General features: G+C 33.2%; 3 protein-coding genes and 1 pseudogene across 11 annotated transcripts; 2 read left to right on the forward strand and 2 right to left on the reverse strand.

Moving 5' to 3' along the window:
• The first annotated feature begins 14373 nt into the window (after positions 1-14373).
• LOC100243510 (beta-galactosidase 17-like) lies at positions 14374-15841 on the forward strand (annotated as a pseudogene).
• A 33012-nt stretch (positions 15842-48853) lies between these two features.
• Positions 48854-53944, forward strand: LOC100265832 (probable sarcosine oxidase). The gene is made up of 2 exons (XM_010650542.3): positions 48854-49130; positions 52453-53944. The coding sequence occupies exon 2, from the start codon at positions 52472-52474 to the stop codon at positions 53702-53704; it is 1233 nt and encodes a 410-aa protein (XP_010648844.1). The 5' UTR covers positions 48854-49130; positions 52453-52471; the 3' UTR covers positions 53705-53944.
• A 687-nt stretch (positions 53945-54631) lies between these two features.
• On the reverse strand, positions 54632-75925 carry LOC100260617 (trans-Golgi network-localized SYP41-interacting protein 1). Of its 9 annotated transcripts, none has more exons than XM_010650547.3 (10): positions 75636-75925; positions 75040-75176; positions 73735-74397; positions 67616-73582; positions 65254-66139; positions 64461-65146; positions 61316-61457; positions 61125-61206; positions 60915-61032; positions 54632-55012 (listed from the first exon to the last, which is right to left on the reverse strand). In XM_010650547.3, exons 2-9 carry the CDS (start codon positions 75088-75090, stop codon positions 60930-60932), a joined length of 8580 nt encoding a protein of 2859 aa, XP_010648849.1. In that variant the 5' UTR covers positions 75091-75176; positions 75636-75925; the 3' UTR covers positions 54632-55012; positions 60915-60929. The 9 variants fall into 9 exon arrangements, with proteins under 9 accessions (XP_010648849.1, XP_010648845.1, XP_010648850.1 ...); XM_010650543.3 differs by having other exon boundaries at positions 67616-73593; positions 73731-74397; XM_010650548.3 differs by having other exon boundaries at positions 73744-74397; positions 75636-75895.
• A 9244-nt stretch (positions 75926-85169) lies between these two features.
• Positions 85170-86550, reverse strand: LOC104879070 (vegetative cell wall protein gp1). The gene is made up of 2 exons (XM_010650552.3): positions 86438-86550; positions 85170-86270 (listed from the first exon to the last, which is right to left on the reverse strand). Exons 1-2 carry the CDS (start codon positions 86544-86546, stop codon positions 85504-85506), a joined length of 876 nt encoding a protein of 291 aa, XP_010648854.3. The 5' UTR covers positions 86547-86550; the 3' UTR covers positions 85170-85503.
• Positions 86551-109461: the final 22911 nt, after the last annotated feature.

Genomic DNA, 109461 nt, shown 5'->3' on the forward strand with positions numbered 1-109461 from the left:
TAGCTGATCCACATTGGTCGGGTCTGAGAACTGATTTTCACATAGATACATCAATCATGTTGTCCTCTCTAGGGTCAACTCTCTAATGACATGTGGTGTACTCCAGGTAAGTCTCTAGGGTCTCTTGGAATAGATGAATCTCCATGACCATAACTGGGCTAACATCATTCTCAAACATATCATCAACATAAGTGGGATGCCCCAACATAAATAAACTAAATCTCTTCTGAACTCTCAACGATGAAGATCTTAAGCATATGAAGAGAGTGAACTATCTCTGGATAATCTATGCTAACTATCCAAATATCCAATACATCCATCTCATGCTCATCATGAAGAAAACCCATGTCAATCAAATCTTCCATCTTAGAGAAAAACTAACATCCTTTATAAGAACTCTCATATGATAAACCTTGACTCATAATCCACTAAACTCATCATATGTACGATGTCACTCTCAACAATGTCACTAGCTAACTAGGTGGTGGGGTGGGAGGCAGTGAATCACATGACATCTCATCATGAACTAGATGTTATCTATCTCACTGTCCATCAATCCTTTGGCTCAAACCTGATACTGCCTCCTGAATAAAGTCATGGTAATTGTAAGTTGATCAATTGTGTCATGCTAAGGATCCATACTTGACTACTTTGAAACCCTAATCAATCTATCTCCAACTCTAATCTAAGAAGTCGAATCCAAACCAAAACAAATAACACTCCTATAAGGTACAAAGGCACGGAAAGAGAAATAACATGAAGGAAGCTCAGAAGAGGTGGAAACGCACTAATCATAATGCAGAAAGGTGGCTCAATTGAAACTCAAACATGTACCAATCTTTGAGCACACCAAAAGGAGACTATGAAGAGGATAATTGAACCCAATTGTGACCAAACAGCTCTGAAAGTCCACAGATGCACCCATGTGTAGGAATGAAATCTTAATTGGGTCTAGGCTAACCTACAAGGTTGAGGTGGCTCTATAAGATAAAATGGGTGGATTAAAGGATTCCTAGCAGAAACTCAAGGTATAATCTAAAGTGTGCGGCGAAGGATATGGGTGCATTTGAAAAACCTAAGATCTAAAGTGAGATAGTAAACAGAGACAAACAATCATGCAATCATGCAATCATACAATCATGTAGGAGCAAGGCTTGTCATGCAACAAACAATTATACCAAGCAGATAGGTATCATACAAACAAAGTCCTATCTAACATAAGTGAGAGTGAATCATGCTGAAGTGAGCAAGCAATCAAGTGATCAAGCAAGATAAACAAGTATAAAGACATGTTAAGATAGCAAACCAATCAAGCAAGAAAACTAAATCACATTGCCTAAAAACATGAGGTACCCTATAATCAACCAATTAAACGCCACATTTTCCTCAACTAGTGTTCAAGCTTGATCCTCAAAATGCCCAGTGGAGTCGCCATTTTGTGGACCCGCATTTGTCACGTGCGTCCCCACTCAATGGGCGAGACTCATTTTTATATGGTGAAAAATTTGATTCTAAAAAGTTGCAATCACACGATGGACATGGCATATAGGCATAGCCGACATCTAAAAAAAATGAGAGATTCATTAAGGCTCACCATCACACAACCATAGAAGGGGGCCACAAGAGATTCCAGACATCAATACGGTTGCAGACATTAAAGGAAAATGGACTCTCCTTGGAGGAGGTTTTCAAGGGGGACTTTGGAGGGACACGCATGGAGAATCGAGGGGAGAGAGAAAGAACAGGAGAAAGTGGGAACAGAGTAGGAAACAGAACACAGAGAGAGAGAGAGGTCTAAAAGAAGAAGAGGGAAGTAGAGGAGGAGCTCATTGGTCCTGGGATTCTTGAGAGGATATTCATCAGCCTGCGTCTTCATAAGATAAGTTCTTCATTTTAAAAATCCATGTTCCTTTCTATTTTTATTCCATTTGCAATTATTGATATTCATTTGAATGATTGGAGTGGCCATCAAAGGCCACATGTTACTCTTGATTTTGGGTGCTTCATGGATTTCTTTATAGTTTTGAATTCGCCGTTTCTCTGTTGGTGTTTAAAAGCAGATTTAACATTTTTGTGATTTTCGTTCTTTTTATTTTATTTTATTTTATTTTGTTATTTTTTTATTTACCCACTTTTAAACCCACTGATTAAGACATGAAGTGTGGTTGTTGATGGATCACCTTGCCATCTTCTTTTGTGCTTTGTTTTTGCTATTTTCCCATACTTTTGGTGTCTTTCTTGCAAGGCTTCTATTTCAAGCAAGAGAGGATGTCCATTAAATTTCCTGCCTTGAATGCCATTAAAGGTGCCATGAAGATCCTTGCTAGAATTCACCATTTGAAAAATGTAGAAGAGAATCTTCCTAGTATCGCAACATATATTTTATACATGGAGGAAAGTTTGTCTGGTCTAGTAGTTGGACCATTTTTTAGTGCAACTTGTAGAAAACAATGTTGCAGACGAGTAGAACAAGCTTCAACCTACAATGTGATAAAGGCCTTCTTGCTTGAACTTGAGGAAAACATCTGCATTATTATTCTTTCTAGGGATTGGGTTAAGCTGGTGAATAATTGGTTGGTTGAAGCTTCTGTGACCTAAAGTGCTACATCTCCTATTGTGTCAACTTAGAAACGTGGGCCTGGGAGACGTAGTAAGAGACTGTCTGGTGTATCTGAAGTTGTAGATGATAGTTACCTCGACAAAGATTTCAGATGGTGGCGATGAGGGAAACTATCAAAGCATATATTCTAAAGAGGGATTTTGCCATGCTCGGTAGTTAACAAAATGGCTCATCAAGGTGGTTCTAGAAAGATCCCTGGTATTTGGTATGCTGAAGTTTATGAGATTCCTAAAAGAAGAAGACAAGTCATTTGGAGAGTTGTTGTTAAAATGAGTAAGAATGCGTCACAGCTTGCTCTTCAGGCCAGATACCTTGACCATCATATAAGATGGGGTGATCTTGTTCGTCTTGAGCAGAACATCCATGATGTTAAAGATCCAGAAACAGAAGCTTCTGCTTTTAGAAACACATTCATATGTGATAAGAAAATTGTTGAAAACAAGATCAGATATGGGGTTGCCTTTGGGAATCAAAAGCATCTTCCCTTCCGTGTCATGAAGAATATAATAGAATTTAAGGAAATCCAAGATGAAAATGACAAGTACTGGTTTTATGAAATGCATATTCCTTTGTATTTTATTAAAGGGTATGAAGAAAGTGTACAGACGTTTTTGCCATAAGATAAGCAGCCCTTAAATGTTCTATCCAAGTTACAAAGATAGCAGCTAAAAGCTTCGCATAGGGATATATTTTCCTATCTTATGCATAAGAGTGATAACTTGGACAAGTGCTCATGTGCCTCATGTCAACTGGACATTTTGCTTGGGAGTGCTGTCAAATGTGGTGCATGCCAAGGTTATTGTCATGAGGAATGTACCATAAGTTCAACAATCCAATCGACTGAAGAAGTTGAGTTCTTGATCACTTGTAAGCAATGTTACTGAGAAAATAAAGGCTATACTTAAATGAGAAAAACACCCAAGAGAGGGGTGAATTGAGTTTTTCAAAATCTTTTTCAACACAACAAATTCAAGCACAATAGAAGCAAAAATAAAGAGGTAGAGTTTAGAGAAAGCAAACTCAAATTTTATAGTGGTTCGACACTTCCTTACCTACGTCCACTCTCCTCAATCTCCTAATTGAGTGAGGGTTCCACTAAATTGAAACTTCAACCAAGCTTCCAATCTCCTTTACACTTGGATTTAGGTTCCAATGGGCTCTTACACAATATCTTCAAGATTCAACTCACTTGAAGGCTTTCACGCTCACTTTTTACAAAAATGAATCCCTCAACCTAGCTCAATGATAGCTTAAATACAAATCAAAGCTAGGATGAAACACAAAGATGCACTAAATGATATGCAAGTGTATATTTAATGCACCAAGGAAGAAATGAGAGCTTTTAAGCCAAGAACAAGTGGGTAGACAATTGAATGCAAGTGTTCTCTATGTCATAAATGAAGTGGAGCTCTCAATTTATAGGTTTCTAACCTCGGGAGCCAAGAAAAACAAAAAGCAGCCTCAACCGGTCAAGCTGGGGGTTGACCGGTTCACTAGCTGTTGGAACATTTAATGCTTTGGCAGGTTACTGTTGCCTCGACCAGACCTCGACTGGAGGTCGATCGGGAAGGAGGATACCTCTACTGAGAAGGAAGAGTTATTGGAAGAGAGAGAGTGTTTTTAACACTCCTCGACTGGACCTCGATTGGACAAGGGCAATCGGTCGACTGGTTCCCTGGCCGGTTGAGCCAATTGGCCAGTGTCTCGACCGGTTCAGCCTTTTAGCCTTGAAAACCTATCTTTTTCAACTATTTTCTTTTCTAACACTCAGGCAAGGTCTTTAGGTAAATTAATATGTCAATTTTGAAAATTTTGCCTAAGGTACATTGATAAAACTCGGGTTTTAATGAAATTATAACTTTAAAGAATAAACCGAGTTTTCCAAAGATGCATGAAAAGATATGTAAAACCTAAGTGCATCCATGCATTCATCTTACATTTGTTTCATATGATTAAAAGTCTTCCAAATGTCTCGATCTTGTATCCATTTGGTCCTTTGATGAATTTCCAAATTTATACCTAAGATTCTTTACAATTCAAACCAATTAGTCACTTAACCATGGTTTGTTATCATCAAAACCTGATTAGGAGAACCCTTGGGCTAACAATCTCCCCATTTTTTATGATAACAAACCTTGGTTATCTAGGAGAAAAAAAAAAATCTCCCCCTCAAACCAATCATGGATCAATCAATCAAAATTTATGATGTTAAAACAAAGATAATCAAGACATGCGAATATTCAATAGGAAACAAAGATAAGTCATGAAACATATAACATATCATATATAAGTAAAGTCACATGTACACAAAACATAAACATATAAGTCAATCCAAACAAATGATATGACAATGATATGCAGGTGAGTCTTCTAGATATAAGCCAATCCTAAATATCTCTCCCCCTTTTGGCAACATAAAAAAGAAATGAAGGGGGTCTCTATGAAATTAAGGCTAAGGAGGTGGAGGTGGAAACACGGAGCGTAGGTAAGCCATCATCTCCTCACGCCGACTCTCAATGCGCTCAATACTATGCTGGAGATGCTCAAACATAGCCTATTATTGATCCATGTGATCCTCCATATGCTCAAATCTATACTACAGATACTCAAACTGAGATGTGAAACCAGTCTGATACTAATCCATGTGATCCTCCATAGAGTAGAATCGAGTATCACTGACTACTGCAAACTCCTCCATGCAAGTGTCGAGAGAGCTAATCTGAGTAGACAGATCCATCCAAGGCGCATGATCAAGAGCGTGAGGTGCCTAATGAGGTGATGTCTCTATGTGAGGAGGCTAAGTAAAAGATGGCTGAGAAGATGGTCCCACTGTGTAAGCCGACTTAGACATCATCGACTCAGGGAATATGGCCTCAAAGTGAACACTCTCAGACTAGAGTGGAGGAATGTCAAGCTCGGGCTCTCTATGTTGAAAGCCTCTCTGAGGGTCTACTCCACCCTCCATCTCTCATATCTCAGCTTCCTCATCTACTCTAGGATGCACCTGTTCCTGTCCCCGGGACTGTGCTAGTGGTCTCTTTACTCTCCTAATCCAAGAACCATCGAGGGCCTTCTCAAATTTCATCCGCCCCAAAGACTACTCATCATATGTATCATAAGTGCTAGGAGCCTCAAAATCTGTTTTTCTGCTTAAATTGATCCCGACATCCTTGAACACTCTAGTGAGAAAACGGTCGTAAGAGAGTACACGGGTCATGCTCTCGTAGCATGAGATCATGTGCATCATCATCAAATACCCCACGTGAATCCATCTCCTCATCAGAATGAAGTCCACAATGAATGCTTCAAGGTATGAGACCTCATATCGGTGTCTGCCTCGTGGCAATAGGATGGAGCAGATCATGTGATGTACTACTCTACTGCTCACGATCAAGCTATGGGTCGATGGTTTACCTATCCCCTAGGCATTCGCAATACCACACATCCTCTAAATGGTATCTCTAAGCTCAAAACCCAGCACAATGGGCCAAACCTTGGACTCATACACCTCCTGAGTCCAATTGGAGCAATATCTAAAATACAGCAAATGCTCTCTAGGTCCAGCTGAATCTCAACACCTCTAACGGTGGAAATAATCGGGCCACCAAGTCCATATGTAGCCCTCGAATAGAACGCACGCACCAGAGTTGAGAAAATCGACTCCGAAATCGTCATTACTGGTAGCCAACCCATCCGACTGAAGATGCCCTCAAACCTGAAAATGTTGCAGTTGGGAGAAATTAATACTTCTCCCTGGAACTACTTTCCTCTGAGCGAACTTCTGCTTGTACCTTTGATAATCCTCCACGATGCTGAAGAGAGTCGTGTCAAACCTCGCCTTTCGGCGAGTCTCCGTCTGAGAAGGTTGAGACAGCTCAGATGGGCGCTTGCCCTATACCCTAGAGACAACAGTCTCTCTCCTAGGAGCCATTAGAAAAGCAAAAATGAAGAAGACGAGGCTAGTAGAGAGAAAAGCACACACACCCGAAACCCTAGGTGCACGAGAAAGGTGTTGAAGCTGGATGTGAATCGCGAACAGAGGAAAAGTTGTCCCAAATCCAAAACCCTAGCCTCTAAAAATCAATCTAAAACCCTCAATCTACTGCAGTCCCTAAAAATCACTCATTGGTAGCTAAATCGACACAACTCTTGAAGAACCAAAGGAAACAGTTGAGAAAATGAAGTGCGGGAGGGTATTTAAATCGACAGCCCCGACGAACCGGTAGACTGGTCCTAATCCGGTTGACATCTTGGTCAACGGTCAACACGGTCAACTTTTCAAATTTTGTGCATTTTCTCATCTCGTGATCCTCTTCCTGCCATTTTCAGTTGAAATCCCCAATTTTTTATGCCCAATGCCAAGGGAATTTTTTTTTGTCAAAATTTTGACTATTTATCTAAGTATATGTCTATATGATGCATATGACATGAAATTCATGCAATCAGAAGGTATATTCATCAAGAATTCATTAAGAAATCATTAGATCATAAAGAAATCACCCCTAGTTGTCTTCTAATATCAACAAATTGTTCTTCACTTAGAGGTTTTGTAAAAATGTCGACAAATTAAGCTTTTGTGCTTACAAATTCAAGTATAATGTCACTCTTTTGTGCATGGTCTCTAAGAAAATGATGTTAATCTCTATATGCTTAGTCTTAGAATGTTGCACGAGATTTTTTGAAATATTTATGGCACTAGTGTTATCACATTTAATAGGAACATGCTCAAAAGATAAATCAAAATCACTAAGTGTTTGTTTCATCCAAAGAATTTGTGCATAACATAAATTGACTGCTATGTATTCAGCTTTCACAGTTGACAAGGCTATCAAATTTTGCTTCTTACTATGCCATGAAACAAGTGAGTGTCCTAGGAAATGAAAAGTGTCATTAGTGTTTTTTCTTTCAACCCTACAACCGGAAAAATCGGCATCCGAGAATCCAATTAATTCAAAGTTATTACTCTTAGGATACCATAAGCCTATGTCCATTGTCCCTTTCAAATATCTAAGAATTCGTTTTACAGTACTTAGGTGAGATTCTTTAGGACAATATTGAAATCTAGCACACAAATCATACACTATACATAATGTCGGGTCTACTAGCGGTCAAATATAGCAAAGAACCTATCATGCCTCTATACATAGTTGAGTCAATGGATTTACCTTTCTCATCCTTATCAACCTTGATAGATGAGCTCATTAGAGTCTTCATTGTTTTGGCTTCTTCCATGTTGAACTTTTTGAGAAAATCTCTTATATATTTTGCTTGATTGATGAAGGTTCCTTTTTTTAGTTGCTTGATTTGAAGTCCAAGGAAGAAGTCGAGTTCTCCCATCATGCTTATTTCAAACTCACTATGCATGCACTTAGAAAATTCTTCACAAAGAGAGACATTAGTAGCTCTAAAAATAATATCATCAACATATATTTGAACTAAGAGCATATCCTTTTCTTTGGTCTTTATGAAAAGAGTTGTGTCAATTTTTCTCATTTTAAAACATTTTTTCAAAATAAATTTACTCAATCTTTCATACCATGCTCTAGGTGCTTGTTTCAAACCATAAAGTGCCTTTTTAAGTTTAAAAACATGGTTAGGAAAGTTAAAACTTTGAAAACCGGGTGGTTGTTCAACATATACTTCATTTATAAAGTCATTTAAAAAATCACTTTTTACATTCATTTGATATAAAACAAAGTCTTTAAAACATGGAAGGCAAGTAGCATCCTAATGGCTTCCAACCTAGCTACGAGGGCAAAGGTTTCTTCATAATCTATCATTTCTTCTTGATTAAAACCTTGGGCTACCAATCTTGCTTTATTTCTAACAATTATGACATTTTCATCCATTTTATTTCTAAAGACCCATCTAGTTCCAATAACACTATGATTTGAAGGTCTTGGTACTAATTCCCATACTTCACTTTTTTCAAATTGATTTAACTCTTCTTGCATGTCAATCATCTAATTTTCATCAACTAAAACATCATTGATATTTTTAGGCTCAATTTGAGAGATAAAAGCAAGATTATTGCAAATATTTCTAAGGAATGATCTAGTTCTTACCCTACTAGATGGATTACCTATAACTTGATCTTGTGGGTGGTTGATGATAAACTTCCAAACTTTAGGAAGGTCTTGGCTTGATTCACCTTGCTCTTATTGAGAAGGGGGTAGTGCCAATGGTGATTCTTCTTTCTTGGGATCCTCTTAAATTTCTTCTTGATGTCTTCTATCTTCAATTTGCAATTTTCCCATGGAGGTCTCAAACCCTAAATCATCATCAAAACTCTCTCTTTTTTGGAGAGAATTGTTAGATTCATAAAAAATAACATAGATGGACTCCTCTACAACCATGATTCTTTTGTTAAAAACTCTAAAAGCTTTACTTAAAGTTGGGTAACCAAGTAAAATTCCAACATCCGATTTTGCATCAAATTTTTCAAGATTGTCTTTGGTGTTTAATATAAAACATTTGCATCCAAAGACTTTAAAATAGCTAATGTTGGGTTTCTCGTTTTTCCAAAGCTCATAGGGAGTTTTCTTAAGAATGGACCTCAATAATATTCTATTTAAAACATAACAAAAAGTGTTAACTGCTTCAGCCCAAAAATATTTTGGTAAATTATTTTCATTTAGCATGGTTCTTGCCATTTCTTGAAGAGTTCTATTTTTCCTTTCAACTACCCCATTTTGTTGAGGAGTTCTAGGAGCCGAAAAATTGTGGTTAATACTATACTCATTGCAACATTCTTCAAAATCAATATTTTCAAATTCTTTCCTATGATCACTTCTTATACAAGTGATTGTAAAACCCTTTTCATTTTGAATCTTATTGCAAAACTCTGAAAACTCATAAAAAGCTTCATTCTTTTGACTTAAAAACAAGACCCATGTATATCTAGAGAAGTCATCCACAATAACATAAACATAATACTTTCCCCCAAGACTTGGTATCCTAGAGGGATCGAATAAATCCATATGCAACAACTCAAGTGGCCTAGATGTGGAAATGAAGTTTTTGTTTCTGAAAGAGTTTTTGATTTGCTTTCCCACTTGACAAGTTTCACAAACTGTCTTTTTGAAAATTAATTTTGGGAAGGCCTCTAACAAGTTCATCTTTCTTGAGTTGGGAAATGAGGTCCATGTTAGCATGTCCTAACCTCCCATGCCACAACCAACTTTGATTATGCATGCTTGCAAATCATCTATCATGGCCATTATATTTTGAAATATTTATAGCATAAACAGTATCACATCTATGGCCCATGAAAATAGTTTTCTCATTTTGAATATCCTTGATAATGCAATAAGATGCTTCAAAAATCACTTTAAAACCTTTGTCACAAAGTTGACTAATGCTTAAAAGGTTATGTTTTAAACCATCCACTAATAAAAACTTTCAATAAGAGAGGATGTGCCATTACCGATGTTGCCTTGACCAATGATTTTTCCTTTTACATTGTCTCCAAAGGTAACATATCCTCAATTTCTCTTTATAAGGAAAGCAAACTTGGATTCATCTCCGGTCATGTGTCTTGAGCATCCACTATCCAAAAACCACTTATCTTTCTTTGAACCCTACAAAATATAACTTAAGTTGATTTAGGTACCTATATCTTTTTAGGTCCTTGAGAATTAGTGACCTTTGGTTTTTCAATCCAAACCTTTTTGGTTTTTGCATTTGAATTCTTTTGAGAACCATTTCTTAAAGAACATGTACTACTAATGTGTCATCTTCCACAAAAGTTGCAAGTAGTGGAAGGACTTGCACTTGTGGATTCTTTTACAAAATAATTTTTAAAATACTTTTGATTTTTTGAAGATTTGAATTCTAGCCATTGTTTGTCAAAAACACATTTTTGGCTAGCTAGAGTCATTTCAAAAGATTTTTGTCCACAAGAAAATATTGAGAAAGAGGAGGTCAACCATCCAGTTTTCTTTCTCAAAATCTCATTTTCTTTTTCAAGATGAGTTTTAGAAATTTCAACAATTGAAAATTTTTCTTTTACTTCTTCAAGTTCTTGAATTTTCTTTTTAAGAGAATTATTTTTCAAACTAAGTTTTTCAAAATCCTCATACAATTCCTCAAAAACAACATGCATATCTTCATTACTAAAGTTAGAGTTTACCTCATCAAGTTCATCCATTGCCATGAAGCACATATTTGCCACTTCTTTCTCATTTTCTTCTTCAAAGGATTCTTCACTTTCACTCCAAGTGGCCATCATTGCTTTCTTCATTCTTCTCTTGGCTTCACTTTTGTAGAGAGGATAATCATATTTAATGTGTCTCGGTTTCTTACATTTGAAATACACCAAATCTCTTTTCTCTTCCCATTTCTCTTTGTCACCATGAGATGAAGGTTCCTTTTTAGAAAGGTCTCTTCTAAAGGTAAACCTTTTTCCTCTAAACCTTTCACCCCTCATGCATTTATTGAGCTTTCTTGTGATGAAAGCTAAATCATCATCTTCTTCAACATCTTCTTCTTCCTTAGTTGTAGCTTTGAGAGCTATGCTTTTCTTCTTTTTGTCTTCACCTTCTTATAGCTTCTTTGCCAAATTGATCTCATATGTCATTAATGACCCTATGATCTCCTCCATAGGTAGCTTGGTCAAGTCTTTTGCTTCTTGAATTGCCGTGACCTTTGTATGCCATTTTGATGAGAGTGACCTCAATATCTTCATCACTTTTTCGTATTCCTTGTAGATCTTTCCTAAAGCTTCAAGACCATTAACAATGTCGGTGAACCTAGTGATCATCTCAACAATAGTCTCATTTTCTTTCATCGAAAACAATTCATAGCTATGAACAAGTAAATTTATTTTTGACTCTTTTACTTGATTTGTTCCTTTATGAGTTATTTCAAGCAATCTCCAAATTTATGTAGCCAATTTGCATTGACATATTCTATTATATTCATTTCTATCCATAGCACATTGCAAAGTAAAAACGGTCTTAGCATTTAATTGAAAATTTGTTCTATCAAGCTCATTCCATTCTTGCTTGAGTTTTGGAACCAAGACTGCATCAACTAGTTTTGTAGGAAAAGTTGGGTCATCTTCAATGACGTCCCATACGTCTAAATCGGTTGATTTTAAATACCAAGTCATTCTAGTTTTCCAATAGGGATAGTCGGTTCCCGTAAAAAATGGAGCTCTATGTTTTGTAAAATTTTCAGTTTGAGACGAGCTTGATGAAATAGTCATTTCCTCTTAGACGATTAAGTCTTAAACAAGAGGTCTTGCTCTGATACCAATTGAGAAAATAAAGGCTATACTTAAATGAGAAAAACACCTAAGAGGGGGGTGAATTGGGTTTTTCAAAATCTTTTTCAACACAACAAATTCAAGCACAATAGAAGCAAAAATAAAGAGGTAGAGTTTAGAGAAAGCAAACTCAGATTTTATAGTGGTTCGACACTTCCTTGCCTACGTCCACTCTCCTCAATCTTCTAACCGAGTGAGGGTTCCACTAACTTGAAGCTTCAACCAAGTTTCCAATCTCCTTTACACTTAGATTCCTGCTCCAATGGGCTCTTACACAATATCTTCAAGATTCAACTCACTTGAAGGCTTTAACACTCACTTTTTATAAGAATCAATCCGTCAACCTAGCTCAATAATAGCTCAAATACAAATCAAAGCTAGGATGAAACACAAAGGTGCACTAAAGGATATGCAAATGTAGATTTAATGCACCAAGAAAGAAATGAGAGCTTTTAAGGCAAGAACAAGTGGGTCGACAATTGAATGCAAGTGTTCTCTATGTCATAAATGAAGTAGAGCTCTCAATTTATAGGTTTCTAACCTTAGGAGCTAAGAAAAACAAAAAGCAGCCTTAACCGGTCGAGTTGGGGGTTGACCGGTTCACTAGTCCTTGCAGCATTTAATGTTTTGATAGGTTACCGTTGCCTCGACTAGAGGTCGACCGGGAAAGAGGATACCTCGAATAGGAAGGAAAAGCAACTAGAAGAGAGAGTGTGTGTTTTTAACACTCCTCAATCGGTCCTCAACCAGACAAAGGCATCCGGTCGACCGATTTCCTGGTTGGTTGAGCCAGTTGGCCAGTGCCTTGACCGGTTCATCATTTTGGCACCGAAAACCTATCTTTTTCAACTTTTTTCTTTTCTAACACTCAGGCAAGGTCTTTAGGTAAATTAATATGTCAATTTTGAAATGTTTTGCTTAAGGTACATTTAATAAAACTCAAGTTTTAATGAAATTATAACTTTAAAGAATAAACCAAGTTTTTCAAATATGCATGAAAAGATATGTAAAACCTAAGTCCACCCATGCATTCATCTTACATTTTTTTCCTATGATTAAAAATCTTCCAAATGTCTCGATCTTGTATCCATTTAGTCCTTTGATGAATTTCCAAATTTATACCTGGGATTCTTTACAATTCAAACCAATTAGTCACTTAACCATGATTTTTTATCATCAAAACTTGATTAGAAGAACCCTTGGGCTAATAGTTACCATGCTAAAACTCCCACTCAAAATGAAAATAGTAATGACTCTCCCACTAGTCCCTTGCCCTTGCTGGGGAAAGAATATCAGAATCCAGCAACAGCTCCAAAAGGTTTAAGGCAAAAAAATTATAGTCAACCATTAGCATATGTTAGAGCTCTAGAGAATTGTTCCAATATGCAACAAACCATTGCGGGTTCTAGTTTGGTAACAAAAATCCGACACAAGCCATGTTCCTGGGGTCTCATATGGAAGAAGAAAATGTTGAAGATTCTGAGATTGATTTTAGGCTCAAAAACATTCTTTTAAGAGGCAACCCAAATACAGACTGGTCAAGACATGTTTGTCATCTGTGCCATCAGCCATATAATTCAGATCTGATGTATATTTGCTGCGAGACTTGCAAAAATTGGTACCATGCTGAAGTTGTTGAACTTGAGGAGTCAAAAATCTTAGAAGTAGTGAGATTCAAATGTTGCAAAAGCCGGAGGATAAGATCACCTGTGTGTCCTTATATGGATCAGGAATTAAAAAAAGTAGAGTTCAAAAAGCCTCGTTTCAGGACCTCAAAGTCAGGAAATCCTGGAATGGACTCTATTTCTGGACCCATTTTTGAACATCTGAAAGAGTGGGAACCCAATACTCCAATGTCACAAACTGAAGAGGAAATTGTTGTTGAAGATGATGAACCTCTTCTTCTTTTTTTCTCGTTCAAAAGTGGAGCAAATCACAGAGCATGATATAGAAGTGGATTTTGAGCAGAAAGCTGCTGGGCCAGGGCCATAGAAACTGCCAGTCAAAAGACATATGAAGTGTGAAAATGAAGTAGATGGTCTTTTCGGGAATGATCAATGTCAGATAGAATCAAACCATCATTTGAATACTGCAGAGCTAGCATCATCTCCTCATCTAGAATGGGATGCTTTCATTGATGGCCTTGAAGATGAGATGATATTTGACTATGAAAATATGGAGTTTGAACCCTAGACTTACTTTTCTTTTACCGAGTTGCTGGCTTCTGATGATGGTGGCCAGTTGGATGGAATTGATGCATCGAACTGGGAAAATTTGTCATCACAGGATAAAGTTCCTGAACAGTGTAGAATGGGTACTTCTTGTAATCAGCAACAACCTACAAATTTTGAAGAGCCAACAGTTAATATTATGCAATGCTGCATGTGTTAAAAAACAGAGCATGCCTCTAGTCTTTCTTGCCAGATCTGTGGCTTATGGATACATAGTCATTGTTCACCTTGGGTTGAGGAGTCATCTTGGGAGGATGGCTGGAGGTGCGGCAACTGCCGAGAATGGTGGTAGCCAATCTCACCTGTCAGGTTTTGGGTGGTGGTTAGCTATTCAATTTCAAGTGAGTTTCATTGCAGTGAAGTTTGTGAACCAAATCACAGTTGACAGGTTGGATAATGAAAACAAAATTTTTTTTTTTTTTTGAGAGGAAAGACCATGATGGGCAAGTTCATTCATCATCTCTATTTGTTGTAAGGCATGATGATGGACCCTTGGTGAAGTTGTTTCTTCAAATTCACACCGACTCCCTCACTGGTATAAGTCCTGTGTTGATTAAGATAAGACAGCTGCTGCTCTTGACAAAATTTTGTCTCTGAAGGGTTCCGCTATGCTTTATATGGCACATGGTGGGACAAACTTTGGATTTTACAATGGTGCCAATATTGGTGCAGATGAGTCTGACTACAAGCCAAACCTTACTTCCTATGATTATGATGCACCAATTAGAGAATCTGGTGATGTGGACATTGCGAAGTTCAAAGCATTGCGAGGGCTTGCGAATCGACACAGTGCAACATCTTTTCGTTCAGTTCCTTCCAACACTAAAAAGAGAGGATATGGACCTATCCAGTTACAGAAAAACTGGATCTTTGTTTGATTTAATTGATAAAATAGATCCTATTGGTGTGGTTGAATATGAAAATCCAACTTCAATGGAGTCTGTGGGACAGATGTTTGGATTTTTATTATATACATCAGGATATGCAGAAAAAGACCAAGGCAGCAATTTGTTCATACCAAATGTGCATGACAGAGCTCAGGTTTTTATTTCATGCCCTTTTGAAGATAATAGTGGAAGACCAACATATGTAGGTACAATTGAAAGATGGTCAAATCAGAACTTAAGCCTTCCTGATACTAAATGTGCTTCCAAAATCAACTTATTTGTTTTAGTTGAAAACATGGGACGTGTAAATTATGGGTCACACTTGTTTAACCAGAAGGGTATTTTGTCTCTTGTTTATCTGGATGGAAATGTTCTGAAGAGTTGGAAGATTGTTGCAATTTTTTTCCAAAACCTGAATGAGGTGTTAGATATCAAGCCCATCAAGGAGATTGCACATTCCAGAATCAATAAAACATCGGCCCTTATGAATATAAAAAAAATTCTAAGGAGGTTTCCATAGAATTAGCACTCTATGCTGGCCGCTTTGTAGTTGATGAAACAAAAGACATTCATATCATTCAGTGGATGGGATAAAGGGATCGCATTTGTCAATGAATTCAACATAGGAAGATTTTGGCCGTCAACTGGACCACAATGCAACCTCTGTGTCCCTACTCCAGTGCTTAGACATGGGGAAAATAATCTGGTCATCTTTGAATTAGAATCACCAACCTCTGAGCTTGTGGTTCACTCAGTTGATCATCCAGACTTCACATGTCGTTCAAGTAGTTTTAGCTTGCTTTCAAAACAAGCGGCCAGGTCTGGAAAAAGATAGTTCCAACTTGAATCCCCAAGGCCAAAACACAGAAAACACACGACAACCCATAGTACAACAATCGAGAATCGAATCGATACATTGATATTGGATCTTATGTAGTCTCCCACATGCATAGGAAATCTAGTACGATAAGCAATATGTTTGAAAGGCATCAGGATCTTCACCCCATTCTGTAATTGATGCATGTATGGGCAGCAGGCTTGAGATCATTACTGGTCTTTATTCGAAAATATGCTAGTTAGGCGACAGCTCTGGAAGGAACAGAATTCCTATAAGCTTCAGAAAATGAGAAACTGATTCTCATGATGATAAAACAACAAAAAATGAGTTTGATATGAAACTTACAATGGATATGAGAGCATAGAAGCTGGGATGCAGAAATCCAAAGAGGAGTTATGAGAAAGTGGATGAATTAGTTACAGTCTTGAGGACCAAAACTGGAGAGTGAGTAATAGCACAGTGAACGTGGGCTCTAAAACTAATATGGCCAGTTCCTTTCCAGACTACCAACGATCTGCAGAGGTCTCCACACGAATCTGTTTCAGCAATGCAGTCTCAAGTGCACCTCCAGACCTCACTCACATAGTTGCCACCTTGGTGCACACCATCCTCCTTTCATTACTTATTTTCTTGTGAACTTGCACATTTTTAATCTGGACTTCAAAATCTTTTCCATTAAATAACTCTAGTTTTCTTTAAAATCCCATCCTTAGGAGTTCATAGACATTAAAATCCATATTTCAACAAATCTTTTGCTGCCACCTTCCTTCGGGCATGCATTTTCACTATTTTCTTTGATTTTCAACTAATTTTCATGATTCTTGATTTTCTTAACAAGCATGAATAAACCTTTATGATTCCAAAAATAATGGGACTCATAGTATTAATTCATGCAAAAGTAAATAGGGCCTTGGTGGGGACCCAACATCCTTGATATTTTCTTCACTATTGTTTGTTCGATATTTGATTGATTATGCTTCCTCTTTGTGGAACATGTGATTATTTTGAATCTATTATTGGTCTAACCTTGTTTCTCATAGAGGCGTATTAGCTTACTATCCAGGTACGCTTCTTCTTACCTACTTTCGAGAATTTTATGGACACGTATGCTATTGATGATATCCATACTTGATGTGATCCTTAGGTGCTTAGATGTATGCTTGATTTGCTTGGATAAAACACATGTTGTGTGCTATATTTCTATACTAACTTTGATGTTTTATGATAGCACTTGAGAAGCAGTTCAGGTACACACTTTGACTCTTTTTTTTTTTATCATGATTTGATTTTCTGGCTTGGCATGATAATTCTGAAATCACCTTAATCTATCTAGGTATCTTCAATCAATTAATCAATTGCCATATTTCCCTTGACTTAGTCAGTAGAGACCTTTTTAGGGCTTAGAGGGGTGCTACCTCTTAGAGGTACCTTCCCAATAGGTAACTTGATTCTTGGACCAAGACTCGGGTTTTTCAAGACTTGCTTTTCCAAAACTATGGAGTCACTTCTTTAGGGTTTTCTTTCTTGTTTTATTTTCCCTTTTAAAATAAAATAAAATAAGTTACGACTCCAACTTTTCTAAAACTAATTTTTCACCATATAAAAATGAGTCTCGCCCATTGAATGGGGACGCACGTGAAAAATGTGAGTCCACACCCTTATTAGTTGTAATTAATATTTATTATTATTATTATTATTAACTAATATTTATTTTCATTAATCCTAAGCAATAATTTTTTTTATTAAACGTCCATACTTAAAGTATCATAATATATAAGATAACTTTAAAATATTTGTTATAAAAAATGAGTTGTTGTTAAATATACTCTCATTTAATGTGGATAAAAAAAAATTGGGATTAAGAATAAATTAACTATTTTAACTTAATATATAAGTCATTTTTAACTTTTAATTTTGATATTAAGTTATTTGATTAAAAATACTTAATCTACTTAATAACTTAATAAAGTTATTAAGTTGATTTACCAAATATCCTCTAAGTTATTAAATTAAAACTTATTACTTATTTTTTATTTTAGGCATTAAGGTTATTTAGTAAAATTAACTTAAAGTTTATTCTAAATCATCAAATTAATATATTTACTCTCATTAGTTATAATTACTATTTATCATCATTAATTTAACTAATACTTATTTTCATTAATCTTAATAGTAAGTTTGTTTATTAATTATTCATGCTTAAAGCATTGTAAATACGTAAAATAACCTTAATATATTTACTATAAAAAATGAGTCATGGATGCGGAGTCATGGTTGTTAAATATATTTTCATTAGATGTGAGCAAATAAAATAAAAAATATTTGAGATTAAAAATTATTTAACTACTTTAACTTAATACTTAAATTTATTTTTAACTTTAAGTTATGATATTAAGTTATTTTACTAAGTATATTTAATCTACTTAATAACTTAAATTAAATTATTAAGTCATTTTAAGTCATTAAATTGATTTACCAAACACCCTCTTAATTTACTTTTTTTTTTTTATATAATGGAAAGCATGCATGCATTTTCTTTATAGAACCAAATATATATAATCACTTATATGTTTTTTTGAAATTTGTTTTAGTTTTCGCCCGTTGAATTGTTTGATATTTTATTAGTCCTACACTAAAAGAGAACGTAACATAATCATGAAACTTTTATTGAAATATTTAAAATATGAAGGAAAAGAAAGGAAAAAAAAAAGGTTAAAAAAAAAAGTCATAAGTATTAAGACTAATGGTTTTGTAAAGTTGAATTTATTTAAAAAAAAAAAAAAAAGCTTATAAAAATAATCAAAGAATAAAACACAATTTTTAAACACACTTATTCTTATTTTAAAATATAATTATAATACTAAAGGAAAACATAGGGTGAAATGATAAAAGAATTTTGTGGCGAACGTTTGGAGAAAAATACATTTATAAAAAATTTAATTTAATTTTTAAAATTTTTACATAAATAATCAAAGAAAAAATTTAGGAAGAATTATGTTTTGAGGTTAATGGGCCTCATAATTGGCCCAAGGTCCTCATATCCCTTATATTTGATCCCAAAACCTAATGATAGAGTTAAAATTGAGTTAAAGGATATTATCTTTCAAAATTTCCTAAAATGGCTTTGGTTGTCAAAAAGAAAAAACCAACATGTGGACTCGTGTTTTTCACGTGCGTTCCACTCGACGGCGTGACTTGTGTTTTTTTTTTTTTTGGTGAAAAATTGATTTTTAGAAAAAGACTTGAAGTCGCCACTTATTTTAATTTTTTTTAAAAAAAGGGAAAACAAAATAAGAAAGAAAACCCTATGTGACTCCTTATTTGGAAAAGATATGTTTGTAAAAATAGAATCTAGATCTAGGGGTTAGGTTACTTATTAGGAAGGTACGGTGGTGAGCCGTAGAACTCCTCTAAGCTCGTATACACACAACTTCTACTAAACGAATTAAGGGAATTGTGACAATTAATTAATTAATTATGGATATCAAGAAAAATAATCAATGTATAAGTCATGATGAAAATCAATATAAACAAAAATAATGATGAAATCTAATTAGAAAAATACACAAAATAAATGAAAGAGGATTATACAAATTGATTTATTGAATTGATTAAAAAAAATATAGTTTTTTCAAGAAATTTCAAAGGAGTTTATTAAAAACAATTTCAAATTAATGATTTCAATGATTTGATTCAATTTCACTTGTGTCTAATTTTCAAGAAAGTTATTTACACTTATTGTATCAAAATAATTTATTAAAAAAATTAAATTTGGGCATAAAAATTATTTTTACTTGCTTTACTAGAAAATAATGAATTTTTACAATTTTACTTACAAAAGTATTTCAATTTGTTTTCATTTAAGAAAAGTGACTTATACAAATAATTAAAATAAATAAATAACTTTATTTGCAAAAGAATTTTTAATTAAAAAAGAAAAAATCTAAATCCTCTATTTCTAAAAATGACTTTTAATCCAATTTTAATTAAGGAAAAAAAATTAATATAAAAAAAACATTTTTTTGGACAATTTTATTAAAAAAAAATTAATTTTTGGGACAATTTTATTTACAAAACAATTTTTGGACATTTTTTATAAAATAAAGAAATTTTTTGACAGTTATTATTAAAAAAAATTTTACAAATTCTATTAAAAACAATTTTTTTTGGATTTTTATCAAAGCATTTTTATGAATTTTATTAATAAAAAATCTTTCTTTTACTAAGAAGAATATTTTAAAATAATTATTTTATTAAAACATATTTACTGAATTATTCCTTTTATTTAAACAAAATTTCTTATTTTTTCAATGTTCAATTTTGTACATAACAAGTAACTATACATAAACAAATATTTACAGAAACTTATAGAAATAAAAATCAAATATATACCCAAACAAGCTTACAACAAATTCAATACTCCATTTACAGTTTTTCGAGTCTCACTTTCTTCCATGAAATTTCATACTCCACGTGTCATAAATTCGTACTCAGTCAACAAAATTACAGAATAGGTCCATGCAAAAACAAAAATAATCCAAATGTAAATATATAGAAATATATAAAATTCACAATAGATATTCAAGCCCAAATTCAAATTTCAAATTAGTCCAACAAATTTCGTCAATCAAGATGGTCCCAAATTAGCAAATATAACCCAACAAAAATATCTCACATGGCATAGGTCCTAATCCAAAAATTCCAAATTAATAGTCAAAATACAAGCTCAATTAATCAAACTCAAAACATGATAAATTAAAATAAATTCCATTAAGCCTAAACTTAATATCTCATAATTCAAGTCTAATTTAATATAAAAACCTAAATCCACAACCAAAATAAAGCTCGATTTATGTTAACCCACATCCAAACTATACCACAATATTACATCATGTCAAATTTATCAATTATAAATCCATCCAACAAATTTCGTTAGCAACAAATGAACCCAAATTTAATATTAATTCACCAAAGTTTAAAATATGACAAATCAAAATAAATTCCATTAGGCCTAAATTTAATATTTCATACTTCAAGCCTAATTTAATACACAAACATAAATCCACAATTAAAACCAAACCAAAATTAATATGTAGAGCCCACATGTAATAAAAAAAACCAATAAATTTAATTAAGCACAACTAGATATCCAATATGCATACCTAAATCTCAAAGCCCAAACATAAGACCTACAAACAAACACACAAGCCCGATTTTAACAACAATCACTATTAAAATCAAAGAGAAAAAAAAACTTAAACAATTTCAAATTTTGGAAGGATGAAAAAGTAGCAGTGAAGATGGTTGGGAATGGAAAATGGAAAATGAGAATAAAATGGAAGAAAAAATAAAATAAAATAAAATGAATGAGATGAGAAAGTGGGAGAAAGTTGAGGAAATGGAAGAATGAGGGAGTCACTGATAGGCAATGGCTCGCCAACAGCGACTGGTGGTGGTCTCGCTGGCGGTGATGAAGGGTTGAGTTTTTGAAAATAATACTAATAATAAAGAAAAGGAAAAAAAATTGAGAATGAGATGAAGAAGATGGGATAAGAGAATGAAAAAAAAAAAGGTCGTTCGGGTGGAAATGTGTGAGATGGTGGTTGTGTTGCTACAAGTGAAAGAGTGGTGGTAGGAAGAAGAATAGAAAAAATCCAAAAGGAAGAAAAGACTAGAGAGAAGAGTGGAAGAAGTGTGGTCGTGTGGCCGTGTTTGGGAAGGGTTGCAGGAAGAAGAAAAAAAAAATTGGAAGAGAAAATGAGGGTCGGCTAGTGTCTTTGCCAATGGGTGGATGAAAAAAATGGAAGAAAAAAAAGAAGGAAGAATGGCGAAAATTTTCGGCCATGCGTGGGTGTTGGGTTGTGTGTAGAGTGGTCCACCAAGAAAATGAAGAAAAAAGAGAGTAATAATAAGGGAAAAGGAATGGGTCGGTTGGTGTGTGGGTGTTTTGGCGAAGAGAAAAAATAAATAAATAAATAAATAAAAGATGGGGAAATGGGGAATCAACTACCTTAGGAATAGGGGGATAAGTGAAAAATAATAATAATAATAATAAAATAAAAAATGGAAGAGATAGGAGTATGGCCATAAGAATGGGGGGCGTGGAAGAAGAGAGAGAGAGTGGGTATGATTGGGGAATGTAGGAAGAGATGGGAAAGAGGAAAGAGAAAAGAAAGAAAAAAAGAAAAGGAAGAAAAGAAAAAGAAAATATAAAAATAAAAATAAAATAAAACAATATGCAAAATAATAAAAACTAAGAATTAAATGGTAAGTGGGTAAAAAATATCACATGTAATTGGGATTTAAAATTTAAGGATAAAATTGAACTCAAAATCAATATAAAAATAAAATTGTGACAAATTTTAGGGTCTACACAATCGAATTTCATACTTCTCCTTCATTCTCTCTTCATTCACCTCACCTTTCTCTCACATATTAATTGGTGGGATCATGTAGATTGATTCCTAATTAGGGAGGTGACACAATTTCCACTTATTTTTCCCCAAAAAATCATGTCCAACAAATTGAATATTTGAAATCAATTGTTAAAAATGATTATTGTTAAATGTACTTTTTAAGTGAAAATTTTTTAAACACCTCATAATTTTTTTTTTCATACTTGCAAAATATATAATTAATATCTTTTAAACACCCTAGAAAATATTTTTTTTTCCTACTTACAAAATCATATACATGTTGTACATTATTTCTCATATATACTAAGCAATTTTTAAACATCTCATAAAATATTATTATTCTTTTTTTTTTGTTATCTAACTTACAAATTATATATATATATATATATATATATATATATATATATATATATATATAAGCTATTTTTTTATATAAATATCTTTAAGGTGATAGACAATTATTTGAATATTTTTTCTATTTTATGGACATCACATAGACATTGTCTTAATCGATTATTTTGTAACATGACCATTTTTTAATTAATGGTGATAATTAATTTTTGATTGAATAATGTATTATAATTTAATAATTTAAAAATATTAAAATACTCTTCTAAATCTAAAATGAGCGAGTGAGTTTTTAAAAATTAGTTGAATTCCTTAAAAGAAAGTAGTCTTGTACACCCTTGTACAGTTAGTACATTTACCTTGTACACTTAGTGTAAATACATTGTATACCTGCACAAATTACATAGACCTAAAATACAACGTGTGCATATGGGTAGATTAACCATATTTCCATTGTCATATATGAGGGAAAAAGGGAAAAATTGAACTCAATTTATGTTCCCATTTATTATTAATTGGGGTAGGTAATCAAATAAACATGTACGAGGTCAAAAAAATGTATGAGATAAGTGTGTCATCAAGCAATATGTCTATAGAATGTCCCTTATCCTTGGCAAAGGGAAATGAGCAAGTGAGTATTTAAAAACCAGTTGAATTCCTTCAAGGAAGGTAGCCTTGTACACCCTTGTATAGTCGGTACATTTATCTTATACAGTTAGTATAAATACCTTATACACCTGCACAAATTCCATAGACCTAGAATGCATTGTGTGCATATGAGTAAGTTAACCATATTTCTATTGTCTCAAGGAAAATGGGAAAAATCGAATTCAATTTATGTTCCTATTCATCATTAGTGGAGTAGGTTATCGAATAAATATGTATAATGTCATGCATAGGATGATTCTGTCATCAAGCAATGTCATCAAGAAATTTTGATATTTATCATTGATATTACGATATTATATATTATTTATTTTTTATCAATAATATTTCATATTTAAATTAGAAAGTAATTTATTTTAATAGATCAAAATATGCACAATTAATCTATTACTTAGTTAAATATGAATATATTAGAAATTTTTATTACATAAAAAAAGAACTAACAGAGAAAATAAAATTAAAAAGGGTAATAAATCTATTTATATAGATATATATATATAATTTAGTTATTTAATTATTTTTCATGGAAAAGATAATAACATAAAAAAACACATAATTGGTCAATTCCTTTATTTAATTGTGAGAATATTATATTTTTAATTTTATTATTAAAATAACTAATGGAAAAAATTAAAAAATAATAATTAATAAATGAAATTGAATTCTTTTTATTATTTTCACATAAAAAAAAAGTAGTAAACAGGGTCCTTCAATTTTCATTTTTAAAAATAGTTTTCATTTTTTAATTAAACATATTTTCAAAAAGAGACAATTTATACATATAAAAGAAAAGAAAATAGTCAATATATTTATTTTAAATAGTGTTTTAATTATCAAATTACTTACTTTTAGTAAAAGATAGTTTTTATTCATTTAAATTAATATATTTTTAAAAAAGTATTTTTCAAAATATTTTTTGAATTATTAATGTTATTTTTTGTTTATAATTTAAAAATAGAAAATAATGTTGATTTTCAATTATTTATAAAAGAATTTTAAAAACAATGATAAATCCAAAAACGGTTAAATAAGGGAGAGTAATGGAATAAAGACAAAAATGATATGTCTCACAAACACCACATGAGTTGGAACAATTTATCATGTGATAAGTCAAAAAGGTATTTTTGTCTATTACTATTTTATATCATTGCCATCAATTATAGGTAATAGAAGGACTGCCAATTATCAAGACCAATTAGTCTAAAAACAGATTTCTCCCAAAAATTTATATAATTCTTTTTTTTTTTCATTCCTTATATTCTATCATTTCTAAGTTTTTTTTTCCTTGAAAATTAACTTAGGAGGAAATGCTATATAAAAAAAATTATATCGTAGTGAAAGTTTGGAAGAAATACATTCATCTAAAATTTAATTTAATTTTTTAAAAATTTTCATAAATAATCAAAGAAAAAATTTATAACTCTGCCTGCTTTAATTATTTTTTTCTTTCCATATATTCTATCATTTCTAGTTTTTTTCCTTGAAAATTAACATAGGAGGAAATGCTATAAAAGAATTTCATGGTGAAAGTTTGGGGAAAATACATTTATAAAAAATTTAATTTAATTTTTAAAATTTTTCCATAAATAATTAAAAAAAATGACTCTACTTTTTTTTTTCTTTATATTATGTCATTTCTATGTTTTTTTTCATCAAATTTTCAAGGATATCTTATACAAATGTAGCTCAATGATTCAATACTCAATTCTACATATTTCTTGACACCAATTGCTTATATTGGAGTTAAAAAGAAAACAATGAACTATTGCTTACTCAAATGTTTAAGTTGAAAGGAGTCACGCTTTCCATTTGCATTGAAAAGACATGACTATGTTTCCCCCTTTGTTATGTTGTCCTCATGTCTCTCACTTAGTAATTCTAGTTTTTTGATAATGTTAGCTTTTACATATGACAGTCAAATCTATTTTTCATGTTAGACCAAGGTCATCAAGCTTGATTATCATTTTGTTCTTGAAAATGTTGCTCTTAACCATCTTGTCATAAGATCTACTTTTTTTTTGCATTAACTAATAGATATTTTTACCTAGGCCTTGTCATACAATGCTTTCCATGAAATCCGCTCCAATTAGGGGCTTGTGGTAATCATCATCATCCAATATTAGCAATATCTCAATTTGATATAAAAGTTATGAAATAGTAGTACTGATACAATATCAATGGTATCTCAAATTTGTGTTTTTATTTTTTTTCCATTAAAACAAAAAATTTAGTTCTTAAAACTCTTTAACTTTCATCAAAAGGGGACATAACATATAATTGAAGAAAACTATTAGCTTAATTGTTTTCTTCATCATCATTACGAAAGATTAGGTTTGCTCCTTTTGACAATGTGCAAGTTGGTAAAGATATCCCAAGTCCTAAGATCATGAAATTTGAGCTTTTATGATATCTTTAGGTAACATAAGCAAAGCGACATTCACTAATTGTTTGAATATTGAAAATTTCAATAAAAAGTGCAAGAGAAAGAATTGATGGGAAAAATTAAAGCCAAAATGCAATAAAAGATGATAGAAAAAAATATATTTAAATTTAATATTTTTTTGCATTATTTTTCAAATTTGTTTCTCTTTTTTCTTTTCTATAAATTAAAGATTTTTTTAAAAAAAGAAATTAAATAATTTTTATTGCATTTACAGTTTCTCTTTGTTTTTACTAAGGATGATGATACCAACAGCCCCTAAGCCTAACTTCGAAAGTAGAGTGCATTGTTTGCTAGCTAGCATGTATCAATTAAATTAACATATATTATAAAATAACCTTATAATTGCCCTCCATTAACTCATTTCTTACAAACCAAAAATATTAAAATATGTTTTACTATGGGGAAAAAAAATTATTGTAAGATGTCATTTTATGAAGGTTGAAAAAAAAATAAAAACAAAACAAAACATTCTTTCATGTTGCAATAGCACCATTTTTTTTTTCTTTTATCCTTTTTGGAGAACCAAAGAAATACCAAACAACATCATTTTGCACAACAAACAATTCTTCTTTACATTACCCCAATTTGTGAAATTGGATTCCTAATTGTGGAAATTGCAACACTTGATATTCAAATATGTAGTATATAGTTTAAGCACTGCTATTATTGTACAAAAAGTCTCACATCTAACCCATCCTATATTAAACTTGAGAGTTATTGATGCATTATAGTTAAATGAAAAATAATGATTTATTGTTTTTTCTTTAGTACTCCATGTGTTGATTTATGTTTACATTAGCCACTAAAATGCTTTATAAGGAATGAGCCCCTAATAGCAAGTCATGATATAACAAAGTTAGACTTGACCTTCCATTTTCTTTCTTTTGTATGCATTGATATTTATTTAAGCATTCAAACTCATATCACTTGCATTGCACATGACTTCGATGCATTAGGAGTTATACAAAAGATACGAGTCATAGGTTTCCTTAAATAGATAAGTAGTTCAAAGTCGGTTCATAGATTTGGACAATTTAGTAGAGACCATAATGTGCTACCTCCTAATCGGAGGAATAACTTATCTTGGCCATTAGGATGGGGTTTTCATGGTTAGTGCACTAACATGTATGGTTACACATTGGATAAGACCTATAGTAAATCATAATGTAAAGCTATCAGGTTGTCATGATTCACCAAGCTACTAAATTGCATGGACTCTCAACCTTGAGAGGATATTAAGCTTATGTTGAAATCAATATAAGGTTTTGACCTATGAGTGAACACTAATATAGTCATATATTCCCTTCAGATAGAGTCACTATAGATGGAAGTTGGTGACAAAAATATTCTCAATAGAGGCATCATGATATCTCATGAGATTAAGACAACATATCCCTTTAGGTGATCCAAAGGACATGTAATTGTGAAATTTGTGGTTATAGTAATTCCTTAAGTATAATTGGACATTTGTTCTTTATTAGCCAAATTATGCTAGTGGATCACATAATAAGAGGATATATAATTCAAGGATTGGAGAGAATCTTGATGGGCTGATAGCACTACCCTATTATATTACAAACATCAATTCATAGAAATTTGCATGCAATGAATAGTAAGTCACAAACTCAAACTTTAGCTCGTTGTAATTTCACAAGATAATATAGTATAGTTAACTCTCTTTAGTGGAGTATTGAGTCAACTTTATAATTGGATTCTAAAGGAGTCAATATCTTCCTATAAGTCTCAATGGTCCCCACTTGAGCTTCTAGTTCATGGTGACATGTTTTGAGGGTATTTTGGACATGTAAGTCATAAGCGTGCATAAGGGCGTTTTGGTATAAACATAAAGTTGTACTAAATCTCTTATAAATAGCCTTTATGGATTGAACTAATTAATTGGAGACCATTAGAACTAATTAATTAATTAGGATCCAAGTGAGTTGGATTAGGTGAGCTAAGCTTGTTTTAGACTAAAGTCACTTAAGCCCATGGGGACTCTAATATAAACCGCCTTAAGAGTTAGAGCTTCAATTCTTCCTACTCTATTTTGTGAAATTCCAAAGAAATGACCCTAGCTACCCTTCTAGGAGAAAGAAAAACTCACCATTCTTTTGAGTTAGGTTCTATGGGGAGAGAGATTAGGTGAAAATTTGTTAGGTAGACAAGTTTTACCATGAGAACTACGGTTTTTGACATCTTTATTGGATGAAATTCAATTTGGGAACATCCAGGTCGCAAATATGCGTTCTAACCTCTAGATTTAGTATTTTATGGTTTTCATAATCATAGGTTTTTGCTACGTTAGATCTAGAGAAACCTAAGATAGATGTAACATTTAGTGTTAATAAGGGTTGGAAGATTACATTGAAAAATGAGCAATCATTATTAATATTTATTCCTTTAAGATGCCTTAAGAGATATGTGATAAGGATTTGAAATAAAGAGAGTGATGAATGAAAGAACAAGATTACATGCTAAATGTGTAATGGACGATTATCCATGGAGGATTCATGTATCCCCCAACTATAAATAAACTTAAAACCCTTGTCTCATAACATTCTTATGTGAAGATTGTGGGGAATAAAAATGTCACCTCTATATGGGTAATTAAGAAATTAAATAGGAGGCTTCTAGCAAATTTGAAGATGAAATTACATGGGACGAGGGAAGAAATTAAGGAAAAAATTTGTATTGAACCAAGAAAAATATAGCTCTATAAGGCTGGAAGCTATGCTACAAATAAAAATAAAGGAAACCATGAAGTGTCATACAATAAACTCTTGACATATGTTAAGATTGTGAGAAAGTATTAATCTTAAAGTTTACTTAAGATTAGGGTTAATAGGATATCTCTTCAGGTTGACTCTATATATAAAAGGATATTTATATCAATTGAAGCTATAAAATCAATATTTATTTATGGGTGCAAGTCATTCATTAGGTTGGATAGGTGTCATTTCAAAGGTGGACAAGGTTGCACACTATCTCAACAATCACTTCTCACTTTTTCATGCATTACTTTTGTGTGGAACTTCATTAGTTGGGGTCTTGTTGTTGTTCTTATTATTGTTGTTCTTGTTGTTGTCGTTTTATTATTATTATTATTATTATTATTATTATTATTATTATTATAGAAGTTAAGAATTGGAAATTAAAGAAAATTTAAAATTTAAAATTTGAGAATTAAAAATTAAAAATTAAAAATTAAAAATTAAAGACTAAAAATTAAGATTTAGAATCATAAATTAAAATTAGAATGAATATCAAAACTAAACTTGAAACGAAAACCAAAACAAGAGAATGTATGTATTCATGTGTCACATTTATTTTTATGGTAAAGTAATGGAAATGAAAATCAAAATTAAGATGAAATTAAGAAAAAATAGTAGCTAGCTAAAAGATTGAATGAGAACAACCTCAATGCAAGGTCAAAATGAATATTAGAGAATACATGGTAGTGTACCCATGTCTAACTAACTAGAATAAAATTAAGGGTTTACAAAGACTTATGATTAAATATTTAGTAGAGGATTATTTACAGGGATTTATGCTTCCTCCAATTGCAAATGGAGTCATTTTCATGATTAAGACCCTTGTTAATGAGCATACTTATGTTAAAACTAGGAGAAATAAAAATGTCACCTTTACATAGATGGTTGAAAAATTAACTAGAAGGCTTCTAAGCATATTTAGAGATGAAATTAAATAAGATGAAGCAAAAACTTAGGGAAAAGTTGGATATTGAACCTAATGGTTCAAGGGTCTAACAAAAAGCAAATTCGACCTAACCCAAAACAAACAAATAAGAACTAAGACAAATAAAAAAGGGTACTTATTGAATTGATTAGCTACGATGTGATAGTGCATTGTCCTTAAAGTAGATCTGCCTTCTTTAGGGTTTCAACCTCAATGCATTAGGGAGCTAGCATTCTATCTCTAGGATTCAATAACCTAGAAACCTTGCCTTAAGTGCACAACTTTGACAAGGAGAGTACAACTTCAAATTCTTTGAATATAATTCCTTTGATTAAGGAAAAAATGAGCGGGTTGTAGAATGATTGGGAAGTTGCAATTGGCTTACAACATTGCCTCATATATAGTATGGCAGGATGTAACAAAGGCCTTTCACACAACAAGATTAGTTGTGAGTGAAACACTGGATATTAGCAAGGAGTGTAATGTAGCATGTTGTATAGTAGTAGGCCTAAAGTGCAATGGGCACTAGTGGGTGCAACCTTAGGATAATGGTAGGAGTAGTGTGGGCACTATAACAATGGATGCAACGGTGCAAGAGAGTAGGATATCAAAAGGGTAGCAAAAGATTGATATCAGGAGAGAAAAAGAGAAGTAGTAGCAATGGATTGACCTCGGGTATGGTAGTATGTTGATTAATTTAAAGGAAAACCCTCTAATGTCATGGGTTAAAAGGAAGTAAAAGGAAACAGAAAGTATATTTACAACTTTATGCATAAGAAACTAAGGAGAGGCAAGGCTTTTATAGGAAGAGTCCTAATGGGACTCTTTTATGAAAGTTGAATCTTCACAATAAAAAAAATTAATTCAATAATTAACATGTTCACAAGACACGTTCTCCTTACCCTTTTAATAAGAACACATTCTCATGAACTAGTCCTGGACTCCAATGAATGGAAGACCCAATCAAGAAGAAGAGATAAAAAATAAATAAAATTAATTTTATTTGGATTTGCAAAAGGTGGTTACACTCGCATGTGTATGCAATAGAGGGAAAAGAGGGTGGGAAAAAGGAAAATGGGGTGTCCCCTATGCAAGATGAGTGTGAAGACACAACGTACATTAAGGGTTTCTAGCCCAAGCCACCCAAATTCTCACTAGAATTCCCTTGAGGCCCCTAGGCGCATGAGACTCCCACTTACCTCTACACAAGCCTCTTGAGGCTAAGGAAGTAGGATTCAATATATACCCATATAAAGAGCTTCTCCTTTTCAAATGTGAGATTGGAAAAACAAACTCTAACATTTTAAAACACACACACACACACACACACACTATATATATATATATATATATATATAGTGTGTGTGTGTGTGTGTGTGTGTGTTTTAAAATGTTAGAGTTTGTTTTTCCAATCTCACATTTGAAAAGGAGAAGCTCTTTATATGGGTATATATTGAATCCTACTTCCTTACTAGTCCTGGACTCCAATGAATGGAAGACCCAATCAAGAAGAAGAGATAAAAAATAAATAAAATTAATTTTATTTGGATTTGCAAAAGGTGGTTACACTCGCATGTGTATGCAATAGAGGGAAAAGAGGGTGGGAAAAAGGAAAATGGGGTGTCCCCTATGCAAGATGAGTGTGAAGACACAACGTACATTAAGGGTTTCTAGCCCAAGCCACCCAAATTCTCACTAGAATTCCCTTGAGGCCCCTAGGCGCATGAGACTCCCACTTAGGATTCAATATATACCCATATAAAGAGCTTCTCCTTTTCAAATGTGAGATTGGAAAAACAAACTCTAACATTTTAAAACACACACACACACACACACACACTATATATATATATATATATATATATATATATATATATAGTGTGTGTGTGTGTGTGTGTCTCCTTTTCAAATGTGAGATTGGAAAAACAAACTCTAACATTTTAAAACACACACACACACACACACACACTATATATATATATATATATATATATATACCCTTCCTACAATCCCCCACGGAGTGTATGAGTCAAAAATGAAATGATTTGAGGAAAAAATAGAATCTAATCCACTAGTATTGGTGCCCATAGGTTATATATCAATCTTAGTATAAATAAATATTAAGTCACAAAAACACAATGAAAATAAATTTCTATTAATGCTTCTTTATGTACTTCAAAGAACTTATTATCCACATTGGTTTTTCAACTACGCGTGATACATAGCAGGTTAGTGCAAATAGGTCATGTGTCTTACTTGGATATTCATAAGTGTTAGGATTGAGACCCTAAAAGCAAGACATGATGTAACAAAGTTAGACTTAACTATTCCCTTGTTATCTCTTTGGTGTATTGACATTGATTTAAGCATTCAACTCATGTCTCTTACATTGTACATGACTTAGGTACATTAGGAGTTGCATAGAAGATACAAGTCATTAGATTCCTATAAGAGAGATGACTTGTCTTGGCCGTCAGGATGGGTTTCTCATGGTGAGTGCACTAATGTATGTTATGCATACAAGATAGGACCTACCGTGAATCATGATGCAAGGCTATCAATTTTCATGATTCACCAAGCTACTAGGCTACATGGATTCTCAACCTTGAGAGGATATTGAGTTTGTGCCAAAATCATCAAGAGGCTTTAACCTATAGGTAAGACCCTAAAATGGTCATATATCCCTATGGATTGAGTCGTTGTTGATGAAGGCTAGTGGCAATAAGGATTCTAAATAGATGCACTATGATATCTCATAGGATTAAGACAATTGTCCCATTTGGTGATCCAAAGGACATGTAATAATAAAATATGTGGTCATAGTAACTCGTTTAGTGGAGTTTGACATATGCTCCTTAGAAGTAGAAAATTTCAATTGGTCACATAATAAGTAAGATATATAACTCAAGGATTGGAGAGGTAATCTTGATAGGTAAAACACTACCTCATTCGATTACGAACACCAGTTCATAGGGAGTCTGCATACAATGGATAGTAGGTCACGAACTCAAGCACTTGTTGTATCGTTGTAATATACATAGGTGATCAATTGATTTTTTCGTCGTTTATCGCATCAAAACATAATTTATAACCTAATTCATTATTTTAGAGCAGCTTGTACCCAATCAAAAATGGTTTTAGTGTAAACTACCATAGTATAGTGGGTTTTAGGTGTCGCCCATTAGGATGGATTATTATTGGCAATTAAGGCTTGAATGGGGAAACAGAAATGGTTGTGATAAAGTGAAATTGATTTGATAATTCATGGTGAAAAATCAAAATAACAATGGTTTCTAATTGATAAAAATAATGAAATGTAAAATATGAGAAAATTAATAGGAAAAGAGATTCTCAGTTAGGATTTTCTAGAAAACAATTTCCATGGTGAATAGATGTTGAAATTTATTTTTCATCAAGTTAGATTGAAAATGTAAATTCTCATCTAAACCGATTTTAGATTTAACTTTAGGTCTAGATCTAATTTTTCTTCAAATTAGGTTATTTAATCCAAGAGATCAATTTAAACTATATATTCAATTCATCTTAAATCATCTTCCAATGATTCATACAATACAACTATTCAATCTCATTAAATCTAACTTTAAGAATTTAATGAATCTACATAGTTTGTAATATAATAGTCATTCAAGATAATTTGAAAAGAAAAATCCTCAAAATTCAAGTAATCAATCTATTGGATAAAATTATATTTTCAATTCAAGCTCATTTCATCTAATTCACCATAGATCTTGCCTCTAGATCCTCATTCCTCTGAGAAAAATGAGATTTAGCCACTCATGCTTAAAGATTTGGTCTCACAATGCATGTTTGGCTAGCGAGAAATGGGGGGGAAATGGAGGAAAATAAAAAACTCTATTAAGAGAGAGAATATAGAAAATTCTACAATCAAAAGTGTCTAATTTTAATGAGAAATTCAAGTTTCTATTTATAGGCCAAGGTCAAGTGCACACTTGGCATCATCTAAAAGGTTTTTCGGAAGCTTTTCCATTCAATAATATGGAGTTTAACAGCAAACTGATCATGTTACACGAGCTCGGCAATTTCACATAGTCATGTGAAATCGGTGGAGTAACAGCACAAGCAACAACTTTCTAGACCATTTCACACGATTGTGCAAAATTATTGCATGTTTATGCAAAATTAGCTTACAAATTCTCCTTAGCCTACGACAAAAATCCCTCTTTTGGTCCATTTCAGACAATCATGCAAAAAATTTGCATGATCATGCGAAATTGCATCATATGGTTTTTAAACTCCTCTTTGGTACTTCATTTTTTTTTTTTTTTTACTCCACCTTAACTACCTCCAATTGACTCCAAATCCTGATCCAATTACATTGTTTCTTCCTCAAAAGATTATTTGTCCTCTTCAATTTCATTTCTTTCTTTTGTCTCTCAATGCATCAATATCGTCTTGAAATAGTTCCAAAACCTCACAAAAATCCAATGTTTTCAAAACTAGACCAATCATTTAACCGAAAAAATCACATGTTCAAAGTTCATTAGTCGGACCGGCAGTCGAACCGATGACATCATTAATATATAACTTGAATAATATTATTAAAAATAAAAATATTTATAAGAAATTATATATATATATATATATATATATATATATATATATATAATAATTTTTTTAATAATATTTAAATTTTATATTTCATATATCAAATATAAAAATAATAAAGATAAAATATAAATGAATTTTTATTTTTAGAGAGCCCAAATTTATGCCCATTTATACCTATTTTTAAAGAACCTATCTAGACCCTTTATTTTGAACCTATCTGGACCCTTCATTTTCAATTCATCTTTACCGTTCATTCAAAAACAAACCCTAAAACTCATCTTTTCCACCACAACCGTACCTCCCCATATTTTCCCATATCTCTTTTTTTCTGATTTTCTTCTTCTTCTTCTCCTCAAAACCCATCTCTTCCCACCACAGTCGTACCTCCCCATTTTCTCTCTTTTTTTTTCTTCTCATCTCTTTCTTCTTCTTCTTCTTCTCTTCTCCCGTTTTTTTTTTTCTTTCTTTCCATCTTTCTCTCATTGTGCTCATGTCTTCCGTCACCACCAACCACCTCGTTTCCAATAGTAGCTCCTATGATGATCGGTTGCCAGCCAACAACCATCCTATTCCCACTATCCTACTATCTCCCTCTCATGGAAAAACAGGAAAAAAATGTAATGAACTGTTCGATTCACTACAAACTGACCCATTCACTCGGTTTACCATTCCAACCATCAATTCTGACTGTTCAAGGCCGGTTTAGTAAGTCGTCGGCTTAAAAGGGTGGACAGGACCAGAAAGATCACCAACCGACGATCGAATCGGTCAAGTCAATAGATCTAGTCTGATTTTTAAAACATTGCAAAAATCATTAGTATCTCTTGTAAGGGCAACAATGTATTAATTGGGCATGTTAGGCATAATTACTACCCAAAATGTATGGAATTCATAAGAATTGTTATTTAAAATGTGCTATTTTTTAGTAGTAATCAATAAGATATTACAGTGTAGTTGACTCTTTGTAGTAGGATGTTGAGCCAATTTTAGAATTTGATTCTAAGTGAACTAGTACTCCTATGGGTCCTAATGGTCCTTACTCTTAACTCATATTCCTTGATGACACAATTTAAGGGTTGGATGGGTTATTAATTCACTTTTGTGCATAAAGGTGTTTTGGTAATTACACAAGGTTGCACAAGGATAAGTGAGTGGCATGTCTAGACTGGGCTAATTGATTAATTAGAGTCTCATATGATTAATTAATCAATTAGCAACCTTTTTGGTTTAGATTAAGTGACTCAAGCCCATAGTGGGCTTAAGTCACTTAAGCTTAATAAGAAGCCTCTAAATACCCCTTTAGGGGTTAGGGTTTCTAAGTCTTATCATTCTTCCATTCAGTTTAGAGAGAGAATCCTAACCTCCACCCTTGAGATTTCCACTATCTCAGTACCTAGACACAAGGAATCGGACGGAAAACTATGGAGTTTACGAAATCCATTACGACTTTTGAGTTTTCTACATCAATTGGAATTGATCCAGGAACATCTAGATCAAAGGTATGTGGCTTTATTCTCTAGATCTATGTTTTTTATGGTATCCATATTGTTTTTTAATACCTATTTAGCCATTGTGATAGATTTAGAGAGCTTATGATAGATTTGCATGTACCATACACGATCTAGGGCATGGGAACAAAGTAATCCAGGATTTCCAATAATAAGAGCCCTAGAGAATCTGCCTAAGTTCTCATAGAAAGCAACCCCAATTCTATTCTCATATAGGTGAATCTATTAAGATTTTTCTATAACTAAACACATGATCTATAAGGAATATGGCATTCATTAAGAGTAAATACTCAACCTCAATCAATGTAGAATACACTCCATCTACACCATAAAGATGGACACTTAATAAGCATAGTTGATAAATCACCTCATAATTAGCAAGTGATTTGTTATTACCCATATGAACCTACTCCATGGGATCTCTATTCTAGTAGGTTGGGTTACCATCACTCTTGACTTCTATAATAGGCATAAGCTCCATCCCTTTTAATTTTTCTTCTATTAATTTCCTATTTAAGAAGATATTTATATCATTAGAAGTTATATAATCAAGATTATCTAATGGGTGCAGGTCATTCATTGAATTTGATAGTTGTCATCTTAAAGATGGACAAGGATGCATACTTGCTCAACAATTACTTCTTGTTTCTTCATGCATTACCTTAAAATCAATCTTAATGGAAATTCATCAAATGTCCCATGGACATTCATTACTATTCCATTAGGTGTAGAGGAAATTTGGTCATTAAGGATGTAGCCACCACATAAAGAGATAAGCCATAGTGAACCACCATGGCATAGAGGAAACAAAAAGAGTAGACTTACCTAATAGAAGAGGACTAGTGATATTACAAAAAATAAACACCCTCGAAATGTATGTTATTCAAAACACATCCAACTATAATCAAACACCTAAAACACGTTTATCGAAGAAAAAAAACCTATTATAAAACCAAAGTTTGGTTAATCTCAGTTTTGATGATAACAAAACAAGGTTTGGAACTAATGATTATATTCCAAGTGTGATTAGGCAAGAAGATTTCCAAAGTGGCAATCACAAAGACAAAATCAAGCCAAAGAGAAATCAATAAGAAGAAGAAGACCTCAAAGAGAAGTGTTTTTCAAGACCTAAGCTTTATAGGATCTCTTTGTAAAATTGTTGGTGCACTAAGTCTTTCATGCATTACATTAGTAATTTATGCACTAAAATCATCCAAAAGTAATTTTGTTTTAAATCATTTAAAATTGGATGATTTCATATTTTCAACTAAAATTTTCTGTCAAATGTTTTTCAAACTTGTTTAAAAGGTTTTAAGCTGAAAAAAGATGGTTGTTGAACCAAAAGCGGCTTAACTGATTGAACCAGATGAAGAATTGGTCAACCAGTTTAGCTCAACCAGTCAAGGGGTGCAAAAACCTTTTCTCTCTTCCCAAATGGTTGTTCAATCAGTCAAGGTTGAACCTCAATCGGTCGAGGTTGAGCCTCCACCGGTCGAGGTTAAGCCTCAACCCGTTGAGGTTGAGCCTCAACCCGTCGAGGTTGAGCCTCAACCCATCGAGGTTCGGTGAAGGGGTAGTCAAGGTCCAACGATCACTTATCAAGCATTAAATGTTAACGACTAGTCAACCAATCGACCCCCAGCTCAACCTGTCAAACCCCTAACGACTAGTTTGGTCATTTTTCTCTATAAAAAAGCTTCAATGTTCATTGTTTCAAGAGTTTAACCTTCCTAAACCTTTCTTGAATATATTTGAGCCTTGGGAGAGTGTTTTTTAGTGCACCATTATTCTAAAACTTATATATCATTAGTGCACTATCCTAGTTTTTCTTATATCATTTAAGCCTAAAGTTTTGTACTAGGATTTTGTGAAATTATTTGTATATCTTTGAGATGAAAAATCTAAGTGTGAGGTATCACTTAGGGATTTTCATGTGTGGGGTATCTCTTGAGAATTGAAAAGGGTGCTTGGAGCCAAAAGTCTAAGAAAGTGGATTGGAACCATCATTCAATTGTATTGTTTGAAGGTTTGGTTTGGAAGCCTTAAATTAGTGAAACCTCAAGCTTGGGATTAAAGTTAGAGGATAGTGGACATAGGTTAGATTCCGTTGAACCACTATAAAAACCATGTGTTTGCATTCTCTATTCCATATTCTTTTACTTTACATGCAATTGTCTTTCTATTGTTTTATTATATATTTGCATATAATTTAAATTTGCAAAAAGAGACAATCACTTTATTTACCCCTCCTATAGGGTGATTACCTTAGGTTGGATTAACCCAATTTTTTTATCACCTATGATTAAGGTCATCTACAAGAGATAACCTTCAATCAACACACCTTTAATCAACACCAGCCTGCTTTCCTACCTATCATTAAAAGTAAATCTGCAACCACTTTTTTGGCATCTTGTGGTCAAGGTTAGCAATGGTTGTGGATGGTTGGCAGGATACTAAAAAAAAATAGTCAACCATATGGAACAAAAAGGAAAGAAACCCAAAAGCTTCATGTAAGAGGAGCATGTAAGTAGTTTCTCTCCAACCAAAGATAGGATGGCTCCCCTTGGGAAAATTCTCTCAAAAACATAGAAACCCATTTTTATATCAAGAAACCACCTTTGAATCTAAAAATGCTAGAAACAAAATTTTCAATTATTTATGAAGATTTTTTAGCATCTTCATTTGGTTCCATCCAACCATGAAAAATCAAGGTGTTTACAAAGGCTGAGAGCCATAAGTGGAATTATCATTTTCAAATTAATCAAACTGAAGATCTCAGAGCCATAAGGTCTATATAGTCTTTGAATCACTCACCCCTTAACCGCAATAGTTGTTATAAACACAACAACAACCTCAGCTAGACCACTCATCTATGCCTACCTTCAAGGAGACCAACATGATAAATTTGCATGAAGCTTCCCTTATGGTTGTGTGCGTAACTCATGATTTGGCAGCATGGTAAGGTTTTCGATAAGTTTGTGTTCATTTCTCCACCTGTATGCAACATCACCTTTTTCAACTTCTTTACACTTGTGAACTTCTATCAGTTGCTTTGCTATAAGGCTCTCCAATGAGTAGTATCTGAGCCTAAGGTACAAAAAAATGAGACAATTTTTATCTTAGGTAGTAAGAACTACCTCATTCTTAAGGACCAACAAAGCAACCAGACTTGTACTTACCAACCAACACACCCATCCTTACAATTGATAGTTGAATCTCTATCAAATCGACTACTTAAGGCATACTAGATCTTGTTCAGCTTGCTCGAGAGTTTACCTAACCTCCTGTTTACTTAGCATATGTTAGAAGTGCTTAACTCTTCCTTTTGGGCAAAACTTGTTTGTGGCTTTATGCTCGGTCAAAGGCACTTATATAAAATTAAAAGACTATGAAAGTTGTCAACAACATATGATGGGTTCGTACGTCAAGACACCTTAAGTGTTTGAAAATCAGGTACACCTTAAAAAGTCATCCAGTTTACCCAACCTTGATGAAAAGTCATCAGAAAGCACAAGAATGATCTTGATATTAACTCATATACGCATCAGCTAAACATATAAAAATCTTGTCACCCAAGCAAGTGATCAATTGAGGTTTAGGTGAGTCTACCTTAACACACATATTTTATGATTTTTAACTCATTTAATTAATGTTGAAAAAAAAAACGATGAAAAACCGATGTCTTACAAGTTAGAAAAACCTTTCAACTAGAGACCTAAGACCAAGTTAGTTTCAAAATTGGGGCTTTTATTGATAGCCTAGCTAAAAATAAGTGATCAAGGTGAATAGCCATGAAAAATTGAAATGCATCTTTATTAGATACCTTGAAACCCTATCCTAAAAGCTCACATCTTGCATTAGTCCTCCTAATTCAAGACATCCTTTGTTGAATCGCCCCCTATGATCATACATGAAAGTTATCTTGGCGCAAAACTGACCCCTCATTCTTCCAAAGATGGATCACATCTGTGTCAAGCCGACCTCCACACTTCTGAGTATAGGTCACACCTACACACATTTAGTCAAGATTTGCTTCTAGATATAGGTCAACTTAACACCAAACCAACTTCTATTTATGAGCATGGATTACCCTTACAACAAAACTCTTAACTAAAAGGTCCTTAGATGTGTTATCTACTAGACAAGTTGATCGAAGTGGTTCGTTCTAATTATTCCATTATGTAGAGAGCTCAGCTTGGATCTTTTACATTCTCTACTCTAAAAACATCATTAATTCCACTGGTTGCATGCAAAATAAACAATTGAACCTGCATATTGACTTATGATGTACTATGTCAAAAGAGGCAAGATAGGCTATATAACAAGTCCACCTCATGGAAAGATCATTCAAACATTATATTGAGGTTCTTATAGGTACTAAAATAAGTATTTAAAATGACCTCATAAGAGGCATGTTGGCAATCCCAATCTAATGGCAGCAAAACACCTAAACCTTATAATCAAGCTTACTTGAAAAAGTATTATGCTAATACTATTATACTCTAAGCTTCCTATTTTGAGTGTTACTTATCAATTTACTCTGAAAACTAAAATCCTAGTCATAAAATCTCCAGTGGAGGTCTTGAATGGATCCCATTCTTAAGCTCCAACATCCAAAAAAATATGAGTTTTAGGACCTTGCCTGGTCCACTTTCAGAGAATTGTGATTTGTCTTATGAGCCAAGACATACTGATTTGTTCCCAATTGGTGTCTCAGCTGATTCATGTCCTCTCAACGGTCCCTGTTAGTGGTGTCATTTGATACATGTCCAGCTGGTGTCCCTTAATTGTGGTCCTCAGGGAGTAATCAACAAAATTTATAACCTATTACACCATGTACTAGGATAGCCTTAGCTAGCATAGCATAATGGCTCTAGGGTCGTTCACTGGGATGAGATTCACTCCACAATTGATATTAATTCAAAGATGAATTGGTGTCTTTTCATTTCAAAGTTAGCTCTAAAATAAAACATAAAGATGTTTGAAAAGGTTGGTTTTTAAGTGAAACCAAAAATAAAGTAATGGAAATTACTTACTAAGAAAAGTGTTTATTGGAGTTTAGATCACGAGGTTCAGGTTCCTCATACAAAAAGGAGAGTTCCGGTCACTTGTTTCTTTTCCTCGCATTAGAGAATTAACATATAGTTAATTCTCTAACTGGTGTGGTACAGATGCTTCCCATTAATGGGTTCAAACACTAAATTCCTCTCACTGATGCATCTTGCAATGGCTTGTGCCTCTCACCTAGCATTTGCCATTCAAGGTGATCTTTAACCTTGGATTACCCGTCAAAAGCTCGCAAGAGATAACTAATGGATGTCTCCTTAGAGTCCAAAAGCTTACCAAGTGTTGGCTATTCTAGAAAATCCTACCTTCAAACCACCTCCCAAAGGCTCGCAAGAGATAAACTAGTGCATCTCAATGGACGGAGATCACTTGCCTTACCAAGTGTTGGCCCAGGTGATTTAAAGGCGTTTTAAGTTAACTAAAAAGATAAAAACCATTAACGGGTCACACTTTCTCTTCATTAAAAACTAAAACAACAAAACTTCCAATTTATGCATGAGGAAACTTACTCGGCTTTCTTCACTCCAAGAGACGAGAGCCTAGCCTCTCATCCTCCGAGGAAAAATCCTTAGAGTTTGATTGGCTAGAAAGAAAAAGTAAATAATATACAATACAATCAAAACGAGAAGGTAAGGTAGAGCAAAGGCTCTGTATTTTACTTCCTTGCAAAACTGTACAAAGGATGCGTCTGAGAACAAGCTCCCGACACTCTTTTTTAAAGAAAATTACAAACTATATATAAGAGGTTATTCACCCTTTTTTCTTGCTTAAAGACTAAGGAATCTTATGATAGGTGGGTTACAAGGAGAGTTTGGGGATTTAGACATCAAATATCTAAAGCAAAATATCTCAAAATGTCGGTCGCACATATCGGGAAGCTTTAGGAGAACACCGCGGCACTGTGCAAAATGGCTGCGAAACTCTCTGGGTAAGCACTATCAGAGGATCCGGATATGTCTGACCGGGGAAGTTGAAACGCCCTCCTTTCCCATCCGGCGTCAGGCGCCGGATATAAAATATCCGGAGAAGGTGGAACGTCGACCGGACAGAATTCCGAATGTGAGATATCCGGAGAAGGTGGAACGTCGCAAGGGGGACCGTCTGCATGTGCATGGTGTAGGGACCCCTCCCCCTGATGACACGGAGCACACATCGCTATCCAGAGCAACTCCATCCGGATTCCCCAAGAGGACACGTGGCGCGTTCCCCTATCCGGACTCCCTCAGGGAGAAGCACACGGCACTCGCGATCATCACACCCCGGACGATAGCATATCCTATCCGGATATGTTGTCCGGATCATTGACTAAAGTGCACAAGCCTTGCTACGTCATTCCGACAGCCTGCCACAGCCCACGTTCCGCCGCCCTCCGATGGTGTGTCCGAACGCCTTGTCCTGACATCTTTTGCAGGGAAGACTGAACCAAAACTCAATCTAGGTTGAAAGTGTGCGTCCACTTAGCAGCTACGTGGATCACTGGGACGCAAGGCATCAACACAAGAGAGAGAGAGCCACGTGGCATTTTTTAGGGAAGATTTCATACTCCTTGCATTCCAGATTTGCTTATGGCAAAGGACTTCAAAGCTTCGGTTCTTCATGTTTCTGAGCTTTCCATTGCTTTGCCATGGATTCCAAAGAACTCTCCTCAATCTCGGATTGCTTTGGTGATCAAAAAACTATCAAAACACCAAAACTTAACACAATTTGATTAGAATTGATTGCAAGGGTCCTTAACATGCCAATTGAGTTAAAAGGTAATAACTACTACTCAAAAGTGTTTAAAAGAGTTAATTATAAGCTATAAAATAACACTTTGTGAGTAGTAATCACATACTAAGTCCAGTCAAAAAGACAAATCACCTAGGGAAAAAAGTCTCACTCATAGTTCGACCTCTTCTCTTAGCCAAGGAAGAGGGTTAAAAGCCTACAACAATGAGACATAAAAGCCTTCAATGATGTAACATAAAAGCCAAGAATAATGCAACATAAAAGCCTACAATAATGCAACAGTGCAACATAAAAGCATATAATAATGCAACATGAAAGCTTGCAGCAATACAATAACCTGCAATCACCTTTCCAACCTCATTAAACATGCATAATTACCATATCAGATCTTGATAAAGCGAAAAAGCAAATTCAAATTTCAAAGTGTTGTCCAAATCGAGGTTGCATTAACCTAACACAAGCAAAATTCTATCACAATGGGCTAAAAACAAAGTAGACACCACCATCATCATAAAGACTTTCATAAAGAAGTCATTGCAAGTGAGAACAACTTGTGTTCTTTATCCTCATCACTAGATGGCTCGACCTTGTTTATATCAAAACAAGTCACACCAATAGATGAGGAAAGAAAATATGCATCACCATCTAATTCACTTAATTTCCAACATGAGCAACTTCCAAAGCACTTCAGTCCCGGTATCTACCTTGACCTAACATGGTAAGCTAACCATTGGCAATCCCCAAAAATAACAAATAAGAAAAAAAAAACAATCAAATTTGATCAACAAGCATCACATCTTTGGTTAGCTTGCAGGTATCTTGTAATCCTCTAAAAGTTCAATTTCATCACATACAAAATCTCAAAAAAGTTGCATTATCATCAGTTAAGCCCTTGACAGCTACGTCATACAAGCAATTTCAACCACAAAATTCAAAACCACCTCAGCACCAACTTAAAATTTTTTGGCATTTCCATCATGACAACACTAAGCACCTAAGTAAAGCATAATACAACCAAGTACAAATTAAGAAGCTAAGCAAGGCCAACAAACAAAGCAACTCTAGAGATTAGATCTAGGTAAGCCATCATCCTTAACTCGTATTAAATCCATCATGAACTATTTAATAAAATTCATGGCATGACAACAAGAACCAAACTCAAGGCAAAGGCCTCCATGCTTACTCAATCAAGTTAAAACAAACCTCTTACTCCAATGTAACTCTTAAACTAGACTCAAACAAGCTCAACATCTCTAACAACTTACTTGACCATAGATAATTCATAAAAAAACGAACAAACTTAACCTTTGAAGCCCACCCCTTTAAAATAAAGATGAGTAACATAATAAGCAATTGCTCGAATAACCATCATTTCTTGACACTATTTTCCTAAGAAATAGCCTCCACTCTTCAAAGTCCTTCATTTTAGAAGAACTGGAAGTTGGGGACACTAATATGCAAAAAATAAACACTCTCGAAACATATGCTATTTAAAATACATCTAACTATAATCAAGTACCTAAAACACATTTACCAAAAAAACACCTACGATTAAAGTCCTCTATAAATAGGGTTTAAAAAATTGATCGAATCGTATCTGCCTCGACTTCGGCCGCAATGAGTCCAATACCAGATACAAATTTATACCCAGACTTAGCCTTAAATCGGTTGGACTCAGATGACTTGGTTGATATTCCGAATTAACTCAGCTAACTCAATTAAATAAATAAATAAATAATCAAACAAGATATTCCCTCTCATTTTCCATCATAACAAAAATCGAAGATTTTAAGAGAAATCAAATATTCCTCTGCAAAAGAAAACACCCATGAATCTGTGATTCACGAACCCAATCTTTAAACCACAACATCAAACGAGAAGAAAAAAAAAGTTTGAAACAAACCCATGACCCTTTCAAAAGCCTTTAAAAAGAGAAAAATCAACAAAGGATAAGACACAGTTGAAGATTTACTTACTTAACCCTAAATCTACCATTACCGAAGTGTAGATCTTTGGTGCGTCGTCGATACCGCAATGATGACTGGACGCCGACAAAGCAACCCACCTCCCTCCGATTGTGGTTATGTAGTGTCATGACTGTTACAAACGTGTGACTATGTGTGGTAGTGTGGGTGTGTTTCTGCAGTAGGGTTCAAAAAATCGACTGAGTCCGGTACGACTCGTCGAGTCGTATCCACCTTGACGCCAGTCACGACAAGTTTGATACCAGATATAGATTTATACCCAGACTCGGCCTTGAATTGATTGGACTCGGATGACTTGGCTGATATTCCGAGTTAACTCGGCCGACTCAGTTGAAAAAAAACAAACAAACCCTCAATCAAGAGATTCCCTCTTCTTTCCGATCACAACAAAAATCAAAGACTTTTATAGAAATTAGAGATTCTTTTGCAAAATAAAACACCCATGAATTTGTGATTCATGAACCCAATCTTTGAACCACAACATCAAACAAGAAAAAAAAAAACAAGTTTGAAACAAACTAATGACCCTTTCAAAAGCCTTTAAAAATAGAAAAATCAACAAATAATGAGACACAGTTGAAGATTTACTTACTTGATCCTAAATCTACCATTGTCGAAGTGTAGATCTTTGATGCATCATCAGTACCACAACGATGACTTGACGCCAACAAGGCAACCTTCCTCCCTCCGATTATGGTTGTGTAGTGTCATAACTACTACAAACATGTGACGGTGTGTGACAATGTGGGTGTGTTGGGGAAAGTCCAACAGTCTGTAGTGGGGTTCAAAAAATCGATCGAGTCCGGTATGACTCGATCGAGTGGTATCCGACTCGATGCCAACTACAACAAGTCTGATACCAAGTACTGATTTATACCCATACTTGAAATTGAATCTGTTGGACTCAGATGACTCAACTAATATTCTGAGTTAACTCGGTTGGCTCAATTAAATAAATAAATAAATAATAATAATAAAATAAAAAACCTCAATCAAGAGATTCCCTCTCTTTTCCCATCACAACAAAAATCAAAGATTTCTAGAGAAATCATAGATTCCTCTACAAAAGAAAACACCTGTGAATCTGTGATTCACGAACCCAATCTTTCAACCACAACATCAAACGAAAAGAAGAAAAAAAAAACAAGTTTGAAACAAACCTGTGACCTTTTCAAAAGCCTTTAAAAAGAAAAAAAAAATCAACAAATGATGAGACATGGTTGAAGATTTCGTTACTTGACCTTAAATCTACCATTGCCAGAATGTAGATCTTTGGTGTGTTGTCAGTGCCGCAATGGTGACTGGACGCTAGCAAAGCAACCCTCTTCCCTCCAATTGTGGTTGTGTGGTGTCATGACTGCTACAAACGTGTGACTATGTGTGGCAGTGTGGGTGTGTTGGGGAAGGTCCGACAGTCTGCAAAATGTGGTGTGTTGGGTCCATGGGAAAGACAAGCCAGCAAAAAGGAAATTGAAGATATATTATTAAAGGTAAAATTTGATTTACCTTATTTAAATGTATTTAAATAGGTATATTTACATATATTTAAATTAGTAAAATTGGAGAGTATGATGGACGATTAAATTGGGGAAGGAAATTGAAGATAAATTGGTTAAGTTAAAATTTGATTTACCTTAATTTTATTTATTATTTACATGTATTTAAATTGATATAATTACTTATATTTAAATTAGTAAAATTGGGGAGTATGGTGGATAGTTAAATTAGGGAAAGAAATTGAAGTTAAATTGGTAAAGTTTGAATTTGGTTTACTTGAATTTGATTTATTTATTTACATGTATTTAAATTGGTAAAATTGGGGAGTACGGTGAACAATTAAATTAGAAAGTAATGTTTATATGTAATGTTCTTAAATTGTGGAATTGGAAGGTAATATTTATATGAAATTGGGGTATTGATAATGATAATATTAAATATATTTATATGTAATCTTTTTATATTATGTTGAGATTATATTTTTAATTTATTAAATTATGTCATTTTTTATTTTATAATATTAAATTGATTTACATATATTTAAATTGGTAAAATTAGAAAATTCATGTATGCAATGTAAAGTAATGTTTAGACGTAATGTTATGAAATTGGAGAATTCATAATGATAATATTATGATGATATTAAATATATTTATATGTAATGTTTTTATTTTATATAGAGATTATATTTTTAATTTATTAAATTATGTAATTTTTTTATCTTATAATATTAAATTGGTTCACTAAATTATTGTTGTATGGTATAGAAATTATATTTTTTTAATATAAAATACATTTATATGGTATAGATATTGTATTTTTTATTTATGCTTTTATTTTATTTAAAACAATTTTTTTTTCAAATAATCATAACTATAAAAGTAATGATTTAATAATACGGATTGAAGGGTATGCATTTACATGGTATAGAGAAATTACATTTATATTTGAATCAATTTTACTTTATTATATCATGTAGATTTTTTATTTTATAACATTCTACAATTAAATTATAATAAGAAATCAATAATTATCAAAACAAACTTTTTTTAAAAGAATTTTGTTTTATAAAAATATTCATTTATTTAACTATTATTTATTTTAATTAAAAAACATATAAATAAGTGGAAAATAAAATATGGTGAACTTAGGTGAGATTGTGTTTATTGCTTTTTTAGTATAATTTATTTTTATATGGTAACAATATGAAACATATAAGTAAGTGGAAAACTGAATATTATAATTCTTACATAAATGTGTTTAAATATATTTAATTTGAAAAGTAAGTTGTTTTCCTTTTATACATGGTTAGGTTAAATTTTCAAAATGACTTCAAAACATGATATTGATTGGGAGCATGTAGAACTTGTTGGTGGTAGTAGTAGAACCACGAAGTGTAAATATTGTGGGAAAGTTATACATGGCGGTATAACAAGATTAAAGCAACACATCGCACATATATTAGAACAAGTGGAAGGATATCCACATGTACCAGTAGAAGTGTCACATAGTGTTAGACAACATATGTTTGATACTTCAAAAGAAAAAGCACAATTAAAGAAAAAAAAAACACAACTTTTGAGTTCCTTAAATAAAGAAAATTTCTATGAAATTGATGAAGGTGATTCTGATGATGAAATTGAGGAAGTTGCTATGGTTGATTTTGAAATAAGACAATTGAAACAAGCAATGAAAGAAAGTCATCAAATTTTTGAAGAAGATAGACAAAAGCATCAAAATGGTGCTAGTTCCTCACAACCTGTTAATGCTAGGATTAAGCGTAGACCGACACGTAGCTTCAATGTAAGAGAAGGAGCTAGCATACCTCCAAAAAGAATCGATCTCTACATGTTCCCATCAAAACATAAATCAATATAAAGTTTTTTTTCTATTGAAGGCGTGAAGAAAGTGGGTAAAGCTATTTTTAAATTCATCTCTTTAATGCAGTTAACAGTGAGCCTTACTATCAATCAATGATTGATACCATAGTAGAAGTAGACCCAAGCATCAAGGGTCTCACGGGATACCAAATTGGAAATACATATTTAGAAGAGAAGGTGCAAGAGCGTGAGGTATATATAACAACACTGAAGGCTAAATGACCTATATATGGGTGCACAATCATGTGTGATGGTTGGAGTTCTAGGACTAGAAAGTCTATCATCAATTTCATGATTTATTGTGATAGAAGTATGATATACCATTCTTCATTTGACAATACCAAGCCGATACACCGAGACTAATACACCTCGGGACCCTCTAATTCAATGACCAATACGACTTTGAACCATATCTATAAAAGATAACCTTCAATCAGCACTAGGTTGCTTTCCTACCTACCATTAAAATCAAATCTGTAACCACTTTTTTGGTAGCTTGCGACCAAGGTCAGCAATGGCTGCAGAAGATTGGTTGGATACTTAAAAAGACAATCAACCATATGGAACAAAAAGGAAAGAAACCCTTCGGAAGTTTCATGTAGAAGGAGCATATAAGTAGCTCCTCCCCAATTAAAGAGAGGATGGCTCCCCCTTGGGAAAACTCTCTCAAAAGCCTAGAAACTCATTTCTGTAGCAAGAAACCTCCTTTGAATTCAGAAATGGTAAAACCAAAATTTTCAATTATTTATGAAGATATTTTAGTATCTTCATCTAGAGAGTAACAAAGGAAATGCCCCAACCAAAACTGGTAGCAACCATGAAGCTCCACCAATAATTTTTTCTTTTATATATTTATATATATATATATATATATATGTACACGTATTTGGCATTTATATTGGAGATCCCTTTCTTGTAGACCAACTTATAGATAGGATATTTCTCCACCCACAACGTCATGTCATCACCTATGCTATTCAAAACTGTTATTAAAAGGTGTTCAAAAAGGAATTTGACTTTTTCTCATCCGGTAGAGAGGTTCACTGGTCATTTACGATGATAGAAAAAAAATCTTGTATTTAAAAATTGTTCCAATCTAATTTGCAACTATCATGAAGACGTCAATGAAAGGGAGGGAGACCCAAATGCTATCACCTTACAGCTACCCAAATATATAACTGAAACAGACCTGAGGAATCAAGAGAACCATGGCAAGAGGGATGGTGCAGTCCACCTGTGAGGTGCGGATGAGTGAAGGACAATTGTTACACATGCAATAACAAATCAAAAACCCACATCAGCTCTGGAGGAAAAACCAAGGTTTAATTCTTTTCTTTCTGCACCAGATCCTGAGAGAAACAAGTAAGGAGTGATTGATCGTTGATGGGTCTGCCCTGGATTTGCTACTGATTAATTGGGTGCTTTGCTCTGGAGTCTGCCTCACTCATTCACCCCTAGTCAGGTAACTCTTCATCATCTTCACTCTTGTATTTACTCCTTTTTGCTAGCAAAAATAATCACCAAAAATATAAAAATTAACCCAAATAGATCATAATTCTTGTGGAAATTTTTAGGAAACTAGTTTTTTTTTTTTCCTTTTTCAATCCTTCAAATCAAATCAAGCCCTTAATTTTTCTCTTCTTTTTTTCTTTTTCCCATATTTTAATTTAATCCTAATGTTTTAAAAAATAATATTAATCTTAGACTATGCTCAAATATTAAATTACTCATTTTGTTGTATGAATTTTGCACCCTTTTTTAAATAATAAAAAAAGTATAACAATCAATACCTATTAAAAATCAGTATCAAATGTTATATATATATATATATATATATATATATATATATTGATCGTATTGTATATACATTGATTCTATTTATTTATATTTTATTTTTATAAACTCGTGATCTATATTTTAAGGGGAAACAAATATCCCAAGAATCCCACCATTTTCCAAAAATTTAAAGATGAATTGAGACCTTGAAAAGAGTGATCTTTGCGATTTTGTTTTGCCTTTTTATTTTTTAAGACTATTTATGGAAAATGCAAGAGATGGATCTGTGATGGGGTCCCCTTAGCATGTGATGGCTCATCTTTTTGTACTGGAGGATGAGTCATGTGTTTGTGCGCTTGTGGTCTGTCACCGTCACCCCAGGGGAATCTTCGCTTCTGGATGCGCCCAAAATTATACCACTTGCGCAGAACTTGGTCCACAAATCACAAGAAGCAAAATTCCACCTCGTCCCAACATTTGCTTTAAGCTACAGCGGTTCACATGGGGCATGCTCCTCCATAAATCTGTCCTCTGTCAATTGTGATATCTTACCTAAAGAGATAAGAAAATTATTTATTATTTAGATATAAATTTTAAAAATTAATATTATTTTTTTATATAATAAAAATATACTTTTTAAAAAAATCACATATCAAATTATTATTCTAAAATCACTAAGTGATTTTTTATCCTTTAAAAAATATTTTTCAAAAATTTCTCACATATATAATTTTTATAAGATAATACAATAAGGTTATTGATTTATCCATAAATGAATAATTTATTACTATATCGATAAATAAATATTTATTAATTTATAAAAAATATTATGTTTCTACTATATAATATTTTTTTATGTACGATTTACAATTTTAAAAACTATAAATGTGATAAAAAGTTAATACATAAGAGAGTCTAAAAGTTAAAATATAATTCCCCATTGCAAAAGATAAAAACACTCCTAAAAAGAATATATATGGTGTCAAAATTTAATATCCAAAAAATAAAAAGGTTTCAAATATGTGATAATTCCGAAAATGAATGAATTCATAAACTCAATATTTTTTATTTATTTCATCAATTATTAATTTATTTTTTGTAGACCCTTAAAAATTTTAAAAATATTATTATTTATGCATTTAATAATATTATTAATTTAGTACATTGACTCAAGTTAAAACTAGAAAATTTTATTATTTTAGTAAGGTTATTAATTCATCAAAAATTCATTTATCAACATTTTACTATATTTTTAAACATGAAAATGTACTTATGATAACATTTTTTTAATATTTTCATGTGTTTTTAATAAATAATTTTCCAAAATTATTTATTTTTCTTTATATAAGAATATTCAAGTAAAATAATGAAACATTATTCTCAAGACATAAAATCCAATCCAACATACCATGTGAAAGTATAATTCTCCCAAGTTTTTTAATAATGTGTCTTTTATCTTGTCACCACCTTTGGCATTAAAGTAATGGTGCGTGTTTAAATATTAGGCCTTAGTTTAAGACGAAATAATTTTGTTGTATAAGGCTACATATAATATTAAAAAGTAGTGATTTTGTTTCACAAGCCCAATTGATAATATTACAAAATTAAAATAGGCGTGCTAACCCTATGAAATTAGTGGAACTACTAAGGAAGAAAAGACTTAAAATATTATAGTTATATTAAGGGTAGTCATCATGTGATTTAGATTCGTGTTTATAATCGATTCAAAAATAGAGTGAAATTTGATTTAAATTCGTTTGTAATCAAGTCAAGAACAAAGTAAAATTGATTGGTCTTTTTATAATTTAAATTGATTTTAAGTTAAATTATATTTAAATTGTTGAGTTAAAATTTATTACTTAATTTTTATTTTAATTATTAAGATTATTTAATAAAATTAATTTAAAATTTATTATAAATCTTCAAATTAATATATTTATTCTCATAAATTATAATTAGGGTAAAAAAATGTCTAATAACAATGGAGATCGTGCAATGGTAAAAGAAATTGTAAAGATAAGTAAAACAAATAAAAATAAGAAAATAAAATTAAGATATGGATTTAAGAATAAATTAATTGGTTTTATTTATTATTTAAAATTATTTTTTATATTAAGTTTTACCGTTAAGTTATTTTATCAAACATACTTAGTTTACTTAATAACTTAAATTAAATTATTAAATTATTTAATAACTTAAATTAAGTTATTAAATTACTTAATAACTTAAGTTATGAAACACCCACTAAATCCCAATATAAAAACATGTCAATAAAAGTTAACTCAGTAAACATTAATCACAATCATGATTTGATTCCCCACTACATCAATAAGAAATGCTTAAAAATTCAGAAAAGTATATGATTTCAGAAAAAGCAAAATCAACATCCTCACATGTCACCCATGGGATACTTATGTAGGAGAGAGAGAGAGAGAGAGAGAGAGAGAGAGAGAGAGAGTAGGCTCATCTCATAAAGTTGAATGAGCACGGAATCTTAAAGAAAATGACAAGATATCGGCATATGACCATTAGTGTAGTGAAGGCTATTCTTCACAAACTTTGCTTCTAATTCTTTTCATTTTCTTGAACTTTGATTAAATCGGAGTCACGCTGACCAAGTTGGACACGTTTCTTATCAGATTAGCATTAGTCCTGCTCCGCGACTAACATATTTCCTAACTCTTATTACATTTTTTTTATATAATTAAAAATACTATATTGATATAATCAAATTAAATTTAGTGATAATAAATTTAATTGAATATATTAATTGATATTAATTAACTTTTTCTATTTACGTAAAAAACAAGTATCATCTAGTTAAGCATTTTGTATGCTACCCAAACCATAAAAAAGGAAAAATTACCACTTTGTTGGAATGGCAGCCGTGAAATTCCTAGTCTAGAGTTGGGCAATTTCTTTAGATTCTCACATAAAAGGCCGCTCAATCTCAGATCCAATCCAGCCGAAAAGTAATCATAATTAAGCATTTTGTATGCGTTTGGCAGGCGAGAAAGAGAAAGAAAGATGGAATATTCAGGGCAAAAGTTTGATGTAATTGTGATTGGAGGTGGCGTCATGGGCAGCTCCACCGCCTACCATGTTGCCAAGAGGGGGTACACCACGCTCTTGCTCGAGCAATTCGACTTCTTGCACCACAGGGGATCCTCACACGGCGAGTCCCGAACCATACGCGCAACCTACCCTGAAAACTACTACTTTGGCATGGTCGTGGAGGCTGCAAAACTATGGGAGCAAGTTCAGTCTGAAGTTGGCTATAAGGTCTATTACAAAACCCCACAATTTGACATGGGGCCATCAGATGACAAGAGTCTACGTTGTGTCATTGCCAACTGTGAATCCTATTCCATGCCTTGTCGAGTTCTTGACCCCGCCCAAGTCTCCGACCACTTCTCAGGGAAGATGGCTATCCCGGAGAATTGGATTGGGGTGTTGACTGAGCTAGGTGGTGTGATTAAGCCTACCAAAGCTGTGTCCATGTTCCAAACACTGGCTCTCCAGAATGGTGCTGTTCTTATGGACAACATGGAAGTGAAAGATATAAAAAAGGATGATGGTGGAGGCATTGTGGTACATACTAGCAATGGGGCTAAGTTTTGTGGGAACAAATGTGTTGTAACTGTTGGGGCTTGGATGAAGAAGCTAGTTAAGACCGTTAGTGGGCCGTTGCTGCCCGTACAGCCCATAGAAACCACCGTTTGTTATTGGAAAATCAAAGATGGGCACCATGGAGAGTTCACGATTGAGAGTGGGTTTCCAACGTTTGCAAGTTACGGGGAGCCTTATATCTATGGCACGCCATCTTTGGAGTTCCCGGGGTTGATAAAGGTCGCAGTGCACGGAGGGCATTCGTGTGATCCAGACAAGAGGACATGGGGTCCTCCGGCCTCGTTGGAATCGTTGAAGCAATGGATTGAAGGGAGATTCTCGGGGTTGATCGAGTGTACGGGGCCAGTAGCGATACAATCATGTATGTATTCGATGACCCCGGATGAGGACTTCGTCATCGATTTCTTGGGTGGGGAGTTGGGGAAGGATGTAGCAGTTGCAGGAGGGTTTTCGGGGCATGGATTCAAGATGGCGCCGCTGGTGGGGAGGACACTGGCAGAGATGGTGCTTGACGGGGAGGCAAAGGGTGTGGAGCTAAAGCACTTCAGGCTGGCAAGGTTTGAAGGGAACCCTAAAGGGAATGTTAAAGAGTTCGAAGATCAAGTTAGCCATTGTAAGCATAGGGAGTGATTTGCTTATTCTGTGTCCATTTTCCATCTTTTTTCTTTTGATTATGTCACAAGTCACAACTAGTGTTAGTCATTCAGATACGTCTCTCTCTCTATCTATCTGGCATTCCATCGAATACCTACTGTGGATCGCATTTGCTTTGCATGGAGGGGGTGGTGCCAAGTGCCAACTCAAAAGGTTGGAAATCACATGGTAGCAGCTTTTTTACAAGGTTGTCAGGATGCGTAGTGATTGTCTGTCTGTCTTGTCTGTCTGGTTGGAATCCAAGAATCAAATCAGGATCAAGTTTGTACGAAAGAAAAAATTCTTAGCATGTTAAAAATGTCCAAATCAAAAATATCTGCAGGAGGGGCTATAAGCGGGAAATTTTGGGATGGTTCAGATAAGAAATAAAACGCATAATTTCATCTTAATGATGAAGGAAGAAAATTCATTAAGCAAATCAGTAATTAATTTTTAGGAAATGTTAAAATATTTTTTTTTAATCTTTAAAAAATAAAAGCATTTTATTCATTAAAAATACCCAATGCCCAATATATACCATTATCATTTTGAAAGTAAAGCCATTTATGTACCAAATAATCTTCCACAGAGAGATATCAAAATGAATGAAATAGGAGGAAAGGTAGAAACGTCACTTTGTATTCCACATAACCAAAAATATCAAAATCACAAAGGCAGTGACACCATTCCTGGAGTTTATCTTTGCACTTGGCTTCATCTTTATTTAAAATGAAGTATAAAAAGAATCCCAACTCAACTCCATTCCCAGCAATTGCGAAAGAAAAATAAATATCCCATGTGCCTCCTCTCATAATTCTGACATCACCTTATCAAACATGAGGGCAAAATCTTCCTTTCCACATCACCCATGTGATCATACATCCATTTGAAAGTGAACCTGCAAATATGAAGGCTGCATAAAGCTACAAAAAGGTACTGCATTGCTATTAGTGTGTATTAAGGGGAAAAAGAACATCCTTTTAGACTATAGGGAAGCCTTTAACAACAAGAGGAGTGACTTACAACCTCTGGTTTAGTTCCAATTAACAAATGCACTTAATCTATGTCCTCTATAATGGTAACAAGCCTTTTTTTCTTATTACTGTATGCAACCAAGCAATCTGAGATTCATGGAGATAAAAATGGGAAATCACAGTAGCCTGGTTGAGCAAAATAATAAATCAATCTGGAATATCTAGAACAAATGACATCAATGGTTACAGGGGATGAGCTTGATGCCCCAATGCGGGGGCAAAATCATAGTTGCAATCAGAGGCCCATCTTGCTTTCAAACCCGATGATAACCTGCAATCAGGAAAACCATGACTTGCATATGTAAGAGTGGCTCAGCACACCAGTCTGTGCAGAAGAAATGCTATGTCTTCTGGGTTTTTTTTTTTTTTAAATGTTCTTTTAATTAAAAAAAATTAATAGGGTAACCATGTCTAATGAAAGAAATTGCAGTCTCAACCAAAACATGACTATCCATGAAACCACTCTAGTATGCAGCATTTCAAGGGAATTAACTTAATCCTTCTCTTGTTCTTGAGATTTCTGTTAGAAATTTCGTTGGCATCCAAAACAATAGTGCTGACATGGTTTAATGACAATAGTTTGGATAATCCTAAGAATGCTCACCAGTCAGAAGATCATTGGATTAGTTGGAGTTATTCTTCAGTACTGAAGATCAACTCAAGAAAGGAAGAAAAGGAAAATTTACTAGTCATAATTGGCAAGTAGTTGGTTATTTAAGTCTCCGTTAGGATTTGGGAAGTTTCTTTTATTGAAAATTTCTCCTAAAAAAATTTCTATATTTATAAACTTTCTATTATCTAAAAATTCTTATTTGAAAACACTATAATCTAGAAAGCCTTTATATTAAAAATTCTTATTACAAGAAGTTTCTATAAACTTTTAAGTTGTCATGTATGTTTTAATTTCTTTATTTGAAAGAATTAACAATTATAGGAAAAAATTAACAGTTCTAATAAGCTATCAGATAGACTAGGTTTCTTTTTCTATAGTTTATAAAGGTTATGTTTGGTTCCCGAAAAATTTGAGGAAAAATGCAAGGAAAAGAAAATAAAGAGGAAAAGTAAAAGGAAAAAAAGAAGTGAAGGAAAATAAAAAATGGATTTAAAATCAATAAATTATTTTTATATGCTACTTCAATCTCATTTTAATTATTGTTCTTCTTCCATGTAAAAATTAAATAATTTAAAAATATATACACTTTTAAGTAATTTCAATTATATTTTATTTCTTTCATATATTTCATGATGAAACCAAACATGATAAAATCATTTTCCTTAGCATTTATTTTTCTTTTCTTAGAGCTTTCCGGGAACCAAACACGGCCTAAGTTTCTGAGGTTTTCCAAAGCCTATAAACAAGGCTACTTGATGTAACCAAGGATAAGTGATTGAATGATACCAATTTTTTATGCATATCTTGTAATTATAGATGGTGAAACTCCATTGTTTTTCTTCTAGGTGAAACTCCAAAAAATCCTTAGTGAAATTCCAAGGATTCATTTTATCATTTTATCCTCTACCCTTCCTCTATCTTCTGTTTTTTACCCTTCACTACTTCGACCTCCAATTACAATTTCTCTCCTTAAATCCTAAACTAGTGAAGTCCTAGCCCACCTATTTGATTATATAGACAACTAGCCTAGAGATGTCCTACATCAGTTTTAGTACCAGATCATAAGTTCTTGGCTTGAAGGAGCATCCAATAAAGGAGTGGAGCAATTCACCCAAGCATGGGTTCCAAAAATACTTCCACTAATCAAAATCCTATTTTAATGTGTTTGGATGAATTTTTTTGCAGACAACAATCACAACAAGAGTCAGCAGAAATTGAATAACAAGCCTGATGAGTGCGTAAAACTATGGGAAAGGAGGCAAGAAAAACAATCCATTAGAGATAAAAGTGTGAGCCATCAATGTGAAAAATCAATTCACATGAGGAACAGAGCAATTTTCTCACAGGGAGTCAGGCAAAGAGCACAAGGGGAGGAATCCATTAAGGCATGGATATAAAGAGATTCAAAAGCTTCAAGCACTAATCCATGACTACAGGACATGGAAATACACCTTGAAGTTTCTGAAATCTTTTGGAAATCGAGTCCAAAATTGGCTTGTAGGTCCATGGAAGATTTGTTAGAGTGGCATGATAGGCCCGAAAATGGGAAAGTCTGTTTTGTGAATGCAAAATTAAAAGGAGCAGCACACTTATGGTGGCATAAAATCAAGGATTAGCTTTGAAGAACTGGCCAACAGCTTATCGACACATGGAATGAGATGAAATTGAGGATGAAAGCATATATTCTCCTAACCAATTATGAAAAATTCTTGCACCCTAGCATGTTTTCTCCAAAAATATAAGGCACTAATAGAGATGTCAATTGTCAAGAGTGGTCAAATTCACATGAGCTTTGGAGAAGAAAAGGTTGATACATCATCATTGTGTTTCAAGTGTGGCAGCATGCTTATTATGCTGTATTGTGTTCAAGCAAAGGTCTAGACTTTTGGAATGAACAACCCAGCAACCTTGGAGACAAAAAACCATGAATACTCTCGTTGAGAAGCAATTCAACTTGAGACTAAGGAGGAAGAGATTATCTATGATGCATTGATAATGGAAAAGTTAGTTGAATCTGCCCCAAAACATTGCCTAGAGATGTAACAGCTGATGATTGAAGTTAGTAATGTAATTTCTTATAAACTACCAAATGCACTGTTATCAACTCACACTTCAACTGGATCAGGAAATATTGCAATAATGCTAAAGGGTTGGATGGTGAATTTGACGATTGTCTTGGGACCACAAGTAGCATGTTTGCAATAGAGGATGCAGGATGAACACCTGGCGTGACTGAGGTTTGTGGAGCTTTCAAAGTAGCTAAGTAATGGTTCAAGCCTTACAAGAGAATGCTAGAAATTCTATTGAAAATAAAGAACTAAAGGGACCGATTTTAGAGCACTCCAATGCCTTAGCAGGTGTTAATGGACATATTCTTACAGAAGATAATTTACTTGATGAGGTTGAAATCTTGTCAGGGCATCTATTCTGATTCTTGGGAAGTTTAAAGAGTCCTTAAAGCTTCCAAAAGATCTTTTAACTATATCATGTGTAAGCATCTGAAATATTTTAGTCTTATGAATAATAGTAAAAAGTTGGCATATTTCATTCTGGTGGCAACCAAGAGCAACAATGAGATGGTCCAAAGGAAAGGAAAGGAAGATGTACTTACAGTTCACATACCAACTCCTAGTGATGGGGATTGGATACCAAAAAGTAATGTCTGTTAGAACATGATATTCAATGTGGGTCTAAATCCCAACAACTTAAACTTTTCAGAAAGTTGGTAACTCAACATAGCATCAGAACGCTGGTTAACCAGAAGTCTCAAGTTAAAGTTCTCCCCCATCTGTTTATTTGTCTAATATCACACCAAAAAAATGTGATTTTCCTGTAGCTAATGTTGTTTGTGCCTCCCACAAAGGGTATAGGGTGCACCACACAGAAGAGAGCATGATATACACATTATGAGTCCAAATCCTGACAGCTAATGTTGTATGTGCTTCCCATGGTAGGAATAGGGCAGATATGAGGGGGGTGTTAGAGCCTGATATACATTATGGATTCAAATGTTGACAGCATAAACCTAAAGGATAGCTGGCATCGATTCATTGATTGATCAGACAGTTATTATACTTGAGAATCCCAAAGCAAATTATAAGGAGGGTGGAAAACAGATGACTATAAAGAGGGTGGAAAATAAATTCAATCTAGATTGCGTACTATATAAGAAAATGTGAAAGTGGATTTGGATGAGGCGACCAAAAAAGCCAAGATGGAAGGCATTGCCAAGGATTTCAATGGACCATAGAAAATCACTAAAGCTAAGGTAAAGTTTCTTAGGGGGATAGATGGAGTTGAGTCCTCCAACATCTACCCCAAAAAGGAAGAAAAGTAACATTTTGCTAATTTAAATTCTTTGGAGTCACAATTAGCGAATAGTTGGTTCTTTGAGTCTCATTTACAATTTGCAATGTTTTTTTTTTGAAAATTTATCCTTAAAAATAAAATTCTACATTTTAAAAATTTCTATTTTCAGTCTCTATTTCTAAAAAAATTTATTTGAACCCCTTTTACAATCTAGAATGCTTTTTTATTAAAAAAAACTGAGTTTCTATAAATTTTTAAGCTCCTAATTCTATAGAAAAAGTTCTATTTTTTTGTTTAGTTCCCATATCTAGAATATTCAATAGCTTTAGGAAAAATGTAGGAGTTCTAAAACATAGGTTTCTCTTTCTATAGTTTATTTAGTCTTTAAGGTTTTCCAAAGCCTATAAATAAGGTTACATGATGTTTTGAATGACAAATAATACCAATTTTATGCATATCTAGCAATTTCCAATGGTAAGACACTATCATTTTTCTTCTTGGTGACTCCTAGAAAACCTTACTGCAATTCAAAGATTCTATTTCTCTTCTTTCGTATCCTTTATCATCTATTTTCTATTTTATTTTCCCCCATTGCCACAACCTTTAATCATAGTTCCACCCCTTAAATCCTAAACTATTCAAGTCTTACCCCACCTATTTGATGGTAGACAACCTCCCTAGGGCTGTCCACCATCAAGTTCCATGATTGTAGATTAAGCAGCTCTAATGCTGCAAGGCTCGGTAATGTAGAGGAAAAGATGGTTCGGTTAGGACAGCAGCAAAAAAACCTGCAGGGGCTGCTTCATTGGTGGTGGCCACATTTACTACTAGATGGGCTTAGCATGGGATGTTAAATGGTATTACAAAGCTAGGGACAGGGACTGAAAATTATCATTGATGCTTTCAAAGAGCACACTGGTGGCTTTTTTTATTAGATAGATAATAGATCAGTATGATTAAAAAGAAGGGAAACATCTCATGTAAACACAATATACAGAAGTGCACTTAAAATTCTTACAACAGTGTTCTTCTAACCAATTGCTACGCTGTCTACAAAGTCCAAAAAGGGCAACAAATGAAAGCCCATACACCTACTTGACCACCAAAATAGTCTCGAGGACCACATCTTCCAATTTCATGCAAGACCCTTTCAATCCTTAAAATCTTCTCCTATTGTGCTCTCCTAATATAACCCAAAAGATACACAATGAAACCACAGCGTCCAAACAATCTTTGCTTGGTTCCAACAAAAGAATTGTGCCAGCTAAAGGAGGTCATTTATAACCAAGTGAGGAAACACCCAATCCACACCAAAGAGAGAAGCCCATAGCCATAGGCCAATGGTCCATTTGCAATGAATAAGGTTGTGGGCTACAAATTCTAAATCATTATTACAGAAGCAACATCTAAGGTCAACTTTTTTCCCAAGCAGCATCCCACACACACACACACACACACACACAAAAGGACTCAGTGACCAAGTTCCAAACTCTCTTCATGAGTTGGTCTATGGTCAAAATTGTTTCCCAAGAAGCTTCACGCATGTGCAGACACACACAAAGACTTGGGGCAGACTCTAGGATACCAAATCAGTTTAGCAAGAAACATGGCAGAATTGCCATCAAAGACTAGATGAGTAGTATGATCTAGTAGAAAAAGATCCCTTTCTGTCCATCCTCCAAATCGCTCAATACTAAGAAAAAAACTTAGGAGTTGCAACAAGGAATACACAAACACACACAGGTGTTCCCATAAGAATATTCAATTTGGTATGCATTATTTGGAAAATTACGGAGAGTTTAAAATACTAGATATGTTCATAGTTTTTTTAAAAGACTAATAAATTTTCTGTAGCTAGAGTGGGACATTTTTTATAAGATAATGTCATTTGACATGGCATTTTTCTAAGGATATTGCAAATACTATCAGGAATGGTAGAAATGTAGCACTTTTGAGATGTCATTATCATTCTTCCTAAAAACTAATGAAAACATCCAGAAAAAATAAGACAAAAATGCAAGGCCCTAAATTATTTGCTTTTGGAGATTGAATCTTTCCATACTACATTATTTTATTTCTAAACTATATTATTATTTCTTTCTAGACTATATTACTATTATTTTTGTTTCTCGACTATATTATTATTTCTTTCTAGAGTGGATTACTATTATTATTAATCACAAGTCAAGATAGCTATAGAGTATTCATTGGGCAAAAAGCAAATGCATAGAATAAAGAGAAGATCACTAACCAGTTTGGTGGCTACTCAAACTACAAATGTTGCAAGAAGTGCATGCATTACAGCCCAATAGATTATGATACCAAGCCGTAAAGCAGGTTGACGCATTAATGCCCGATCACAAGAAACCCTGGCACATTTCATAAACAATATTATCTCAACCCCATTACAAAATTGGATAATTCTCATAAACAAAATAAGCAAAGAAAGAATGGTGCCTACCACAGGCCATCAATCATGTCGGTAACAGGTCTTGTAAATCTTGGGACTATTCTCGATGTGGTGAGTGACTTGAAACCATGAACTAAGGTAAAGGAAGAAAGAACAAAATGAAGGGAAAATTTAGATACATTTTTTTTGAAGCATTATCTCACAATAAGATTGAAAATGAACAAAAAAGCAACCTAGCTTACCTTTATCATCATCTTCATCTTCTAACCTATTACTACTGCCAGGATCCATATCTATAGCAATAGCTACTTGATCATTATTGCCTTTGCGTAAACTGCGGACTTGAGGTGTAATGGATGACCCAGGTGCTGCCCATTTGCTTATCTGCATCAGATAATTGTTAATTAGTTGCTAATAGAATGACCAGTGTAGACAAAAAATTATGCATATTATATCAGAAAAAAGCAGTACAGAGACACAGTCTGTGTGCACATAACAATGCATACCCTAGCCATTTTGACACATACCAGCATGTACCATCATGTATAGCATGATACTGACAGGCCATAGGTACATTAGGATTAATGTCTAAAATAAACAACATCCTCCAGATCATCAGGCTTCCAAAGTTTTGATCAGAATTTATCAGCAAGTTTAGGAATGATACACACTCATACACAATCTGAATCTAAACCAAAAGTCTAGACGCTATCATTTTATTTTCAAATTGAATATCTAAGTTTCAAACCATAAAGAGAACTAACTTTATATTTCTCATCAAAACAACTTTATATTTCTCAGCAAGTTTAGGAATGATACATACTCGTACACAATCTGAATCTAAACCAAAAGTCTAGAAGTTGTCCTTTCATTTTCAAATTGAATATCTAAGTTTCAAACCATCAAAAGAAGTAACTTTATATTTTTCATCAAAACAACAAACTTTCCATTTTTCTATTGGGTTTACCCATGGCCACAAGGTAAAAGAGTAAGAAGGAAAGGGAAATAACCTTCTCTAATTAAAAAGAATCCTACTGTTCCTTTTTAATCCATTTGCATGCTCCATAAAAGAGCAAATGACACAAAATATCATATGCAATAAATATGAAAAGTTAAGCTCTAATTTTGTTAGTAATAAAATGCATATTAATCCAAACATCATTCACTAAAAAAGTTTAGCTTTATTTACTAGGTTAAACATCATCTATGGCAGTAATCCAATTTTTCTCCACTCATTTATTCGTTTTTTTCTACAATGAAGAGTTTCTTTTAGGTAAGACAGTTAAATAATATGATAGACAAATAAAATTATTATTTATAAAGATATAACCTAGGATGTAATAGAGTTCTACTATGATGTTACATACATGGACAAAAAACCATTTATTTTTCCATTTTTTGGTTGGGGGATAGAAGTTGAATTCCTATGATTAACTTTAAAAAATAAAAACATAAATTAAGCATAGTGAAACAATAAAACAATTCAAATATAAAAATCAAGATATGATCTGATTTCCAGTATAGTGCTCCACATTAGGTACTCTAGTGTAAAATTTTACAGCTTATCTTACATATATATATGTTAGTTCCGTTCCAAGTTTTCATGCTTGTATTTGCTTGTGTATAAATATTAAAGGCACGATGCACATTCATGCTAACAAATTGTTGTGTATCACTCAACTGTTGTAATTTCAACTTTCATAATTTTATATATCATGCTTCACCATAATTTTGCCAAAAAAAATGTTCCATTTCACATTTGAAAATGTTTCTTTTCAGTATTTGCATATGCATTCACACATATCAACATACAACCATAAACATTATGATTACTATCATTTCTCTTCTTTCCTTTCTCTTTAGCTTCACCACCTTTGCATTGAAAGTCTTAAAGTCTAGGTTCCATGTATCTCAAGGAAGAGTGTTACAACTTGATTGGTTAGTGGTGTGTAAGCCCAATGGGTTGGTCTAACTAGAGAGTTTGCTTGTTTTTTCTTTGTATTTTCTTATATTTGATTCCTTATAGTTTTGTTTTTCTTTGGTGGGAGGATTCCTCATCCTTCTCTTGTACTTCCTTTTTATCAATATATTCCTTTGTCGTTTCCTATCAAAAAAAAAAAAATGTATCTCAAGGAAGAGTAACAGCAGCCAAGACAACTAAGAGAAGAAGACAAAACTCATTAGAATAGCTATAATGGTGAAAAAAAAGCCTCGAAAAAGAATTGAGACTTGAAGGGCAATTACAATCTTAGTAACATTTGGAAAATATCTAAAATAAAAACAACCTCACACAACATATTTAACCACTAATTTTAGCACTGGGAAAAAACAGCTGCTAGGGAAGTTAGAGGAGACCTCCTATTGTCAGTCAGCCGAGCCAGTTAGGTAATCAAGGAGTTATCAGAGCAGCTTCTTCCAAGACTCTCGTTAACAGTCGTTTGACGGCAATGCTATGAATGACCTTTGGCCTATACACTATTTCCTTGGTGTCTCGATCAAACGTACCAAGAATGCTTGGTTTTTGAATCAGTCTAAGTATGCCACTGAGCTTTTACAAGGAAGCAATCTTTCTAAGCCATGTTATTTAAGAATTCTCCAAATCAGGGTGGATGGAATGACTATTGAAGTTAAAATCCTAGCCCTTCTTTAAGGCCTCAAAGAAGTCCATTCCTCAGCATCTCAGGACATGATAGTGGAAGAGGATTCGAGAGTAATCAGCTTCTGGGTTCTACAGGGAATAATATGCCTACTAGGTATAACCATTTGATGAAGAGTATTTTCTACCTATGTCAACTTGATAAAGTATTTCTTCTAGTATGCCCATTTGATGAAGAGTATTTTCCACCTTTTTCAACTCACTGAAGTATTTCTTTTATGAAGACCTAGATTGAGCAACCAGAAGGCAAATACTTTGGCAAATAGAGGGGCTAGATCGGCAAATTCTTTGGCAACAAGGGGAGCTAGATCCCTTGTCCTTTTTTGTGGGGGATTCTATTTGTAAAGATCCTTGAGAGAGGATGCATTTAGCATAAGGATGGAGCTTTGTGTTTGTTTTTTTCTTCATTTTCATTTTACTGAAAGTTCTGTCCTTTTTGTCTATTGTTAATAATAACACACTTCCCTACTGAAAAAGATGAGGTGGAACTATACTAATTAAAACACTTAGCATCAACAAATACTCAACAGACATACAAAGAGCAGATCTATGATGGCAAGAAGCAGACAGAAAGGCATTTTTCTGTTCATATCAAATTTCAATTCCAACATATATGATTGCATGTGCATGAGTAGATACCCTGGTGTCTAATTTTCACTCACTAGAAACCATTATTTCAATATAAGAGCTATAATTCAGTGTCAAAGCAATAAAAATATCACAGGACTTACCACTGGTTTAACTTCGACAATTTCAGAGCTCATACTAGTTGTCTGTCCAGAATCCCCCACATCTTGAAGCAAAGTCAATTGAGATTCCTTCTCACGTAAAGAATTTTCAAGAGTTTCTCCTTTCCGTAATAACTCTTCTACTTTACTCCTTTCTGCTTGCAACAATGCATCCTTGCTTTGAGCCACTGCCCGTAGATCCTCCAATTCAGATACAATAGATGCAATTTGCCTCTTCAGTATCTCTTTGTATTCATGAACACCAATACTCTTCTTATCATCATGAAGCACATCATGTAATTGGGCCGGGGAAATAAGTGGGTCCAAGCATGTCAACAACTCATTAATCTCCTCTGAATTTCTCTTGCTGTTCATCTGTGATGAAACAAGAACATCATTTGTGCATCTAGTGACCTCCTGCCTTAAGAAAGAGATCTCTACATCCCGATCCTGCAATTGTGACTGAAGCTTTTCAACCTCAGCAAGGAGGCTTCCAGACAGATGGTGAAGCTCATCAAACTTGCTCACAGTGACAGAAAGCTTTTTCAAAGCCTTTCCACGAGAAGCTTCAAGGTTCTGTAAATCTATATTCTTTTGTTGCACTTCTTTTCCCAATTCCTCAATCTTGTTTGTCAAGTCTTCCATCTGGGCCTCCTCCTCATCAAGCGCTTGCATCAGGGCTTCGATTTCTGTGATGATAAAGATTTAAATTTAGTGCACATACATATTATTTATCCAGATCAATTTTAGATTGTAGCAATTACACAGGAACAGATTCAAACTTGACAAAACTGACCTTGCTCTTTTGCGGCTACCACATCAGCCAGTGATTTGACCTTCTCCTGTAACTCTTTTGAGGCAGCTTCCCCATCTTGAAGATCTTTTATTCTCTGCTCCAGTGCATTCCTTTCTTTCTCCATCACTTCCACCTGCTTCTCCAAATCATGTACCTGAGTATTTGCAGATTGAAGATCTGTTGAGTAGCCCAGTGCAGTAGCTTCAGCTTGCCTAATTTGACTTACAAGCTCCATACAGATCCTCTCTTTTTGGATGTCCTTCTCCTGTAGCTCTGTCTGCAAGTCTGCTATTCTAGCTTTCATGTCCTTTTGGCTATCATCTAGAATCTCGGTTTGCATACTGGCAAAATCATTCACTGCTAATAATAATCTCTCTGCCACAGTTTTAATACCTTCCTCAGAGGAGAAAAGGGCGTTCCCACCAAAAGAATTTCCTTCATCACTAGACAAGTTAATACCCAGATCCCGAGCAACTACACCATTTCCACCCAGTTGGGCCTTCCTATTTTCAATTGCCATAATTGAAGCAGTACATGATTCAAAAAGCAAGCCCTGGTTTCTCCTCATGGCAACAAGTTCCATATCTTTTTCTTTTTCCATTGACTCTAAACGTGAAAGTTCTCTCTTCATGAATTCAAATGACTCCCTTTGTGAATTCATATCTCCATGAATAACACCCATTAGTGCAGATAGACTTTGAGCTGCTTCATGTAATGAAATTGAATGTCTGTGTAATTTTTCTCTAAGGGAACCAATTTCTTTTGAACATTCTTGCACCTGCTGCCCAATAAAGCTACAACTTTCAACTATAAAATGTTCATCAAAATGATCTTTTACCTCAGAGTCTGAGAACCAATCTGCAGCCTGGAAGTTCTGGACCGGAAACTGAGATTAGAAGAACTAAAATAATAAGTAATACATGGATTTCTATATGAAGTGTTACTAAGTTATAAAAAAAAAAAAAAAAAAAAAAAGGCACACCCTAAGAGAAAATAATAAACGCCCACAGTGTCACACACCAACTGTCATTTTGTACTAGTAGAAATTATAAACTCAAGGCAACACAGAACTTATTTTTGATGAATTGCAAATAGAAGCCAGATTTCCTTTCAAACAAATACACAACTACAATTTTAAAGTATGGATTACAGTTTAGCCCTTCAAGATGTCTTGCACAAGCAATCAAATATTGAATCATTGAAATTATTTTCTTTTCCTCAGTTTTCTCATGAACTAAAACTGTTAGCTTTTCTAGTTTCTTTTTTTTTTTTTTTTTTTTTTTTGATAGATATTTAGCTTTTCTAGTTTCTTCCGAGTGTACTGCAATCATTTGGTGCAAAAAAAAATTGAGTCTTTTCAAAAATCCCAAGTTATAACTCTATACAGCTAGATGTTATGGTGGGTTGCAGGGTGTAGCCAAGTGACTTTAGCTGTGTGAAAATAAATAGATTTTTCCAATACTTCATAAAGAGATTCGCTCTTAATGAAATCACATACTGTCTTTGCATGGTTATCTCATTCTATTAGATACTACAACTTTATATTTGAGCTTGCCTGTTTATCCACCTTTCCTTTGTCAACTCCTGACAAAAGGTAGAGAAGATAACTACTACATCACTTCCATTTCATTTCACTTTTACTTGGATGCATGTAACATGGGACTAGAATACAAGAATGGTAGTGGAAGAAACAATTCTTTTTCTCATATGAAATGGAAAAAATTAATAATGATTTAGTTCCACGAGAATGAAATTTTCCCAACTTTCAATGATGGCATGTCCAAATTTTCTTAACTGCACATTTTCTCAAGGAATTCTAGTTTGGACAGACTCCAAACTAAATTAATTTGGAGTGCAACCACACAAATAAGTGGTTCTGTTTTATACTATACCACATTCTAAGTCCAATCCAAATTCTGTTGTTATTTCTTTAGCTATTTTTTAAAATAATTCCAACCCAAAGATTGCCATCCATGAAAGCTTCCAAAAGTCCTTGGGGTTGTCAACTGGTAGTCATACTTATGTGCATATGCAAGTGTGTGCTTCATAAATATATCTGACTTTACACAAGATGGGAAATTATAAGCTAAAAGGACTGTAAGAGTCAACTAAACCACCACCTTTGACGGCTAGGAAAATAGAAATATATTATAAAGTTGCATGCTAGCAAACTGTTGGGGCCACAGTGGAAAAATGCTTCAATGTGTTTCATGAAGAACCCAGATATGTTTAGACATGAAAGAAAACAAGTTAAAAATAAATAAAGGGGAGAGTGCAGGAGAAAGAGAGCAACCCATGAGAGTACAATTAATAATAACAGTAGCAACAACAACAAGGATGATAATGACAATGATAATAATACCTTATTTTCTGAACTTTTTGAAATAATGCCTCCAGGTGAACTGATGAGAGGCACACCAACCACATCAGTAGCATCTCTTGGTTTCAGACATGATTCCATGCCAGCTTTCAGACTGTGAAAATATTCCAAGTTCTTGGAGAAAACATCAGCTATTAAAATGTCAATATCAAAGAAGCTCTCTCTGAGATGCTCTACATCAGATTTTAACACCATGAATGCAGAAAATTGGTTCTTTCTTTCCTCAGAGTGAACAGTGGTTAGTTTTTTGAGACTTGAAAGTGCTTCAAGTTTGGAAGCTTCTGCTTCATCCCTTTCCTTGGAGAGTTTAGAAAGTTCACTGCAAGTTTTAGCTAGCTCATCTTGGAGTGCGTCATTTCTTTCTTGAACTTCATTCAGTTCTGCAAGGAGCAGTTCCGCTGCTCTTTTAGATTTCTTAGACTCATGTTCTGAAGAAGCAACAGCTGCATGTAAATCATGACATAGTTTCCCAATTCGCCCCAACTTGTCAACAGGATCATTAACACTAAATTCGACACCCACATTAATGTCACCTAAAGTGTTCAAAATTACACTCAAAGTATGTCCTTTCTCCTGCAAATAGCCCTCAGCTTCTGTCAAATGATTTCTCAATAACAAAATCTCAGATTCTAGGGCTTCTACCCTTTCTGGGTAGGTGGATAAGTACTTGATCTTCTGTTCATACTCTGCAAGAGCATTATCGCGAAGTTCAATTTCAGATTTCAAGTGTTCCACCTTGGTATTCATCTCTTCAACAGCTTGTTTCAAACTATCCCGATGTTGCACTAAGGACTTCCCTTTTCTAACTGCAACATTTAACTTCTCTCTCAAAGAAGCTGACTTCTGCTCCTCCTGATCAAGTAGAACTTGCGTCTCCTCCCTTTTCTGATCCAATGCTTCAACTTCACACAGCAAAGATTGCATCTTCTCCATATACCTATCTCTCTCCGACTTCGCTTCAGTCAGATCACCCAAAGCCTCCTCCAGTTCTTTCTTCAGAACCACCACATCTAGATCCTTGGTATCTGGTGCATCTATGACTCTTGGTTCATCACTAGATGTATCAGCATTTTCGGTATGGCATTCATCAATCCCATCCCTAAGCACAGTTTTCCCCAAGGAAAGTCTAGTGTGATTCTCTATAAGCTTCCTTAGCAATTCTTCCAAGCACTCAATACCACTGCCACCAGAACCCAATTCTTTTGAACCAGGGTCCTGCAAGACATTACTAACTAAATCTTGCAATCTTCTTATATCATCTTCGATCCTGCGAATGTGCTCCTCATTTCCAAGCTTCTCAACTAATTTCTCCTGCAGATCAGTTGCTTCATTCTGCAGCTTATCATTCTCAAGTTTAAATTTGACTGCATTCTCTGAAACTTTTTCATGCTCACAGGTCAGAGTCTCCAACCTATCAAAAAGATTCTCTTTCTCATGGATGGCCGCTTGGAGAGCTGCTTCAAGCTCAGATTTCCTTCTCTGCAACGCTGCCAGATCAGACGTTAGCGATCCACAATAGGTTTCGAGGTTGTCAATCTTCTGCTGGAGAGAATCCCTATCATGATGAGCCTCTGAAAGTGCACTTCCCAACCATTCAATCCTATCTTCTGGCTCCATGGACCGCAACAGTGAAGGAATACTGATCTTGTCCAAAACCTCTTCCCATCTCTGTATTATGTTGTTCCTTTCCATTAAGGATTGTTCCAGCATTTCGTTTTGTTCAGCCAAACCATAAAATTTACCTTGAAGCTCCTCATATTTTCTTTTCAAATCATCACTTGGATTTGAGCTTGCCTGCACATCATCTTTCCAGGCATCCATAACCACAAAACCAGCATCAGAGTATGACCCTCCCACTGAACTTTTCTGATCCCAATCAGTCATAGGCAAAGAGTTCCCAGTAACTGACCTTGCTAACCAATCAATCTTTTCAATTATATCTCTGGAATGAAAATGCTCTGGCAACTCTAGGTCTTCCAAGATCTCTTCTATTCTCTGAAGTACAGAATCTTTCAGAAGGAATGACTCTCTCAATGCAGTTGCTGAGTTGCGAATATATGAAAGCTCAGATTCCAGGGCTTCCACACGCTCACCTGCCTCTGAATAAGTCTTCAGTTTCATTTCAACCTCATGTAGTCTGGCATCTTTAGACTGTAACTCCTGTGAGCATCTCTCTAATTCATTGGACATCTCTGCAAGGGACTGCTTGAGAGTCTCTCGCTGCACAATCAGACCTTTACCTTTGGCAACAGCAATACTGAGCTTCTCTCTAACAGAAGATACCCGCTGCTCAGACTGCTCAAGTTCAGTTACCTTCTCCTGCAATTCAGAACGAGCAGCAACAAGTGCCTCCTCTGCCTTTCTCAAGCTTTCCTTGAGAACAAGGATTTCATTTTTCTGCTGAAGATTCAATAAATTTAACTCATTTACATTACCCTGCAAGTCACTCACTTCAATCACCTTGGATCCAAACTCTTCTCGAGAAAAGCTCACCTGCTCATCAGCCTCCTTGCATTTCTGAACAATAATAGGGACCAAAATCTCCAGACGTGAAACAGGTGGTATATCTGAGCCAATTTCCATGTCTTCCAGCTTGACAACACCCTCAATATTTTCAACCAACTTAAGAATGGCATTCAAATCACCTCCTTTTTTGTTCAGTTCCTCTATTTCTTTCATTCTGCTCATCAACTCCGAACTGAGTCTGTTGCTTACTGACTCAAGCTGCGATCTCTCAACCAAAAGAATGCTTAGCTGTTCTATGAGGGTCTCGTAGCTACTGGGATTGATGGGATCAAGTAGTTTTTTATATTGTACGTTGATTTCACTTTCTTCCACATATCCATGTGAATCATTTACAAGTTTCCTAAGGTCATCATAAATCTTATGCAATGTATCAATAGCCACTTCATTCTTCCCATGCAATTCATTGAACTTCTCATTCACTTCCTTGTATGAACTACAGATTGCTTCATGGTCTGCAAGAGTAGCTTCAAGTTTCTCCTGCAGATCCTCAATCACTTTGGTAGCAGCATTAATGGAACTAGCAACAATATCACAAATACCAAAGCCATCATGAGGGCCAGATGAGATGGCAGAGGTGAAGAATCTCCCAGCAGTTGCATCAAGCTTCCCAACTTCCTCAACAATCTGAGCAATGGTAGAATTCCATTCTTGCCTGAGCATCAATTCATTCTCAGTCACTTCTTTCTGCAGATTTTCTACTTGATTATACATCGTGGAAGCCATCTCATCTGAACTCTGCTGTATATCATACAACTGACCCTCCAATTCATTGATTCTTGATTGATATTCAGTCAGCTTTTTACCAAGCTCAGTGTTCTCAGTTTTAAGGCTGATGTCTTGTTGCTTCAAGGCTTCATACAGAACCTCAAGCTCACTCTTCCTGGCTTCAACATCACATCCATGTTGCTTCATAGCTTCACAGAGAACCTCGAGCTCAATGTTCATTGCTTCCAAACTGTTACTATGTTCCTTCAATGCTTCATATTGAATGTTCAGCTCCTTGCATGTGTCATTAGCAATTTTTTTACCATCTCGCTCACTCTTGAAGAGTTCGCAAGCATTCTCAACATCCAGGCTCAACTCCTTAAGCACTGCCTTCAGAATTCCTCCTTGTTCTTTTGCAAATATATACGAATCTGCAGGTGATTGATCTTCAGTTGAATGTATTTCTTCTACCTCATCGTCATCAAGATGACCTTTTGACTCAAAGGCCTGAATCAATTTTGACACCCCAGAAGCAGCAAATTTTGCACCTGAACTACTCAAGGATACTGAGTGAGAGTGCATCTCTTCAACAGCCCCTTCAAGTTCCCGGATTATTCTCTCCACCTCCTGCAAGTGTCTCTTCAAGACCATGAACCCAAAGGAATCGTCATAGACATCACATTTATGCTGCTGAAGCTCTGGCAATTCCCCAAGGTCACCAAATAAGGGTCTCTCCAACAGAGAGAAAACTTCATGATCTTGCTTGCCAGGAATTTGGCGAGAACCTGCAGCATCAGATGCATGCTGACGGGCCCTGATTGGTATACCAGAATTTTCACACTGATACCCAGCATCCGCAGCTAGAGAAGTTAGTTGGACTTGACTGTGATCAATCTCGCTTATCTTAGCTTTATGTATATCCAGATTGTTGTTGAGAAAGCTATTTTCCTCAGTGAGTTGTTCAAGGCGCATGGTTGCTTCTTTTAGGTCAAGCTCAAGCTGCATGCATGTGCCATGTTCAGTAGATAATTGCTCCTGATGAACAAGAAGCTCAGCTGAAAGTCTCTCATTCTCATGGGCTAAAGACACCTGGTCCTCCTCAAGCTTCTTTCTCTCCTCCATTACCAGTGCATGACTTGTATTCAAGTTGGCATTTTCAGCTTGTAAAGCTGCAATTAGAGAGTTGCAGTCAGCCAATTCTGCTGAGAGTTTCTCATTCTCATGGACAGAAAACTCCTTTTGCTCCTCAAGCTTCATCCTCTCCTCTCTGGCTAATGATAAACTTCCATCTAAATCAGTAATTTCCACCTGTAGTGCTGCAACGAAAGCTTTACTCTCGCCTAACTCTGCCAGAAGTTTCTCATTTTCATGGACAAAATACTCCCTTTCCTCCTCAAGCTTCTTGCTTTGCTCTGCTGCAGAAGCAAGACTCCTTTCTAAGTCCGCCTTTTCCACCTGAATATTTGCCAATAAACCATTGCAGCTAGCCAGGTCAGTATACAATTTCTCATTCTCATAGAGAAAAAACTCCTTTTCCTCCTCAATTTTCTTCCTGCCCTCCATCACTGAAGCCAGATTCCCATTTAAGGTTTTATTTTCCACCTCCAGAGCAGCAACCAGATCCTTGGAATCAGCTAACTCCATTGTCAGGCTTGACAACTCCATCTGAGACCTTTCCAGCTTAATCTGCAACTCATCAAATCGAGAATAGAATTCCTTAATCTCTCTTGTTGTAGTATTTAATTGGTTTTGGAGCTCTTCCTTATCACGCAAAATGACCTGAAGTTCAGAGCTACGCTGTTCAAGCTCTGTGGAAATACTTTTATTCCTCTCTCGAACTTCACTAAGTGAAGCATTGAGCATGGATATTTCATTAACTAACTGATAATTACGTTGACAGAAGTCCATTTGCATCTCAGTTTGTTCACAAAGGTGCAGTTCTTTTGCAAAATCTGTAAGATACAGTTGTTCTTTAAGTCTCACCAAAACATCTGACAAGCCGGATTCTGGTACAGTCAAGCTATCAATATTCCCTACTTGTGCATTAGATGCAGAATCTCTTGATTTGAGCAGAAACCTGAATTCATCCTCATTGAGTGCCTTTACCAACTCTGCAAGCTGTGAGAGGCTAACTGAGCTTATATCTGCATCAGGAAATACTGTCCATCCTCTGGGTAAACTCAATATTTTGGTTTCAAGAGGCCTTTCATGGCTTTTGTCCTCTGATACAAAAGACCCTTCAGGTAAACCTTCCTGTTGATATACCTCATCACCCTTTCTACCTTTTGCACCTGGTTGAGCTCTTTCTTTCCAGTTACTTCCCGTATCACCAGACCTGGATAGCATTTCCATTTCTTCTTCATTCGATGAGCTGACATCTACATCTGCTCTCTGCTGATTTGTCACTTCAGAACTAATAGTCAGAGAATCATCAACTTCAGGGATAGCCTGACCAGAAACAGGAACCTTATCTCTCCTGTGAATTTCTTTATCTTCAACCTCATCGGGTGCACCAGCAGAAGCAGAAGCAGAAACATCATCTGCATCACCACTTTGCTCTTCTTCATGGGTTGCTTCTTCCATAACAGTTACTTCTGAGGCTTCCCTTGCAAGAGTTTCTACACTTCCCCTGAGCTCAGACAAAGCAAGCTTTACACCTCCTTCAATCTCTATCTCACTGCTTCTGTCCAACTGCTTCGAACCCAGACTCTCAGCTTCCTGCATTGCCCCTACCCAGCAACAATGAGATCTAATTATACATCAAATTCAAACAGCAGTTTTCTTAATCTGACCCTCTTGTTTCACTAAAATGTAGAGGGTAAAAAATATGTAAAGAAAAAAATTATCAAGAGAAGAAGAGCACAACCTACATCTGTTACCTGATATTGCCTTGGTATCAAGGACAAATCAGGAAATTCTTCTTGTGAAGACAATAACTCTCTCTCCTCTTCCAACCTTGGGCTCCATGTTCCAACAGTATCCAGAAGCTGTTCCCTAGCATCATCAACTGAAGCTGGTGGAGCCAAAACATCAACAGGTTCTCGCATATTGGCATGTATAGATTCTCCTCCAGAAACTGCCATTTCAGAATCTCCCAAAGACCCAACTATAGCCACTTCAGGATTAGCTATTGGGATACTTTCCCCTTTGTTTGAAACAGAGGAATCAACATCATTTTCACCAACCCCTGAACCCTCCAGTGGCAACTCAGTATAATCAGTCGAAAACTTTTCAACTTTGCCCATCTTGGGTGAAAGGGGCATTGAAGGTGGATCAATGGCTTCCGCATCAATATCAGGGGCCATTGAGTTCTCTATAGAATGTGACACTGATGAATCAATAAACTCCACATCAGAATCAAGATGCTGCAATCCGATTTCCCCATCAGAAACTTGCTGTGACGCCTTTGGATTAACAGTAGCAGGCACTGTATTAGCATCAGCCTCATGCTGCCTAGATTTACCAGACTTATTTGAGGATTTTGCCTGACTGCTACTGCCTTTACCATCCTTCTTTTGGCGAAATTGTTGTAACTGATAATAGAAAAGTAAACATATCAAACTACATTCCAGTTGCCCTCATCTAATCCATTTGTTTACTGATAAAGTGAGGAAAAGAAAGGAGTTGAAAGTTTTTTCATTTTTATCTTATTATTTCTTCTTAAGATTCAGGATGCAAGAAATAGGAAACACAATAAAACTGAGCCTAAAACAACTATATTCCAGGTCAAATTCTTCAATTTAAAAATCCAAACAAATTTGAAAACATAAGACCCACGATTTGCTTTCTTTTCCTGCTTCTTTAAACAAGCAAATGAAGAGTTATAGCACCCAATTTAAATCAAACCAAAGAGTATAACAAATGAAAAAGGAAATAAAAATAAACAGAGAAAACCAAATCAACTGCTTGGTTACTGGGAAAAAAACCAAAGATAATAAAGATAAGGGAATTAAATTAAAGTCTTCTATTTCAATCAGGTGGATCACCAGTTCAACTATTATGCACTTATTCGGCTAAGTTTTTAAATATTTTTCATTTCCTTAGTAAAATAACAGCATAGAATTCTTTCCTTTTTCTTTTTGTCTGTTTTGTCAGTCATCGAATTTGAGTAAACATTTCAAATGTTGGACATTTCTGAACCATGCAAAATCAGAATTCAAAGCAAAGAGAATGACCTTTTTTCGCCCGGCTGCGAGTAGATCGGTCCGGTTCTTATTCTTTTCCATCCGATCTACTCGGGTTCTTCCTTCTCCGTTCCCCACAATAATTCCAGAAATCAACCACGAACTTCAATCCCCATCAGATCCTCCCTCTTAAACATGCCCACAAAATCCAACCCAAAAACATTGTCAGATACGATAAAAAATAAGAAATAAAACTAAAAATAAAAGGAACTAAATAAAAAACCTAATTCAGCATAAGCCTCCGCTTCGTCGCGAAGAAAAAGAAAAGGAAATTCAAAATTTTGAATCTTACTCGTTCTCTATTTCGTTTTGGTTTCTCAGAAATGAAGAACACGCCTCGACTAGGCCAAACATTCATTCAAGTAAACTCAACTCCAATGACGTTTTTGGTCCTCCCCAGGTACCAAAAAACAAAAAACCCAAAATCCGAAATGAAAATAGAATTTCGTTTGGCACGCTTTCTCAGCGATCAAACAGAGGGCATAGATTTACGGAAAATCTCAGAGCAACCAAATCATCCAAACCTAATACGAAGCAGATTGAGAAATTAATTTGCAGAACGGGAATAAAGAGAGGGAAAAGCATACCTGGAAATGAGAGAGATGATACGGTTGGATCGGAGGGAAAACGTCGTCGTTTAGGGTTGGTGGTGTCGGTTGCTTGTTTCAACTTTCAGAGCTATAAAACAACGTTGTGTGCGTATGTCTCTTAGATCTAACGCAAACTTCGCTTGAAATCGAGTGTCATTTACGTTTTGAATTGAGCCCCCGGAGCCAGGAGGTCGTGGTTCTCCACCTATGTTTAAGTGGCTCGGTTCCACTTCCACCGGCCCATGGCACTTTTTTTATGGGAATATGCTACTAGTTGGATATATCATATATGAAAGAAGAGAAAATGCTAAGGCATCCATTGCCTACTTATTCAATAACTTATAATCTTGGCGATTAAAAGAGTACGGTGAAATTAATTTAGATTATCCAATGATATCATAGTATAAATAAATGAGATTAAATTATATCATAGTATAAAAAAATTGGATTATGGTATAAATCGAATACATATCAACAAGGATCCAATTGTGCATATGACATATCATGATTGAGCATACTTTTTGATAGGTACCAATTTAAAATAATAAAATAATGTTGTTTTTAAAAGGCACATGTTTAGACTTTTAAGAAATTATGATATGTGTTTTCTGAAATTTATTTTTAAAACTTGTTTTTTATTTTTTAACCTAAAAACAGTTTTTAAAAACAAATTTCAAAAAACATGAAATGGGCAAGCTCATGTTTTGCTTTTATTTTTAAAAATAATTAAAACAACTCCTACTTATTTTCTAAAATTTATTTTTAAAAATAAATACAAAAATTTATGGACCAATAAGTCATAAAAAGACAAAAAAAAATAATTCTTTAATCTTTTTCTTATTTTCTACATTATTATTTATCTTTCCATTGACTATTTTTATTATTACTATTATTTAATATTAGTATTATTATTTGATATATTATTCTAAATAATTAATTATTATAAAAAAACATTTAAATAATATTTATATTAATATGTATGGTATGTAATGCAATTACAATATACATAAAAAATAATTAGTAGAAGACATAAACTTTCCAAAAAAATGTGAGAAGACAACAACTTTTCTTTTGTCCTTTTTCTTATTTTGTCTTTTCATCTTTTCAATTATTTCCTTTCTTTAGTCATTATTTCTCTTTTTAGTTTTTAATAACAAATTTTATTTATTTACGTATTATTGGTATTAAAATTTCCTTTCTTTAGTCATTATTTCTCTTTTTAGTTTTTAATAACAAATTTTATTTATTTACGTATTATTGATATTAAAATATTACTAATGTTATAATGCCACCACATTAATTATAATAAATATTAATTAAGTATTATTTATGACATTTATTAATATTCATTAATGGAAACCATTAATGTTATTTATAAATTTCATTCATATCCATTAATGGGAATATCAATGGAAGTAATCTAGAAAGCTTATAAAAGGATTTCTTATCTCCTGTAATATGTATCTTTAAGCAACAAAAAAAAATTCTTACTTTCTCTTATTCTCTCTATCTTTCATTCTCTCAACTTTCTCAACTATCTTCTTTAATTCCTTCTTTCCATTATATATATTGTTAAAGTAAGATATATTTTATCTCTACTATTTTATTTGCGTTGCATTTATCCTTATTTTACAACACATTATCAACACAAATTGCTCTTAAGGTAATTCTCGTATCTTAAATTTGAAGTTATTTATATAGAATAAAATTTTACATATTTATATTATTATTGATTTGATTTGTTATATATTGTTAAAAGTTACAAACAAATTATTTGATTTTATTTATAATCAAAGTCATACCAATGCTATCAAGTTATTATAATTGATTCTTATAATATTATTTTGTCGTATATATGAAGTTATTTGACAATGTCAAATCTCACAAAACTTGAATTTGTGACACTTGACATTTTAGGAAAGAACTATTTATCTCAGATCCTTGATGCTGAAATACATTTTGATGCAATGAATCTTGGAGTTACAATCAAAGAAGGAAATCAACCATCCATCCCGCAAAAGCATTGATTTTCTTTCGCCATCACCTCCATGAAGGTTTGAAAAACGAGTATCTTACAGTAAAGGACCATTTTACTTTATGGAGTAATTTGAAGGAAAGATATGACCACCAGAAAACTGTGATTCTCCCAAAAGCTTGATATGATTGGATACACCTGAGGTTGCAAGATTTTAAAACTGTTAGTGAATATAACTCCGCACTTTTCAAAATCAACTCTCAATTAAGGCTATGTGGAGAAAAAATCACAGAAAAATACATGTTAGAGAAAAATTTTACTACGTTTCATGCCTCGAATGTGCTCTTGCAGCAACAATATCGAGAGTATAGATTTACAAAATATTTTGAATTAATCTCATGTCTTCTTGTTGTTGAACAAAATAATGAGTTTTTGATAAGAAATCACCATTCTCGTCCAAGTAGATCTGAACCATTCCTTAAAGTGAATGCAATATCGTCCCAAACTCGTGGACGTGGACGAGGGCGTGGTCGTGGTCATGGTCGTGGAAGAAATCCTCGATACCATGGTTCTTATAGTAATAATTCTCAAAAAAGGAAAACCTCATTGCACCACCAGAAGTGGAATAAAACTAAGTCAAAACAAGAAATGGGAAGTGTTTACAAAATAAACCTCCTAAGAACCATGAGAATAATTGTTATAGATGTGGTATGAAAGGGCATTGGTCGCATACCTGTTGTACGCCCAAACATTTGGTCAACCTTTACCAAGCATTAATAAAAGCAAAAGAAAAAAAAATATAGATCAACTTTACCGATGGTGATGGATTAGACCTAACCTACTATGACATTGATTTCTTTGGAGGTCCCAATGAAAAAATAGACCATTTAATAAATGATGAGAAAATTAACATTGATTGATGTTACTTTATATATCAAATAATATAGTATTATGTCTTATATTTACATCTGATTTTCTTTTGTTATTTACATTATGTCTTGTTTTTTTTTAATATTAGTTATATCTTAAATCCATGTGTTATTTGGTCTCAAGATGAATGGGGATAATGTATGTTTCGCAGACTATGTAACCGCGCACACAATTCTTCGAGATAATATATATTTCCTCAAATTGACATTAATAAAAGCTAATGCAAGTACCATATCTGGTACTACAAACTTAGTTGAAGGCTCTAGAAGAGCAAATATAATGTTACCAAATGAAACTAGATTCCATATAAATGACTCTTTATATTTTAGCAAATCCATAAGAAATTTGCTCAATTTTAAAGATATCCGTAGAAATGGATATCATATTGAAACTATGAATGAAGATAATATAGAATATCTTTACATTACTTCCATTATATCTGACCAAAAGCTTATAATGGAAAAACTCTCGACTTTCTCCTTTGGGTTGTATCATACAACTATAAAGCCTATTGAATCATATGTTTTCGTGAACCAGAAGTTCAACGATCCAAAAGTTTTTGTCCTTTGGCATGACAGGCCAGGTCACCTAGGGTCTTCAATGATATGTCGAATAATCAAACACTCACATGGGCATACACTAAAGAACCAGAAGATTTTTTCACCCACTGAATACTCATGTGTTGCCTGCTCACAAGGTAAATTGATAGTCAGACCATCTTTTACTAAAAACATATATGAGTCACTAGTCTTTTTAAAAAGAATACATGGGGACATATGTGGGTCTATCCATCCACCATGTGGACCATTCCGTTATTTTATGATTTTAATAGATGTTTCTACTAGGTGGTCACATGTTTGTCTCATTTCTACACGTAACGTTGCCTTTGCTAGACTTCTTGCACAAATAATCAAATTATAGCACAATTTCTAGATTATTCAATTAAGATAATACGTCTTAATAATGTTGAAAAATTTACTTCTCAAACATTCATTGACTATGACATGTCTGTAGGGATAAATATTGAGCATCTTATTGCCATACTCATGCCCAAAATGGTTTAACAGAATTCTTCATCAAACATCTTCAATTAATAGCTCGACCATTACTAATGAAAGCCAAATACCTACTTCTGCCTGAGGACATACTATAATGCATGTTGCAACTTTAGTCCGTATTCGACCTACAACTTACCATGAATACTCCCCTTCACAACTTGTGCTTGGAAAACAACCAAATATCTCTCACTTACGAATCTTTGGCTGTGCAGTATATGTACCAATTGCACCTACACAAATGCACTAAAAGGGGTTTCCAACGAAGACTTAGGATTTATGTAGGTTTTGATTCTCCATCTATCATAAGATATCTTGAACCTTTGATAGGCGATGTTTTTACAGCCCGCTTTGCAGATTGTCATTTTAATGAGAGTGTTTTCCCATCATTAGGGGGAGAAAAGTCGATTCCTGAAAAATGATGAGAAATTAGTTGGAAGACATCTACTATGACCCATTTTGATCCTCATACAAGTCAATGTGAACTAGAAGTTCAAAGAATCATTCATTTGCAAAATCTTGCAAATCTATTATCAGATGCATTCATTGATACAAAGAAAGTGACAAAGTCACATATCCCAGCTGCAAATACTCTAACATGGATTGATGTCCCTGTAGGACAATTAACAAATGAATCTAAGATACGCCTAAAACATGTTAGACTTGTCGGCTCAAAGGATGTAACTCCACGGAAGAGGAGAACCCAATAAAAACTTGGCACTCTAGAAGAGGCTATCAAAACGACTGATCGGTTTAAAATTAATAAATCTATAGCCCTAGAAGAGGCACAAATAATACCAAAAGCCCTTGAAAAGGCACATATTGAACAAGAAGCCCTTAAAGAGACACATATTGAACGAGAAGCCCTTGAAGAGGCACAGGTACCTGAAAAATTGTGAGATCTCAGTAAGTTATGTACACATGAGAGAAAAATGCTATCAAAATAATATTGTTATTAACAATATTTTCGCTTTCCAAGTGGCCTTTGATATCATAAGAAATGATGAAGATCTCGAACTAAGAAATGTGGGAGAATGCTTGCATAGAAATGATTGGCCAAAATGAAAAAAAGCTATACAAGCAGAGTTAAACTCATTAACAAAACGAGAAGTTTTTGGACCTATAGTCTAAACACTTGAAGATGTAAAGCATGTTGGGTATAAATGGGTATTTGTACGAAAACGTAATGAGAATAATGAGATTATAAGATATGAAGCGCGATTAGTAGCATAAGGTTTCTCGTAGAGACCTGGTATTGACTACGAGGAAGCATACTCTTCCCTCATGGACGCAATCACATTTCATTTCTTAATTAGTTTGGCAGTCTCAAAATGACTAGATATACGTCTCATGGATGTTATCAGAACATATTTATACAAATCCATGGATAATGATATATACATGAAAATCCCTAAATGATTTAAATTGCATGAAGCAAAATAGTACAAAGCCTTGTAATATGTACTCAATCAAGTTACAACGATCCTTGTATGAATTAAAGTAATCTGGACGCATGTGGTATATCGCCTTAGCGAATACTTGTTAAAAGAAGAGTATGTGAATAACCCTATATGCCCATGCATCTTCATTAAGAAATCAAAAATCGGATTTGCAATTATTGCAATGTATGTTGATGACTTAAATCTTGTTGGAACTCCTGAAGAGCTCACAAGAACAACAAATTACTTGAAAAATGAATTTGAGATGAAAGATCTTAGAAAAACAAAATTTTGTCTCGGCCTACAGATTGAGCATTTTCCAAATGGAGTTTTAGTACATCAATCAACATACATTAAGAAAGTTTTGAAACATTTTTATATGGATAAAGCGCATCCTTTAAGTTCTCCAATGGTTGTCCGATCACTTGATGTGAAAAATGACCCATTTCGCCCTTGCGAAAAATATGAAGAATTACTTGGTTCTGAAGTACCATATCTTAGTGCTATTGGTGCACTTATATATCTTGCCAATTGTACACGTCCAGACATTGCTTTTTTTGTCAATTTATAAGCAAGATACAATTTCGCTCCAACTCGAAGACATTGGAATAGTATCAAACATATATTATGTTATCTTCGCAGAACTACTAATATGAGTTTATTTTACTCAAGGGAATCAAAGCAACAATTGGTTGGATATGCAGATGCAAGATATCTTTCGGATCCACATAAAGGTAGGTCACAAACACAGTATGTGTTTAATTGCAATGGTACTACTATTTCATGGAGATCCGTCAAACAAATAATGGTGGCCACATCATCAAATCATTCAAAAATACTGACAATTCATGGAACAAGTCATGAATGTATATAACTAAGATCTATGATCCAATATATTCGAGAATCATGTGGACTCTCTTCTATCAAAGGTGACCCGATAATATTATTTGAAAATAATGTTGCATGCATTACACAAATAACAAGGGGTTATATTCAAAGAGATAGAACTAAATACATTTCACCAAAATTCTTTTATATACATGAACTCCAGAGGAGTGGTGAAATTGATGTGCAAGAAATACGCTCAAGTGATAATTTAGTAGATTTATTCGCAAAATCATTGTCAACCTCAACATTTAAGAAGTTAATACACATGATTGAAATGCGTCAACTCAAGAATATCGATATGAGGGGGAGTATGCTTGTAAAAGGGTGTTAGTGTACTATACTATTTTTTCCTTCGTCCAAGTTTTGTCTTACTAGGTTTTACTGGCAAGATTTTTAACAAGGCAATCCTAGCATACCAAGAGCAACTTAAAGAATTATAAGAATATTGTACTTTTTTTCCTTCGCTAGGTTTTTCCCATAGGGTTTTTTACTAGTAAGGTTTTACTGAGGCATATTCTTCAATGTGGTGGACATCTATGAGGGAGTGTTATAAGTGAAGTAATGAATGTCACCACATTAATTATAATAAATGTTAATTAAGTATTATTTATGACTTCCATTAATATTCATTAATAGAAACCATTTGGAAAGCTTATAAAAAGACTTCACATCCCCTATGTATCCTTAAGCAAGAATTCTTACTTTCTCTCATTCTCTCTGTCTTTCATTCTCTCAATTTTCTCAACTCTCTTATCTAATTCATTCTTCTCATTAGATATATTGTTAAAGTAAGATATATTCTATCTCTACTACTTTATTCATGTTGCATTTATCCTTGTTTTACAACAACTAATAGTTTTTTTTTTAATATTATTATCTTTAGTAATATTATTATTATATAATTGTTGTAATTTTTATTATTTATTATTTAAAACAATACACACGACATAAAATTTATATAAATTAAAACACCCCCAACAACATAATTCTTCACAAAAAAAATTATTATTTATAATTATAAAATCATATGATAGTATTTTTATTTGAAGTATTTTCTATGAAATTGTTTTGAAATACTATAAGTGATTTTTCAACACCATAAGTGATTTTTCTAAATTTCAAAAGTGCTTTTTAAATTTTGTTAAATATTTAGGATTTGTTTAGTAATTATTTTTTGTAACAATTTTTTGTTTTTTAAAGCAAAGAAACCAAAAACACTTTTGACAACTAAAACTAGTTTTTTGTTTTTTATTTTTAAGAATAGAAAATAGACATTTTCAGAAAACATCTTTTAGTTGTTTTTATTTGTTTTCTAAGGGTTGTTATAGAATGATTAAAAATAAAATATTAGATATAAAATTCATTTTTAAGAGGGACAATTGTCTTTTGGACCAGTTGAGTCCAAAAATTAAGATTTGACCCATAAAAATTGCATAATTGATGAGAAGGATATAAAATATGAAGATACCAATATACCATTCATAACTATTTTCTACCATAATGTTTAAAAAACTTTTTTATCTTAATTTTTTTTAATAATTATTCTGAAAATTTATTATTTTTAGAAAGCTAATTTTTTTTAAAAATATATTATAAAAATATATCATTTAAAAAAAATAAATTTGACATATTTTCAGTTATTTTTATATACACAATTTTAAATAATATATATATATATATATATATTTTCCAAGATGTTTGATTTTTAAATAATAATAATAATTTATTTTTATTTTTTTGGAAAATGATGTTTTTTTTTGTAAATCACTAAATTATATTAAATTTTATTGAGGTTTGCAAAAGGAATAAAATTTAAATTAATGTTTTTCTACTATTTTTTTTTTCATAGTCAATAAAGGTCATTCTTGAAAAGATAAAAATTTCATATCTTTCTTGTCAATTTTCACACTTCCTCTAGGTCTTGGGCTTAAATAATGAACTTATATAGACTAAAACTTAATTTTTGGATCCAACTAAGTCCAAAATACAATTGTCCCTTTTTAAAACATATTTAAAACAAGTTAAAAATATTTTAAGTTTTCAAACAGACTTTTGTTTTACAAAATATTAAAAAACGGTTTTTAAAAACTATTTTCGAAAATAGTTATAAACAAGCTTTTAATTTTTTTTTTTTAAAACACTTTTTAAGTTAAAAGTGCTTCTTAAAATCAGGACTCTTAATTTTAGAAATTAGTTATCTTCAATACTACTTCAAAGGATGCTCATTTAAGGAATTTATTTTGAATTCATGAAGCATAAACTTTATTTAAACTTAATTAGGGTTTGTATACGTAATTTTGCTAACAAGAATATAATTTTAAGAAGAGTTTAATATAACGTAAAAAACTTTATATGCATTTATATCACTCGTTCAAAAAAATAAAAAATTAATACTATAAGAATTATTTTTTTCCCTGGTAATGTTTGATATAAGTTGAGGCCTTCTTACAAATAGACCATACTCCTTGTTCCATCGCTAAAATGTGAAATATACTAGTGGATAGCCATAGATGAAAAGTTAAGATATGCTCTGGTACCACGATAAATGGAAAATGCTGATTTTCCCTATTACCACTATAGCATATGGTAATAGATTTGTGGAAATTCGATTGGGAATATAAAAAAAAAAATACATAAATATATAAATTGGTAAATTATTTTTATATGTTACTTCATATTCATTTTATTTATTTTTAGGTCTATATATATATATATGAAAGTTAAATAAATTTAAATTATATTAATTTCTAACGGATTTAATCTTATTATATTTGTTAAAATAAAATCAAATATGAGGAAATCATTTTTTTTTACCTTATTTTATTTTATTTTTATTTTTATTTTTTGTTTTCTTTTCATATCTTCATGAAACCAAACATAGAGATTAAAGACTTATTTGATAACTATTAAAAAAAAACCAGTTTTTAAAAATTGTTTTATGTAGTTTTATAAGATAAAAGTGTGTTTGAAAATCTAAAAAGTTTTTAAATTATTTTTTATATTTTAAATATGTTTTAAAAATTATTTTTATATTTAGTGTTTTATTTTTAATTATTTTACCAATTTATTTAATTGTTTTTAAAAACAATTCTTATAAAATAATTGAAAAAATAAAAAATAAAAAAATAATATTTTTATGGTGAAACATGGTTTTATTTTTATTTTCTTTTTAATTCTTAAGAATAGAAAATTGTCCCTTCCCGAACAGTTACCAAACACAAATGCAATGTTTCAGGCGCAAATTGGAAATGAAGAGAGAAGCCATATATAAAAAATCGATTATAGAACCACCTAGACCCAGAAATTTTAGTCAAACAGCAACCACTTGAGCGAGTGGCTGGTGATGTAATACAAGGATATACACCTAACCTAGCTAGCTACTTTGGTATATATTACAAAGATAATGCATACCGTACCAATGTACAGACCCTACTACTTTCTCCCGGACAATGAGTTGCTTTGTAATTGTAGACAGTACTACTCTTCCTCAGGCAACCATCCTCGAGGGCTTCATATTTTTTAATATCATCATGTAAGTACTAATCACAAGATTATTTATTTGGAAAATTCGGTATATGTCATGATGAAGCTATGGTGGGAATGTGAGGAGGGTTGTAGGATATCTGTACTGGTGATTTTGATGATGATGGTGATGGAAGCGGTGAAGCTGATGGCTTTGCCACCGTTATAGGTGATTTTGATGATGATGGTGATGGAGGGGGTGAAGCTGATGGCTTTGCCACCGTTACAGGAGATTGTGATGATGATGGTGGTGGAGGCGGTGAAGCTGATGGCTTTGCCACCGTAATAGGTGATTTTGATGATGATGATGATGGTGATGGAGGTGGTGAAGCTGATGGCTTTGCCACCGTTATAGGAGATTTTGATGATGATGGTGGTGGGGGTGGTGAAGCTGATGGCTTTGCCACCGTTATAGGAGATTTTGATGATGATGGTGGTGGGGGTGGTGAAGATGATTCCTTCTTGTAATCTATCATGCTCCCGACTTTGTAATTACACACAGTACCCTTTGCAGTAGAAAGAGAAGAATCATTTTGGGATGCTGAAGCTGATGTGAGAGATGGTGGAGTAGTTGATGATATCGAGGTCTTTCCATAATAGGTTCTCTTGAACCCACTGCATAATCTCCCTGTCAAACAAGGGAAAGCACTTCTTCTTGTGCTTTGATCTGGGGAATCTGATGATTCTGGCGGTGGAGGCGACGGTGCTGAAGGCCTTTGATATTGGGTTATCTTCTGTAGTGCCTCAGGAGATGGAGGAGGTGGGACACTTGTAAGCATCTCCAAATCATCACTCACCTGCATCAACCCATGCCGCCTATTCTCTGTGGCACAAAACAAGCACTGAAACTTAGATAGATTTGCAGTTGTGGAACATGTCTTGACCAATATAATTGTGGGAAGTGGAGAATATATATATATATCTGCACGCTTCCTGTGTCCTAAGGTGTAGTCATACTGAAAATGATTTTTGAGAAAGGTGCAGCCATACCTGATAAAGTTCTTGCATGAGCAACAACAGCCAGAAGTGGAAGAAAAACAAAGAGAGACATGCAGAGTGGTGTTCTGAATCTTCTGGTCATGGGAATATTCATCTTCATGTTCCTCAATGAACTGAAGAGAATCATGCAATTCTATTTATATGCATATCCTAGGCGTGTTGACACAGTCCATGCCTGAACGGGTGAATTCTCTACATGCGTAAAACATTAAGATTATTCAATCTTCAGTCTTGGTCTTGTTGTGATTCATTCAACACATGGCCTCCACCAGAGCCAACAAATTCTGAATTGGCCGCCCACCACTTTCCAAGGTAGAAATGAAAGCATTGAATCTTTCTCAGTACATATTTCAAAAAAGGCGGGCTACAACTCCTTTCCCATTCGACTGGTGTCAGTGATAATATGCTTCTATTTTTATTGTAAAAATAGAATATAGTAATAAATTCTATCTAAAAATTAGAATTTTCTATTTAAAAAAATATAGATTTAGATTATATTTTTAAAAATTATTTTCAAAAATTTTAAAATTTATAATATTAAACCTCGATTTTTTTTTAATGTAATTTTTATAACTATTTCCTTTTTAATATAAACATCTAAAATTGTATCTTAAATAAAAAAGTTAGTACCATCAATTGATTTGAACAAGTGTATTTAAATTTACACCACTTCTAAAGCTTTACAAATTGAAAGCAAGATATTAATACTCTTAATCAGAGAAACATTTTGGTTTGCCAAAGTCTCACGATCTTATAAATTTTTGCCTGATCACTTTTTATTAGGAGCTAAAATTTGATAGCAAAATTGGCAAAATGTCATTTTTATTTTTATTTTTTTATGGATAAAATTCTCACACAACCTATGATATTTTGTTATATATTTCACTTTTGTCATAAAATTATTTGTAACAAAATGTTATATTTTGTCACAAAATTAATTACCTTGAGCCACAATCTTTACTTTTTATCACAAATTTTTTTTTTTCATTATCAATAATTATGTCATTGGCCACAGGTTAAAATCGTCATTAAGTGCACTATCCTGTTATAAATGACAAAATTAGGTCAATGAGTCATGCTATTTCATCACCAAAAGGTATTTTTCATGCAAATCTTAATTGCAAACAAAAAGGGATACCTAAATTGTTGGGTGAGGTATTTTTTGAGAAAATCTGTAGTAATTCAAATGGATTGACCCACAAGGTATCAAAAATTAACTCAAATATAGAGAATATTAATTTACTTTAAATTTAGATGTTCCTAAAATAGATTCTATTAATGAAAAGATGTGGCAATCGTTGTAGACTTCACAATCCTATCGATCTTCCACCACAATGTCTCTCGCATTGAATCCTAGCACTAGAGGGGCAAAATGATCATCTCTAGGATTGGTGGCTAAACCTCTCTTCTCTCAAAAGTGAATACAATATAAAACTGAAAAAAGTGAGGCCCTTTAGGGGTTTAGATATGCTTCGAATGAGTTTAAGTGACTTGAACTTATATTGAGTTTGGGTCATTTAACTAGTTTATTTGGGTCTTAATTGATTAATTATTCCAATTAGGTTTTAATTAATCAATGAGCTCAATCTAGAGAGACCGTTCATAATCTCTTATGCAACCTTATGTATTTATCAAAATGCCCTTATACATACATGTGAATAAAATACCTAACTAACCCTAATAAATCATCCTATCAACGCAACCCACTATAAAGGCATAAGGTACCACATTCATGCGATCTTTCTCCTTAGATTTCTTATGACACTAATCTTGAGAAAAAATGAATTGCATCTTAAAGGTTAGCAAACCCTTCTTAGACTTATATTATGCACTTAATCAAATGTTTGTCAATATAGGTGATAAGAGCGTGACTAATAATTGGAATGCAAATCCTATTCAAGTTTTAGTTGGTTTGGTTACAAGGGCTCAAGCTAAAAATTTTAAGGAAACTCTCAATGGACTGACTCACAATATTTGGGTTGAGGTGAATTCATGGAGGCCCAAGGAAGACGCTCTACATGTTCCACAAGGTTGGATTTCCATAATTCAAGCTTTGGAATAATTTAGAAGAATCCATCAAAGAGAACAAGTCACAAATTGTATGGATCGAATGGAGTTTCCTAAATTGATGATTACTGGATTTTTGACTCATCAAGGAGATTGGCAAGCATTGCTAAAGCAATCTTTTAAGATTGCTAAATTACCTTTCTTATTTATTATTATATTTTAATTTTCAAATTTTATGGGGAAGCAATAAATTAGAAATTCCCTTGTTTCCTTTTTACTTTGGGGTAGGCATGATTTTAGAAAATAATGGATTTAATTTTCAGAATCCAACTCAGGATATTTTAGTTTCCCTTTTCTGGCTATCTGCGAAATCTAGACAGGATATTTGAGGATTTTCTAACTACTAAATGTGTGGACCTCTTTGTTTTTAAATAGCCATCAACTTATTGAAAAATAATACAAATTTCATTCATAATTTTGTGAGAGAAAATTCTCTTTAGTTCTTTTAGAACTCTTCGAACTTATCAGAAAGATTTGTATGGCGTTTTCCTTTGACTTATCAAGTAATCCTTCCATAATTGATTATGACGTCTTCATTATACCAAGGTTTTGCTTCCATATAAGCAATGGGTCGCGGTTTCATAAAAATATGTTTCTAGGCGATCTTGGAGCCACTCTTGATCCGCAAGTTTCTCAATTTCGTGGTGTGGATCATATCAATAGGTGGCTTGACATAACATAATTTTCCTATTCTTGCAGTTACCTATATCCCAATAATCTATTACGCGTCTTTCTAGATTTTTATCTAGAATTGAGTAGATAACCGAATCTTGGCTAATGATTACAATATCCCTACATCATTCCCAATGACTAAATTATTATCTATCTATAAGATCTTAGAGCACCACCATGCTTCCCTATGCCTTCTTGTACATATAAAACCCTTTATTATGAAAACATTAGGTTGCATGAAAAGATGTTATCATCAAGATAGCAATTGAAGAACTCTATCTTGACATTCATTTATCATATTTCATAATCGAGATGCACCATAATGGGTATGAATATTTTGATAGATTTGAGTAAGACTATTAGTAAAAAAACTTCTCATAGTTAAAACAATATTACTATAACCTTTAACTACAACCTAGCTACATAAGTCTCAATCTTTCCATCTACTCTTATTTTTCTTTTGTATACCAACTTATATCTATGGGTTTTATCCTTGTAAGTGTTTTTTCTAGAGCCTAAACTATGCTAGAACTCAAGGATTCTATTTTCATCAAAACTCTCTTTTTTCATATAATATTTCCAATTTGATAAATATTCTACCTTGGACTTAATTTTCAAAGAAATATATTCCCATAATACAAAATTACCAAAATATCCCTATAACAAACAATTAAGGTTAGATCAACATAAAAACCTTAATGAGCCCATTGTTGCTGCCATAAACATTTGAGTGCCATAAAAAAGTGTTTGAGTGCCCAAGTCACTTGAGCGTTGATCTGCAATGCTTAAGCATCAACGCCTACAACTCCGATATGAGAATTGATATTCTTGAATTCTGATCATTTTTCTACCAAAAAACTTACCTTTCTATAATGGTTTTCCTCCATCAATATCTTATAACCATGGAAAGTTTTTTTTTTTCTATTTTCTTTGGTCACCATAAATGGATTAAAAATAATGATTTTTATGTAGTATGAAAAATTCCCATGCTCTTCAAACAAAGCTTATAAACTCATCTAAGGAAATGAAAAAGATTTTACAAACAAAAATCAAAACCTATACTCATTATAGAGTTTACAACCCATTCTAGAGAAAGAAAAATTAACCAATATTCAGTCATTCATAAATCATAAAAATAAACCTGTTCACCCATGTATCCCTTTTATCCATGAGGTGAATAAAAAATAACTATCAAACTAGAGTTAGCATGCCCTAAATTGGATTTATCATGTTTTTCTTATCTTATGATCACTTCGATACTAGTTGATGGGATACCCCTGGATCATATGTGCATGCTTTTATCAACAGGTCACCTACTAGTTGGCCAATAACCCAGTTTCTTTCTGCATCCTCGTCAGATTCAATAGGCGCATCAGGTTTTTTCGATTGAGGCTCGTACATCACCCATGCCGATACAGCTTCACGATGAGTTTTGTACGATTTATAAACATTACCCTTGAAACCAATGACATGAGCTTGGCATTCAGGCCATGTTGTGTACACCCTCGGCCTCCTTCCAACAAAAACAACGTAGATCTTGTCTTCATTTGCCATGTATTTGTTTATACTAATGCAACCACAAAAACAATCTATTCATGAGGCCTTTCTTTCATATTTGCCTAAAACTTTGATAATATGCTTAATTGAATAAATTAAATTTGAAATTTATGCCTTCAAACATACTTGGAAAAATTGGTTGATATACGTTTGGAATGAAGGTTCCTTACACGGTGCTTTGAACTAGCATATGGTGTTAAAGTTGAGGTTATACCATTTATATAGTTTGAAGATTGGTTGGAGGGCCTAGTCGTAATATTGGCATGAAGGCCTATTTGCAATACAGATAGCAAGTACAAGACCTATATGAAAGTTTAAAATATAAATACATATGCCTGATAAAAGTGTCATTGTCAAGATATTTTTTAGAAAAATAGTGTTCTTGTGACCCATCGCTTTCAGTCAATCGTAAAATTTAATAATATCATATGACCAAAGTGTTCTTCATGTACATTATAACGTCCTATCGGGTAATTCTGAAAAATCTTCAGAACGAATATATTCGATTCGATTTGCTATGACATGCAAAATATTCGATTGGATTTTTCATGTGAAACTACAATTTATAGTCATTCTTGTTCTACCAAATTGGAGTTTTTAACTTGTATTAATTGGAATGCATAAGATCCAATATTTAGATGTAATGCATCTTCAATCTTAAATTATAATATTGGATAATTATAGCTTCATAACTACAATCCTTTAAGCATTGCTACAGTGTTGTTACAATATGAAGACCTATATGTTAAAAAGAATGGAATTATTATATGAAAATGAATCAATGTTGTTACATGAAAGGGAAGGCTTTAACATTGGATGAGTCCATATGCTTACGTCAGCTTTGTTAAAGGAATTGTCGGTAGAGTAAAAGGAAAATTACAATCCCAAAAAACTTGGATACAATTTACAATTGACATTTGAGAGCCCCATATGTATGGTTTCATTAAGGATATTCTCCCCAATAATTAATACTATTTCACTACACAATGAATGAAAGGACCTCAGTAATGGCCAAACCAAGCCCACTACTTCAATTCTACATCTTCACCTTGTTCCTTATTTTGTTCAACTTGCCTTGTCTCTTCTATTTTCATAACAAAAAACAAGCACTTCTCCATTTAAATTCCTCATTCATTGCTATTTGATATACACTTCTTCACAATGAACCTAATACGCTACCACTATTACACGTACTTTTTCTCTAACAATGACCAATCACATTGGAGAAGCTTCAAAAAGTTGATATACAATATGAACTAAAACTTTCATAAATCAGAAATACAAATGCAATACAATGACATAACATGGGTTTAATAATAAATAATAAAACATTTTATAATGTAGTCCAAACACCTAACGAAGCCTATCATGGAATCTAAATTAAACCAATTAAAATATGTGTATAATTCCAATTACATTAGGTTCTTGTAACAATGAACATACATTTACAATAAGAAACGAAGGTTTTAGTTCTCTTTGTTCACTTCGAATGAAATGACAATCAGCTTAACTCAAAAAATAGTCCAACTCCTACTGATCCCATACTCCCATTGTTCAGTTACACAAGTGGCACCATACAAAAACATTTACAGAACTACATTTGTCCAACATAAATTACAACCAAATCAAATTTATACAGTATCATAAAAAATTACAATCCCCATTAATCCTTTCAGACACGCTATCGGCGTGCATTCTGTGGTGAAAACAACAAACTCCCCATAATCTTCAATCTATAATGTTTCAATTTTCCTTACATTCATTCAAGTTTATAGCAACAAATCAACAAATTAATTAATTTAGGCTTTTGTAACTATGTTAACATTAATGAGATGATAATACATAATTCCTCCTACGTACCACGTCGATTGATTTGAAGAACCCCCCTCCCCTCCCATTGACCACAACTCCATGAATTTCATTACAAACACTCCGCAATCGTGCCTACCTCAATATCATGACCAAGACGTTATTAAGTGTGGAATTATAAATAACAGAGGAACTTAAAATAAGTTGCAATCCATTTTAACATAAACCTAGACTACAAGATAAACACTCACTCATTAGGTTGGAGGGGTACATCAGGTGTTAGGAAATTGAATGTCCTCAATTCATAAGGTGAGACCTCTTTCTTGTGTGCAACCAACCATAGGACAACCTTAGCTTGAAACATTTATTAATGAAACAATTGAAATTTTTTTGGCAAGACATACCTAACAAATTATTAGTTGTTATTTGTTACTTTACCAGATTTTGTTGTATTCCACTTAAAGTTGTCTTCTTCCTACCAAGTCGAGAATCTAGCAGTTAAATTCTCTTGTTTGGTAGGTCATATACGTAGAGTGTCCAATGGTTCTTTATAAGAACTGGTAAGAAAACCTGCATCAATAGACTGTCATTAAAGATACATTTAAATAATGGACCTTTATGCAATAAAAAAGAATTCCAAGCATAAAACGCTACACTACACCTCGTTCACATTCATTTATGGAATATCTATGGGATACAAATGTGGCTCAAATCGTCTTATAACTGTCTCCCTCACTAAGGTGGTGTTTGTTTTTTTACTTAATTCTAAATAGAACCTTGATGCTTAATAGTGTTAAATATTAGGTTGTTTGTTTTTGTAGTATTTTATTTCTATTAAGTATTAAAAAGTAAAAGAAATCAATATGTTATTTTTTTTATTTAGAAAAAGCTACATATTTTGGCTTTTTCCATTTAGTAAAAAATTTATAATAAGTCATGAAAAAGTAGAAAAACAAACAACTTAAATTCTAAAATTAAATTACTTTCAGCAAAAACCTAAAAAAACAAACACCACCTAAGTGTTTTCCCTGTGAGTGGATGACCATTTCCTGCATATTAAATAGGGGATAGCATCAAATTTGTCACTATAGGTAATGCATGGTTCAAGACATAAAATAAAGCTCAACAATGATTTAATGGATTAGTCATCATTACAACTATGTAGGGGGATAGAAATAGTTTTGTTTTCGGTTCATGTTCATACTGCAACAATCTACAGTAGGCATTAACGACCTTATTTCATTCATCATAAAAGTATAAGCAACTAAATACTTCAGAACAATACTTTAATTTTCAAACTTAAAATAATGCATAAAGAGGGATAAGAAGTCATATGCACGTTGTTCCCTATCCAACCATTCCCTTCAAAGCAGCCCAAATTGCCTCTGGTTAAGTTAGTGTCATGCATTGCCACTAGTTTCTCATTGTCGGAAACACATACAATTTAGTTTTTGTTTTATCACTTTCATACAAAGAGAGGAGTGTGTCCGAAGTATGTTACCTAGCATCGAAATCCCCTCCAAAAACCAATGCAATTGCTTCTTTTAGGTCCATTCTTATAGCATATTGTCTAGTTTGTGGTTGGGATATAAATGGGAACAAGAGGCTTAGAGCCATTCGACGCACTCAGTGTCTCCAGACGTTCCTATTTGTGAGGCTTATAATAAAATCACTCAATCGCATTACATCACCTTCTGGTTGTTCTTCACAATATGTAATACTAGATTTAGCAATAGTCAGCAAATAGGTATGCATTATGATTGGGTCTTTAGGTTGTTTACCATATGGGTGTTTGCATAAATTTTACCACTTACCACTTACCACTTACTACATTAATGGGTACACTGGGCTGCAACTCATAGTCAAGGGTGGCAATGCAATCTGGTGTGTATATCACATGGTCTGCACCATGTCAAGGCATGTCCTCTTCACCATGAAATACATGGTCATCGACTATGGGATTGTTGGTTGGTGTATAGCTAGAGTAACCAACAACATCTATATTGACCCGACTATGTCTTCAAGCCCCTAACTTCTACATAAGGTCACGCATTATTCTCAGCTGTTGTTGTATGCCCCTTTGATATTGGTCAATTGCTCATTTTGCATCATGATATTGGTGTCATATTTCCTATCACATGTAAATTCATGTGCACACGGTCATTTCTATCTTTGAGCAAAAAATATTACAACCACATATTTCTTTGTAGTTAACAAGTATAAAAAATTACTATGGTAATGAAATGAACCTAAATTAAAATTTTTAAAAATTGCCAGCTTACATCATTATTTTCAGGCTCAACATTTGTGTCATGGTCCACATTAGTCTCTGCGGTTGGAGATCTCTCGGACGCCTACAATTAGCACTCAAGATTAGTACTGAAATAATGAGTGTTATGTTGGTAATGACAATATATTTATGCATGCATCACTTAAAAATCAGCCTCAGCATGTCCGAATCATCCAAACTCCCTTATCTCAGCAGCTAGTTGTTGCTTAATCAATTCATCAGTCCATGCCAATGTTGGGGGCACTGTGATGGGGACTTGGACTGAAGGAATTTGGAATTTAATTACATAATGCAACTGCATAATAAATACAAACATCAGTAGGCAAATGTTACTTAGTAGTGCAATAAAATTATATTAGAAAATGGAAGACAAATCCCTAATAAGTTCACTACTTGTAGAAACAAAACGCAGCCATGTACCCAAGGGGTGTTTGATTGTTGATATCGCCTAATTCTCTCTACGAGCTGGTCAAGCACAAACTGGGCCTAGTTGACGTCATTTCTAAATCCATCCTCATGGATGGTATGCCACAAGTTACAACAGTCATTAAGCCTAGACGTGGGGGCTAATAATGTGGCACGCGCATAGTATATGAATGCTCGACAGAACTCCACCCCAATAGGTAAATTGAGGAGTTTCTCCTCGCATGCCCGAATTGTACCAAACAGATGCTCTGATGAGGTAGATGTAACCTACAGAATATGCCCTTCTGTTGGGAGGCTAAAAATGAGGCCAACATCGGTGGCTAAAACAACATAGTGTTTGTGGGATGAAAACTCTATCCGTCTAAATCCAACATTGAAATACTGGATTAGAAACAAACAAATGTTGTGTCGAACCTCTATGTAGTTTAAGGTCAAGAAACCTCCAAATTGGAGGTCTCTTATGCCTTGCAATTTTTCCTCAGGTAAATGGTTGCATATTTTCTTAAACCTTGCAGCTGAGCATCAAGTGGACATTGATGGCCCCTGCATGCAATGATTGATAACATGGCCATGTTAGGAATAGCAACATCAGTGCAATTGGTGATGCAAAAAATATGTTAAAAAGTAAAGATGTCATTTGTAATAGTTACAGAATGAAGTAACACAAAATGGATGATTAACCATATCAAGATATTCACTGTAATAGCCATACAAAAAGTTGTGGTTCAAGTAAAGGTGAACACTTTAGTCAGATGATATGGATACTCACGAGCTGATATGAAAGATAAGGATTTTGTCTGAAAAAACAATGATAAAACTAAGATACCCATAAAATCAAAGTCATTCCAAAATAAATATGTAGGAAATGAGGATGACATGGATAACAATGCAACAATAAGATTTTGATCAAATAAACTTAGAATTGTTTTTCAACAGACAGAAGCAATTACAATCCCTGCAATTGTATAGACAAGAACATCAGATCCCTAAAGCCTGATTATTAGATATTTACTGAAGTACAGGTACTTAGTATTTATGTGTCTAACCGTTTTCCGTATGACCAAATTGTACAAAAATATTACCCGACAACTTACAAAGCTAATAGAATAAGATTAAATAAATAAATGTTGAATTGTCAATATATTATATTAGAGAACTTTCCAACATAATTGAGACATGATAACTATAAAAAGGGAGATGAAGAAATCACATAAATTTCCTACATAATATATATATATGTTGCATTAAAATGTATCATAAAATGATATCACATAATATATCAACAAGGGAGTCATTTGTTTACACCAATTCAAATATGTAGATATCATAAAATGATATTTTACCCCTTTTGATACCAACATGCATTCTGATTTATGTTCTCACAATACATATAAATTGCATAACTTTAGAGTATAAGTTGTTGTGCCACTCTACTAGAAAAGTTGTTTGTATATACATTTTTTAAATATAATTTTTTCATATGGGAACATTACCTATTGTGAGATGAAAAAACTTTTCAGTTCACATTGAACATGCATTATTGTTTGTTCAACAATATAAATTTGTGCTTTATTTGAATAGGTTGATGGACGCCACAAATAGAATATAATGTTATATTTTCTTGGGAGGCAAACTTGTCCAAAAAAATGATGGGCTTTGGGAATATGTTGGTGGAAGAAGCAAAGGTATTCACATTTATAAAGGATTAACATTTTAAGAATTCACTCAAAAAGTCCTAAAAAAATTTGACATCTCCTTTCATGTGAGGAGGGTGCACTACACCCTCAAGTTTAACCCAGAGTCATCCAAGATTTAGAAGATGATGATGACTTGGATAATGTGGTTTCCCATAATGATGACTTTGTAAATGTGTACATAGTAGAGTCATCCCGTGTGGAAGCTATTGAGGCAAATATACCGAATACACAGTTGACATTTGGGTAATGCACTTTCACTTGGATGTCTATTTAAAATATTGTGAATATCAATTTTACGCATGATGTAGTCTAATTTTGTTTATGAATGTAAATGCAGAGGTCCACCTCCTATGTTTCCTTCGTCTAATGCATCATGCGATGCAATTCCTAATACTATGATGTTATCAAGAGGTTTTGCATCATGTTGTGCAGATAGTGAGTACACCCCTTTGGAATCAAATCGCTTTCGTGAGACAATATTAGGTTTTGGACTTACATTTAAAAATGTAGATGAGTTTCGGAATGCAATATACCATATGTCATTAGTTGGGAGGTTTCAATACAAGTACAAGAAAAATTCACCTACTCATATGTCCGTAAAGTGTTCGGTTGAGGGTTGTCATTTGAAGATAACAACTCATGCTGTTGAAGGGAATGTAATATTGCAAGTTCATACTTATCAAGTTAATCATAATCATATAGCTTAAGACGCGTGTTCATCTAAGGTAAGGGTTTCTTCAAAGAAAGGTGTTGTTGTTGTTGATGTTTAGAACAACTCCAGAATACCTCCCCCGTCAAATATGCAAGGATTTTGAACGTGATCATGGAATTCACTTGACATATAACCAAGCATGTCATCTTAAAGAGAAGGCAAAAGAGTGCTTATATGGATCTCCACGTGCGTCCTACATGTTTTTGCCTTGGTTATGCCATAGGCCAAGGGAAATTAACCTCGAAACTATTACAGAGTACACTTCTCATGAAGGTCACTTCAAGCAATTGTTCATTGCCCATGCATTTTCAATTTAAGGGTTCACCATAGGGTGTTGACTTTTGCAACAATTTTTAAATATCAACCTTAAAAGGTTTTTGAAACTTTTATAAAATTTCCTACTATGCTCTTAATTATGATTTTAAACACAAAAAATCGCCAATAAATATATTCAAACAAGCCCCAAGTAATCAACCTTTATTCATATCAAGCATAAATATTGAAAGTAAAAAAAAATGCATGTTGTTACTTTATTTTGGAATTACAAATAACTTTAATAAATTGGGGAAATAAACAATACAGTGAGGTTTGAATTGATGATTGATCGGTAAAAGTAGCACCAAACCAAAAAAAATAAAGAAAGGAAAAATAATTGAGAATAGGAAGGCATGGGCTATGGAACAAAGTGTAAATTCTACCATCAAGTACATGCATGTGGAGATGTTGACTTGATATTTTTAGACACTAGACCCACTCTCTCTGCCATCACTACCCAACTTGTCTCATTTGCTTACACCACTCTCTCCCACTGCCAATGACTCACCACCCATTTCCCTCATCACCTGCTTCCATTAAAAAAAAAAAAAAAGTATTTCAAAATTTCAAATTTTAAATTTTAAATTAAAAATTTTCATCACAAGGATTAATTTTTTATATTTTCAACTATTTAATTATTTAATTTAAAAAATTAAATATATGAGATGAATACCCGGAAAAACTAATCCCAACCCTGAATTTAAATTAACAAAATTAAAAATTAAATTTATTCCTAAGCTACTAAAAAAAAATGAGCCGAAAATATCAAATACCCATTATTTGCCCTTAGATTGAGGGATAACTGGGAATAAATAAAAATTATTTTTATAATTTAAAATTGATTGAAAAGAGACTATGAACCTAATGAGGGAAATTGACATATGGGCAGTTGATTGATTAGGTCACCATATGAGGACACTACTGTACCAATCTTTGACCACCCTACACCAACAAGCTATTAATGGATTCTGGTCTCCTTTTAATCCATTTCCAATTGAAAATGAACAATTCTTAAATCTATTCAAAGGGGTAATGATTTTTTTTCCCAAATATTATATCTATGCAAAGTAAAGTAAATTTTAGCATTATCAATTTTTAAATTCATATTTTGACAAATTCAAATTGAAGGTTTCTTTAATAAGTTTATAAAAATTATTTTCAAAAAGAATTTTAAGGCAATGGTCTAAACAATTTTAGTGGAGACGTTTTCTATAGAAATATTTTAGGATATGTTTCTTTTAAAACTATTCTTAATGGAAATAGAACTACTTTTGGGAGAAAAACACTATAAATAAAATTTTATTTTTAAAAAAATATTTTTAAAATTTTATCAAATACCTAATTTAAAAAAGAAAAAAATGGAAAAAAAAACTTGTTAGGAGAAAATTACTTTTTAAAAATACTACCAATCAAAATCTAAGAATTGAAATAACAAAGAGAAGAATTTAGGAAAAAGGGTTAGGATTGGTTGTGCTTGTTCTTTTTCTCTTAGAAATTCCAGTAACAGATGATCCCTGGTCAATATGATCTAGAACAAACCAACAACTTGTTTGGCTTATTTGAAAATTTGATAATAGTTTTTAAATTATTTTTAGAGATAAAATCTTGTCTATAAAGTATTTTTCTTAGCTTATTTTCTATGAAGATATTATAAACTATACTAACCCAAAAAATTCAAAAACCTTTTTTATATTTTCAATTATTGTTAAGAATATTTCATAAAACTTAAAAATAACCCATTTTCAAAATAAATTCTAAATAAAGGAAAAAACATTATGCAAAAAAACTTTAACTATTACCAACTATTTAAATTTTATTCGATCCTCGGGGTGATCTGCAAAGCTAGAAGGTCAAGTGTTCAACAAAGCCACACATTTTATTGATCCCCCTCGTTTTATTAAGCTCTGAGTTATACTTAGACTAGGTAGAAGAGAAATTCTCATTCTCACTCAAACCCTGTGACAATTTCTGTTGGTACTACTATATCAGACATGCCTACAAACTTATTCAAAGAGAATGGAGATATTTAAATATTAATTATAAAGCATTGCTTTGCAAAATAATATGAAGATAATAGCCTGAAAAATGCAACAAATACATAATTCTCTTCTAAACTATCATGTTCTACTTTAGATGATTCATACAAAACCATAAACAATAGTTTAACACATTTAAGGGTGAGTAAAACTAATAGATAAAAGGAGATAAATCTGTTACTTGTGCCTACACCTCAAGCCAAGGCACCATAAGAAAAATTTAGGTTGAATTAGATTCCCTGACCATGCAGTATAAAGTGACTTGCCTGATTTCAAAAGTTTCAACTTTATAACTCTTTCCCTTTATAGCTCTAGCATAAGCTAGAAACAAAGGCATACTTCTTTCTACTAGTATAGAACTTCTAGATGAACTTGCACAGCTTAGAATAACTCAAACTGTCTGACTACCAACTTTGGGCATTTGAGATGAGATCTATCAAAATCAAAGAGTTAATTCCAATTTTGTGTTGCTATTCCACCAAGATTTTGAAGTCTTTCCAACCAAAATATTTTTCAAAATATCAATGCTCCACAAGAAAAAATTTGCTCTTTTAAAACATTACAACAAATCTACAGTGTCTTATTTAGAATTAGGGAGTATGGAAATCCTTTTCCAGGAGATTTCTGCAGCAAGGAATTCACCAGTCACCTACTTTGCCTCAACTGTTCATTTAATGTCCTTAAAATAACACTCAACATTCACTTCGTAAATTGAAGGTTAATAGAAAACAACAATCCTTCTCCTCGTACAACGAGGATTAAACAAAATATAAGACTAAGAAACTCTAGGCCAAGATTTAGGCAACCTACTAACCTCAAATATGCAACAAAGGTCTACATCAAGACGAACACGCCGAACTAAAATCGAAAGAGAGATTACATCAATGTATTTTGGGTTGAAATCAAATGCTTGGCAGAGACGAAATCAAGAGAAAACGAAATTGGAGAACCTACTAACCTCAAATAGCGAACGACGCTCGGCAAGAACGGTAACACTGATGCGGATCGATGATGGAAAAAGAGATGCCCAACTGAAATCAAGAGATTGATTAAGACAATATATTTGGCCTTAAATCAAATTTTCGGGAAAATGAATGCGAGAAAAAATGAAAGAGGCACGGAGATAAGATGCAAGTGATGGAGGAAATCGGGATGAAGAAAAGAAAACGATTGTCTAGGGCTGAAATGCTGAAGAGATAGCAAAATTAGGGCAAAATTCCAACCTGGATATTTTGGTTTATTTATTTATTTATTTTTTCATAATCAGCAAATGCTATTTTTGGAAATAATAAAAGTGCATATCCTTCTTCTCAATTTTGACACTTCCTATAAATTTTGAGTTTAAATGGTTCAGTTATATGGACCAGAACTTAATTTTTGGGCCCCATTGGGCCCAAAACACAATTCTCCCTGTTCTCTTAAGGTTTAGAGCTAATTACAAATTTATAATGTAATTAAAATACTAAAACTTAAATACGTAAAAAAAAAAACTAGATATATCCTTAAAAACTAACTTATGGATACATAACTATATCAAAATGATCACTTTTTATCTTAATTTTTCAAGCTAGAAAGTGAGCAAAATTGATTTGAATGAATTTGGATTTACTAAAAGAACCTAATTAAATTGAAAAGGAATTATTGATTTCTTACTCAATTGATTCAAGATTGAGGATTTCACAATCCAACTTCAGATTTAGGGCTTTAAGTGAAACAAAGGTTATTTATTTTTATTAATATTTTGGTAATAAAAATGTGAGATTAAACAAGATCAACTTGAGTTCTATAACTTGGGATTGCACTAATTTCCAACTTTTAACAATTTATTTTATTTCTAATTATCTATTAGATGAATGAAGGTAAATATGGATTTAGGTCTAGGATTTTAGGCATTTGCCATTCCATATGGATTTGCTAGTTAAGGCACTCATGTGCAACATGTGTGCAACAATATGTATAAAAAAATTAATTCGCTTATATATATATATATATATATAAGTATGCCTTAGTATATTCTAGAGTCTATTGCTAAAGTTCCTTTTGAACTTCCTCATGGTCTTGTTAAAAAAACAAACAAGATTTTATTAATGTTCTTAGCTAATAAGTTTTGGTTGGTTGTTTGATTGTATGTATACACTTTTAGCAAGGATATTAACTAATAGTGTCACGCCTCAAGATCCACTTCAAAGGCATGACAGTCATTTCACATCTCTAACCCAAAGGTTCAAAGTAGAAATGACACAAATATTCATCTTAGAACTAGATAGTTTCCAATTACTAAATGCTTATTTAGAGTAATAAAATAAATAAATTATATAATTCTCAATTCTCAACTTTAAAATTAACACATCAACCAAAGTATTATTGTCCAAATAACTCTAAACTCAAATAATTTAAACAAGAATTAAATTTTAACTTATAAACAATGTCTAAAATAAAGTTTGAACAAAAATCTTAATAAAGAAAATTCTCCAGCCCAATCATCTTCGCTCAAACTGAGAGCACTTGAAAATTTGTCAATGAAGAGGAATAAGCTCAAAGCCTAATAAGGAAAGTACTAATATAGTTTCATGAATAAAACATTTTCAATTATGATTTCAAATAAGAGATACAATGTATAATTGTTTTTGCAAAAACTTTTGAGTTCAGAAATGCTAATCCATTCAAAACTTTTCAACTAAACATTCTTATATCTATTTCAAAACAATTTCTTGTCAAATTCAAATAAAATATATTTAGAATATATTTATTCTGGCTATTAAATAACAAATGGTGCTCAATTAGGTTGAACTTTACAAATAAGTGACTAACTAGATTGATTCTTAGCCATTTGTTCTTTATAGACATATGTGTTCAATTTTTGGTTTAGAGATATGTAAGATGTGGATTCTTCTTGTGGTACGATGCTCTAATATGTAATAGGTCGAAGAAAATTGTTCCTAGATTGTTGAATAGTCTGAAGAAAAATGAGAATGAAGTAATTGTTTACCGAAAAATGGCTAAATGCATGTTTTGGTTGATGATCATTCTATGGACAATTTGTTTGGTTCTTCTAGTCATCATGCTACAAAGAAATGGTGTTGGCTCTTTTGGGCAAGCTTTGTACCTAGTGTTACTTGGAAATTTGTAAATCCGATTGATTACTACCAAAAAGTGCTATTTTGTAGACCTAATTATAAGGGTTTTAAGCACCTTTGTGTAGTAATCATATTCATTTAACCCAATTAATTCATTAAGGTCCTTAGTAATTGGTTTTAATCATTTTGTGGCAAGTTTACATGTTTATATCAGCTTATGAATCAATTCAAGCATGCCAAATGATGGAGGAGCTTCTTGGACAAGTTAAAGCAAGCTTTTAGCTACACCAAAGCAAGCCAACAAAAGGAGAAAAGCAAAGAGAAGCAAAGAGAAGCAAAAAGAAGCAAAAAGGAAAACAGAGGACAGCAGCTGCAGTCTTCTTTGGCACTTTGTGAGCACTTCCCGAAGTCCATTTTCTACATGCTATATATCATTTCAAAGCTCAGGAAGTCAAGAATCCAACGCTTCAAACCGTGTACGATTTGGAGCTGAAATGAGGAAGATATGGCCTCCGGAAGACAACTGCTCCAGGGGTGTGCGAAATTTTCGCACAGCACCTTCCAAATTCGCACACCCCCTTGCATGGTGCGAATTTTCCCCTGTTTCTGTCGACTCCACACGAGATCTTTTCTTTTGGATATTTTTGTATAAATTTCCATTCTTCTCCTTGTAATCCACCAATCATAAGATTTCTTAGCTAGGAAGGTTGGAAAAACTTCTCTATTTATATCCCCTTGCATCCGTTGTAACATATAATATGGAAATATTGAAATATTGATATATTGATATATAGATAGAGAATATTTACAGAGCTCTCCCGTTTCTATTTTCTTAGTAGCCAAACAGCCTCTGAGGGTTTTTCCTCAAAGGATGATTGGCTAAAACTTTTAGTTTCTCAAAGTATGGATGTTATGTGATGGTTTGGATGCAATCCCATGGAAATTTCTCGCACCTGGAAGGTAAGGTAGTCGTTTTTCATTAAAGGTTCATTAATGCAAAGTTTGGTTTTTATTTCCTTTAGATAACTTCCAACGGCCAACACTTGATAAGCTTTTGGATTTCTATCCATTAGTTATCTCCTACGAGCTATTGGAAGGTGAGGTTTTCAATTCCAAGTTTTGCATTAATCCGTTAGAACCAATTTCAATGGCCATTGAAAGGTGAGTTTATCACCTGGAATGACTTTGAGTTGCCAATATTTGGTAAGCTTTTGGCTTTAGACCATTAGTTATCTCTTACGAGCCATTCAAAGGAAGTCTAAGGTGAATAACCATTGATGAAATTCACTACCATCTGTTTTGCCATTTTAAAGGATTAAAACTTGATTTGCTAAATCCATACCAGTTCGGGAAGCAAGCATCACCATAGTTGCAACCCCAACGCGAGGAGCCTATCCTGAGATTTCCAATTTGCATAAGAGCCAGAGCATAGCTATCCTATCTTTGAGAAACTTGTTTTTACACCCTTTCATTTTAGTCTTTAATGTTAGCTTAAATTAGTTTAAATCTTTCTAAAACATTTACATTTTCTTTTAAAGCTAACATCCATAAGAAAATCACCTATTTTCCTAATTTGAATATCACTTGTGTTTGCGAAAACCTTTCCCAGTGAACGATCCTAGAACCACTATGCTATAGTAGCTTGGCTACTTTAGTAATAGTATTCAAGGTATAAATTTTGTTGATACGCCTTTAAAGCTAAGCTACCATGAGTCGAATCACCGATGAAGATTCCCAACTTGGTTTAGTTTTGTATTTTCTGTGAACAATTTGAATAGATGAGAAGTTGTGGTTGGGTTTTTGATGGAATTAAGTTATAAAATCCATGTTTTGTAATTAATGGAATGACGAGATTTGAATTACCATTCTATATTAATGTTTTGTAATTAATTTGTTTGTGACATGTTCAAATCCAAAATCATGTTAATAGAAACAAATGCGTACACATTCCTCCACTAATTGATTTGAAGGTAGAATTGGCAATGCAAAAACCTCAATTGGGACTAGCTTCTATAACAGTCATTCAAGTTGAGTAGTTCTTGGTGAGGAAATGAGATGGAGTTAGGTTTTCAGAGAATCTAGTACATTTCAATGATGAATTTGCAAGGAGTTAGGTTTTGATTTTTTGTGCCAATTACTTGAAGAGTAAGATTAATAATGAATTAATACATAATTAGTTTTTCTTTTAAAGAGACATGTAGTGTGCTCAAGCTTTGGAAGATTTGATCTATGAAATTATCTATATATTAAAACTAGACTTGATAAAAACTTTGTTTAGCATGATGTTAAGAATCATATATAGTTTATTAGTAACATAACCTTGTTTAGAAGTGCTTAAGGACAAAATATTTTAGCATGGTGTATCATGATACTACTAAGGTTCTTTGTCCAAGCAAGCATATAACAAAATGAATACCCATGTTTCATGAAAAATGAATAAATGAATAAACATCACTTGCTACAAAATTGCATACCCCTATGTCATAAAACCACTTGTAATAGTTCCTTTATTGAACACACAAATTGTCAATCTTAGTAAGTAAAATGAATAAAAATAAATGGCCAATGAACTACCATGTTTGTATTAATAACTATATAAGATTATAGTAGTCTTATTATATAAGCAATATAACTTGTAAAAAGTGCCAACTATATAAGTATAACCTATTACAAAAGCAGGGCATTGCATGATATTACAAAACAAAAAATGTTTTCCATGTTGCCCAAAAAGTATAAGCATTCAACAAAGAAAATATCCTTCCCCATAGAGTATTATTCCCATGCAATCCAACATTTATATACGTTCATAAAAAAGAAGCCTAAAATATATCCCACAAAATGGACTAAAATTTGCCTTAGAAACATGTTTGATCATATTACTTTGTAATGTTTAAGTCTGCACTTGATTGTTGAGTTCCATGTTCCATCTCTGCTTCATTTTGACCTCTCCCTGATATGCAAGTTCTTTATTATGACCTTACTTGCCACATGTTTTGCACTTCATCACTTAATAAGTCCTCTTCAGTTTGCACGCATTCCTAGTTTGTTCAGTAGGTTTTCTTCTTCTTAGTGTCTTCGATCTTCCAGGTTGTTTGTGATTTCTTGGAGGATATATTGTAAGTAGTCCCTATTTTAGCCACATATCAGATTCATTCATTGGCTTTAGAAAATGTTCATAGGCCCTTTTATATGGTGCCACATGATAGCATGAATGCTCAAAATCTTCTGGTTCCATATTCCTATGAAATATAGCTAAGACTACATTTGGACAAGGGATATCGGTTAAGTCTCATCTTCTGTACTTGCATGTTTGATTGCCAAGATCGATAACATATTTATCACCATGCATGCAATTGATTTCAAACTTCAATTCACCGACCTAAGTAGGTGTGTAACTTGTTGCCTCAACCTTATTCTTCTCCAAAATCTTATGGATATTCGGGTATAACAATTTCTGTCACTTATTCATGTAAGTCCTCCTTGCATTTATCCTTGACATAAGAAATACCCTTATGTCCTCGAGCATACTCAATATTGGCTTCTATCTTACTTCAACAAGAGTTGCATTAAATGTCTCACACAAATTGTTGAGTAATAAATCACACTTAAATGATGTACCGAAATGGGATCTTGACGAATTAACTTCTGGCTTGGAGGCTAATCAGTTATAAACATTTCCATTTTCTTCATTCATCCACTTCATGTGTCTATTAAAAACAGGCAAATCAGATATAATGATTGTTTTCTATACTCTATCTTTCAATGCTAGTTCCTTGAAATTTTGCTTAAATTGTTATACAGGTGCCTTAAGCAATGTCTATACTTTAAGTTCTGCGACAATTTCTCAATAGCAAGCACCAACAACCTCTACACATACACACACATACTTTAGTTTGTTAAACCAATAAATTTTTCAATAGCACACATAAATGAAAAGTAATAATACTAGTAGCTTTTAGTAGATGAATGTATGGTAAAAGTAAATTCTCTATGTATGGACAACCCTTAAAATCATACAAATATTTAGTGTTTATTTATACAAATATCTACCATTTAATTATATAAATCAACCCCTAAAATTAGAACAAAATATTAAATGTATCCCAAAATAATAACTATAATTTATACCAAGACCCTAATGCAACATCAATGCTTCAAGCAATCATTCAATCACACAAATCCAAATAATAAAATATTAAACTATAAAATGTAGAGTGACATCATCGTATGTAACGCATTTAAGGACCAACCTAACATAATAATAATCCATGCATAGAGGTGGGCATAAAAGATAGACTCTAAAAAAATACATAATACTTAACAAATATGTTAAAGACTAAGTTTATTATTCTATACATTTTGCTTATCACTAGTGAAAGCCTAAGCCTCAGAATTGTTAGTGGAGAGGTCTTCAATCAATAACTCCATAAACCAAAGATTTTTTAGAAGAAAAATTCTAAATTTAATTTAAATTATTTTATTTTAAATTTAATTTAAATTATCGATTATATGACCTTCTTTAAGAATGACAAAGGAAATTTGATTCAAATCATTACTAGATATTAAAAATTAAAATTATTTTTCAAATATCATACAAAGTTACTTTAATAAATTATTAATTACGATAAGGATAAAAACTATGTTAATTCTCAAAGATAAAAACTCTAAATAATTTTATATCATTATTATATATTATCTATAATATATATATATATATATATATATATAATTCTTAAACTTAATTTAAATTATCTTATTGAATACTGTAAACACATTTAAAATACTAAAATCAAATCTTCATGATTAGTAATTACCTTTCAAATCATTATATCTCTTCCTACCATGGGTTCCACCTATATCAACTTTTTTTTTTTTTTTTGGTGTAAAATCCATATTAAAAAATTATAAAATTTGAAATGACACATGAGAGTGACCAAACAAATTGAAATCTCCAACCTCAAACTTTAAGTTATGTTTTGATTCTCTACATAGTCTTTCCGTTGACTCTGAATAGTTTTTAATATTTCTCTAATAGTATAACTTTTTCTACAACACCTTAAACTATAATATTGGATCTAAAAGCCTCTTATGGTGTCATACCAACCAATTATTAAAAATTAATTTTTAGATATTAAATCATTAAATTATTGACATTAACTCAAGTTTTAGAGAGAAATTACACTACCAATAAGTCAAATATTACTTTTTGCCTTATTTTTCTCCCCTAAATCTAATTTCTTTTATTTTGCCTCCTTAGGATCCTATTTTTGGCTTCGCCCTGAAAGTTATTACGATAAATTTTGAATAAGAATTTCATTTTAAAGAGTGAGAAGAGAAAAATAAAAATATAGATAACTATATAAAAAAACAACTACACACATAATTTTAAATTTTATTCAAAAGTAATAGCATATTTATTATTCAAAAGAAAAATCATTTTAAAATATCAAATTATTGATATTCTACAAGTCTAATATATAAAATTACTATAACAAATTGATTTTCCAATTCTTTAAAATTACAATAGAAAAATTAAATACACATGTAATTTTATTTAACTTATTACTAACACATTTATTATTAAAAATTTATTTTCAAACATTAAATTTTCATCTTAGAAGGTTTAACATCACTCACACATTACTCAAGTGCATCCATGCACATGTGCCCCTACTAGTGTTATATTAAAGTACAAAGTTTTTAAAGACAAAAGCAATGTTATCAAGGCTGGATCTATTATTGAACTATAAAAATTACTAGTTCATAATTCAATGGTTGAATAAGTGATTAAATCGTAGTGGAATCGGTGACATTATAAATATATAATTTATATAAAATTAAAATAATTATAAAAATTAGGAACATATATAATTAAAAAACTTAAAAAAATTTATTTTTTTATATTTGATATTTTCAAATAATAATAATAAGGATAAATATGTTAATATTTTTCATTTTATTAAATAAATGTGTAATATGTAAATATGAAGATATATTTAAGATAAAAGGAAAACTATATTATTTAATTTTATTTATGTTAAACATTATATATTTTGTTACTTTAACTTATATTATTTTTGTGTTATTATATTTATTTAAATGTTTCAAAAAATGAAAGTTTCAAAAATTTAATAAGGATATATATAAATTGTACAATAATAACTAAATGAAATGTTTCTAGGCACAATGAATCAATTTCATTTTTATAACCACCAAGTCCATGGCTCGAGTCCTTTCCCAGCACAAAATCATCCCTTTTCCACATTTATGAGTCGTCCTATCATCCCACATCGGAAGAGTAAAAGTCTGACACTTCTAATTATTGCATGGGAAATGATAATCTTGGTTGGGTGAGTG

Source organism: Vitis vinifera, chromosome 4 (genome assembly GCF_030704535.1).
Source record: "Vitis vinifera cultivar Pinot Noir 40024 chromosome 4, ASM3070453v1".
In the NCBI taxonomy this organism is placed as follows: Eukaryota; Viridiplantae; Streptophyta; class Magnoliopsida; order Vitales; family Vitaceae; genus Vitis; species Vitis vinifera.

Excerpts from the sequence above, each read along its gene's own strand:
- LOC100260617 (XM_010650543.3), bottom strand. The coding sequence starts at position 75,090 with ATGGAAAAGAATAAGAACCGGACCGATCTACTCGCAGCCGGGCGAAAA. Across the intron at positions 73,594-73,730 it reads ATATCAGGTAACAGATGTAG|GGGCAATGCAGGAAGCTGAG; the intron begins GTTGTGCTCTTC and ends GTTGCTGGGTAG. Across the intron at positions 65,147-65,253 it reads GGTAGCCGCAAAAGAGCAAG|AAATCGAAGCCCTGATGCAA; the intron begins GTCAGTTTTGTC and ends TTATCATCACAG.
- LOC104879070 (XM_010650552.3), bottom strand. The coding sequence starts at position 86,546 with ATGAAGATGAATATTCCCATGACCAGAAGATTCAGAACACCACTCTGC. Across the intron at positions 86,271-86,437 it reads TCATGCAAGAACTTTATCAG|AGAATAGGCGGCATGGGTTG; the intron begins GTATGGCTGCAC and ends TTTGTGCCACAG.
- LOC100265832 (XM_010650542.3), top strand. The coding sequence starts at position 52,472 with ATGGAATATTCAGGGCAAAAGTTTGATGTAATTGTGATTGGAGGTGGC.